The 144,179-nt window shown below is 39.1% G+C and overlaps 1 protein-coding gene across 1 annotated transcript; it reads right to left on the reverse strand.

The window, feature by feature from the left end:
* Positions 1–48,277: 48,277 nt before the first annotated feature.
* CA8 (carbonic anhydrase 8) lies at positions 48,278–99,062 on the reverse strand. Its single transcript, XM_058039139.1, has 9 exons — positions 98,947–99,062; positions 98,470–98,661; positions 94,664–94,788; positions 76,643–76,738; positions 74,186–74,248; positions 72,789–72,837; positions 70,068–70,180; positions 62,944–63,113; positions 48,278–50,702 (listed from the first exon to the last, which is right to left on the reverse strand). The coding sequence occupies exons 1-8, from the start codon at positions 99,023–99,025 to the stop codon at positions 62,979–62,981; spliced, it is 852 nt and encodes a 283-aa protein (XP_057895122.1). The 5' UTR covers positions 99,026–99,062; the 3' UTR covers positions 48,278–50,702; positions 62,944–62,978.
* Positions 99,063–144,179: the final 45,117 nt, after the last annotated feature.

Here is a 144,179-nt window from a genome sequence, read left to right on the forward strand (position 1 = left end):
CTTTTCATTAGCTCTAGTTCCATTTTCCAGTCTGCAGCTAATATGATTTTTCAAACCACATTATTTTTTCCAGGTAAGAACCAGATGAAGGTGAACATCCTGTAAATTTTAGTTATTATACGGGTTTTTCCTATGTTCTCTAATCTTTCATATTCTGAAAGTAGTCTGATAGTCCAGTGCTAAAGATATTAATAACTTGCACTTCTATTATGCTGCCTCTGAGGCTATCTCAAAATCAATATCAAATCAACACATACAACTTAATATTAGAAACAAAATACTGCTTTTCTATGAGTTTGGAAACTCAACAGCAAGAAAAAACGTAGGTGAGTTTGCTCCTAATTTGGATGTTGCAAATGCGCAAAACATATTGATTAACTAGTTAATCTAATTTATGAACTTCAAAAACAAAGGTGAAAAATACATAGAAAATAAGTGAATAACTTGCTGTTGAAAATCTACATCAGGACAAAAAAGTCCTGGAATAAATACCAGTCAACCCAACTTCTAGTTCAGTACTTTAAATTAGAAGACATTTCCCTTGGATGTACAGCGAGCACAAACACACTTGGGTATTTTTATGTACAGGGCTATAGTTTAACCTGGATTTGAGTTTCCAGTAAATGTAATAGGCCAAGAGGTTTCACATCCAGCACTCCATTTGACCCATCTTTGATGGCAGCCAAAAGTGATGGCTGTAAAAAGACCTGTATGATAGAAATTCACAGTGCTACTCAAATCTCCCATGGATGAATATCTTCTTCACAGCTATGACAGGTGGTGTCGGCAGTTCTTACAGATGCATCAAAGATTTAATGACATGGAAGTTACACCATTGTGGTGTTCTGATGTGTTGGCTAATGAGAAATCTCTGTTGGAGCTTGAAACTAAGTGAGTCTTTAATAGGCAAAGCAACAAACAGAGAGCTTGAAAGGCGGAATGAAAGAAAAATGTCTGCTCTCCTTTTTCTGGTAATGAAAGCTCTGACTCACTAGCAAGACTGAGCCAATAAAGCACTGCATAGAGTGTCACCTCTACTCAAACAGCCCTGAAAACTGGATCTCTCTACAGTTAATCTTTTCTCTAAGGTGGAGACATGATAAATTTTGAATACTCCTTGGATAGCTTGTACTCTGAAGCTCAATCCAGACATTTTCAAATCAAAATGGAACAGCTTTGTTAGAAATTACCTAACAAAAATGCATTGAAAACGAAGGCTTCTTACATATATGAAAGTGGAAAGCCAAAATATAGGGATTTCCAAAATATTATTCATTTATAAAGTAATTTCTATTTGTCTATATAAGAATTTGAGGAGCAAATATTTTTCCAAAATGCCTGATGTTTCTCTTTTTTCTTTAAAAATCAATTGCAGCATAGTATTAAGCTAGTAACAGCATAAGTGCACAATTGTGAATTTTTTTTTTTATTTCTGTGTGTTTGGCTTATAAATATTCCATTTTGGAATAAAAGCAGAAAAAGTTGTTGTTGGAAACACTACAGCAGTCTATTCCATAAACACAAAAAGCTGAAATAAGACTTAAAATCTTTGGTCTCTGCTCATTTAATGAAGGAACTCTGAAATTTAGGAGGCATAGACTTTAGGACACATGTCTGACCTCAAGGAGCAATATTTCACACATTTCTCCTTATTTTTAAAATCTTCTTCTTTGTATCTATAAAATACTGCTTCTAATAGTTCTCTAACTAGTTCAGTGAAAATTAATAGCATATAGAATCATAGAATCATGGAATTGATAAGGCTGGAAAAGATCTCTAAGATCATCCAGTTCAGCTGCCATGTTCACCACTAAAACATGTCCCCACATACAAGTTTTATGAACAAATCACCTTTGTATGGATATTTCTTATAAATATATATGTATATATGTCTTTTAGAAATCTTATGTGCTGTAAGTACTAATGGATTCTAAAGAATTGGCTGCAAAACCTTTTACGTTTATGTAGAATAATACTGATACAAGTCTGTATCCAGTAAAGAGTGCCTCAGCCCAAAATTATGATCTGAAAAAACCTCAGTAAGCTACCACCTGATATCAGGGGTGCCTTCTCTTTCTCTTCCATTTAAATTCCCCTTGAAACCAGCCCATAAGACCTGCCTTACACTGAATAGCTCTACATCTAGAATCCTCTTGTTTTAGAGACTGGAGATTTCTCTAAGTCTCCTGAAAATCTTCAACTCCGGAAGTATTTTCAAATTAGGACAGATAAGCCCAAAACCTTTCCTGATTAGTGTTGATTTTGGTTCTTCCCATGGTGCACAACCCACCTGAATTTCAGCCTTTCATCCTTGTTTAGCATGGCTTACATCTGAATTCTCCACTTGGAGCTCACTCTAAGTCTACCCCACCACTCACACAGGGTAAAACTATACCCCTCTACCATGCCTCAGTATTCCAACACATGTTTCAGTTAAGAAAATATACTTTTTTCTGTGTATAAGTGTGCACTAAATGATACAGAAGAGAGCATTTCTTCTGAGGTGGACCCTTACAGGAAAACTCTGCCCACACTACAGCAAATTTGTGATTTAAGATGCTACAGATTCATCTTTGTGAAAAACGGGGATCCCTTGCAATTAGAGGTCCACAGCATTCAGACACTATGAATGATACTCATTGAATGATAACAGCTAAAAACTCTGTCACAATGTGTCAAAAGCCAAGTCACAGTGCTGCTGTAGCTACAAAGGGGCTTCAAAGGGAAGAAAAACATTGTGTTATTGAGAATGGGATTTCTTGGAGCTTGTTCTTGTGCAGCATTAACTCTTAAATACTTGTTTTCCCTGACAGCTGCAACAACGAGGAATATTTCTGCTGGTATGTAGGATTTTTAGGTCCTATTACTAGCTTGTTGAAATGAACTGCTTAGAACACAAAACCTTAAATGTGAAACCAATACAGGATGACCTAAAGCCAGGATGACCCCATTGGGTTGCCAAAAATTCATATTCCAGTCATGCTTGTCATGTGTTTGTCATGGGCATGAAGAAGCTAATAACAATTTAATATCTAGAATTGAGGTACTGGTCCATAGAATGATAGAAAGGCCTGGGCTGAACGGTAACTTAAATGTGGCGCAGATCCAACCCACCTGCCATGGGCAGGGACACCTTTCACTAGACCAGGTCACACACATCCCACCCAACCTGGCCTTGAACACTGCCAGGGATGGGTCATCCACGATTTCTCTGGAAAACCTGTGCCAGTGCCTCACCACCTTCGAAGTAAAAAATCTCGTCCCAACATCTAATCCAAACCCAATCTCTTTCCGTTTCCATTCCAGTGGTGCTTGTCTTGTAAATACCCTTACACACAGTCCCTCTTCATCTTTCTTGTAGGCTCCCTTCAGGTACTGGAAGGTCCCAATTAGGGGTCTGGAAGGTCTATCTGAGGCTTGTGTTAGAGTTATCCCTAGCAGGTTAATGTAAAATTAACTTTCTTTTCCTGTATGAGAATAATTTTCTGATTATTTTGCTTGAATTTGACTTTGCTATTCGTTTTGATAATAACAAAAATGCAGATTTCCTCTGTACCACAAAATTTGTCTTACAGTCTTTTTCCCACATGTCCAGCTATGTCCTGATCCCAAGTTTCACCTTTGTCCAGGAAACAAATCTTTATGCTGGCTGGAGTTAGCAAAATGTTTTCAATACAATGACTCAACAGAAACTGCTTTATTCATACATATTTTATACTCTGGGTAGAAGGATAACACAACAAAACAGCTCAGCTTCTATAAAAAGAGTTTGAGGACCTAATTTTCCTCTTTGATAGTCCAGTTTTAAGCCAGTAGAATTTCAGTATTGTATGACATGAGTGACACCATGGTGAATCAGTCTCTGTGATTCAGATACACTCTGCAGATGCACTGCTTAGGAACTCTTCTATTTTCAAATCTTTTTATAATCAGGTTACCCAAGACTGTAAGATGAAACATTTGCAATATTTCCAGAAGCCTACACATGCACAAATAGAGAGTAAAAAGCTATAAAGCACCAATAGCACTGATGCTCTGCCTCAACCTTTTGAATATGTGATGTTTTGCTTAGTGGCTCTATTTTACACAGGATCTTAAACTACATAAAAGAAGTAAGCACCCAGTAAAATCAGAGAACTAGATCTTCAATTAATGGGATTTATCTGTATGAAGCAAAGCAGATATTTTTTTCCTCCTTTTGCAGCTGAAGGATAGCTTAAGCATTTAGCAAAAAAAATTAAAAAACTATTTTTCATCCCAATCCTGATGGTAATGGGGCAGAAGAGGGTAGATAACATGCTTTGTTTTGTAAGAAGAAGAAACAGTCCCCTTTTATAAAAGATATTAATTTCACTCTTCCATTTACAAATATTTCATAGTAGAAACACTTACCATTATGCAAGGATTAGGAGTATTATATTTATACTATGATAAAAAATTAATTAGTAAGAAAGAGCTTTCTGCCTGCAGGCAGGAACTGATAAGAATCAGTGGCTGGCTCCTACCTATACCTTTCAGCTGATACTGATATGGTAAGAGCTAGACTAAATGTTAAATATTTGTCTCTTGGCTCTGTTTTACCTCATTAAACATTTTTTTTTTATTATTACATGGAAGTCAATGCTTACAAAAGTGGGATTTATTTTTTGTTTGTTTTAATTTGTGGTATTTTCACTTTTTAAATGTCTATCAGATGGAAGTGACTTACAGAGCAAAGACTGGAGAGCAGTGCACTAGAGAAGACCTGGAAGCTAAAGGGAATGAGGTTTTGTTCTCTTTTGAAATGCATAACGACTACTGAAATTCTGATACCTCATTCTTGTGAAAAATTGCAATAGTCACCAGATATGGTGCCTATATGGTAGAGCAATCAAGTGAAGCCAAAAAGTGACAACCTTCTTCCCTGGAGTGAATCCAGGATAACAACTAGAAATTATAACAAGTTTTTGATGCTAGTTGCAGAATTCCAGACATCACCTGGAAAGAAAACCTGACACAGAGAAGCAGGCAGGAGGACAGAAGGAAGGCAAGCATAGCCTAAGCTCTTGTAAAACTGAATTTTCTTAGAGGGGCTTACAGTCTATCCATCAGTCAAACACTCAGTTGTGTATCTGAATGAGGCAAAAACCTGTAGCCAAACATTTCACTGAAATGCCAGAACCAGCACTTAAACTGAAATGTATATGCAGAGGTTTTTGTTTTTCTAGTTGCATTCCAGAGTTGCAGTTCAGCTGTTCTTCAGTTTAGTGGCTGTATGGCCACAGAGAAGTGGTTGTAGGGTAATATTTTTGAGGCAATCTGAAGAATGGTACCTCTATGAGGTTTCAAATATGAAATTTAAGAAACAGAGATTTTACCTGGCCTGAAAATGACAAGAAATTAAAAATACTTTCGTCAATCAGGATTAAGTACCTATTGCATAATTATGAATGCTTGCCAAGAGATAAATTGTCCTGTGGCGAAACACAGAATTTGTCGAAGTGGTAAACCTTGCTATAGCATCAGAGTAGAAATATGTTTCAGACAGCATCTGGTCTTTGAATTGATTCAATCATGGGAAAAAAAACCAACTGGTTTTGTAAAAGCAATGACTTATCTGTGATAGAAAAAATACTGCCACAATATTTAACATGATCTTGCATAAGAAGCTTTTAATTGTAACATGGTGAAATAATTGCCATTAAACAGATGAGTTTATGTCACTATCTAAGCAATTCTGAGATAACTTGAAAAAACACAAGCATTTGGGAAACACAGGGTCAAAAAACCCTCTCTGCCTCAATTCTCACTGCAGCCCATTGCTCCCCCTTACTGCTATTAGCCTTTCATAATGTAAAACATTTCATTTCCAACAGATAATACTTTCAGTCGAAAGGTAATTTTTGAAGTCTATTACTTGCATTCTTAGTGAAGAGCACAATGTAGCATTTTGTTCTAATATGCCATTGAAATTGTTTGAGTAGACACACCATGGAATCAAATACAAAATGTCAAAATGGTTTCCATTAACTATGCACATTTGCACTGCTTCAGTTAATGGGCATGTTTTTGTTCTTCTCCTTCATCTTTGCATCTATAAGACAAAATGATTCAGTTAATGTAACTGAAAAGTACATTGAAAAGGTAGAGCAAATTACAAAAGCATCAAACCACAATTCCACCCACGTACTTTATTTTATAATGAAGTTTAATAATGACTAAAATTGCCTTCAGATTTAAACATCAGTCATTTCTGCAATTGTGGTTAATGTGAAAAATCTCACCCACGGTAATGTTTTAGGAAAACATTGTAGAAATGTACATTATATTTTACACTGAAATGTCATAATGAAATCTTAACTAGATATCACTGAAATATATAGTACGTTAAAAGTAATTTGCCACTATGGGCAGGACTGAAACAGGGACTGTGTTCCCATCAGCATGATAACAGGTAGGGAAAGTTCTTTTATATTATAAAAGCTCTATTGTGCTTCAGCACCATTACGGTGAGAGAGTCTTTGATACTATCTTTGATAGTAGGTATCATCTAAAATACTGCTATAATACCTAAATTACTTGTTTTGTACTGATAGTGTCATAAAATAGTATTTTATGAGAGTGAGCATCAATGAGAATATTATTTCCTCAGACAGACACAAAATGGATTAATCTTCATTTTGAAACAGAAATAAGATAGTTTTTGAGTGGTTGCCTCTCCTAGCTCTGCCTTGTGAGGCTGCAATATGCCACCAAATCCTTATGTCCTGAGTGGACCATGTGTAGGAACAGGAGCAGGATTCCTGGGAAGGTCACTGGGCTGCTTCCAGCACCCAGGCGAGGGTTTCAGCAGCACCATCTTCAAAAATACAGAGGTTCCTGCTGCAAGGAGCAAAACAGGAGAAGAAATGTTCTCACACAGCTCTGTGCCTTGTTCAGATAGGGCTAAGCATTGTCCTTCCCTGGCTGAATGAATTTTTAGACGTTGAAATTTAATTTGGGTCAAAGTTGGATTAACTGCCATGGAAACTGTATTTAAGCCTCTCTTAAAAGAAAAAAAAAAAAAAAAAAAAAAAAAAGGAGAGAGAGAGAGAGGGAGAAACCCTATGCTCTGAATATTCAGGTTCTCTTAGTGAGTGAATGAATGAGCTCTCCTGATAATTAAATTTAAAGCCAAGCCGTAGAGCACCACTGTAAGGAGCTGTGGGCGAGGAGAGGCGGCTGTGGATGTGTCCCTGCCCTGGCAGCTGCCCGTCCCTGCTCTCTCGCCCCTTCCTCACCCACGGCAAGTTAAACCCTTCCCTGGTCGGGATTCGGGGCTTCCTCCTCGAGGTTAAATTTCCTGGCAGCGGTCACCAGATGGCAGTGTGATATCATCAACCCCTCTCCCCCACGGACCCCGCAAATCGCCCGGAGCAAAAAGGGGTTCAAATGGCCCGTGGCATAGGATACAATATCACATATGTCCAATATATGGGATACAACTCAGATACAATTAGTTTCACAGTGGAGCTAGAGAAGAGTCAGGTTTTTTTCCCAAGACTGAGAAAGTGCTGCTTCCACTAAATTTGATGGTGGATGTGCTAAATATCAGGAAAAAAAAAAAAACTAAATAATTCATTCTACCTTGATTTATTTACAGTATATATTACTTCTCCAGAACATAACTTTCTACAGAGCCCTAAGCACCTGAATTTTGGATGACCTAAGGAACCAAACACTCGATTATCTTGTCAGCTGTCTGCTCAGACTCTGTCCCAATGCTCTTCAAGTCCAAGTTTCCTATAATGGACTTTTTCTTTTTTAGTAGACTGTATGGTTAATTTCCTCAATAAATTAAAATGTACGTAGTTCAGATGTGCTTAAACACTGTGTGAGTCATACACAGAGTCTGAGATGACGATGCAGTATCCTCTGGGGCCACATTCCAACAGAAAATATGTACTCTTCCCTCTTTTTAGACATGTGGACACAACCTGCAGTTATTTTGTAAAGCATCCATGTCTTCCTCTGCCTCAGTGCAGTTGCAAAAGTCTGCAAGCAAAAAAAAACCAAAAAACAGGGCTCTTTCTTTATGTGACAAGCATCAGATTTAAAGCCCTCTGTTTATTCAATTGAGTGTCAGTTTTAATGGAAATGTCTGGGACTGCAAAAGCAAAGTAAAAAGACAAGCAGTCAGATGGCCTGCAATCCTCCTTATGTGATTCCTCCAACACCATCACTATGGAGATATAAGTAGATCATCTGCTGCCAGCGATATTGGACCATCAATACTGATGCTGATGCTTCTGTTCTGCAGGTCTATGGGTTTTTTCAGGCCAGACAATGATCAAAAAATTACAAGACCATAATTTCCAACACATCATGCGTTGTATGCTTCCTTAAACCCTGTGGACGTAAGTTGCAAAGATGAGTAGGCATTACCTAAATTATCCCTGCATCCCTTTGGTATGTGAATCCTGTCCTTTAAAATATTGTTTTTCCCTCTGCACAGAAGAATGTGACACCATGCTCTCTAATTATCTGGATTAATTCTCCAAATTATGGCCCATTTCTATTAAGTCACACCCACAGGTTTTGTCTGTACACAGGCACAGAAAATAAGACACTGCTAGTTACTCAGTTCTCACTGCATCCTGGAAAAATTCCTTGACACTGCAATCTATGGGTCACAGCTATTGTACTCAGGTCACTGGTTTTGTATACTGCTATAATAACTAAAAATACTCTATTCAGGGCTCAGCACCACATGATGAAAACTGGCCTGGGCTGCTATCAGCTCATCCTGCTCCCCCCAGGGAGATTGTGTCAGTTAGAAAGGTGCTATTCCATAAAAGAAAAGGAAGTAATTTGGTTTTCTAAGAAGTTTAAAGGTCAAGAGGGAAAATTCAAATGCAAAACCTCTTATCAACATCCCCTTACTAGATGCAAACTGGTGCTAGGTTTAGGTGAGAGAAGAAATAACAATGATTGAAAGTAGCATCCTTTGCAGGGAGTGGTACCACAGGTGCCAGTTACTGAGCTATGGCACAGACCAAGATTCAGATATGCCATACACTCTACACACACAAAAAAAAATCCCAAAACTAGGTCTTCTTTCCCACAGATATGTTTTGAGCAATGTCTAATCTATCAAATATTACTGGTAAGAGACTGATATTTGCTCATATCTAACTCAGTATCACAACATAGCTAATATCATCACATTAAAAATAGGGTAAAATTGATTGCTGTTAGTGCCCCTGAGTCACACCATTTATTATTTACTTATTGAGCAGATCTATACGGAACAAGAAACTTGTCTTTGCCCCGAGGAGCTTGGTATATGTTCGGCTGGAAAAGCAAGTAGTAGATCTAGGCATTATTAAAACCTATTCCCTGCTACAACATGAAACAATTAAGCAAAGCTGGATTCATGCTAAAGGTACTGCTGACTTACTTTTTAATGCAGTGATGCTTAGGAATCTTTGTGGGTTTGTTTGGGTTCTTTTTCTCTGGTGTACTTGTTGGAGCTTTGCCTTCTTGTCTTCAAAGCACAGTAAAAAAGACAGAAAAAGAGAGATAAGTGTAGTAGGATTTCTGTCTTTGATCCTGACCAACAGCTGAAATGTGACTGCACATTTCCATTGGAATAGTCTGATTTGTTTTTTCAGTGTATGAATAACAGGTCTGGTAGATAGGGCTGGAGATGGGTGTTTTGAGAGGGACACGAGCAAAGAAAATGTAATATTTTCATTTTAATATTTCCCAATAAATCTGGGAAACCACTTTATTAGTGATCAGTATAAATAAAAATGCACAAAAGGGAGAAGAATAAAAATGTGGTTTTGCACCTAAATGTGAAGGTGGAGATGGAGAGAAGCAGAGAAAAAGAGACCTACATGATCTGCAATGAATGGCAGCAGTGGGAAGATGTGGAGAGGAGACGGCTTCATGATGGAGAGTGGATGTAGCATAAAAATTCCCCTCTTGCCTTTCATTAAATCTGTTTGGCTGTGTTAGGTTTTTGTGCTAATAGTTGTGCTATCAGAGAGTCTGTGGAACCTCTGTCCCCCCAAATGTTTAGAGGACATACACAGAGCACTTTTACAGTTCTGAAATATATTTGCCAACGCATATTTCTGCAATGGTTTGTAAACATAGCTCAGCATAAGGAGGAAAAATCCTTCTGTATGAAAGGGTAGTCCTTTGCAAAGGTGAGTAGAAAGTTCTCATCTAACACACCACACATGCAGGCACAATCCTCATTTTGGAGCCCAGGCAGACTTTACACTCCTGGGTGCTTCTTAGACTCCAAAAATTGGGCATGGAAATCAGTTAAAGTGCAGAAAGGGATCTATTTTAAACATATGTCAATCAATCCCATTTGCTGTTTGGAGTCTGTACGTGGATTTTTCATGTTATTTCTTGGCTGTTAAAGTTGGTGCCAGAGTGAAGGCATTTGTTTTTCTAACACAATGTTCTATATGCGTGAAAGAGAACTTCAAAAGTGGAACAAAGCTGCTGCTGTCAGAACAAAATCATAACTCTGCTGAGGACATAGAAGAGAATAACAAAGATACCATTGTTACTGCTCTATATCAAATGAAAATCAAATTTGGAGAGTTCAAAGCCCTCAAAACATCCCATTATTCTATTTTTTAAAGGAAATTAGATGACATCTGCAAAGGTTTTGGGTTTTTGGTTTTTTTCTGAGTTTTCGATCACTCATTCACAGCAAATTAAGCACATGCACACACACACAATCAAAAAACCCTTAAACAGAAAAAAAAAAAAAAAAAAAAAAAACACCAAAAAAAACCCAAACCAAACCAAAAACCTACGGTGTGGAAAGTGACTCTTAATTTTAGCTTACATGGTCAGGTCACATATTCAAAATCTAGTGTCATCAAACACACTAAGCAAACATTTTTCTTCTGGGTTTGGGTGCTGGTGATTGTAAAATGATATCTGAAATATTAGAATAATGAAAAATCTGACAGGGTGCATCATGTGCCAAATGAACATTTAAGGAAGATTAATAAGCCAGAAAATATGCTCCATCTTTTCTAATGTGACCTAATTACATTGCATTACATGACATATGAAATTTGAAAGAACTGTAAATTTAGGGGATGCCGATACTTTGGTTTTTTCTTTCTCTTTTTTTTTTTTTTTTTGTTTTGCTTTTCCAGAACCCTTCAATATATCTATATTTTTCTCTATAATTTGCCTTTGATTCTCATGTCTCTCTCTGGAGCAATTCTCCTATCAGGGAAGTTTTCCTTATGATTGGCGAAAGAAGTTTTTCTCTCAAGTTAGTTTAAAATGCCACTAATGATACAGTAAAGATTCTTCACTAGTAAGAAATCTGACAGGAGATTTTAAGAGATGTCATTGTCATATGGCTTCAGCAGCATTCATATCCACTCCTGGGCAGATGTGTAGGTGTTTTAAGAAGAGCATCTGCTAAGTGTACCTCTACATCAACTTCTGAAGACCATTAAAAAAATAAATACAGAACAGGAGAGCTGACTCAGGGTCTGCAAGCCTGCCTGGTTAAAGAGAAAATTGTATAAGTGCTATTTTTTATGTAAAGATGACTATTGAAATAGTTTTTATGATCCTTGCTCTACTAATGTTGACCATTCACTGCAGGAATCTGCTTGAACATAATCATAAAGTAGAGAAAAAGCCTTGGAGTAAGGGGAGAGGGATAAAAAACAAATTACACCTGTGTAGTGCAGTCAAAAATAATCACTAATGGACACCCTTCTTACAATACAGATTTTGTGAAATGGTGGCAATACTCCTATCATTTATGATTTCCTGAAGAATGGACAACTATTTATAAATGAATGGCTCTGTAATAACTCTGTGACACCTTCATAAATCTCACCAATGTAGAGCAGTGTGTGACACATCTGATGAGAAATGTGTTTACTCCTTTTGGATTAAAAATAGAAAAACACAATAGAACAAGTTCATTGGCAGGTTCAGGTGGCCACTTAGTGTATAATAGAATCAGGAAATGAAAGTGCCCTGTGGCACAGAGAAAAACACCACTAGCACCCTTTTTTAGAGAACATGAGCAAGCATGTTACTGTGGCTTGAGTTGTTTGGGTTTGTTTTTTTTTTATTTTCAGGATTTACATACCAGCAAATGTAACTCTTTACCATCAGCTAAATATTTATTCACTTCTTCTGCTTGTTATTTCTTCATTAGCAAGGTTTTCCCTGCTGTGCAGTGGAATATGCGAGTAACTTTGCAAATGTCAGAAGCACTCAATTTGGATCAACTGGAGGAAGTGATAACAAGACTCATAATCAAGTGGAAGTACAATAGTGGCACATTTCAAGCTGCGAAATAATAGATCGATTCAGAAGGCTCTTCCTCATGGGATAATACCTCCATTTGTTCTTATTTTGAGATTTGTTTTTTATTTAGTCTCAATGGAGCAATATCTTTTTCTTTTAGCATCTTATTTGGAGGCAGCAATTTAAATTACATTAGACCACTAATTGTTGTTTTATAAAACAAATGTTGTATTTCAATAAAGATAAACTTAAGCTAAGGTAGGGCTTAAAAGCTTTGGATTCAATCCTAACTTACACTTCTTGCATGTCTGTGTTGTAGTGGTAGGGAGCTTTAACAGCACAGTTAAAATTATTATGCATCCTGCTTGACAAGGTCACTGCTGAAATTCATTCTTGCAGCAAGGCAAGTTCACAAAACCAAAATAAGCAGAGCTCTTATGAATATTGAGCTTTTAATTTTGAAAATGAACATTCTTTTTTCACCCCATAATATAATCTAAACAATTGTTGTGACTGCATAATTTAGTAAGAAATTCTAGAATATTTTTCTTTTGTTGGCTGAATTTCTGTATTTCTAGTTTGTGGCCGCAATAAAATGTCATTAGATTAATTTCATTGATAATGCTTACTTTTCTCTCTACATCTTTTTACAGTGCAATGACAGGTTAATATTAAAGTGTGTTTCCATTATTTTTGAAAGATATTACAGTAGAATATTGCCTCAAAGCTACAACTCAGAGGTCTTTCTCCATTTCCTGTTTGCTAATCAGTCTGTGGCTTCTGAGTCATTCTTTTATTTAAAACTGAAATGAATTAGGTGTATTCTATTGTTCTTTCTCAATGGGAAAAAAACCTCATGTACAAATTTTATTAAATATAATGGCTTTTTTCCAGTAAGCCATTTTACAGAACTCCGCAGCTTTCAGCATGATTATTCACGTGAGGAGAGTCTATAGATCAGGTCTCTCTTTGGCTGATGTATATTTTAAAGTCTTTTGACCAAAGAGATGCTTTAACATAATTTCCACTCAAAAACCTTCATTATGGGATAAATCAATGTCCTTGGCTTTAGGTGCCTGCTATATCCCACAAAGCTGAGTAGGTGCCCTGAGATCTGACAAAGGGACAGGAATAGGATCCTTGGGCAAAAGTTTGGCACAGCAAGGTCAGGTTTACATTCAGAGCCACCCTTTAAGAGGAAGGCATTCCTTTTTCCTAGTCTGATAGCTGACTTATACACCTGAGTTGTGGGGGAAAAAATTTATTTCAATACAGCACTAAATAATAAACCCTTAGCTATGGTAAATTGGCAGTGTTTTCTTGAAGTCAGTGATGCCATGATAATTTAAACAGATGAAGAGTTGGCCTTAAAAACTTCCCCTGCACACATACATTTGCATATGGCTGAGCCTTCCAATCTTCACTTCCCATTAGAGTAGGGATATTCATGGATGTCCTGTTATATGGGGTTATCAAGATGAAGAAAAATGTTTTATTTGCCTGGAATTGGGCCATGTAGAGCAAAAGCGTACAGACAACTCAACAGATAAGTCTTAGGCATCAAACCATATCTCAATCTCTTCCCCTTTGCCATCCTGGACTGGGAACATTCCCAAACCAGACCGAGAGAGGACTTGGACCTTTTAATGTACTCCTGTCTCTATTGTCTGGTCCTTGAGACCATTCTTTCACAGGCAGGATCCACATCCTAATCTGCACCGTGCTTCCATTGTTTTTTTCCTTGCCAGAGAAATCACTGAGACCAGTGATTTAGTAGGATTTGAAAAGGATCATGCATTTATACTGGCAGTAAGTGTGCTTTAAATTCAGTTAAACAGGATTTGTTTTAAGTTAGGAAGGGATATAAACCTTACTGCTTCTGAGATGAGCAAATGTGTATCTGCTGGAGCTGGAAAAAGATGTTTTCTTCTGAACAGAGATGCTGTGCCCCTGCCATGTAGGCAGCTCTGTGCCCTCCTGCTGGTGCTGGTACCTACTGAGAGCAATACCAAGAGCTCAGATGTTGCCTCAGAGGATGGCTAACAGGCAAACAGCACAGCACATCAGGTTTGGGCAGCACCCAGTGTGATTGAGAAGAGGCAAGAATACACGGACTGAACCTCTTTGCACAGCCTGCATAGCTGAAACCCTTCAGCATAGACAAATTTCAAGGAAAATTCCATATATCTGTTCCTGACCTGCAAGCAGTTCCTTCTGATTGTTTCCCTGACTCTACATACAGATTGTTATGTTAACATCAACCTGGATGTATGATCTTCAGCATGGATAGAGGATGAAAGGAATATTTCATGCTCAGAAAATTTATCTTCCGGATGTTTGTGATACAAAGATCTAGCTACCACATAAAAGATGACTAGACGAAGAGAGAATAGATTGCAGCTATTAATTTAAGGGGAAAAAATATATACAATACCAAAAAAAATAATGTTCACTCCTCCATCAAGCCCATTAACAGCCTCCTACAGAGATAAACCACTTTCCTCTAGGATTGTCATCTGAAGGATAGAAGAATACAGATCTTATTTTTTTATGCTTCCTGAGAAACTGAAATGTTGAGAATACAATTTCCTTCAGACCAACATCCCATGAAAGAAGAAAAGGCAGCAAATGACCACTCTTCTCATCACATCTGGGAACTGAAGAATTATTTAATTTTTCTGTCCTAATCTCAGGAAACATAGAATATTCTATGATGTCATAGAAGAATGCCAATTTCCTGAGGAGAATGGTGAATTAAAATCAGATTTTGTAGTTCTACTCTGGGCTATTGTGACTGTTTTAGTACCTGTCATTTTTTTAAAAAATTACAAATAAAATTATTCAGACTCTACCTGTTGAAACAGAATATGTGCTTCTCCTGCCCATGACACCAGAAATGGAAGCATGGTCTAGAAATATTAAAAATTCCTAGACAACAATATTCTCACCACTTTGGTATAATAGAAAGTGAATTATTTTCAAGAAAAGCAGTCTGGTTGTACAGCCTTGCTTTTATCACTTTTTCTGTATGGTGTCATGGCATGGTCACACTCTGCTAAATATAGACCTTATATGAAGAGGAAAAGCAATCTTTCTGTTTTCACTGATCTGCAATAACCCATCCACCACTGAACTCTCTATTTCCTTTGGATGTGATGACATTATTATGCATGAATCTAGCACTACTCTGGACAGGCTAAACCATAAAATGTGACTGTCCTGAAAATTGCCTTAGAATATGTTTATTTTCAATTAATATAAAAATGTTACACTGGAAGTGTCAGATGGGGATATATATAAAAAATTTCTAACCATCAGCACTTATATAAAGCTCATTATTTAAATTACACACACATCACACATCTAAAAAAGCAGACTTTCAATGCAAGCTCTCAGTAGCTAGGAAATGTCAAAATTAAGATTGCCATTGTATGACTGTGTGCATATACTTTTATTATTGTCTTTTACTGTGGTCTTGAATTACAAAACAATTCCTTACATACCACCTACCTCATTCAATGTGCAAAATGGTCTTAAGAATAATTTAGTCAATATTGTGGGTTTGTTTTTCCGCTTCATTCTGCAACATCTGGCCATATCTGTTGCTAAAACATAGATTTAAAGACAGAAGAATACATTTTTCTTTTCAGTGACACTTACTATATCCACAACTGAGTGACACATAAATATTAATTAATTATTTTCACCATTCTTTTATAAGCTGAAGAGTGGCACAAACAATATGCAGTAGCCAGAGTGGTTAACACATATGTGAAAACAAATCTCTCCAGTGATTAGCAAGCAGAATTTGAGACACAGGAAAATCATACCCCTCACAGCACTTAACACCATACAGCAGCTTACATAATCTTATTGACTTTAGCTGAAATTGCAAGTTCATAGTACTTTATCAGATTTCCTGGTACTTCAGTAAAAATTTGTGATGAGATGTAAAACTCCAATCTGATGTGACTTCCTAATGTTTTATGGCTGTATGTCCTCTTGGTTGGGAGTTTGAATTCCACCAAACTGACTGGAGTTAAGTCCCTCTTTAAGAAGAGATGCCAAGGAGGGAGCAGAGTATGGAAAACACGTCTCCAGCTAACACCCATAGGTTGGCTATAATTACAGTGCTGGTGGTGTGCAGTTCAAAGGCAGGGGTATCTGCCTGCAAGACATCCTTGGCACACAAGCTAAGGTATGGTAGAAAAGGGTTCTGCAGGCTGTATTCAAGGCATTTTGACTTCATTTGATTTACAATTTCCTTGAAGTTCCCTGTGACAGTCACCAGGCAACTGCAACTGGTGGAAATATGTTCTGCCAGGGCCACCAGGAATGGGAGAGTGTTGCAGGAGACGCAAAGGGCAAAACAATAATAAGAAATAGTAATAAATACTTATGTCACAATACATATTCAAAAAGGAATTTTCAATTAGAGTTGCACAGAGAACTTCCATTTTCCAGTTTTCTCATTTCTGACTGTTGAGTGTAAGTGTAGGCAGAGGGTGGCATTGAAGGTGAGCCCAGACTCACTCTCCTTTGTGCAGTGAGGGAGCCAGCCTCCAGCAAGACCCAACTGACTTATTCTAGAGGTTAGAGCTCATCATGTGTGGTGGCCAGCAGTGGATCTACCCTGCCTGAATTTCTGAGGTCCCCTTCTAAACTTATTTTAAAAACCATACATTTTATGCATGAGAAGTGCACCTTTTGTGTCTTTCAAAGTCCACTCTGGCAATTTCATTTGGTATTACTTGCACTGTCAGTTGTTTGCTATTGATCATCTCCATTCTACAAACATCACTTGTGCTGTAACCTATTTTTCCAAATTATTTTTATTTCTATTTTTATTTTTATTTGCTTTCTAGCTTTGCAAAAGACAATCCACATCTCTGCTTATTTTTGTTGTCTATGTCTGGATCTTTGGTAATATTATACCTTTTTCTTTTTCTCAGGCATTTCTAGAACCCCAGTATCCTTAAATTTATAATAACGAAATCTCAAAATATTAATGGTTATGTAATATACACTGGGACACAATTATGTATTCTGTTATGCTCCTAATTATTTTCCTAATTATTCTTCAGATTCTAGTTGTATTTATAGACCCTGCTGAATTCTAAGCTGTAGTTTTGAAGAACACTTTGCAGCTACAAAATCTCTTTCTGGAATGGTAGTAATTACACTGATGGCCATCCTTTACGAATACTTGTGGGTTATTTCTTTTCCTAGGCTTTAAATTCCACTTCTTAACATATGATTTCATCCAACTGTTTATCATCGACTTGTAAGTTTGAGCTCCTTGACAACTCCTCACAATCAGCTTTAGATTATCCCAAATAATTCTAGATCATTTTCAGATATTTCTCTCCTTATCATTCAAGCAATACCCATTTATGAATATGTCGAATGGCACATTTTTCACATGTAGAATTTGTTTGAGCTCCTTTCTTTCTGAAAACCAGCTACCCACTCCTACCATCTGTTTCTTATACTTTCACCTGAACCATATGCTCAGTGGCTCCTCTGAAGATGACTGATACATGAGTCATGACATCTCCTTGCAAAGGCTAGGTTGGCTTTTTCCTAGTATATCATGTTTTTCTCTTTTATTACTCAGTCTGCGAAATGGAATATTCCTACAGATTTGCTCTTACATAAATATAATTTAGTGATTTTTAGTTGTCTGAGTTAATCTAGAAAATCTTTTAAAATTTTGGTGAGGTATTTGCCACTTTCCATTCTTCAGGTAACACAAGCCATTTAAATGACAGACCATTATTCACAGAAAATAGTATAGTAGTTGTTTATTTCTGTTGCTTAAGAATTCCTCATGAAAGCAGTCCTGTGAGCTCATGTTCTGGTAAAGTGTAGCTCTGGAGAAGGAATCTCTCTGGCCTCTTCTGCAACAAATGTTGACACAAGGAATTAATTTTGAAGGTATTTTCTCCAATAGTCTCACCTTAGTGAATGTCCTTTTTATAATCTGATTAACTGTTGGACCTACATATTTTACTGAAGACATTTTCTTCACAATTTAGGAGGAAAAATTGTTTTAATATTTTTATCTTATTAGCTTTTCTCATGTGTGTTTTTACATGTGACCTCTTGAGTGTTTTTAAAAGAAGAAAATGGAAGAAATTCTTTCCTGTGACAACAAATAAAAGAGGTGGAGAAGAACTTTGGAGGCTTTATCAGAGAGCAGATAGCAGCAAAGTAGTTCTTGCAGGTCAGCTGCAGAACCCTGAGATAACAGTTTGCCATTACTTTGTCCTTTTTACCAGGAGCAGAACAATAGTGAGACTCAGGACACTTTGTTCACCCAGCCATGTGCAAATTGAGCAAAGCCTTTTTTTTCTCATTGCTCCTTTCTCTGACCTCTTCTCTGCCTTGACCTTGATCCTTATATCAGCTCATTTGAAAGGTTTTGGTTGGCTTTTTCCAAGAGTTGCAACCTGAAGTCAACATCAAATCTATAAAATATCAGCTCAAGCAAGTTGGCAAATTTACAAGTCAGTGAAAACACATCTTTATAATTGAAAGCATGAAAGTGGCATAAGAGACAACATGACCTGTTCTGCCTAAAATAGCTACTGCTAAAGAAAATCACTTTCAGCTATGTGCTTTCAGGAGCACGGATAAGGGAGAGCCACTGGGTGTCAATGGTACTATGGCTTCTAAGCTGTAAATGAAACAAAATATAAATTATTTCATACAAACAAAAACCCATGACAAAATTCAACATCCTCACACCAGTACTCCACAAGCATTTTCTGGAAAAGTTGTTATTAAAGGCTTATATAACTAACTTTCTGCTCCTCTGTCTCCCTCTCACAGAGATTTACAGGAGCTTCACACTGAAAATCACTCCCCAGCAACTTATTCATACAAATGCTGCCCTGTGTGCTACAAACCCTTGCCATGGATATTTGGGAAAGGACTGGTGCTTTCAGAGACCAAACTTTCAGGGAGGTCTTCTGCAAAACCGTGAAGCTAATCTGAACCTTACACTTAGTTCAGGTTTCATTCTCTGACCTTGCACCACAGATCCTATGAATAAAACATTGTCCTTTCAGTGCAGTCTCAATAACTGGACATTTTCTGGGTCCGTGGATTTGTACAATGAGATATCTACTCCAATCTGTGTACATAATGCTCCAATGCCTGCCAGGAATGGCTGCAATATTGACGCCTTTCAATGTAGATCACATCATTCACAGAGCAGAGTTCAATAAAATGATACTGTAGTTAACAAGTTTTATAACACAAAGTTACTTTAAAACATGGAACTAATCAGGAGGAAGCCTGTTTATGCATGTCACAGTTACATTGAATTGTCAATAAATAAACAAAGATTTGCTTCACCTATTGTCATGTAGATCAAGTGAGTCATTAATCTAAACTAATGAAGCTTAAGATATTTGACAGGCAGTTTTTATGGAGCTCTTTCTTAATGATATGTTTGCTTTTCTTTATAACACCGAGAGACCATTATCTAGAAAGCAGCACATTATACCCCAAAAGCCTTGAATCCACTGTTTCTCTCTTTATCCCTTGCTCACATTGTGTAGCATTTACACTTACATTTTCACAGAGCTCTCCTGGATGAATAGCATTACTTGGAAATGAATAAAAAATCCAGATAAGAAATTCAACAGGAAAATAATATGTCCATTGCTTGATCTTTAGTCAGTAATGTCATTAGATAGCTAGTTAGTTAAGGATTTTTGAACTGTCCTGAAAGACAAAAGATGAAGGCTAAATTCAAACAGTTTCACAATGCATATTCTTTTGAAATTTATTTTTGTTATGAGGTAGCACAGAATAAACCCATTAAGAACATTTCAGAGAAAGTAAGTCATATACCTTCTTGTAAATTTCCAGAATTAAGGTTACTAGATTATCTTCATGGATTCGCAAGTTTGATGTTACAAAACAAAAAATTAATCTGGCTCCCATTTTCATATTAAAATGGTAAGAAATAATGCAGGAAAGATAACTATTAGCAAATAAGCTCCATTTCCTCTTGTACAAGCCGCTCACGCACAAACACCTAGAGCCAGTTTAGATGCCACAGGGTACGAGACACACATCCAGGACAAGCAGCTGTGACACTGCCCTAAAGACAGACCTGTAGTGGCACAGTGTCTGGAAACCAGATTATATCTCCTAGAGCATCTCAGGTGGTACTGGATACTGCTGGTTTGGCTCCTGGATCAAGCACAGGATGCTTTCTTCATTCCTGTGCTTGAGTGAGGGTTCTTCCAGAGGTTGATACTAAATTTTGACTGGAAAGAAACAAAATCTTCCTCAAAAAATTTCATATTTCACTTGGTAACCTGTATCATAAATTACTTCATTGTTTAAAAAGTACTGCTGTATTTCTGCTTTAAGTTAACTCCTGGTCACTATATTTTGTGGAGTTTTGCCTCAGTAAATGCCTTTTCTCTTCCCCTGAATGTACTGAAATGCTTGAATGTTTAGTACTCACATGACTGGGATCACTTAATGTCATTTCATTCAAAATAAAATCCTGTCTGGTTTTGGAGAAAATGTTCTTTTCACAAAAAATTTGTTTGGATTGATGTAATGAGTTCCATTGATCGAGGCTGAACTAAAGTGATGTGACCATTTGTGGAATACATATGTGTTAATCTATATATCCCATTTTTTTCTGGTAAGCTCTTGTCTAGTTTTAACCTTTAATTCCGTTTTGAGTGTTCATTTTAGAGCAAGAACTTGACACCTTCTGACTCATTCACTGTTCCTGGTGAGCTCTGATGTAACTGTGCTCTGCTGATGGTTGCTAACTTTGAAGAGTTCTGTGCTCAGAAGACAAGAGAAAATCGAAGTATGAAATTTCTTGCTGAAATTTTGTCAGAACATTAAAAAAATTTAAAAAAAATTAAAAATTAAAAACCACCAAAACAAACAAACAAAAAAGTACAGTGTAAAACTCCCAAATGGAAACTTTCCAAGTCCATGGAAACCAATAAACTGCCACACACAATCTGATAAGACCAAAAAGACTGAGACATGAAATGGCCATTGTAACTCAGATCGAAACCAAAACTTCTGTGGGTGACAAAATTCTGCATTAATGACAGTGTTCAGGAGTTTGATGGCTTTCTATCTGTGTAACTTTCCTGTTCTTCTTCTGCTGCATACTCTGTGTGTGTGGACATCTGTATAAAAAGTTACCCAGCAGAGATTAACTCTACTTTGTTGACATAATCAAGGCTACCAGAAAGAATTGATTTCTACAGTCAAGTGAATGGGGGATGTAAAGGCAGGAGAGAAGCTCAGCATCTGGTTAATACCTGGGCCAATTCTTTTCTATATCTACGGAGGTGGACCATGATCTTCTAAAATTACTCCAAATAGCATCAGACATGGCATTAAAAGACACAGATTTTTAAAGAGTCATTCCACAGGCCAAGAAGACTTAGATGATCATGGACTCAATGTTTTGAGATGATCACAGGAGGCTCTTGTTCCCAGAGATGTCAGAAGGAAACAGCCTAAGTGAAAAAAAACCAGAGAAAACTTCAGTGAAAAAAAAAAAAAACTAAAATAAGATGTTTCACTCCTAGCTTTCAAATGAAGAATACCTAATGAGCTCATGTGGTTTTGGACCTTCCAGGAGAGCACAGCTAAAAAGAAATCAGTTCAGAATCTGCCTCTTTAATGACTGTGTAATTACACCTCTGAACAATTGCTTATGGTACCAAACTATTGCCCTGATATCAGTGGCACGCCGATTTAAGACACCAATATGTGGCTTCTTAAGAGACCAAAAGCTGGAAGGAAATATTTTGTATATTACCTGAAGCAAAGTTTCAAAGAGACCAGCACAGAATTTTTTTCCATCAGAATAATTTTCTGATGGATCATGCAGTTTTTGTAAATTAATATGTTTCATGGGGCTGTTTCAATTAAATTTTATGTCTTCCAACCCCATTGAGAATCATTGCAGATTGCTTTGCCCAGATTAAAACATTTCACTGAACTAAGGAACCTAAAACATCTTATTTGAAAACTTCTTGACATTGGCCTGATTTCTTTGTTACATTAAGAGTTTCTCGTGTCTGAGAACTGGCCTCTGCAGAACTACTTTTTTCCAAAAGCCAGTACAACAAAGCTGCCAATGATGGGCAGAGGCCCAGTCACTCAATGCTGAGTGCATCACACAAAAATCTAGCACCTCTGCAAACTCGAGACTGTGCTCAGCTTGAAACTTTGACCATGGATGACTTTCAAGGACTTAGGTCACTGTGTGACAAAGTGTGAAATATTCAGTTATCACCAAGTATGGGTGAATCCCGTCATGTCCATTTGCACACACATCACACAGGTGTGTCAGGATGGATACGTGTGTAGGGCTGTTGAGGCTTTAGCACCATAACAGCACTTTTGTAGCAGCCCCTTTCAGCCTGACACAAATATGATGGTAGTCAAACACAGAGTATCACAGATTTTCAGGCCTGAAGCAAGAACTCAGAAGAGGCTGCTTTACACACTGAAAATATGTTATTAGAGGAATTAGATTATATTAGATGATATCCAAGTATTGTTGTTCAGTACTAATTATTCACGAAATATCACTTCCCAGATGCTAAGCCTATACATTTATCCCTGGTAGGAAAACAGCCATTATAAATTATCCTCTAAAATATTTTAAATTTCTCTTCCTGTTTTGGAACATAGAGAATTCTTTACACTGGATCTTTAGCTCCTCTGAAAAGAAACAAAATATTATTTATCAAGTGTCTTTTGCTAAGTAGAGAATCTACTTCAAAACTGCTATAGGACTAATTCAAAATAACTGAGATTTTCATTTAGTATAAGCCATCTGAACACACAATCCTAAAACGGTTCTGTGAATCTCTATAGCCAATCTGGCTGAGATTTGTTCTCATTTGTAAATACTTGCCACTGATGTCATGCAAAATGTCGTCAAATTCCCTTATGTATAAAGTATAAATATTGATAGATGTTCAGTATGTTATCTAAATAGGTACTAAAGAAAACAAATTCTGGATAGAAAATCTTGGGTTGTTTCAAACCTTCTATAACTTTACAATAAGAGGGTTTCTTTATTTTCTTTGATTAAAAAAGAATCTGTTTGGTTTACTATATAGCCATTTACATTCTGGCTTAGGATTTTCAAGAAGAATAAAAGTCTGTTTCCATTAGCACTAAAAGCATAGAGAGACTTTCACCCTAGAAATGTCAGGCACCATTACTTTCTGTAGAGTCTGAAAGCTTTGCATCTGTTGTTGTCAGAAATGGGCAACATGTCTATCCAGAGAGGAGCAATGAAGCCTGTGAAAAGAATTTGTAGAAAGCCGGGCAACATTTTATAGATGGCAAGTATCAGCAGTGCCAAGAAATGTACCAAATTTTCCTTCCTTAATGAAGAAACACATTATTAAAGAAGTTATTTGCGTTATTTGTTTTGCAGGAAGGAAGAGTAAATGCTTTATATGGTTGAGGCAATGTGATTTCCAAAGTTTGCAGCACACTTCAGATACAATAGGTGAACACAATATTGGAATGTGGTACTGCACTTCAAGAAGCTCTTCAGATAACCAGTGTTGACTTGAGATAATCCTTTTTGTTATTGCTGTGTACTCCAAAAAGTAAATTTTTTCAGATGTCATTATCTGAAGATATTAGGCTTAAGAAGCAGATGTTGTACTTAAATGCTCATGAGAAAGTACCAAATGAAAATCCCAGAATTATTAGAATGCTAAATTAACCATACATGATTTTTTTAATATTTACACAATTCTCATTCATGTAACAGACTTACTTTTACTTGGATAGAGATATTAATGTACCTAAGGCTTTGTAAGAGCAGTCTACGTGCATTTTCTCAATAGACAGATGCTGCACATGAATGAAGTTTTATAGACCCCATGTCTTATAATAAACCAACATGGACTCACCATGTAAAAAATTAAATGGTCCAGCAACATACACTCTTAGATCTGTCGTGATATTCAAGCAGTTTTTAAAACACAGTATGTATCAATATAGTAACATTTTCATTCTCTTTTTTTGGGGCTTAAAAAAATCCCAGATGTAAATGGGAGAGCTTTTATGTTTTCACAGTTGTTGTTATTATTATTGTTATTATTATTACTACTATTAAATTATTTTTTTAGCAGATAAAAATGACAGTGATTTTAGATATAAAACCGTATCTGTTCCAAGTACATCTGATGACAGGAATTGCCTTCATGGCCATGAGTCATATAAAAATAATTTTTTTTCAAAACTGTGAAATTTATTCTCTTTAACTGAATTACACATACTTCATTTTAAATATAGACTTTACTTGGAAAATTCTTGTAACACAACCCTGACTACCCACTCAATAGCTTTTATTAGTTTTGGGTTTAAAATGAACATAGTGAAATGAAATTTAGAAATTAGTAAAATGAAAGGGTAATGCTGAAAGACAAGACTCCCCTGAGAGTTCAAATAAAGATTTTTTTTTTAGTCATTAGAGTATGACATAAGGCACAAGACCACAGCACTGGTAATCCAGTGTGAAGGACTCTCTGGATTGTGCCAGGAACATTCCTTGACAATGGCATGAATTCGTAGCGTCTCACTTTACAGCCTGTAGGGGAAAGAGAATCTGAATATAGAATCATTGAATTATATAGGTTGCAAAAGTCTTTCAAGATCATGAAGTGGACTAGCTTCAGCACCTCCTCCTCTCTCTAGAGGAGACCAAAACTGAACATGGCTTCATCACCTCCATCCCTGTCGTGGTCCTGCTGGCCAGGCTATTTCTGACACAGGCCAGGAAGCCAGTGGCCTCCTGAGTCCCCTGGGCACAAACTGGTTCAACTGGCTGCTGACCTGCACCTCCAGGTCCTTTTCCACTGGGCTGCTTTCCAACCACTCTGCCTCAGCCTGTAGCACCTGGCCTTTCTGAGCCTCATGCAGTTGGCCTTGGCCATCTATCCAGCCTATCCAGATCCCTCTGCAGAGCCTTCCTGTACTCCAGAAGTTCAACACTCCCACCTCAGCTGGTGCTGCCTGCAAAATGACTGCTGCCTGACAAAATACACTCAATCCCCTTCTCCAAATCATTAGTAAAAACATCTAACAGGACTGGCCCAGCACTGAGCCCTGGGGAGCTCCACTTGTGACCAGCTGGATTCAATTCCATTCACCATCACTCTCTGGGCCTGAGTTTTACCATCCAGCCAGATTTTTACCCAGTGGAGGGAACACCCATCCAAGCCATGGGCAGCCGGTTTCTCCTGGAAAATTCTGTGGGAGTCAGTGCAAAAGGCTTTGCAAAAGTCCAGATGGACAACACCCAGCCTTTCCCCTATCCACCTGATGGGTCACACTCTCATAGAAGGTTGGTCAAACAGGATCTGACTTTCCTAAACCATGTTTTTTGCGCCTGATCTCCTGGTTGTTTTGCACTTTTTGTGGAATTGTCCTCAAGATAATCTGTTCACTCCTTCCTGACCTTGTCAAGCACAAAGGTCAGGCTGACAGGCCTGTAGTGCCCCAGCTACTCCTTCTGCACTTCTTGTAGGTGGGTGTCACCTCCTGCCACCTGGGACCTCCCTGATTAACCAGGACTGCTGGCAAAGGATGGAAAGTGGCTCAGTGAGCCACCAGCTCCCTCAGTACCCTTGGGTGAATCCCATCCATTCTGATGCAGCCTTGTGGGTATCTTAAGTGTTGTAGCAGGTCATTGACCATTTCCCCTTGGATTACGAGGTCTTCATCCTGCTCCCCATACCTATCTTTCAGCTCAGGGAGCCAGGCAACCAGAGAAAAACTGGTCTTATTTACTGGTCTTATTGCTGGTATTATTAAAGACTGAGGCAAAGAAAGCATTAAGTATCTCAGTGTTTGTCTTATCCTTTGTCATCATATCCCCCCCTCCACATCCAAAAAAGAATGGAAATTCTCTTCAGCCCTCCCCTTGTTGTGGATGTATTTATAGAAACATTTTTTAGCGTCTTTTGCAGCACTATACAGATTAAATTCTAGCTGGGCTTTGGACCTTCTAATGTACTCCTTGCTTAACTTCACAACCTGAGTTGCCTGGCCCTGCTTCCTAATACCATAAACTCTCCTTTTTACTCTGAATTTTAGACAAATCTGTTCAGCCAGGATTTCTTCTTCCCTACCAGCTTTTCTTTTGGCACATGGGGACCACAGGTTCCTTCACCTTCAGTATTTCCTTCTTGGAAAATGTCCAGCCTTTCTAGACTTCTTTGTCCTTCATGACTGCCTCCCACGAAACTTCCTTAATTAGTCTCCTAAACAGTCCAAACTCTGAAAATCCAAGGTTCTGCTGACTCCTCTTCTTACTTCTCCCAGAAGTAAAAAAAAAACTATAATTTCATGACCACTGTGCACCTGATGGCCTCCAACAATCACATCACCCAACAGTGCTTCTCAGTTCACAAAAAGCAGGACCAGTGAGCACCTCTCCTAGCTGAATGCCTTTATAGCTGTTTTCTCTTCCATACACTCCAGGAACCTTCTGGACTCTTTTCTCTCTTCAGTACTGCATTTCAGCAGACATCCAGTAAGTTGAATATGCAGAGACTCCTACCTACACAATAAAAGCTGCATCTACTTCACAAGGCCTGGATTTTACTCATTGTGTCTAAAACCAGTAGTAAAAGCTATTCAGAGCCTTGGTTAAGCATTGCTAAAAATTATGAAACCTCTCAGTAGGGTCATTTAAGAAAAAAGCATGTCACAAATTCACAAGTGCATTCAGTGTTGAATGCATTATGGTAATTGAACTATCATCATAGTGTTGTCAGTATGCATCTGTGTCTAATTGAATTTAATTTCATTGAAATTTTAGCCATAAACAGTATGTGGAAAGTCTTTCTTGAAGGACTGGAGGACTGGGGCATGGTTTCTGTAGCTTTTGGGGTTTTTTGGGGGGGTCCATGTGGCAGGGGTTGGGGTATGGTTTCTTTGGGGGCGGGGGAAGCTGGTTTTTTGTGAGCTATTACCAGCAACACCAGAAATGAGAAAACAAAATATTTAACAAAATTAGCCATATAGTTATGAATGTCAAGGAACTTTGGGGTTTAGCTGATTCTTAAATTGATTTTCCCATCACTAATACTAGCATTGATCCAAGTAGGAAAAATTTACTTACAATTTTCCATTTTAGATCATTGTAAAAGAGTTATGTGGTTTAGGCCTGAATATTACATGCAATAATTCATAGCACAGCAATCCATATGCTACACATCTCTGTTAATCTGTCAAGTGAAAATGCTAAAGCAGGAACAGATGAGAACGCTAGATTTATTGTGACAATGTATTTTGGATTCCTTCTTTGCTTTTCTCACCTAAAAACTTCTACATTCTAGATGCTATTCTTAGGTAAATACTTACTCATTACTTCCTCTTCTTTCCTGGTGAAAATTGGTCTGCTCTCACCAAGACTCTCAGCAAAGACTGCCAAAATTTCCAGTTTAGTATTCATTATAGGACATCATTTGATTAGTGCAATAACTAGTACAATCTCTAGTACAATAAATTAATAAATGGATGGTAAATATAAAGGTAAGTCTGCAGGGGAATAGATCAGAAAGTTTTGTGGGTACTACTTTAAACTCTTGTTACAAATTTAAGCTACAGAAAGGTGGCATACCACCTGAAGAAATTTTCGGCTCTCTCATACAGCCAAAATTACTTAACTTTTAAATCTGAGTAAAAGCATTTAACAACTACATTGTACCCCAAACTCCATCTTTCTCAGAACTGGTGGATTCACATCAGTGGTTGTATCTGGCAGAAGTCAGAAGGGCACACATGCATGTGGGTCTCTGGCTTGGGGACCTAGCCAGAGCATTGGCTGGTGGCAGTCCACGTGCTCTTGTCTTCATCTTTGCTGAGTTAATTGAATTTAGGACACAATTTAGACTCACACACTTGCCCATGAGCCTGAAAACAGTCCTGGTGTTCCCAATTTAGGTACAGAATGTGTGAACGTCAAACCTCTAGTCATGATCACAAGCCAAAGTGGTCAACATTTCTATTTTGTGAAGCTTATTTATGGTTTTAATATGAAGAGAAATAAAACCTAATATTTTATTATCAAGCAGCTTCCTGTTCTTATATAAAGGTAATCTTGCTATAGGTGATATGAAACAAAAAGGATATATGTCTGTCCTTGCAGCAGTTATCCAAAAAGTCTTCCCTTGCCTATCAGAAACCTGTAGGATCCTGCACCTCTTCCTCTCATATGGCCAATATTTGGCTTACTCATTTTTGTTTAAAATGTATTTCTTATTATTTTCAGCTTAGCCTCTTTTAAGAAGACAGCAACATCCAAACCAAAGAGATAAATAGGGTCTTTCAGTGCTTGTCTTTCTGAACTGCTTGTCACCATGCAGTGAAATTAACAAGGCACATGTTGACAATTTAGATTCCTCACTCAACATTTCACTAAGTCGTTCACTTATCAGGTACTGATATGCCTGATTAAGACCCATTGCAGTTCCTGCGATGACTTTTAGACATACCTTCGTTTTTCCATCCATCAAGAGAGTGAAGCTGTACTTCCACGATCACCACTTAGTTCCTTATCAGTCAGTCATGGCTGTGGGCTTTATTAATGCAAAATAATTCGCTCATCCTCTTGTCTCCTGACATCACTTTCCCCTCCAGTTACATGGTGGGAAGCAATGAAGTAGCAGTACAGATATAGTGTGTGTCAGATAATCATGGTAGCTACCAGGCAGTCAGATCATCAGACCATTCACAGAAGGAAATAGAATTACTGATATGAGAAGGCTGATATCAGATGAAGATGCTTTGTCTAGGAGAATCAAAATGAGCTTTTACAGGTTAGGAAGAAAGCTGATGAAAGTACACACTAGAGAACATCTATAAGCTCACTGAGGAATATAAATAAAAAGCAAACAAATAATGAAACCAAATGTCAAGATTTATACACAAATTGTTAGCAGCTTTATGAAGCCTATCTATGTAGTGATATTGGAAAAATGCTCTATATACATTCCACAGCCATTTTTCTTGACATTTTTTTCAACAAGATAAAGTTCTTTTTCTAACTCTTAGCATTAAAAGGCATACTTAAATATTGTCTGTTACTTGAAATAGATATTCCTGCATAAAAATAAGACAATGGAATATTAAATTCCATTTCAAATACTCAGAAATTAGAAAATTCTGAAATTAAGTCTACTAAGTAGTGCTTCTGAGTCCATTCATTACAATTAGACACATAAGCACATAACGTTCAAATTTAAAACAGTGATTTTAATGTGCATGATGTACACAAATGCAATTTTTAAACGTCTTTTCTACTATTCATACTTTAAGATACTGAAAGACTTTGGTAGAGAATATGTCCATATTTTTATGAATATCAAAACTTTGATATTTTCATGGATATTTTGGAATCCAGGTTTTCTAGTAATCAAGTCCTTTATTCATATCCCATTTTTACATTTTACCCATTTACTGATTTTATTTACCTCATTTTACACCAGAACAGTCCAGATCTTACCCAGCGGAAAGGACTCATTCTGGAGTGGTGCTTGAAAGACAGCAGTGCATGGAATGGAACCATATTGGAGAAGCTGGTGGAAGACTGTATCCCATTACTGATTAGACTCTATCCCATGGAAGGGCCCCCATGTTGGATGGGAAGGTTATGAGAAGGATTAGCAAAGAAGAAGATGAATATTGAAGTGACAGCAACCCCCATTCTCAATCCTCCAGTTCCACTCAAAACAGAAACAGGCAGAAGGATTGTGTGTGAAATTGGGACTGGGAAGATGGTAGGGGAAGAAGGGGACACAGGTAAAAAGTGGATTTAGTTTTGGTTTTATCCTATTCTGTTATTACTTCTTAGTAAATCAGATTATTTTGCAAAATCAACTATGTTTTGCCCAAGGCAGTAAATGGAGAGTCTCTCCTTGTATTCTATGGACTTTTTCTGCCCCTGCTGAGGAGGGAGAGGTGATCAAGCATCCTGGCTGGCATCTGGGGGCAACAAACCAAGGTAGATTGCTCTTTAAAATGAAAGGGCAATAGGTTGTCACAAAAAGCAAAATAGGTCAATAGATCTAACTAAGCCTGATAATCCTCCATCTCATCTGGTGAGTTTCACTAATTGATTTTTCTTTATCTTTTTTCTTTTCCTTTGGTCATGATATAACACTTAGAAAAAAAACATGTTTGTACACTTGAAATACTAGACCGCCTAACAGGATAAGCCCCAGTGCCAACTTGGAGGAATCAGCAGAAAAGATCTGTGTAAGCTCATAGGGTCTCAGGCCACAATATTAGAAAAATGATAACAGGCTGCATAAACTTCCCTTAGGAAAGGTTTAGGACAGCTGATCCCTTTGAAGAGGTGAAAAAGGGATCTCTGGAGCTTATTTTCAGCTGTGTTTGCTAAGATTTTGGGAAATCTAGTGACAACATCCATTTCTATGAAACAATGGTTTCAGAAGGTCAGTGAAAGCCTAGAAGTGAAGATATCATCACTGGTGAATGATATGACTACTGAAAATCTAATCTGCAGCCAGCCTGCAACTCCCCAGCTCTTCTAAGTGAACATTTTTATTTAATTTTAGCTACATTTTACTTTCAAAACTCAATTCACTCACAGTTAAGTAGCTCACATTCTAGGTTTGTAAATAGCTTGTCTGGTAAATGCGGGAGAGATGCTGGCAGCAAGCATCCACCTTCAATGTTTTGATTAGTTCTGCTTGGCTTGTATCATCAGTTGACTGAATGTGAGATTGTGCACATTAGATGGAGTAATGTCTTTATGGTGACTTGGCAATTATTTAACCACTACATTGTACCCCAAACTCCATCTTTCTCAGATAAATAAAACGAATCTGTCATTATCCATCCAGAGTAGGAAGGAATGATTACCACATACATATAATTTATAGAAAGACATAATAACACACTTTTAATATGCTTCAGGTTGAACTTGCAAATGAACACCCTGCTGTGGAAAAAAATCATGCAGACATTTTGGTTTTCAGGAAGCGTTGCTGTTCCAAAGTGCTCAGAGTCTGTCGGATCTTGTAGATATTCTGAGTCTCTAAATCAGGCAGAAGGAAGGAGAGGATGAATTCTGCATGTTTCCCTGCAAAGTATGCAGAGCTATTCAGTTACTTATAGAGTACTGGGATTTTTTTCAAGGGGTGGATAAACTAGTTCCTCAAAATTGCTGGGCAGAGGGAGACAGACCATGTCTTCTGGTATGCCACTGCAACAAGACTCTTAGTATTCCTCTGTGCTGAAATTATGTCTGAAAAAGAAATCATGGGTAAAATTTGATATTTTTATGATATTTATGTGTTGACCTAGTTGAATTTTAAAGTCCCTTTCAACCTAACCCATGCCATGATTCTAATTTTTCAGAAGTGTATTCACACTTTTTCTGAATTCCTTTGCAGATAAACCCTCAGCTTGAGCCTGGAAGGTGTGCTGGTTCTAGGAAATTGGGCAAGCAGGGACAGCGACTCTGTGTCACTGAGCCACCTGGCTTGTAGCTCAGCTGCAGTGCTCACCTCTGAGATATCTGATCACCACATGAGGAGAGGAAGGAAGCCTCTCCAAAACCAGGTGATTAATTTGGTGTGTGGGGAGACTGACATCTCAAATTTGATGTGTAAGTAAGGTAGTGAGTTTTGTCCTGTCTCCTTTTTGCTTTTCTTCATTTTTACTTGCATTCTCAGGCCATAATTGGTGCAATAACTTGGGGTTCATAAAGTACTGGTCCAAACCCAGAAACTATTTTCTGTGAGATATATTGTGTTCATTTCAGAGACTGAGTGCTGAAAGGACTATTAATTCTCCACATCAGGTTAAACTTATCTGGTCCACCTTTCATCTGCCTACTGAATTAATTAGGATTTCATAATAACTGAAAAAGAGCTTATTTAATCAATTTGGTTAGAATTGGCCACAGAATGTCTAAACTTTTCTTACCCTTCCTTTTAAGCCATTATGACAAGACAGATGAGTACAAGAAAAACACATCAATATTTTAAATAATCTTTTAAAAGACAACAGTCTTCAAAAAACCTGTGGAGTCTTTACAGCAGCTATAGTTACTCAGTCACTCTGTGTAGGTGGGCTCCCAGGCTGTGCACAGGCTTGTTGAAGACTTGCAGACTTTACCTGGGCTTCACAATTCTCCTTGTGGGAAGAATTGCCTGGAGGATTGGCACTGTGTCTCATGCCTTTGAGAAATGCAAATGTTTTGGGGAGGGGAGAAAGAAGAATAAAAAAAGCAAGGGTATATTGTTGCTTTAAAACTTTGGAATCTGGCAGCAATATAACAAAATATTTCCCTCTTTGTCAGTGTTCATTTTAATGCATTTTTGGAGAAGTGGCAGCAAATTAAAGTCAGAGAGATCAGTGCAGTTGGAAATATTTAATTTTCACAAAGTGGAAGTACTGGGCTCCCGTGGAGTCCTAAAGCCTAAAGCTAGTATATAGTCCCCAACTTCGCTTTTATTTAAGTCATTGGCAAAATTCCCATTGACTTCAAGTGAAGTAGCATTGGCCCAGTTTCAAAAAAGGAGTATTATTAGGTTTAACATTTTAAACCCACAAACATAAAGAGCAGTCTTAACATTATCGTGATTGAGAATTTCATTTTCAAATGCATTTGACAGTATATTCAAACAAAGAAATGTAGCTTATCTTTTAAACTTCTAAATCACTAGGTTGAGCAAAATGGGAACTGCTTTCAATTAAATAATGCATTGAGAAGTATTGGGACAGAATTGCCTTTGACAGACAAGAAATACTGTATTTATCTCATTGTAGTCCATTCATTGGTTTATGACTCCAGAATCCTCAAGCAAATATCATAAATCCACATGACATCCTTGTGTGTTCTAGCAGATGTTGCATTTGAGTCTCAGAGTTAGCTCAAAGATGTGTTAAAACTCATGTAACCAGGCAGCTTCCTGTCAGCCACCCACCTGAGAAGTCTCAGAAGCTCTAGTAACTACACTGAGGTTTGGATGAAGTTACACCCCAGAAATTGGCTCCAGATTTGTCCACTACAGAGAAGAATACCATGTGAAGTACAGCTGGAATCTCCACAACAAGCTAATCAAAAATGCCTTTGAGATTTCTGACATTACAGCTGTGAAAAAAATTCAGTTTTAGGGGCATGTGTGCAAATGCCAGAGCTAAGAGTGTTGCCAGGACTAAAGGCTGCTCTAACCAGCCCCATCTGGCACTGTTCACTGAGTGATGGAGTTTCTCAGGCATTGTCCTACCTGTTGCATCTTGGGGGCTTGCCCACTCTCCAGCTGCACAAGTGACAACACCTGATGTCACAAGTGATGGCAGACACCATGCTAAAAACAAAAGGGCAAAATAGTGCATGTGCCAGGTGCTCCTGGGGACAGGGAACTGGATCCTATTTTGAGTGTAGGGACAGTTCAGCAGGAGAGAGGAGGGGGCTGCAAGAGTCCTGACCCCTGCTTGAAGGCTCCTCTGGAGGTTGTGCTTCTCTGAGGCTCAGGTGCAGACTCCAGAGGTGTGGGACTGCACAGCTGGGCCCATGGTAGCAGCAATGACTTCATCTCAAGGAATGGCTTGACTAGACCAGGCATGCCTGAGTCTCCAGCCTCTTCATAAAAAGGGCTCTCAGAAGCAACTTCTTCCTCAGTCTGCCCTGTGGAGCCCCTGGTGTCTGTTTGCCTGGTGTTTCTAGCTGTAATGACAGCCTTGGAGCACAGCTGGGTTCAGAGGATCCTGTATCCAGAGGGTGCCTTCCTCCCCACACCAGCACACTGGAGATGATGAGTGAATGGGCTCTGAGGAGTCAGTCAGGCTCTAACAAAAAATACACTAATGTTTGAACTGTTCTCTTCCTCTGTGCCTTAGATGTTGATTGGGTTTTGTTTGTTCAGTTGAGTATAAGATTTCTAGGGTGTGTTTGATTTTCTTTTGAGCTATTGAAATAAAGGAAACAGAACATTCAAAGGCAGTCAAGAGTAGGAATGTTATATCCTAACGTTTTAGAACTAAGGGATTTCAAAGACAGTAGTGTGAGAAGCTTCAGATGATGGCTTGTGTACTGCATGGGCCAAAGTGTGAGCAGGGACTTGGGCTGCCAAGGGCTACAAATTCCCTGTTTGCTTTCACAAAGATGGGGGAGGAGTGACTTCCCACTTTCAGAAGAAGTCATCAGGCACCTGATATGCTACAGGTCTGCCAGGGCCTCTAGCAGTCATGGACAGTTACTTAACACCGGCCATGAGAATACAAGAGTATGAAAAAACTCAGAATTTACTTGTTTGCCACTAGGAAGAAATAAATGTCTTATAATTGGATGATCAATAAACAAATTTACTACAACATTCAAGCTTCCCAGCACTTGCAAGTGGAGTTCAAATGGACAGGATTAAGTGACTAGTGATAGTAATAATAACTGAAAAATGTGTATGGTTGGTCAAAAAATGAACCCTAGTACACAGCCAGCTGAAAATATATTATTGTATTTACAATATGAAAGATGAATCTGTTCATCCACAGCTCTCTAATACAGCAATTGCAGATGTTGCAAACACTGTAACTGAAGAGAAATTATTCTGCTAATTTTTATACTGACAAGCCCCATTCAAATAAACAATAACTGCAATTTACCACGTATCCAGAATAATTCTTCTCAGAAGCCTTCAACAGAGAGCAGAGAATCTTGCCTTAATCCATCTGTTTTCATGTTTGTTTATCATAATACAGAGGGGTCATGTGCTGAGTAAACAAGTTGTTTTAGAAAGTTAATAACTCCTGAGTTATTTGTTGAGACTTGGTGCCTAAACAAACACAGAGACATAAATGAGTTGTTTCCAGGATGGGACCAGGACTACATGACTCAGTTATCCACAAAAGATAAAACTCCTGTAACACATTATCTTTATTTCAGAATATGATGGCAAATAATTTTGATATCTATTTTTCAAGGCTTGATTCCCTTCCACTAAATGGCGTGTTTTGTCACTGGACCAGATGCTGAATGATCGGAGTCAGACCATTAATGAAGTCTAAAAACAGTTAATGCAGGGTGACTATTCCTGAATGATTCACAACATTATACACTTTCAGAATGTACATTTTGAAGTATATCTGTGGCTTCCTAGAAGTAGTCAGTGCCTGTAATAAGGGGGGAAATGCCAGGGTGAGATCAACTTGGTTTTTTTCAGTTAAAAGGGTATACTTTCTTGTTTACACAGAGTGTAACTACTAAGAAATCTTTGACAATTGTCTTTGAGAAGATTACATTTAAAACATCAGTTTTAAATGCTGTCTAATTATCTGCAGTTGATCCTCTTACCATTCCTTTTTATAGCAACCGTTTTTCAAATGGCTTTTGAGTCAGTGCCTCATCCTGTAGCCATTGTCTCTTTGAGCACTCTGTTCTGTCTGGTGTCTAAATTGCTGACTACCCCAGCTCTAGAAGATGAATTACTGCAATGAAAAACATTCAAACATCAAAATGGCTGCTGTCCTTGATAGAAACTCTGGTAAATACTGAAAGGGGCCTAGGCTAGACATTCCCAGTGTTAGCAGTGCATTAAAGAAATCAGAAATGCATTTACTATTTAATATGTTAAATACTAGAGAGCTGGGATAATTGCATCAGAAAATACAGTGTGTAACTTCCTTACCCCTCTCTCTGTTCTCTTTTTCAAGAACTGTTGTTTACACTGATACTTCCTGTGTTGATACAGAAGTTATGCTACCTCTGCTGGTAAATCTGGCTGTTTTAATCTGTTTGTATGTTTATGTGTTGATACAGCAAAAAATGTGCTTGGTACATCCTCTGGTGGCAACACTTGGAAACATCAGTCGGGTGTGCAAAAAAGCTAACTCCAGTTTCTGCCTTTGTGTATGAGAGCTGCTTTTCCCCTGTTTAGGCAGAGGAAACATAGTGGGCAAGAGTGTTCAGGAGGAGCTGCTGAAGAGCAGGACGCCTTCATCCCAGGCTGGGTTGCCCCAGGATGGGGTGACAGAGCTGTTCACCACAAGAGTTCAGAAGGCTCATGGCATTAACATCTTCTTTTTTTCCCCTCCATGCCATCCTGCCACCTCAAGCCGTTGTTTTTATGGAGCAGAAGCAAAATTGTTGAAGAGGTTGGTTGTGGGATTTTTTTTTCTCATGCCCAGAGAAACTGACAAAGCCCTTTTGAAGCACTGGCACTCAGGCCAGGTGGTAAAACCCCGTGCCAAGGAGGAACGTACAGGTCACTCTCCGTGCTTAATACAGGACTATTGAAGGAGTTTCCACCAAGATGGATGAGCCTGACTGAGTAGAAGAGGAGTGCCTGGCCTTTGAGAACCACCACCACGAGGTCCTCTCACCTCTCTCTTGGCTTCTTCTTCCCAGACTGCTCAAGCAAAATTCCTCCTCACCACTAGAAGCCAGTGAGCTGTTTGATGTCACTTATGGATTAATAATGTTCACAAGGAATGAAGAAAGAGCTGTGAAAGAGGTGTGAAATTATATTGATTTGAAATTGGTTATCACATGATCATTTGAGGATTATGTGTAAATCACTCCTTTTCTGATCAGAGGTTTTCTGTTTTTTCCAAAGCATAGTTGTTTACTTTTCTTCCTTTTCACCCTTTTACCTTCAGGAGATGGGCAACATGCAAGATGTTTTACTGTTCTACTTTTTCCTTCAACAACAAAGGGATAACAGTTACTGTTTAATCAGCTGCTTTAGTACCAAGACATGTTGATGAGGCCCATGAAATTAAGTTGTGCAGATTTTACAATTCAGCAGAGTTCACACTGCCAATGTCAAATTTCTGTCTGTCAAAGTGAGCCCTGTGAGGGACCCATAGAGGGCAGGAAAGAGGGACATCAGCAACCACCAGGAGGTGATACCAGCAGAATCAGCAACATCTGGTGGTCACCTGCATCACAGTCTCAGGTGGGACTGTCATCTGCAGAGATGACAGTCACAACAAAACTAAGAAAAATTCCTGGTGCAGAAAATAGAGGAGATGGGCACCAGGCTTTTCTCAGAGTACAGGACTGTCCACAAATGCAATGCACAGCTTTAAGGCAGGTAAAAGGCTATTAAGCATAGAACAAATTTCTGGTTTTTTGCCTGACGGCACTTCCAGGGCTGCTCCTCACCAGGGAGGTGCCTCATACAGGACAGTGTGCCCCGGCACCCCTGGCTGCTCCTGGATGAGGTGGTGGGACAGCAGCACCTGCCAGGCCCAGCCCTGCCACCCCAGGGAGCCCCCAGCTCTCATGGTTCCCTACTGCACTGCCATACCCTGAAGAACCCATGAGGGATGGGGACAAGGCAGGGGACATAGTCACTGCAGCTGAGTGCAGTTAGCCTGCAGGAGAAGCTTTCCAAGGAGATGGGGAAGGCTCATATGGGGAGGTCTCTAAAGCAAGTTACACCTACACCCATCAGCCACCCTTGCCTCAGTGCTGGGATAGGACAAGATATGGCAGCTCAACATCCCATGCTGTGTTCTTACAGCACCAACAGGCTCATGCACAGCAAGGGGAGACCTCCTCTGGGAGTGCATGCTCCTGCCGAGCCTGCTTCAAGGTGCCTGGTTGAACTTCACCCAAGTAGGGCACATAGCAAGGTGGATAAACTACATTTTGGCTACCCCTTTGCATCTCTCCTTCAGTGAAACAGGAAGGACCAAGCAGTTTCATTAAGTCTTTCCAGCTCAAGACCTGAGCACCTGGATACAGCAGTGAAACTTCAGCCTCTGCCAAGGCCACTGGGGTGGCCCTGCCTTTGTGTCCCAAAGCAATGTGATCTCACTGCAGGTACTCTTGAGGCCCAGCCATACCATCAGTCCTGTTCTTAAGAGACTGACAACACAGTTAGGCAGAAGCAATTCTATTTTGTAGTAACTTTCTGTGAATAATCAATATTTAGTGCCTGCAACTCTAATACTGAATTATTTATTTGAGAATTTAAGTATTTGGAAAAATATCAAAGGCTGTTGTATGCTGGGCTGCATCGAAATGAGCATGGCCAGCGGGTCAGGTGAGGTGATTCTGTCTCTATACTCCATCTTTGTGAGACCCCCACCTTGAGTACTGATTCCAGGTCGGGGGTCCTCAGCACAGGAAAGACAATGACCTGTTGGAGCAAGTCCAGAAGAGGCCAACAAAATGGTCTGAGGGATGGACAACCTCTCCTGCCTGGAAAGGCTGGGAGAGTTGGAATTATTTAGCCTGAAGGGAAGACTTCAGGATGATCTAATTGCATCTTCCATTACCTGAAGGAAGCCCATAAGAAACACGAAGAGAGACTATTTACAAGAGCTTGTAGTGATAGAACAAGGCATAATGGCTTTAAACTGAGAGTAGATTGAGATTAGATATAAGGCAGAAATTCTTCACTGTAAGGGTGGTGAGGCACTGGAACAGGTTGCCCAGGGAAGTTGTAGATATCCCATCCTTATAAATGTTCAATGCCAGGCTGGATGGGCCCCTGAACAACCCGGTCTAGTGAAAGGTGTCACTGCTCGAGGCAGGGGAGCTGGAATAAGATAACCTTTAAGGTCCCTTCCTACCCAAACCATTCTATGATTCTGTAGTTATTCAAACTGCTTTATTAAAAGGGTAAACTATTAGGTACTCTGAGTACTAGGATATCTTACTACAGCCCTGCCTAGAGGGAAACTTGTGCAAGTATACAACAAACATGACAAGCAGGCAATAAATAACTTCCAGGCCATCTCCTACTGCTCAGAGATGACTTGGCTGAAGTGGTATATAGGCTATAGGTCCTTAACACAGCTTTGAAGACATAAAATATTTGGACCATCCCTACCAATTGTCCAGTACCTAAAATATATCAAAGATATATTTGCATTTTGGAGATCTGTGAGTCAGGAAAAGAGAACAGACACATTTGTCCTATAGCTGGAGCTGAAGGACTAACAGGAGTGAAAAGCCACAGGAAACTTGTTTCTGGGAGATGATATTTGAATGTGCAAAAAGGTAGGCTGTTTACTAGATCAAAAATGTGACTTTGTCATTTTTGGAGAAAAGCATAAGCAGGTTAGCCAAATCAAAACATTTTAACATGAGATACACTGAATCTTATGCAATCAAGTGGGTAGAAAGTGATAAACATTTTTCCCAAGAAGTCCCTATGCTCTATGTCTTTAGTCCTCCATTTTATCTATTTATTAAATAGATATTATCTATTTATCAAAAACTTTTTGAAGTAAAAAGATCTTTGTCACTCTCAGTTTGTCCACAAATAGATTCCTGTGTCCCTGTTGGAAGCAGTCTTGTTTGGCACTTCACTTAAGGCCTGTCATCTGATTTCAGTGTCAGGAAATGTTCTGGATTTATTTCTGTCAATTCATGCATCTCTGTTACTTCTTATTGTCTCACTCAACTCCCCCCCAATAGTATAACTGATCTGCAGGTACGCAAACGAACAGGAAAAACTTTCCTCTCATAAAGTTCAGAGTTCAGTTCTGGATTTCCCCTGGTGGGAATGGAGGAACTTTTCCTTAGGTTGCTCTCTTTTGCAGCCATAGGGGCCAGTGGTGCTCTCTTAGACCATAAGCTGCTAGAAAGATTACTCTTGTGAATAAAATCAGTTTATGGCTAAAAACATTTATTCTTCATTTTGATAAGCCCTCAACAAATGAAAATTTGCTTCCTTACACTTTTGCCAAGCATAGGACCATGTATATTTCTGGCTACACGGGTCACGAAGGATTCCCGCGTCTCCATCCTGTGTCTGCCCAAGGCACAAGCCGTGGATTTGCCAAGCCTGTAAACCCTTCTCAAGCATGTTCTGACTCCAGTGGCCAAATGCTGACTTAGCTGGCAAGCAGCAGGCAATGGAGTTAGCTAACGTGGCAACCACCAGCCACAGCTCTCTCTTATCCATGGCTGGTGCCTTACTCCTCAGGGAGTCAAGCCAAAACCCAGGCGGAGGATGGCTGCTTCTAAGCTAAGAGGTTTGCCAAGGTTCTGTGTGAAAATGTGACTCCATGTACAAATCTCAGACAGGTGCTTCCCAGATGATGTATAGACTGCGTTGTCCAAACAACATTTTATTACTGGATGCTTCACCTCTTTTCCACTATGTCATTACAGAATGACAGAAGGATATTGAACACATTGTGGATTAATGAAGGAAATTTTATTGTCTGGGTCACTCAAGGATCAGGTGAAATTACCCAAAGGACTCTTTCTGGTCTTAATAGCAGGAAGTTCATTACTTTGCTGGCATTAGTGTTACTGAGGCTGTAAATAGACAAGATGGTAAACCTGTTTTAAGATGCCTATTACAAGATCAGAAACCCTGTGGCCATATGACACAAAGCACTAAAACAACTTCAGTCTGTCAGTTCAAATTTGTTCCAAATATTTTGAATTCTTAGTACAACTTCAATCTGTCTTGACAGATCAGTTTTTAGCTCATCCTGCCCACTCTAATTTTATGCCGAATACACATCATCTGTTTACCCATAGTTGGGATAAAGCCTGGCATATATCCATATACTGTACTCTGGCTAATTCATCAGAAATGTGCCCGTGCCTCATTCAGATTGGATTTGTACCACAGGCTGATCCAGGAGCACACAGATCTTACACAGTGCAAGCACAGCCTGCGTGAGGCCTGTTGACAGAAATGGTATGTGACAGAATGAATCTAGAAACTAGAAAAGCTGGAGGAAAGTTGATGAGCAAAAAAAAAAAAAAAAAAAAAAAAAAAAAGACGTGACTTGAAAGGTAAATAAATAAATAAATAAACATAGCACGTGGTGAAACAAAAGATTTGAAAACCACACAAGCACTGCAGGTAGTCCAAATATGGTTACACATAGTGCCAGGTGTAAAGCATTGAGAAAACACATAAAAGGCAACTCAAGATGAGGCAGAAGGTCAGTGCAAGCTTCTCAACTTGATGAAGGAATTACTGGGTAAATTTCTGTGGTCTCTTTTATAAAGACCAAGCCTAATAGAGTGAACCTTTCCACTTTAATGTTGGTTGATCATAAGTAATTGCCAGTCCCTGTGGTGGTGCAGTCTGGATTGCACACACAGACTTGAGTGTATTTTTCCACAGCTCTGAAGGCAAAGCTGTGCTTCTGGGTACAAACAAGAACGATGTAACAACAAAATGGGAGGACTCTGTCTGGAGAGAGTGGAAAAATATCTAATTAAAATCTAATGAAAGACAAGGAGATATAAAACCCCACATGATCTCATTAAATTACCAATTGAAAAGCCCTCAGGAGCAGATTTGGACTTGACTCTAATTCTTTCCTTGCTCTAGACAATTGTTTTCCTTTTACAGGTGCAACTTCTTTGATTTGGGTAACAACAGTCCTATCCCTGCGTGTAGATATCCACTACAGCTAAAATGTCAGCTGGAATTTTTTGCTGGAAAGGACACCATGTTTTGATTCTTTTCTCTCATTCTTCTGGCTACCAGAAAAAAGGAACAGGCAAAAGGAAAGTGAGGGGAAGAGGGGTGTCTCTTCACCTGGTCTCTCATTGCCCAAAACTGAATATATTTTGGTTCTTCCTTCTTAGAAATTGGTAAGAAAGAAGCATTATTAAAAAATATAAAATCAATCTCATCTACACCGAACTAAATTTCTTTCTATATGAAAATATTCCAGGTAATACCAGATTGCTCTTTTTTAACTGGCTAATTAGCAAGAGAAGGTGTGTATTTGAGATCACAAAGTCTCTCCTATTAAGAGCTGGTAATGTAACCACATATTATCACTCTCTTCATTTACAGGACAACTGACAGATACTTTCTCAAAAAGCATTCCTTTTCCTTTTCTCTCTCTTTGAGAAATCAAAGAATTACACAACAAAACAAATGTAGAATGAAGGTTGGTCTGAGCTGGAGGCTCAATGAACAGAGACATTTAGCTAATATAACAGAAGCCCTATAAAACATTGCTAAAACTGATTGGAATTTAAAATCTCGGTAACTTAGCATATTCTAACTTAATTAAAACTTCATTGCAATTCAGAAAAGTTCTAAGAATGTCAAGAAGGGCACTTCCTTTACTTGCACGTGGAACAAAGACACGTCTTCCAAGGGCTTCATTGAATCCTTATGTTTGAGACCCTAAGGTTCAGCACACATTTGTCTCAAGACAAATGATCTTCACAAAATCATTTCAGGGGCTTTGTGAATTAAGAAAAAAAGCAGTGAAGAACTGCACAGTTTAGCATTCCCATAAACAGCAACAGGATTCTGCTCTAATTAAAAAAAAAAAATAGCAATGACATTTTTTTTATTCCTCCACTTCTTAAAAAGAGAAAAAATTCCTCATCAATCTGTCCCTAAGCTTCACAAATTTGGCACTCACTTTTAAGAACAGTGAAAGAAAATTTCTGCAGTTTGTAAATGCAGAATACCTATCGGATCTTCCTGTTTTCCTTTTATGAACCCAAATTAAAGTGCTGTGAAATGAGCTTGTTAACCTTTAAATTATTAAAAACAAAGTTAATTGTGATGTAACACTAACCACAATTATGGTAATAAACTCTAAAATGAGAATGAATCCTTAGTATTAGATTCAATTTTGTTAATAAGAAACTGAATTTAGGATCTGTTAATTTATTAACTAGCCAAGAGATGTAAAGAAGCAGGGAAAGTCTTGAACATTATTTAAAACTTTCTGGGAAATGATGAATACTGTAATATGAAGTAGCACGCAAGAAATGTCTGTGGTCTGCAGCCACCCACTACTAAATGTGTTTGGGAAAGAATTCACAACAGCAAGGAAGGGTAGCAGATCAGGAGAAGCAAGAGGAAGGTGAATTTTGAAGGAACAAATAAAAGCAACCTACTGAAAATGTGAGGAGGCCTTTGGAGAGAGGAGGAAGAGTTCAATTCAAGGGTTATAGGACCCAGTTAATCTGCCTCTGTAGTGGTGGTCACTTGAGACACTGCAGGGGCTGCCTTGTGTAAAACAGTAATTTTTGCAAAACTTCACAGACCTCGCTTATTCCCATTAACTCAGACAAGAGGGGCCTTTGAAGCTGGGTATCTAAACTCAAGCAGTATCTGCTTTACAGGCAGTAGCAAAGGCCCTGAAAGCACAGGAATTTTTTCCCATCCTACCCTTTGCATTTCAGCACAGCAAGCACCTAGGAAGGGCTGCTGATCACTGTGCCTTGGGGAAACCCTGTGAGAAAAATGTTTATGCCAAACAAGTCTGTAAACAACTGCCCATGCAGAGCACGCTTAGTCTGGGCTGTTCTGCAGATGTGTCCTTGCTTTAACACTGTTACTACAAAGCAGGCACTGGGGGAATATCTGTGGGCTCACAGTGCTCACAGCTCACCTTCCACTTCCTAACAGCTCTGGTTCCACTGAAATCAAACAGATGATGCTCCATTTTGCAAATTATAAGCAACAAAAACCAGTGGAATTTCCTGAAAGACTGGAGTCAAACCAGCACTGGGATTTAGGGTTCTCCTAAAATCACTGGCGGCCCTGCTGTATTTAATTTCTGGTATTTTTGAATTTTATCTGAATAGATGTGATCTTGACATTTGGCTTAATCTATTGTTTACTTTCCAGTTTTAACAGAAACCAGCCATTTTCATTCATATAATTTTTATTGTAGAGTATCTCTTTGCCCACAGATCCTTCCTTGTAGGAGGGGCATAGGTCAGATAAAAAGAGATGCCAAATTATGATACAGTGAGAGACATCTGCACATAAACATTTTCTTTGTTTGCTTTTTATGTTGGGGAACAAACCCTGCCTGCAGCTATAGTATGCAGACATCTAGTGGCTGGATAATATAATGCAATTAACACATCTTTACAGGACACCTGTAAAAGTTCTGTGCCATCGCATCATCCTCTGAAGGCCTGATACCTTGGGTCCTGTTTTAAACAGATTCTTTGGCTCTGCAAGAACCTTTTTTCATTCATTACAGACCTATTCACAGGTATTTTGAGATACTCTGGCCTCATGTGTTTCTGGGATTCCATTTTAAATTGTGTGGTACTGGGGTGGTCAAAATGTAAAATGAGGAAGTTTCCAAATGCTGTAGCACATCCACTTAATCGCAGCCTATAATTTCACACTGAGACTCATGCTCCTGGTAATCATTAGCAGCTTCCCTGCCAAGAGCACACAGCTCTCAGACCCTTTTGTGTTTGTTTTCTATATTTCTCTAGAGTAAACATCTCTTTATCTGTATGAACTACTACATGTTTCTAAGCCATGAATAAATCTTTCAGCTACCTTTGGCTTGCATTTTTTTTCTTTTTGTTTAGCTGCATGTATGATTGCCCAGCTAAAGAGACCAAGCCATTGTAAACTTATGGTTCCAGATAATGAAACTCACTTCATACAGACCTATAATGCACCAACAAGAAAAGCCCTAGTATCTTCACAACATGAGGCTAAACACACATTATCTGGACCTGCTTTATACCTGCTATTTAAAATATTGCTGACATGGTGTATCATATTCAGCTGTTATGTGTTCATGACTTACCGTAGCTTTCATCTGTTTCATGCTCACCACTGTCAGATGTTTACATGGGAGACACTTCAGAAAGCACTGTTTGTAGTGTATATTTATACTAAAGCCTAAGGGAGGAAAAGAGTTTATGTCTATGTAAGATCATGTTGTTTTTGTCTCCACCTCAGACACAAACATCACCTTTAATAATAAGCATTGGAGTTGCTTATGTGCTTGAAGCTCCGGCCTTCTCGAGCGCTTTACTTTATAAAAGAATGGAGTTTGTGTTTTAACTTTATTTCTTTACCATCTTCCATCTCAGGAGATGCAGTGGGGGTGGGAAGGTAACACAACACAGGGAATGTGGTGGAGAGCCAGGGTTTTGGATAAGGGTTGCTGTCCAAGGACAAGCAGCCAATTCCCTGTCACTGGTGGGAAAGGTGCAGGAGAGAAGCAGTGTCAGGGAATGAGGCTGGCTGGATGTGGTTTCTGATCACTGATTTGGGAGTTGGCTGTGGGTTAGTCAGCTGGTGTTACACAACCCAGAATGGATCACTTCCAACGCAAGCAAGTTAAGATGGGAATAGAAAAGGAATATTTCCAACCGCATCCCTGCTAGTGAAAAAGACACTTAAGGAAATTTCTTTTTGCTGTTTTTGCTTTGTTATCTTTATACTTTATTTTTCTTTGTTATTCAAGGCTTAAACATTGTGTACTTTATAGGGCAAGTTCTTTCCAAGTTTATCTAATATTTTCCTTCTTTTACCCCATCTTCAGTTTTTTCTCTGATATTTGGGGAGGGGAGGGCCTCTTTGGATCAAGATGAGGTCAGGCTCAGGGGAAGGCCAAGCAGCCACTGTCTCTGTAAACAGCATAGAAGAACAGCATGGGAAGAACACTGGTGAGAAGCATTTGAAGATACTGAATGGAAGAATCACAAAAAATTACCCAGCCCTGAAAAGCAAACCTTGCATTAGAAGTAACTATCCCAGCAAATCAGGGAGAAGACTTAAGAGGTGATCTGACTGCTGGGTCAATGCTGGGTTTTTAATTTGCAAGGAAGGCTAATTTAAGGTATAACCAGTTCTCCTGGACAAGGACTACGTGCATTGCAGGTCCATATGAAGAGTCACACTCTGACATGGTTGATTGCTGAGTCTTTCTGTTATGCCTGGCATCCTACAGATAATCTGTGATCAAAGAGGAATCCTCACATGATAGAGAAGAGAAGGCATATGCAAAGGGAGTGAAAGATAAGTTTTAATACATCTGAAGCATTCAAACAGGTACTGTAAGAGAAAGGCTCATGAGAAAGTGAATAATGTCTTCAAACCAAGCCTTGAACAGCATTCAATAGAAATTACCTGGGGCTGTAAAATGAATAATGGGGAAAAAAGAAAAAAATAAGACTTTAACAAATTCATTAAGCAAAGGGAGAAAACAAATCATACAAGTACCAAAAGGGCTGGTGAACTGATGCTAGGCATTTAGTCTTCATACTGAAATATATTAACTTTATTTAGAAGTTCTAGAATTCAATTTAAATTCCTTTTGGTTTTAAAATAGTTTTTAGTGCGCAGTATTCTAAAGAGATAAATACACACACATAGGTGTGCTTACAATGGCAGCTACAGTTTCACAAATAAATGTGCACATGAACACTTCCAAACATGTCCTGCATGGTCTAGCCTCAGAAGGTGTAGTGGGTGGTTCTCCACCTAGCTGACATTTCAGCAGGCAGCACTGGTGTATAAAGGAAAACACATCTCAAAGAAAACTCCATGGCTGGTGATGCCATCATGAAACCCAACAAAGAAAAACCAGGCCAAAATCTGCATTCATTCCACAGTTCTCAACCCCTGGAGGGTTTTCCCCTTTTTCTCTACCACCATCATTCCCCCTGAGGCTCTCCCCATTTCTACAAAAAAAGGAAGTTTCCCTTCATCTCACTGGAGTGGATGTGATAACCATGAAAGGAATTGTTTGTCCAAGGCCATCACTGCACCAAGTGCTGTGCCCACCAGTCAAACTCAATGAAGGTGAGCCTGTGCTTTTATAGCAGCTGCACCCGGGCAGGGTCTGGAAAATGCTGATTGGTGTGACTTCTTGTGAAGCTGCATGTGCATGGATCGCCTCTCCTTGTTCCTTCTGCAATCTCAGCAAAATTCAGCTGAAATTTCTCAGTAAAATTATTTTTTCTTTATGTTACCTGGCTGTTAAGCACTTTTATCTCCTCAGCAACAGTAATCTTCAATTACCCTCTGAGAGTCAGGAACACAGATGAGTCAACCTTTAGGATACAAACCAGGATACTAGCCAGGGACCACTCTTATTTCCTCTTAGACTCATGTTCTACCTCACATCTGTTTCCATACACAGCCACTACCCCACACTTGCCAGTGTAATATCTGGAATCAAGCCTATCCTTTAACTCACACCAATTTATTCCTGTTTACCTCTCAAGTATATTTTGGGATCAGGCCCAGAATTTACTGGTTCGCCTATCTATGACTTAATTTTCACTCAAAGAAAAGATGGGAGGCAGGGCAAAAGGCAGCATTAGGAAGGCACAGTGCTTTCTAAGAAGCTCCTCTAATTTGAGTAAGTGGAAGCCCAGAATCCCAGCCCAAAGTGCAAAGCACATCATACCACGGTTAGAAGTCAAACTAAGAGTTTAAAGGCTCTAAATTTTTCTGAGAGCTCCAGAAAACTACAGAGGAAACTGAACAACACATCACCTGCAGATGGATGATCACTGAGAGCAGGCATCTGCCCCAATTCACCCTTCTTCTCTCAAGAGTTGGATTTCCTCCTATTCCCAATGTCTTATTACAGTATATCAGAAGCCTGTGGAGCCAGCTTTTGCCTGATGAAGTACAAAGTTGCTTTTAAGTATTATGTCATTGTTTTTGTGACCAGCAAGTGTGCAACTCCTCAGCATCTTTAGGAAACTTATAATTCACATTTCTAATAAATCTCTAAAATTACATGAAGCATTTTGTCCATTAACATTTACTGTTAAAAATACTTCCAGAGAGCAAACTGATTCAAAATTTTAGTAGCTGTAGGCTTAAAGAAGAAATTATTAATTTACAGTCTTACACTACCCTCAGAACACCCTTATCAGTTTTTATGATTTCTTAAAAGTATTAATACAGAGGTAGGCATGTGGAACTCCAATTGGAGAGCAGCAGAGCCCTTCCACACTCAATAAAACCTCTGATGGGTGCAGTGTAACTGAAATAATACACCAAGAGCCCTTCCTGAACATTCCTCCACGTGGATTCCTATCAAAACCAGAAAGACTAATTTAACTTTTCCCAACACGCAACAAATGTGGGTTGATCAATCTTTAATGGGTGTGTTTTGTGAATGAATATGTTGTTAAAATTAGATCCAGTTTTTAAGACACAAAACTGCTATAAGTATTTTTACCAGTGGGTTTTATTTTTCTTTCAAAGCCAAGCCTAGGAAAAAAAAGTCTGACAAGTGTTGAGACAAATTTACTAACTTCAATTCCTCAGTAGTAGTATTTATATGACTAGAATTTCACTGCACAAGGCAATGCTTGAAAGAACAGCAAACACAGGAAGGGAGCACAGGAAAAGGAAATAATGGACTATTTGGTGGAGACATTACATCATTTGCTTTGCAACGTATCTGTATTTCACAGCCACAAGAATATCAGCCAGCTCCAAGATAAGGAACATGTTTATTTAGAGAATAAATCTAGTTCAGATTTCATCATAATGTCAATATTTGCCATATTACTACTAGAGTTCCTGTCAGTTAAGACTCAGTAGTTAATAGTGTGTTGTATGCAAAGGGAGAAGATCTGAATGAGCTGTGTATACAACCTGAGAACTGTCAGGTCAGCAACAGGAGTCACTCCACTTTTGGAGGGTTCATTCCTTGCTGGGTGCAAGGAGACAAGAACAGACCTTCACTTGGCAGAAAACAGCTGACTTCCACCTCACAAATTTTGTTTTATTTTCCCAAGATTTTAGTACCAAACCTGACAACTAAGACAAATTATCAGGCTCCTGTCAAAAACTACAGACAGTCCAGCCAGGCCATTGCAGCAGAGACTTCTCCTGCCCTGTGGTATGATGCAGATCAGTGGGAAGCCAGGGTCTGGTAATCAGGTGCTGGGGTTGGGCTCTGGCTGCAGCTGCTTGGAAGTAACTGCAGAAGGAAGAGGGGCAGCAGCCAGTGAAGCTGCTACACACACGTGTTGCAGACACTGCAGGTGGAAAGTGTGGTTTTGGCCAGCACTGAAATCTTGAACCCATTGTATAGATAATGGGGTTATACTTCATTAAATGTGGGCAGGAGATGGAGATAACCCTAAGAAATATAAACTTCTCTAAGCCCAAGGAACGACATGCTGATTGTTACTCTGCTAAGCCCAGATGAACAAATAACCTCATGGTGGGCTGCTTGCTTTACATTTTCTGTGTATTTATTGCAATGCACCAAGACTTATCTCCAAAGGAAGCATGTGTTTCTGCAGAACACCCAGTTACAAACACTTCAAGTAGTCAGCAATATCTGGTCCCCCTTCACCCAGCTCACATGCACTGTGTTGGTTTGCCCTGTTGTTTCTGCTGCCCCTAATATACACATAAATTACTCAGAGAGCTCATAACTTGTCATTCAGCAGTAGCTCTCCCCATAACCCTTGACACGGGGGATTAAGGGTGCCTTCTGACTCTGCATTTACCATTGCCTGGGAATGACTTTGTGAGTGGTGATTGATCTGCTCCAAGGGAGTGGCCTCCCCTTTGTGAGCCCTCAGTTTGCAACTTCACTGTGCCCCAGACTGGCAGTTGCCATCTGTGCCTCTGGGGTTCTTCCACTGACACAGATCTCTGCAATGTCCCTCATGCTAGGACAGGGGACCTCACTAATAGCTAGTGATCAGAGTTATTGCCTCCCACATTAGTGACTCTGTCCTTCGGATCCTGGTGTTTTCTTGGTGTTTCAGGAATTAGAAGCTATAAGGTTGACTAGCTGCTTCAGACTACCCTTGCCTTATCTCCTCTGTCAGACAAGTCATGTGTGGCCCAGCATGGCAATCCCCATGCTGAGAGGCCAGCTCAGGACATGCAGAGTCAGTGCCCAGACCGCCATCCTCAGCAGTGTACAAAACAAATAGAACTGTCATAATTCACAGGAGAACAAAGACTGAAAATTTTCTGCCTCTACTCAACACCATATCACAAAATTCCATGGCTCACCAAGTAGAAAATAATCCAGACAATTCTGTTTATTGTTCTGTTGGGTAATTTTACTCAGTTCCAAACTGTCCTTCTTCTCAGTAAGGTTCCTAGTAATGCAAATGTCATTCAGCTTTATTCAGATAAATCATGTCAAGTGCCTATGTCTAGCAGAGAAGTTCTCCTTTCTGCCAAAAAATTAATTCTGAATTTGTATAATGCTCTTTGTGAACAAACAGTGTTTTCATTACCTTTGTAGAATGCATCTCCCTTCTACAGAAAATATGGCTACTGACAGCAGAAGAGATGATATGGAATAAAAGCAAATCTAACATTCAAAACAATAATAGGTATTTCTACATATTAGCATTCACACCAAGTTTAAAATCAGTACTATTTGGATCACAGATGACTATTGAATGCTATGCCAAAGTAGCTATAAAAGCAACGATAATGACAATTTGAAAATAGTTAACAGTGTGAATTGGAAGATTTAATATGTTTTCTTCTTTTAATGTACAGCCCATTCCCAGAATTTCCCTGGACCATGTGGACAGACCAACTGTCACAGCTGTCTATCAAGGCTGAATTAGATGAAGAGAAACAATACAGGCTTTGTGGTTCAACTGAAGCAGCAGTCTCAAAAGTTTCCATTTCTCATCTGCGGGCACTGTGGGAGCATTGTCTTCCCCCTCTCTGAAAAGAGAATGGAACAATTATGTTACTGAAATTCCTCTGCAGTGGGTCTGAAAGACTGTTTATATCCAGCCAGGAAGACAGGGAAAACTAAAAGCTGGGATTTCATGACAGCAGGTGGGAGCAGTTTCAGGGTATATACTTCAGTGACATAATGGTACTAATTCTTCTCTTTTAGGGTAAAGCCAGTGCTGCAAGATTTACTAGCAATGGAGGAAATGGCAGTAAAAATGCAAAGTTAAATGCAGTGGTAAAATTATTAATTTAACACAAAGCTTTAAAACTGGCTTTCTGAATTAGTCTGGTAATTAATTATAAACCTGGTGCTCATGAGTAGTACACTAGAAAGAAAAATATACTGGTAACAGCAAACTTTTTACCATTTGCTATTTTAGGGGCCTTACTAAGGGAAGTGCTGAGTACCAGCTCTGATGGGAGTCAGGTGGACTCAAAGGATAGAAAGCAATCACTCAATTCCTCCCAACAGCAGTAATATTCATTAGCAGCATAAATCAATACTTGATTTCATGCAAACACATATTCATGTGCTTTGGCATAACCTTAAGAATCCAGGCACACAGGTTGCCCCAGTGCTCTCAGTTCAGAAGCAGTGGGCATGAGAGTGTCTGACTGCTTCATTCTGTGGTAATAATAATTTCCTTTTTTTTTCCCTGAGGTTATTATAGTGCTAAAAACAGCTCAGTGTGCACACACAAACAATCTGAAAGTGCTCGTGTGCAAATGGTCACCTGGGGCTACAACTGCTTGCAGGAAGAGTCAACTCATTCCAGAGAATTCCCGCTTGGTCCTGACAGGGGAAGGGGGTGTAGAGGTTGTCAGCAACCAGCAGTGCTGCCAAGAAGTCAGTGCCTACCCTCAAGACAATCTGAGATTTCCACATACTCCCTGGTTATCACTCAATACCCCCCAAAGCCATCTCTGGGAGGCTGCAGGCGAGGCTTCAATTCTGGATGGCGCTGAAGCCAGGCATTTGGAATCCTTGTCACAGGATCCTGTCATCGATCAAGGAATGACCAGGGGGGCTAACCCTCACAGCCTCTGGACACAAGTCTTGGAGGTAATGCCTCAGGGCCAAGAGGGTTCAGTGCTGAGACCCCTCAGGGCCCAGGGGGTGAAATTTGGGGGAGGGACAGGTGTCCCAAAGGTGGGAGACTGTGCTCTTTTTGGAACTGGACAAAGCACCCTTAAAAGGAAAACCCTAGAAGCAGCTCTGGTCCATGCACAGTGGTGAGAGCACTGGACATGGAAGGAAGAGGTCACGATGGCAGATGTTCTCCGGGCGGTGCCACGAGTGACAGGAATAACACGAGGTTTCAGCTGTGTTTCCTGGGGAAGCCTATGGCACAAGAGGGACTCCTCTCCTCTTGATGAACTAAGAATTGATTATCTAGAAGGTGGCAATGGACCAGGAGTTGGTGATCTGAGGGGTGGCAACTGAATTGAGAGTCTAAGGTTCTGTCTTACTCTGATGTATTGGGAACTTGGCTGGGGGGAGAAGGAATGTTTGGAAGGCTTTCATCCTGAGTTCTGTGTGTTTCTTTTATATATTGTAAGTTAATAAAGATTTTTTCCTTCTATTCCTGAGCTGGAGCCTGCTTTGCTCTATTCCTGATCCCATCTCACAGCAGACACCAGGGAAAAGGGATTTTCATGGGGGCACTGGCACGGTGTCAGCGCCGAACCATGACAGCCACGTTGTCTGGCAGCAGCACCATTTGATGGTCCCCTTGAAGAGCTTTCCACCAGCTGCCTCCTAAGGCAGGCTGTAAGCAGTGAAAGGGTTTTACACTCCACACAACAGCACAGAGGATGCCCAGCTCTTCCTGGGGCTTGGTATATATAGGTGTAGCATAAAAAAAAAACCAAAACAACAACCAAGTAATAATAAATTATTCTCCATCTCTGGAAAAGGTCAGCATGTTTTTCAGTTGGCTACTGATACAAGGGTGCAGGGACCAACCAACCCACTCCTCCCTGAACTGAACAGAAAATTTCCATTTTTGTGGCCAGAGTGAGACAATTCAAAAGAAGCCAAAACCTTTGTTGTTTTAAGGTTCCATTTAGGTAAACTAATGCTGTGACACAGTGACACTCCCTCAATCTCAATTAGTGCTTAAACTAATTAAGAAAATTGTTTTACACACTGCATGAGTAGTACCTCTCTTCTTTCTTGGATAATCCCTAGTGTGATGTAAGGGTGGTTGAGTATCTAATTACTCTTTAATTGAAAGCACATTTTGTACATTTTTAGCTAGTTCAAGCTTAATGCTTTTAGTCCAAAAGTCAGTGAAATTAAGTTGAACTGGGATTTGGTACCTATTGTATTAACAAATTTCTTTTTGAAGGGAGCCTAATTATGAACCAGTCTGAAGATTTCAGCTGTGTTTGTTACAGAAATACTTAATGCACTGTCTGACAAAAGACTGATTGTATATATTGGTGGTATTATTATCCATGTTTGTCCTTGTTTGTTATTATGTTTGTTATTATCAATGTTTATCCTTGTTTATTCTTGTTTAGCAATAACTTTCCTACTTTCTGGTGAAGTCCTCTACAGATCAAATAATTATTCCCAAAAACCTTCCAGGATCAGTGCCATAAATACCTGCAAAATCTCAGAGTTCTTCACAATACCCATTGTTAGAAAAAAAAATTATTAACAAGGTTAATCAAATCTCAGAATTCAACCTCAGAACGTAAAAATATCATTATTTTCCCCAGAAGATTTATATCTAATTCTTTCATATACAAAATTTTATGCACCTATATTCTTCACAGAGAAAGTTTTCTTGTTCAAAACTAGGACAAATGGAACACTATAAATTTTACCTCAGAAACAAGGAGCAGAAGTAGGAGAAAAGATAAGGAGCAAAGCTAGGATATTTTTAAGAACCAAAGGTTCCAATGTTCCTACAGCAATAGAAAGAAAATATTTAAAAGAGAAGATATGAGAAAAGTTCAGTGAAAAGGATTATTTTTCAAAGTCTCGCAAAAGTGTTGAGAAAGGGCAAATAAAGAGAGTATGGAGAAATTAGATAGGACGTCCACAATAATCTGTCTTTCCATCTGATAGGGAGGAAGTAAGATGTCCCACTGCAGCATTTTACGTCAAGATCAATACACAAGATAAAAACCTTTATTCTGCTGCCTAAAAGGAGCCAATCTCTTTCCTGGAGAGCTTTTCCACTTCTTTTGTCTTACCCTACTCCTTACCTCCATTGTCTCACACAAAGCCCTTTTTCATCATAGAAGGATCTTGCCTTCTCCTCCTTAACATTATGATAAATCAAAAAGTTCAAGAGTTTTTAAATAAAGTAAAATACAAAAATACATAGATGTCAAAACCTTGTGTAATACTGACAAAACATTACCTTTATCCTACACCTTCCTAAAAACAGCACCTGAAAGTACAGCCAGGTGTGGATTCAGTGTGTCTCAGAAAAGAGAACCGAGAACCTTATCAAACCTTATCATGCTTGAAACACTCTGCATTCCTTCCATTAAAAGGTTACAATTTATTTAATCAACATCAAGTTCTGTGGGCATTTAGCTGCCTCTACCTAAATTAAATACACCTTTGTTTGTTTTGAGCTATGGGGATGCATAAACAGTTTTAAAGAGACTTTTGTTGTGTAGCACTGCTCTTCATAAACTGTGGTGTTATCCATAAAACGTTGCTAACAACAGTAAGTGCTGACATTCTGTTTCTTGAGTGGCAAGTATCAGTTGCAAAAACACTTTCAATAATCCAAATAACCTGGAAGTTTTCATTTGCTATTTATTTACAAAACATGTCTGTTTGCTTAGCAAGAGTTTGTATATTTTTCATTGCATTGCCTTTATCCATACAAAATATTCAGAATTAAAAAGTTCCAATAAGAGTAAGGATCTGGGCTGACCTGGATCTTCAGTTCCAATGGAGTAATAATGTTCTGCTTAAATCTCTGTGATTTCATCCAGGTAAAACAGAGTGCACTTCCATAACATTGGTGACAGAGGAAAGCATACTGGAGGTTTTCTTCTCTGTATTGTACAGACATATGTACCTGTGTGTCCTTCTAGTATCTTTGATAATCGAGAGTATATTACATTATATTTTATATGTGCCACTCTTTTTTTAAATGGGTGTAACTTTATCAGTGATGATTTAAGCTTCCCACTATTTTGACTCACCACTAATTTGCAGCATTTTCCCCATAAGTGAAAATACCATGGCAGAGTGAGTGTTCAGACTCTAATTTGTGTGCTGTGATTGTTAATAAACACGTTGTGAGGGTGTTTTGTATGACAGGCACTCTGGGCTCCTGGCTACATTATCAGTTCCCAAGCAGCAGTCTACAACCCATACATGGTTTATGGTAAGCTGCTGGGAATTATACTCTCAAAACTCTTTTTATGAAAAGCTGATGATAGTAGTGAATTATGAATCAGAAAGACTGTATGATGCTGGTAGAAACTCACAGGTCACAAAATTTAGGAGCACTTGTCAGCATAAAGCATCTTATTTGAAGCATAAGCAGGGATCTGATTCCTACACTACCTTGTGACGTTTTTAGCTTTGAAAAACACAGTAATTTCTCCTCCTTGCTTCTTTACATGCTAAGGGATTTTGAACATTTTCCATTCTTCCACAATTCATCTATTTCTCACAAAAGCTCAGTAAGGAATTGAGCAAGCACAATTCCAATGTGATACTAACTCTGAAAACTCAAAATGGTTTTCTTTCTCATTTAGGGCTTGATCACCTGCTATACTGATGCTCTAGCCTGGAAACATAAATACTTACCACAACAAGGACATGAATACCTACCACAACCAACTCTTGGCTGCCTCTGGCTACCAAGTCCCTACATTCTGGCTCCCATGTCAGAGCTATGTCACATAAGTAACAAAAGAGTTTTTCTAGTCACTTATTTGAATCATCAGCAGTAGGGGAAAAAAATAATGCTGATATAGGGTTCACCTGCAATCTCAGTGCACTACCCTCTGCTATTACAACGAAGTAGAGTAAAACAGCCTCAAAAGGCACCCTTTTCCAGCCATTCCTGGAGCTTTTGGTTGCCTGAAGGCTCCAAAAAATTTGTTTCCAGTAGGCCTCTGATTATGGTGTGTGGCTCACAAGCCAAATGTGTTTGGCCCTCTGTCCTACAGTCATTCATTCCAGTATAAACACTTTCTCAAGAATTCTAAAGTGGCAGCAGAGGGCTGGGCACTGGACATTAGACATTAAATAGAGAAGGAAAAGAGTTAGTTTTGGTGATAACATGAGGTTCAGTTCCTTTAAAAGACTGAACCTTAACAATTAAACCAATCACCTTTTAAGCACAAACTAAATTTATGGAGACAAACAATAACCAATAAAAAAAATCACTCACTTAGAAGAAGTATAAATACTTATATTTCAACAAATCTAGGAAATTGGTGTTTGCATTTCTAAAGAACTAGTGTTGATAATCTTTGTGTCAGGTTGATTCAGGTTTTTTCAAACAGGAAAATGATAAGAACAGTTGTAGCAGCCTAATGATGCATGGCTGCTGACAGCTCATTCCAGCTCTGGACCTACACAACAGGAAAGGATAAAATCCCCAAGTGTTAGAGCTTCTGCAAACCAACTTGTTTGTGAACTTCACAAATTGCAAATGCTACTTGTAAACTGAGAGTAAAGACACATGGATTGCTAATGTAAATGTCCATTAAAATATAAATTTCACTGAGATCTGTTTAAACACAGAAATACAGTCCATAGCATTGCATCACCCTTCCCATTTCTAAAAGGCAAGGTGCAGCTCCATGGCTCACTCTGAATTTGAATGTTTTTCATATTCTACAATCTATTATCATATAATTCACAATTCCATAAAGAGGAGAGTGCACCACCACCTGTTCAGCACTAGTTCATTCCCACTGACAACACCAGATCCCCTATTTAATATCCTGGGGAAAGAGCAACATAGTTTTGTTGCCACAAGAGCTGCTCAGCAGCTTCAAAAGCAAGGAATTTGCACTTTCCAGTCATAAAACACACCAGATAGTCACCACATCATCCCCCCTCTCATTGCTGTGAAACTAACACTGTGCCAGCTTCTTCTTGTCTGCTCAGACCTCTCAGTATCAAGCAGAGAGTGTCTGAAGCATCAGAAATGCAGTCTCTGTTCCTCCCACCCTAAATTACACCTTCCTGTTCCGCAGGCCTAGCAAAACCTTGCTATTTTAATGATGTCATTTAATTATTTTCTCTAATCTTGAATTTACAACTAGGAGAACAGTAATTATATTAAGCATGTTTTTAATCTGAATCAATTTCTGCTATCATAATTTACAGAATATAGGATAAACTTGCAGCCCTTTGGAGTTTGAGTGTACCACAGATGTATATGTATGTATGAGTATGTATATGCACTTGTGTATATAAAAACTGATGCTTTCTCAGGAATTTCTGAATCAGTCACAAAAGAAAAAATGTTCAGGAGAACTTGAGTAATGTGTGTATGTAGATGGAGTAGGTCTAAGACATCATCACACATAATTGTTCATGAATATAAAATAAATTGTGTCTGAGATGGGGAGTTTTGAGACAACACACTGGAGATCAAATTCTTTATTTTATTAACTATTCTCAGAGTAAAGCAAATTAAAGTTTATCACTCTAAAAATAAAACATTCTTTTAGAAAATTGTTTTTTAGAACAAGCTCTTACAGTCTCCTACAAAGTCTTGTGTATTTCAATGACCTCTATAACAGGCACCTATTTGACCTCCTCTTAGTAAACTGGAGCAATGCCATCTACCTACTCTATGCATGGAATCATGTGTATACACCCTGGTGTATGAAGGGATGAAGACACGTTGGCATGCCATGCTGAGTTCACTATCATTACAAATTCAAATAGATTCTCAAGTGTTTGAAATCAGAAGTCTTGCTCATTCACAGATAAAGCTGTTCCACTGATGTAAAAGAGGGGAAAGGCATGTCTATCAAATCAGCTACACATAAAGCAACAAGAATTAATCAGTGAAGAACACAGTATTGAAAAAGTACTTATCCATTAGAAAAGGTGGCAAGTCCCAAAATTCCAGCAAGCCTTCTGGAATAGTCACAATTTACATCTTGAGAAATAGTGTGTCAAGCCTTTAACTGTCAAATAAATATCCTTTAATGAAATGGAAGATTTAATTTTTTTGTTGTTTGATTCCTAAGAGCGGTAGCATTTGTTTTCCTCATTGTTAGGCTTTGCTGTATAACAGTAACTATAAATCTTATTTCAAGATCATCTGAAATTATCAAGAAATAGCTCAATGCCCATAGCAAGGGTTCTGAGTCAAGCAGGAAGTAAAAAAGAAACTAGCATGAACACTGAGGAAGCCACAATGTTATCCCTTTTCCTTCAGAAAAGGACTTGGGAGTCCTGGCAAACATCAAGTTCAAGCTAAGTCAGTAATGCACCCAAGGCAACAATGAAGTTCTGCAGCTTTCTCGGCTGCATCAGGAAAAACACTGCCAGAAGGTAGAGGAAAATGCTTCTACTCAACACTGACAGAACATCTGGAGCACTGGGCCCAGTGCTGGGTTGCCTAGCTCAGAAGAAACACAGACATACAGGAGAGCAGCAACAGGCTACAAGCACGGTAAAGGATTGGAGCACCTGCCATTAAAGGATGGCTGAGAGAGCTGAAACTGCCCAGCCTCCAGAAAAGGTGTTTCAACGGGGATTTTATCAATGTGTACAAACACTTTATGAGAACAAGTACAGAAGATCACACCAGACTGCATCTTCAGCTGCATACAGAGAAAGGAGAAGAGTCAACGGGTACCAACTTGTGGGGGGACAGAATGTGAGAGAATAGTGCAGAAGGCAATCTCACCCCTGAGGAGTTGCAGCTGTACTAATCACCAAACATTAGGAACAGGCCTGCCCTTAATAGGCCACAGCTGTGTCCAATAAGAAGACAAGTGCTACAAAAGAGTGGGTTAGGTGGTTGGAGAGAGAGTTGGAGTTTGTTGGTTGCTCTGTGAAGAAGAAGAAGTCAGTGCTGTGAGGAGGTGTCCATGAGAAATCACCAAGAAGGTATGGGAGCTTTGTAATAAAATGACAAAACCAACTGAAATATGGGGAATTTCATTTAAAATTAAGAAAAACCTTTTTCCCTGCAGGAGTGCACAGGTACCAATTGTTTAGAGAGGTTAAGGAGTTTTCATCCTTATGATATTCAAAACCCAGCTGGACATGGCTCTGAGCAACCCACTCTTTAAGTGTCAGGCTCAGTGCTAAGCAGTTAACACTGCTTTGGGCAGAGGATCAAACTAATAGATCTACAGAGGCACCTTTCAATTACAACTACTCTGTTATTTTTCACTCTCTAAATCTGAACTCAATTTTTTAACCTTCCATGTCTGAAAGTAAATCTGTACTGAGATTTTACTCCAAATTCCTTAACACCTGACTGGTTCTTTCACTATTGGATATGATTTAAAGAGGTTAGAAATTTTTTAAATGGCTTTTTCAAAAGAACTGTATTTGAAAACTTCAGTAATGGCAGGAGAAGAAGGATAAAAAGGTCATTTAATGGGATGTAGTTTGGATGCATGTCAAAAACCTTACCAAAACAGAATTAAAAAACTCCTTAATCCCAAGCTATAGCTGATACATATGTTTTCAGCAGAAAAGAAGCAGTCAGGAGATGCCAGTTAGATAACAGCTATCTATGCTGTTAGATAGCAGCAAACTTATTCTAAAACCTACTGGGTTAAAGAGAGCAGAGAAGCTACTAAGTTCTATTTGTTTTGCCATCCTGAAGGCCCCCTTTAGAGCCTGGCCAAACTTTGTCTTAGAACTGGAGAGGGATGTTTTGAGATCTGAGCTTTTCTATGATGGAGGAACATTTAAAAAAATATAGTTCTTTCCCTGGTATTACACACCACGATATTCAATGTTTGTGTCAACTCTGCTTCTTACTCAACAAATTAGAACAAATTACATCAAAGATCAACATATGCCATTTGATCATAAGCCACAAAGGGTTCAGTTTTGTCAAGGTTTAAATCAAGGCTGAGGAACAGATGTTCTGAAGCTTTGGGAGCATGGTGTGCAAAGAGCCTGCATTCTGATTCAGTCAAAATTAATTAGACCTTTCAAACAACCTTTTTCTACTCCTATGGATACACTTACAGAAACATTTGTCTCCTTCTTTTCCCAGCAGAGTAACAAGGTCATGGCAAACTAACATTCTCCAAGGTTCTTCAGGTGGCTGTGCCACACTGGCTTGGAATAAAACAAAAATACCTAAAACTTTACTGACAGGAGTTCCAGCAGCTTTGGCAGAGGGGCATAGTGTATGAAAAGAAATCAACCAGTGTGCTTGTAATTGAATGTTAAAGATATACCAGAGCTTTAAAATAAAAAGTAATCTGCTCTTTGAAAGGAAGAACAGCTCCTCTTGAATTACTAGGAAGATGCTGCCCTGAGATGTATTACTTCCCCATCTACTACTGAGTCCTCACAGCAATATTCAGCTGATGCCAGCAGTCCCAGCTTAAGGGACTTCCCTCGTTCCTGTGAAGGAAGGAATCTTTCTGCGGATTTCTGAGGTCTGTGTGAGGAGCTACTCTTCCTCAACACCTTCCTCCTGGAGAAGTGTGAGGAAATCACTACAAGTAAGATTGTTTCCTTCCCTTTAAATCTCTTTGCATAGAAGAAATGTGAACAAAGCCATGTGATTTCTTTTTCCGCTTCATTTTTTTCAGCTCCCTGAACTCAATAGCAAAGATATATAATGAAACCTTGATTAGGTCTGTGCTACTTGGACTGATGCATACAAAACTAAAAAGACCTGACCAAACAAATTTTTGATAAAGAATTCAATCAGGTGTAGAGAAACAAGTGTCATTTCTTCTGTGAGCTACACTGTGCCAGGAGTCACAGTTCTTCCTCAGTGCTTGAGTGTCCATAATTAGTATGGCCCCACAGTGAGGACTATTACTTTGCATTAAAAATTCCATCATTTAAGAATTAAAACTGCAGATTATTTAGTGAAGCAAAGCCAAGATAAATCTTATTACATAGAAAAAATCTTTATAAGTATTGACAAAAGTAATAAAATTTCAAACATGAAAGCAAAAGGGAAATTTTTACATTTCAATTCCATCATTGTAAAGGAAACTCTTTCATGCTTAAAATTCAAACTCAGCGTGTCAAGTAATTTCACTGTTACAGACTTGAATTACCTGCACTGGCCTGAGGGCATTATTCACTCTCTGAGAAAAATTGTACTTTAATATTGCTACGATTTCCCCAAGTAATTTTTATGCAGAAGCTGGGATGAATTTGAAACATCCATTTTAAGATTAAAGTGACAACATTTGGTTACCTCAGAGAACCATGTAATTGCAAATTCGTCTTAGGGATATGCCCAAAATTAAATATGGGGATGAGAAAATAATATTAAAATGGGACCAATGTTTGGGGTTTTTCTTCAGCTTCTGGGATGCAGATATTAAACAGGGTTATAAAACACAAATAAACCCTTTCTTCAACAGCATTTAGATGCATACACTATATCAAATGCTTATGCTATATGGAAAGACCATGAAATTGTTGGTCGTTGTCCTAGCCAATTTAATAACTTCTATCATATGCAGGAGGGATGATAATCTTCTCACTTCATTTTAATGAATCTTTTGGAAGCATTGAATTATCAGTCTTTTTTATGGGTTATCTGCTGCCTGATCATTTGTTACTTCACATGAAACTGGTGTCTGGATCCAGAGCATGCTCTGAATGGGCTTAACTTCACTACCAAGCCTGACATGAAGACTTGCCTGACTAGAGAGGGCAAGAATTTAAAGTAAAAACAAATATCCTTACCCAAAACAGTTTATCAAAACCCTTTAAGCAGCATGCTTTCCAGATTAAACCTCAGATGAATCTATTTTGTAGCTTTGAAGAAACGAAAAGATAGAAAATCTGAGTCTTTTATATTATGTATTTCAACAGTAAATAGGGTCCTGCATTAAATCAGGATCACTTCATTTCAAAATCAACCATAAAGCTGGTGCCCTGACTCATTCCTTTCAAGGTAATAATTTGTCTTAGTATAATAGAGTTGTTTAAGTCAGAAAAGACCTTTAAGATCATCATGTCCAACTACTCACCCAGCATTGCCAGGTGCACCACTAAAGCATATCCCTAAAATCACATCTAACATCTTAAATGTCTTCAGAAATGGTGACTCAGCCACTTCCCTGGACTTCAGCTCTCTTTGAATCTCTTTGCCAGGTTTTTCATTATAGCAAAATATCCATTAACTAAGTATAATGAGGATTAGGAGTAGCTGTTGAATATTGAGGGGATTTATTTTATATATAAAATACATAGATGCTGAGGGAACATGACATGAGAAGTTTTAATAGCTGAAGCAGGTTTAATGCAGGTTCACATGTGTATTTCTCTTGTGTCATCCTCAAATTCTTGCTCTGAGAGTCAATGAAGGTGGAAAAGAAGCAGCAACTACTTTGATGAATGAAATATGAAAAAATAGTCATTTTTTCATAGACAGAATTCAATTTGTTGCCTTTCATACCTTCACTGGAATTACTCAAAATTCAGTCTTGTTGGGGAAGAACAACATTATAAAAAAAAAAAAAGCTTCATTTTAGAATTAAAGGCCTCCTTCCAGAACTACTACCCTTCTTTTTTAACGGTGTGAAAAGATCCACCAATGGCTGGTCTTCCAGAAACATGGAAAGAAAACTACCAGTAAAACTCTGTATCTGGGGAAATATACCACATAGCCAAGGCATACTGTGCTCTTCTTCACTGCAGGGTGGGAAATAAAAGCTACAAGAAGTGTGATGTAAGTGGGCATTGTGATTCACTGCCTGGAGGGTGGTGAATGACTTTCTTGTTTTCCATTGCTTTGCTTGCATGCACGGCTTTTGCTTTACCTATTAAACTGTCTTTGCCTCAACCCAGAAATTCTCTCACTTTTACCCTTCTGCTTCTCTTCCCCATCCCACCACATGAAAGTGACTGAGCAGCTCATGGGGCTTGGTTGCCAGCAGGAGGTAAATCATGACATAACCAAACTATTACACACAGGATGAAATAGAAATTAGAGTGTCAGAATTTAAAATTGTGACAACGTATCATAACATTAGCTAAAGTGCATTTTCTACTTTAGCTAAATTATTTCAAAATTTTGATTGTTCCGCTGTTTTTGCTTACCTGACTGAAGATTCATCATTGTTCTTCCTGCTCTGCTATTGAAATGCAGCCCTGATGACTCTATCACTAAGTGGCTGAGTTGGTCTGAAGTTATCTCCTAGGATTCCATCAGAGCCCTCTAAAAGTTCAGCACCTTTAACATGAGTCCTCAGTCTTCGAAATTCCTCTATCTGAAAGACAGAAAAACAGAAATTAAGAAGCTGAGACACAGTCTTCACCATGGGACTAATGATCAAAACCAGCCCTGTCCAGCCAATTCTGCAGCTTTGAAAATTGGAGTGTTCGGGTGCCATATAGTAAGGTAAATATACATTAATAATATTTTTAAAAAGTTATCAGTACTGTCAAACTATTTGAGATATAGAGAAAATCAAGAACTCTTAAGCACATGGTTTGGCAAACTCCTCCTTTGCCTTTTCAGAACTTCTTTTAAGATCTATAACCATCTTGGCCATTGCAGATTACATCCTATGAACCAGCCTTACTGTCGTGCATTTAGAGTAGCAATTCTGGTCTTCTTCAAAAAAGTGCATTTCAGGAATAACTTGCTTGACAATAAATTGTTTTGAAATTCCCCTAGTGATTTATTTACTTCCTCAAACTGTTATCTTCTAAACCAGAAGAATACTGAACAGATTCTTAGCTTTAGAGGATGTCTGTTGACATTTTATATGAAAAAATACAGTTTTTGTGATCAAAACAAAATACTGCTTCAAAAGATCTGTAGCTGTAAACAGTCAGAAAGTCAAATACAGTAAAAAATAAGTAAGAAATATTTCAATTGAGCCAAAACAAATGTTTCTTGCTTATAGACTCTTTTAACATTTTTCTAAATCTCATCTGGTGTACAGAAGACTATGAGCAGCTTCCATCTCCATCCCTGGTGCTAGCATCAAGTGCTGCATGATAAAACACTACCTTAGTATTCACTTGTGCTGGTTTTAGGAGTCTGATATTTTAAATAGCTACAACTACTAGAAAAATATTTTTTCTTGGACGTATTCACATGTTGTCTTAGCTGGATTCAGCAAATGTACTTGATGGCTGACTCCCCTTTGTACTACAAACCTCAGCCTTTGTACTTTGTACTTTGGACCCTGTGACACTTCACTATGCAGTTCATCTCTAACTTGAAACTGAAGATACACAGAAAGTAAAATGGAGCCTGGAGTATACAGTCATTTTAACATCTAAGACATTATAGAGTTAATTTCTCCATGAAAAACACCCTAGGAAATATTACAGGGAGAATGTAAGCATGATTGCAGAATTAAATTAAATGAGGTACTGAACAGCAGGTAATGGCATTTTTATTCTTATCCTGCCTACAGAGAATACTTTCTTACTGCAACGTGGAACACAACTGCCCTCATTGTTGTTTTCCACTCTACAGCAGTACTGATACAGATTTATTTACTTGATTTAGAGGCTAGCTCTTCTCTGCTTAATTTTCCTCAAAAAAACAGTGTGCTTGGAAATCAACACTCAGCTTGTGGCAGCTGAGATATAAGGCAACAGCTTAGACTGCAAAAATGAAAAAAGCTCCTTGAAGGTGCTTTTAGAGGCAGAATCCTGTTATGGAAAATTTTTGTTGTTGTTGTTTACTTCAAGGAAACTGAAAACAAACCCACTACCAGCTTGGAATTGAAAAAGTCTTCAGAACTCAAGGGCTGGTAAATGACTGAAGGAGCTTTGTAAAAGCATACTTTTTCACCATCTGAATCAACTCTGGAAAGTCTGAGATAATTGCAGTTTAGGAAGGAGCACTTTACAAAAATGTGACTTTTGTTTGATCTTGTGAGAATGAGATACTTCAAACAAAGACAGATGAAGGAGAGGGAAGAGCAGGCTCTCTGCAAAGCTGGCATTTGTGAGCTGTCTCCTACTGAAACTACAAATGCTCCGTCCCAGTTCCCACAGTGAAATCTTTCTCCAGGAGGTAACTCCTCACAAAGCAGCTTCCAGTTTCTTCAGTCAGGAGAGTAGAACTGACCTGATCTCTGTGCCTGCTCTTTAGTCTTTACGAAAGTCAAGAATTGTAGCTCTACTCCAAGGGGGAATTTCTTCTGCGATCAACACCCTCCTTGTTTAGTTGTTCCTTCCATGGTTCACATTGCCATGTGAACCTTCAAATGAGGTAGACAAAAGGACTACACACACGGTGGTTTGCTCTACTCATGAGAAGCACTTCTGTCAGAAAAGGACATTAGCTGTGCCAACACTACTTTCCCTATTGAGTTTCCATGTGGCAAGATAATATGGTGTCTCAGACTGAAAGGTAGCTGGATGTATATTCTATTCCCATCTGTTAGAGGTGGAGCAGTTATCTTCTGTTAATTGGGCAGTTTTTCTTGATCTCTTCCACAACCAATCCTCCCTCCAGGAAATATCTTCTGTTACTGGGCCATTGAGTATCACTGCATGGCTGATAAAATTGCATGATCCCATTGTGAGAAGCTCTGCCCAGGAGGAGAAGCCAAGCAACCCTGCCTGGATATAATCTGAGATTTGGAACATCACAGTCAGCCTTTCCCCACTGGATTCACAGAGGAAGACCAGGCCCATCTACACCACCACCAGACCTTCAGAGGAAAACTCCACCCTTTTACAGGATCCCTGCTCCAACAGAACCACACCTGTCACTCAGGAGGACTGCAGCCACTGTTCAATCAGACTGCTACCAACATCCAGACCAACAGGGTGTCAGGTTGTATTCTGACTCTGTCAGTAGTTTATTTTTCTTTTTTTTGTACTATTGCATTAGTAATTTTTAAATTTTCGTAATAAAGAACTGTTATTCCTATTCCCATATATTTGTCTGAGAGCCCCTTAATTTCAAAATTGCAATAATTTGGAGGGAGGGGTTTTATATTTTCCATTTCAGGGGAGACTCCTGCCTTCCTTAGCACACACCTGTCTTTTCAAACCAAGACATATGTGTGCCCTGCTGATTCTGTTTCACTGCTCACCATCTCCTCCCAGCCCCTCATAATCAATGCTTCGGAGTACACCCTACAGGACTGCCAATGAAACAGATGTTTTAGAGGCATATGGCTAAGCACCTTTGGATAGTCACATACTTTTACCAGGAATAGCTACTTTTAAAAGTTCTTCTGCACAGAAGACATAAAGGATGACCTAAGCCTTTCACATTGAAATTTGGGATTAAGTTCTAACCAGTGTAGAGGCAAATTCACAATTGCAACAGTGGCATTTCTACTAAGTAAAACCATTCATGTTCACATTGTGTAGAATTTTTTTTACCACTCATTATATTCAGATCCTGAGCATTCTTCTGTTTAATTTACACATTTGCTGAAGAATAGAGCACATAATACTAAGGATTTTCCTGTTTTCTATAAACATTTATTTGATATGAGATATAGAAGCATTATCCTTCTGTTAGAAAATTTAACATGTCTCCATGACACCTTCCAAGAACATGGACCTTACTTCCCAGCACCCAGAATACCATGAAGCTCTGAGTGCTGTATTTTAGTTTACATAAATTTTGCCCAATTCCCACAACAATTCCATATGCTAGTTATTCTTTCTGTCCTTTGGTAGTTTTTCATTCTGAATGAGGTAGACAAAAGGACTAGAGACCATGCCATTCAATAAAAGACAGTTAACTCTGACGAAGAATACAGCGAACAAGAGCTCCTTCTGCATCATTGTTTAAAATCCCTACTCTGAGTGGCTTAGACAATGCACTTGTTCTGAGCTTCAGTGACCCACAAAGGACATTATTCACAAACGTCCCTTTTTTATAATATAGTGGAGAGAAGCATGACTACGACTTTTTTCAATTATTTCTGTTTTTACTGGCCTAATAGGAGTTTTCTCCCACTGCATTTCAGCAGGTACATCCATGTGTAAGATATCTCACAAAAAGAATCAACACAGTTCTTTCTGGGCTGTGCATTTCAACATAAGTCAAGTGAGGATGAAAAAAACCATAATAGGAGGACAGGAATATGCATAGAATGACCCATGAAGGACTTTTTTGATGGAAGTGAAGTCTCATGACAAAGAAAATTACTTCCAATGAGGAAACAGCATTCCTCATGATTCCAGGAAAGCACATCCTGATACTGCAGTCCTGAATTGCTCTTTTGCTATTTGTAGAATCAGCACACTCAGATCTCCTTTCACTTAATTTTGACTTAGATCAGTGGCATATCAACTCATCAGCTGAACTTTACTATCTGAAAATATCTTCAGGTAAAAAAAAGGTTCTACACTTTGTAACGGTCAGCCTATTGTGCCCCCCATGTCAAAATGGTTTGACATTGTTCCAAAATAACAAAATGTGAAAATATTTTATGAGTGTGACCTTGAAATAGCATGGCAATTTTATTCACTTTTTGCCCTTATGACCCGCAGTTTGTTAAGCTGATCAATATTGCTGTGTTAATTGCATAAAATTAGCATATTGTCTCCAATATATGAACTAGTTTGATCAGAGGAAAGAAATAAAACTTATTCTATATTATATTATGTAATTCTTTATTTACTTGTTATTGACACTCAAAACTTGATTATTTCATGGCCTGAAAAACAAAAATAGCCTCGAAGTTGTCTCTCACTGGCTATAACCACAGATGCTACTAGTATTTATATAAAGCACTTGACATTTCATTAGTATCCCAAAGAAGAAATTTCTACAATGTAATGACAAACGTAAAAATAATGTACTTAAACCTATTAGAAATGCATTTGCACTGAAACCTATGATTTAATACTACAAGCTGGCTTAATAAAATTAAATACCTCTACCAGCCTTCCATGGAAGATTCAAAATGGTATATCTTATACTACATCCTCTTATTTCCTGCAGACAAAAGCCCTTTCATTTCTAATCTCTCCTGGGCAACTTGCTCTAGATGAACCTGCTTTAGCAGGGCTTTTGGAATAGATGCTCTCCAGAGGTCCCTTCCAACCCCAATCATTCTGTGGTTCTGTGATTAAATGAAATCTCTCATAGGCACTCATGCCCACATGCACAAAAGAGGCCAGATAGTTCACTGCAGACAAAATGCTAATTACAATTTAAAATCTTGGAATTTTAGCTATAGCAAAATATTCTAGAACCAACAAAATCTTAATTTGGGCATCATGGAGACCTCACAATACCTTTCAGTTTGCAAATCCCAGAATCATCTCCTCTAAATTAACCCATATTTATTTTTCACTGACATAATTATTTTAATGACATATTTATTTTTCATTGACATCTGAAAGCAATATCTGATGAAATATATTTTTTTTATCCCACCCTGGCAAAAGCCTTTCAAGTTCTTAATAATTATCTTTCCTGTACAACCTTAACTGTAATGCTGAAGTCATCAATATCACAGAGGAATGCTTTTCTAATTGATGCTTATCTGTGACAAGAATAGTGGATCATCTTGGCATGAGTTTGCTCCAATCCATCACTGGACTCCAGTGCCACCTCTCACCCATGTACAGTGCCAGTGGGAGGGATAGGCTCCTCCATGACTTGCATGCCCTTCATCACTGCAATGTTTTTGGGTGGGGTTTGCACCTATCACAGTAATGCAGCAACACAAACCAGCCACCCCTCACCTTACAAAGGCCATGGCTGTGAATCTTGGTCTTGGCCACAGGCACTATGGGTCACTCTTTTCCCCAGGCACAATATTCTTTTCAGGAGTCTTATCCTTCACACAACATTCCAACATCTTGCTTTCTTGTGGTAAATTAGTACACAGTAATACTAACTAAAGTTGTATTTCTCTTCTTAATTCCTCTTTTGTTCACCCTCTTGGTGTCTCCCACTACATGTGGGTGGTTTAAACTCGGCTCTTCTCTGTGCACTGACTGGATTAAAAAGGAATGAAGATCACAAAATCTGCAACTAGCAATATCATACTGTGCCTCAGTGTAATAGCTGTAATATCTTACTATGTCTGAGCTGTAATAGCTGGACTTTTTACATCTGATTAAGTCCCCTTATTTATCAATATCCCATCTGGACAATTAGCTGACACGTTACAAGATGCGCTTAGTCTTTAAAAGTTGTTCTGAATCTAATAATGCTAACAGAATGCTGTTTACTCAGTAGTAAATAATGCAGTTACTCAGTAGTAAGCAGCCACAAGTCTTACCTTTTCATGAAGAAATAACAGATTCATGATGGGATGCATTTAAGTTGCAGTTAGCAGAAAAATAACTTATTGGGAGCTATTGCTTTTATCCTATGATTAGACCTAAAACTCAGTTTCCATAAGAGAAGAAATGCTGCCAATTCTAAATTGTTAAAGATGTTAAAACATTGTGCCAGCATCACTAGCAAAATTTTAAATTATTAAAGCTGAAATAATTGAAATCTGAATTTATCACCTTTTATACTTTTTTCACATGCTTCAGAGCAGGCAATGAAAATTAATGCATTCAGCTTCAGGGATTCTAGATGGATTCACCTAAATTAAACGCACACCCCTCCAGCTGGGATTCACAGACTGTGGGAGAATATTCATCAGGAGTTTTCATTGTTTTTACTGGGATTATTCGTAGACAGATTTGAAAAACTGTGCATAGAAAGGCTCAGAACTGTTATATTTAATTTAAGAAAAAAAAAAAACCCAAACATTTTAAAATACATACGTGTGAAATCAAATTTAAATAGGTAGCTTCCATTTGACATTTATTATAAAACTGAACTTAAAAAGAGCCAGATAAATTAAATACAGTTCTATGCAATCTAGCCAATCTGTATTACATTAATGTTTTTCATTCTCCAGAACTTAGTGCCTCTCTGTGCTTTTTTTTCTCTTTAACATTAAAAAGCAGTGATATTTGAAAGTTACAATTACAAAGAATTTAATTTCTTTTGCCCATTGAGTTCCTTTTTCCTTTTTTGTTGACTTAAATATAAGAATTATTTTAAATGCAGATGATATATGATAACAAGGTTTTTCATCTCTGACCTTTGCGTTGCTTTCAGTGACTCAAAAGGTTTAACCTTTACTTGAAAAGCCATGTACTGATCTAATGGGATCTTTAAGGAGAACAGACATAACATTCTGATATATACATTTGCACGCTATAACCTTTAGCTCATAACCATATTCCAAGGTCAATGTAAGCACAGCTGTTACCTGCACTTGGGACACAGTCAAAGGATAGCGAAATAATATCCAGGTGACACCTTCACTGCAGGGTGGAATGGTCAGAGAGCCCTCATACACCCAGTAGTCACGCAGAAGAGGATCTGAAACCAAAAAAAAAAGTGGAATTTTAATGACTATTAGGAAGTTAATGGAGTTTTTCAGTGACAGCTTATGACAGCTGTGGGCTCTCTCGCATGACAGAGTTTGTAAGCAGAAGCTAAAGTGTGAATTTACAACCTGCCAAGCACTGCCCACTACTTCCTCATATGAATATATATGAGCTTGTGGTCATTATATTACAGTGAGTTACCCTGCAGATGTGCATTTTAGATGTGAAAATGCCACTTGGTAGATGTGAAAAATAACAAGTGCACAGCTCTTTAAACTAACATGGCAAATAAGCAATGCTATGGGAATAAAGGAATTCCTGTTAATGTCAAAAGCTAAAAAGACATGTATTTTGAATGCAGAGGGTCTGTGGTGATTGAATTTTAACTGACTTCGGCATTTAGGATATGTCTCAAGAATTAATTTTATTTCATTTTTTAGAAAAAAAATCAATGAAAATTTAGCTAAAGAAAAACTTTTCACTTTTCAATTCTGGCGACATAGTTTTTGAGATGCAGTGGTGCTTCCTACCTTTGGAAAAGTGAGTTGAATTTCAGAGGGGGAAAAACATAAAGGTTTACCTTATAATTACATAATTTTTTACATTTATATGTTTATTAATAGGTTTATAAATAACTGCTGGGATAAACAGTTGTCGCTGAAGAAAATGTACAATATTTTGTGCATGCAGAGTTTTAACTCTACATAAAATACATTTGATTTTCATTATTTTACTTTCTATAGAGTCCAATCACACTACACTTCATAAGTGAGACAACACAGGGCTTTCCTTTGCTGCTGTAGGCCATACAGCCTAAAAAGTACTAAAAAAAGAAAACTGCCTAAAAATGAGAGGAAACTGCCTGAGTGTAAAAGAGAGTTTCTGAAGAAACAAACCTAGAGAGAAACTGGAGACAAAGGGTGGTTAATCATGGCATGGAGAACCAGGGGGAAGGTTGTGACCAGCTTGACAAGGACAGAATGGGATACTGGAAGCAAATAAACCTGCTTGGTGGAACTAACCTGTTAGTGTCATTTCACTACTAGCTCAGAGGAAGATCAGTAGAATTAAGTTTTGCTAACGAAGCCTGTAATTGTCAGCAAATGGACTTTGTTTTGTTGGTGCGATTTTCTTTCTCAGCTTGGAAATTATGTAGCAAATCCATTGACAGCGAGTTGCATTATCAAACACTCAAAAGTTAAGAACTGCAAGAATTAATTCAGCCCATCCTGTGCATGCATTGTGATACAGTGCTGTCACATGATCATATGTGTCTTTTCTGGAAAACCTTTCATTGTTTACTTGCAAAGACAGATTATTTTGTTTTGAAAAGTACATACTATTGTTTAGAATTCCCAGTATAATATGAGGCATTTGGAATTCTTTTTCCTGTGCTATTGAAATCCTGCTTGTTGTAATATTTTCTCATTTTCTGTATTTCTAATACACTCATTTCTCCAGTGCCTGAGAGCTTAAATGAATTAATTTATCCTCCCATACCCCTGAGTGGTAAGGAAGGATAGATTATCCCCTCACTTTACAGCTGGGGAACTGAGGCAGAGAAGATGAGGTCAAATGCATCTATTCATTTGAGGTGTTCAATATGACATGCTTAGAACCTGATATCTCAGAGTATTTAACTTTCTATAGCACAAAATACAGTCAGAGCACTGCTCCCATTGACTTCTCTTGGAGGTGTAAGCACTCAGCACTTCTGCAAATCAGACCCCATGATCTCAAGTTGGGCACCTGGAAAATGAGGAACACATAGTTAGAGATGTCTTGTGAGCATTTTTGTTTATGTGGCTTGATCAGCATCAAACAGGAGCTGTGAGGCAGGGGTCCTGTAAAAAATAGCTTATGGTCATGCAATCAGATGATGTTTCATAATGGATATGCACAAGAGGCACAGGCTGCCTTAATTCCTGCAATTCCCAATTGCTGAGCACTTGACTTTGCAACCTAAATAATATTATTTTCCTATAATTAATATAGTTTAATGTAGACCTAGACTACTTTGAAAAATTAAAGATCTTGCCACTATGGTAGAGTTTAGCTCAAATAGATTCCTTGCAGAAACATTTCACTTTAGAGGTGTTTTTTTTTTTAAAGTCACATTTCTTACTGTTACTCTCTAACTTTTAGCTATGTAAGTTTGAATTTGCCTCCCTTTGTCCCTTCTCCTTTTTTGTTGTACTACTGTCATTGCATAATGGTATTGTCTTTTGATTCTGCCAAAAAAATTACCTTGTTAAGTAGGTAGCCTTACACTTCCTATTTTATGCCCAAGCAGAGAAATGAATACACACAGCTGTCTCTCTGGATGGATGGGTGAATCCTCAACAAAGCTACCCATGGTGTTGTCAGCAGTGCACAGACTACAGAATCACATCCCACTCACATGACAAAGGTGCAGATTTACAGTAAATCCCAATGGGAATTCACCACCATCCCTGTTAGGATGTGCATTACCAAAATGCATTACCACCTTATGGGACACACTCAGGCTTGCAGTTTAGGCTAGACTTTAGATTAAGATTGTCTCAGCCTTTGCAATCAGCTACTAATCCACACACACAAAAATAAGCAAAGGCACCTACCTGGCAATAAAGAGTTGGGATTAAAACAGGGTATTGTTTTGGACTTTCCCTGAAAAAATGAATACAAGTCAATCTCATCTCTAGCTTCCAATTAAAATGCTGATGAATGCTGAGGTGAAACACATTCTGTGTTCTTTTACCATCAAGCCTTGAATTCCTGTGGAAAGCAACCTCACTAAGAGCACCCATTTAATCATCACTGCATTTCTCCTTGCAGCTACACAAACACACATTTTTATATTTTTATCCTATTTTTTATTTCATTTTTAAGTTTATTCCAGCAATTTGTTAACTTTCTGCCTTTAGCACCTGGACTTTTTTCAGGTCCCAGCCTTGAAATTCTCTTCATGAAATTCAGGGGTTTCATATAAAAAAACAAGGGCCAAAGTGAGCTTTACTTAACTGATGTGGATAACCTTAATAAAATAATGCTGGTCCCACATACTTAATACACAAAAATGTTATGTATGCCAAAGAGTATTTGATGCTGATCCTTTGGGAGGCACCATCATAACACAATGTAACACAATGGTGAGGCCTTTCATGACCTTCCTCTGCTTGGCTGTTGTCTCAGTAATGAAATTAGAGTTACATACACTATCTTTTTCTCTGACACTTTCATAAATAAGGAATTTATAATATTAAACATCATGCCTGAAGTTTACCATATACTATTTGACTAAAAGATTGCAATTTCTTTCTAATTTTTCTTCACTTTGGCATCTGCTGAAGTGAATGGTAATCTCTTCAGACCAATAAAAATATGTGTCATCAATACATCTCAAAATCCTTTTAAAATCAAAGGAATGTATGATTATTTCTATGTTACAGATCATGAAGCAAAGAGTTGAAAGTAACTTGCCCAAGGTCATTTAAGATAGTGTCAACATTTTGGAGAGCACTCAAATCTCCTCAGTCCTGCTAGGATTACTACCTGTCCTTCAGGATCCCCAGACATAATCCACTTGACAGGTTGGCATTGTGGTTTTGCTGATTTCCCTGCAAGTTAATATGGGTGCTCAGTCCATCTGTTCTTTTCCTCTACAAATTAAAACCAGGTAAGTTTGGAGACATGGCTGCTGGTGTTCACTAAGCATGTTGCAGTGCTTGCACTCACACTGACTCCGTGAAAATCACTGAAAATGTAGGACTTGCAAGCAGTTACTGGTATAGATCAAACTTTCTGGCCACCAGAAAAAGAAAGTATAAAAAATACATATTAGCTGAATAATATTATCTGAATAAAACGCTGAGGTTTTCATGCTGGCCACCAAATGATGGCTTTTATATGTGGTTTTACCACAGACACATCTGAAATCTTTTTCTGGGATCCATACAGTCCCTTTGCTTACTGGCTCTGGTCATTAAAGGAAGGACTGCTTCAGACAATGCCTTACCTTGTACTGGATGTCCTGAAGAATTTCAGTTACAGCCTTCAGGCCCACATGCTCTTTTCCTATCTGAAATACAGCAAGCAAAGGTGAATTTCAGTATCTTGGTATTTCAGAAACTGAGGCAAAACTCAGGTCAACCAGAACAGTAAGTACTATAGCTGTTTTTAGTTTAGCTACACAACCTTGTTTTAATCAAATACACTGATACATGACAAGTCCAAAAAATTAAATCATTATAAAACCACCAGCCAAAAGTAAACAGGGCTTAAATAACTTTAAAGCAGAGACAAACTCACAGAACAAGAGAAAGAGTCATAATTAAGGTTGGTTTTTATTAGCCCTGATGTGCAGCCCCTGCTCTATGTGGAGTCAAGATCATGCACTATTGTGGCATACAGATGCCAAGGATACAGTTTGTCCTTACCAGTTTTTGTCAGAAAAGTACACAGAAAGGAACAGAGTGAACAAGCATAACAGAAAATTTTTGAATTTGTTCCCACAGCATTGCAAATCTGGCCCAAGGTATCTCTGAAGCTCAGGGGAGTTTTTTCCTGCCTGCAGAGCACAGAACAGCAGATTCCCTCTCCCACAGCATCTCTGGGATCATGCCAGTGAAAGCCAGGCTGCAGCACTGCCTCTACTGAAGGCACAGAAGATGGGGCTCTAAAGAAACACACTGAGACGAGAGATTCTAATTTTATATGGATGTTGCTCACTCTGCACACTAAACTCAGCTGCTTCTGACTCAAATCACCCATTCCAGGATACTAGTTTTACCTTCAGAACAAAATCAGGAGAGGCAGAACGACCTTCAACTTGATTTTTTTGCCAACATGTACAAATACAAGGTGAGGAAATAACCCAGCATGAGTGAGAATGGGAGAGCTAGACCCTGAAAAATTTGTTTGCTTTTTGTTTCTCTTCTTATAGAATGACAGAGTAGCCACTGGAAGGAAACAACTGAATGTCAACAAAAGGTACTTTGTTACTTCTAAGAATTTAAGAGCATTTTCTTTTGTTTCAGAATGGAATTTCAATTTCAAACCTTTCGAAGTGCATAAAAGATATTAAAGTCACTTCAAAGATTCTGCTTCTAAATTAATAATCCCCAAGGCCTGTCACTTAAATCAGTGTAAATGTTTTCATTGACTTTAAAATAGTGTATTTTGAGAACCATGGTACAAAATTATTTTTCCATGTCTTTACCAAGAAAAAAATGGTCACCAAAGTTCCTCTCCCTGTTCCTTTAATAAACAGCTTAAATATTATTTTTCCTTGGTCAGTTGTAATTATGCCTTTCTTGGCTAATGAAAAAGCCTTTTTGAAATGCTTACGAACACTGATGTGGGTGACAGACCAGAAATGGAAAATGTATCATTGAAGTTTTAAATTTATTTAAGAACTTATATATAACTTTCTAACTGACTCGAAGGTTACCTCTGCTGGAATGAGAAGGTGACTTACATAAGCAATTATCACACAGCCCTCTAGGACACAAAGCTGAAGACTTTCTAACTTCCATTTTTAGCAGTTTTATCTGAGTGTTGAGATGGTAACCAATGCACCTTTAAATTCAGAGGTAAAGCTCAAAGGCACTCATAAACTCGTTATGAAATATGACAAATTAATAATATCACTGTGCAAGAAAATCCATTTGATCTAAGGATGAACTTTAAACCTCTTCTTCCAAACCCATTTAAATAAAACAGTTTGCCATTTCTCATGAGGAAGATGAGAATCTGGTATTTGAGGACTAAAACTGAAAATCTTTATAGAGTGCAGACCTTGAAAAACCTTCAACAGCAATTAGATTATAGTGCTAACTTCCAGATTTCATTACACCTTGTCCCCAGGAAGCTTAAAGCCTCCTCATTGCAGGCTTTTCTGAGGGTCTCTGGCAAGTCTTGTTAACACTCAGACTCTGGAGAGTGATACGACTCCACCTCACATTTGTCCTGTGTGCAGAACCACACTTGTCCCTGTGTTCAGGAAAGCACAATTCTACTGCCAGTTTTCAGCAGTGGCAATGGCTTTGTAGGCCTTTTCTTTAATCTTTCCTCCTCTGTCTATTTCCTCAATCTCTGAACAGCAGACCCAGCCAGGAATTAAGAGAAATACATCACAGAGATAGTGAAGCACTTGTCCCTCCTGACAGCCCTCATTCTGCTCTCAGAGGAATGAAGATTGGATGTCTGCTTATAGCCAGAGTCCCAGAAAGGTGCCTAACAATCTGTTATCCTTTCTTTAACGAACATACTTCCAATATCCTGTTCAAACAAGAATTGATTGCTTAGCACACACACAGGAGACATGACTGAAAAATATCTTGCAAATAGAATACCGGCAGTCATACATTGTTTTCTTTCATGAAATCATTAAAAATTAAATAACATGGGAAGGACCTCATTATCCTCAGACAAATGGCAGTGCATCATAACAAGTGTAACACAGGAAACTTACCTGCACAAACAAAGCAATAATAGCTATGCCATGCTTCTTCCCTACTGCCTCATCAATGCTGCTGTACAGTGTGGAGTTCCAGTGCATTAGATGAAGCTGAAACAAAGCAGTGCAAACAGAGCAAGAGAGAAATATGTTTTGCAATTAAAAACACCAGCAATTAACATCAATCAACAAGGCTCAGCACGTTGTGTGTGCATGCATGACTACACATATGTGCATGCTCCTGGCTGTGCATGCAGGGCTAAGTGGATTTACTTATGATAGTTCATGTCGTAAATATCAGGAACACCAAGGAAAAAAAAAACAGATAAAGTTGCAGATAAAGTGATGTAAAACCAGTTACCAGAAATCTACCTCAAAGGTGTGAATGACTATAGTAATGATGATTTAACAATCCTCTCAACCTGAATACTGAAATAATGTCAGCTAATGAAATCCACCAATATTGCCCCTCAGCCAACTCTCTCCCAAGACAGAAAGAAGAAGGGAAGGGAAGGGAAGGGAAGGGAAGGGAAGGGAAGGGAAGGGAAGGGAAGGGAAGGGAAGGGAAGGGAAGGGAAGGGAAGGGAAGGGAAGGGAAGGGAAGGGAAGGGAAGGGAAGGGAAGGGAAGGGAAGGGAAGGGAAGGGAAGGGAAGGGGAGGGGAGGGGAGGGGAGGGGAGGGGAGGGGAGGGGAGGGGAGGGGAGGGGAGGGGAGGGGAGGGGAGGGGAGGGGAGGGGAGGGGAGGGGAGGGGAGGGGAGGGGAGGGGAGGGGAGGGAGGGGAAGGGAAGGGAAGGGAAGGGAAGGGAAGGGAAGGGAAGGGAAGGGAAGGGAAGGGAAGGGAAGGGAAGGGAAGGGAAGGGAAGGGAAGGGAAGGGAAGGGAAGGGAAGGGAAGGGAAGGGAAGGGAAGGGAAGGGAAGGGAAGGGAAGGGAAGGGAAGGGAAGGGAAGGGAAGGGAAGGGAAGGGAAGGGAAGGGAAGGGAAGGGAAGGGAAGGGAAGGGAAGGGAAGGGAAGGGAAGGGAAGGGAAGGGAAGGGAAGGGAAGGGAAGGGAAGGGAAGGGAAGGGAAGGGAAGGGAAGGGAAGGGAAGGGAAGGGAAGGGAAGGGAAGGGAAGGGAAGGGAAGGGAAGGGAAGGGAAGGGAAGGGAAGGGAAGGGAAGGGAAGGGAAGGGAAGGGAAGGGAAGGGAAGGGAAGGGAAGGGAAGGGAAGGGAAGGGAAGGGAAGGGAAGGGAAGGGAAGGGAAGGGAAGGGAAGGGAAGGGAAGGGAAGGGAAGGGAAGGGAAGGGAAGGGAAAGATGGATTTTGAACATGAGTTTTTCCAGACACAAATGTAATCTCTGTGCCTAGGTCTGATAACACTGTAGAGCTTCAATATCCTAAGCACAGCTGCTTTGAAGTTTATCTGCCAACTCTTAGACTTAATTTCCATTGTAAAATCATGCTCAATGTTTTGTTCAGTCATGTGTCTAAGAATTTAAAATGCCATTTTTATAGCTAACATTGTTTCCACCTTCAGCAAAATAAGTTTTTAAAACAGTGTATCTTTCTATTTTATTTTTTATTTCTGTGCAGAAACAGCCTCTGTGAAACGCTTATTGCCCCTTACACAACAGGAGCTCATTCAGACATCTCAGCATTTCAGAATACCAGTTCTTCAAGCAATCCCTCTCCACTTATTTATTTCCAATATGAATTTTAGGTACTCCTCTTGATGACTGTTATTCCAAAAGTAAATACAAACTTTTAAATGAACATATTGTAAATTGAATTAAATTCCAGATTATCACACAAGTAATTTTATTCATTTTGATCTGAGTCATCTACTGTGGCAAAAAAATTAAACACTTTTCTTAGCAAATACAATAAATCATTTTTACATGAGAACACTAAAATAAATAATCTATTTGTCCACAGCTACAAAACTTCTAGACATACAAAGGCTCCCTGTTAGAACTAAGCCCATGGATTTACTTGGTTGTGTGCATTTTATCACTACTAAAAAGCTTTGTTACACATTTGATTTGCCCTTGGATTTTAAAGCCAGAGGATCAAATAATGTGATTTCAGACTCTGAGGTCTCTCCAGAAGAGCCTGGCGTTCACACCAGCTCCCCACTAGAGGGGGATCACGGAGTCCCACAGTCCACACCAAAATCCTGATGTTAAGAGGGAAATGTGAAAGAAAAATTGGTTGTGGTGACTTCAGTGGGGATGGCAGTGAAACATTCCCTTGGAGGTGAAGTCTAACCTGTCTGCATTCTGACAACAGCACGTTTTCTCTAAGCAGATCTGAAAGGAAAATGCTGAACCCCAGAAACAGGAAAATGAACAAGCACTTCAAATTGTTCAAGCAATGACCCCAGTTTTCCAGAAACACACTGTCCTATCTTAAGCAGCATGTTCATCAGGGCACAGATGAACCTAGAAAAATGACACCAAAACCTCTGTGTAATGCTATAAAATGTTAAGAGCTCTAGAATTAGTCTGTGCAGCAGTATGTGTATATGTAAAGGTAATGGTGACACCTCCAGACTCGGTTCAGGTTTAGTAATCAACATCACTGAAAAATAGGCAATCGGCACTTTCTGGTCTAAAGGTTTCTGTAACTTTGAGGGTCTGCTCAAGGAGGTTTCAATTCCATAGTAGGGTCCTTGGAACAAGATGCATCGTTTTGTACTGAGTTGCTAACACCCAAAGTAGAACGAATTTCTGATCTGTGTTTAAAGATGGCCATAATAGTGTTAAAGATGGTCATAATTACAGTGGATTAGTGATATATTTTTTTACACAGCAGGTTGCAAACTTGCTGTCATAAACACCAAAGGCAACAGGTAGAGAGCACTCCTAAACCCATGACAGCAGATGACTGGGGAGTGCAACAAAAAGTGGTCAGGCTCATATGTTCTTTCTACATAGCACCCCTTATTTGCAGTGCTAACAACAGCACACGGGATGCACTGCAGTGTATTTGTTACCTTCCCATGTCCTGACTCAAGGTGATATTCAGAATTAGCTCTTCACAGAAAATGTTCTATCATTAGTGATTTACAAACTGAAATTAGAAAGGCAACCCAATGGAAAATAATAATTAATACCATTATATTTTCAAACAGCAGGCCAACGTGTCATTTAACTCTATAAGACCATGCATGCACACTCAAATAATTAAACACATTTGGTTATGCACTTAAATAAATGGAAGTCAAATAATTTCTTCCGCAAAGCAAGAAAAATGTAGCTCAAAGCAGGGCTCAGTGAGTACATGAAAAAATAATTCAGAAAGTGAGGTAGCAAGGAAGTAGTAAATGCTTGTCGTAAAGCCTGTGGGTTTTTTAAATCATGTTTCATCCTGCATTCTGGAGCTGTTCTGACTTTTGTGTGTTCTTTTTTATTTGTAATGTAACATCACATATAAACATCAGACAACAGTTTTCCAAAAAAAGATGGCAACAAGTCTACAAACATTACAAAATCTCAACTCTTGAGAGTACAGGCCACAAAAAACATGGCCTATAACTCTTGTTAATATTTATGGGAGTCAGATGTGCACAGAGGAAAGACCACAGTGCTTTCACAAATCTTGAAACTGCCACAATGATATAATGCCCACGCACATGGACAACGTCATATCCATGCCTCTGTACCTCACAAGTAAGAATAATCACAGAGGCTAACAATGGTCTGTATTTTAGTAACCTTCATTTTCACATTTATTTGAGACAGCTGTTTGAAAAGTGCTCAGTCACAAGGGGTGCCAGCCCCTGATATGAACAAACCATGCAGGGCTTTTTAAACAATCAGTTACAGTGCATTGGCAGCTTCCCATTGTGTGGTTTTCATTCAGAGTACAAACAGCCACACATGTCAGTGTGTCAGGAAAGGCTCTGCTCACCTTGTCAGGTAATGTTTTGATATTTTGCAGTTATGGTAGTTCTACACAGCCAAAATGAGTCAGCTATGCTGTTACTGATTATCGGTGACTGGCTTGACATGCCAGACAGTATGTTTTTACAAAATAATCAGAAAGCTATTAGAAAATCCTTAGCACTTTTCTCTTGAAAAAAACCATAATTTTGGGCCTTTTAATACTAGAGATGTAAATCAAAGAATTGTAGTAGCAGCTTCTTTAAAACCAGATAAACTGAAAACTCATGAAGGGAAATAATAATAAAGTGTTGATAAAGTTGATTTGCTCTGAAGTGAGCAGTTGGAGAGACTCTCCTACACAGTGAAGATAAAGAAATCATTCCAGGTAGCAGAGCAAATCCCCTGGAAGGATTATTCTGTATGGAAAAAATTCTGAGAAACTTCTCAATTTTCATCCAGACCCACTCAACAAAAGGCTACTGAACCCAATCCTTATTTAGAAAAAGTTTACAGACATTAGCAGGGGGCCAGTCTCAAAACAAGACTTTCTCTAAACTGAGTAAGGACCTGAGATTCTGGCTTTAAATTCAATAAACACTTTTCAAAATAAAGCTCTACCCCTTAAATCCATTTCTTTTTCTACCACAGAAATACCTTCTATGTCAATATGAAAAGGCTTTCATGGTAGATTTTTACACAAAATTGGAGTCCTGGGATGAAAGTTTCTGGAAAGAATCAATGTATATGACCTATCACATTCATCAGTTCTGGAAACCAATGTCTCAATAAAAAACACAATTACAAAAATGTACATTTTTCCCCTGTCTGGGGCACTGACTGCTCTGTGGAATTCTGCAGGGTCTAAAGCTCACTGAGAGCAAAAATGATCTTTTAAGCTCTGCTGATGACCTTACTTCATTCCCAGCACACAGATAAAATATATAACGACAGGATAATTTATATTGGAAGTCATCTCTGAAGTTCAACTCTTTCACAGCAGCACCAACTTCAAAGTTAGCTACTAATTCAAAGTCAGATCAGGTTTTTCAGGTCCTTGTCCAACGAAGTTTCGTGTATCTCCAACGACAGGAGTCTCACAACCTCTCTAGATAACCTGTTCTGTGCTTGACCTCCCCATAATTTATTTCTCCTTCTACCTAATCAGAATGTCTCCTGTTGCAACCTGTGTCCCTTGCCTCTTGTTCTTTCACACTCCCCAGGATTCTCTGAGCCCAGGCATGAATTGCCTGTGACCACCAGATCAGTGTCTCATGATTGACTCCTGAATGGTGCCTCTTTCCCAAAGCTCCTCAGTCATCCACTTGTTTGAATGACCATGTTTCACCCAAGCTTACTTTCAACTAAGCTTGCCCAACCCTTAAAAAGTCAGGAAAGCTGCCACTAGCTCTGTCCCTTACTGTGACCGACTGCTGTGCATGTGTCACCCAAGTGTCAGACCAAAAATGACACAGGCTGATTCCTTACAGGAAAATACACCCTGAAATAAATCACAGCTCATCATCTCCTATGAGGCATCTGATTAATGGTACAGGGAGAAGAAGAACCCTGCACCAGCATTTCTGCACTCTTGTATGACCCTAATGTTCCAAATTTGCTATGAACCTGCAGTCTGGAATATCCTGCTACCATAAAAAGCAGCCCATATGTTATATGAATACTTTCTGCTTTCTTTATGAATACTTACTGCTAAATGACTGAAACTCTAATTTGCTGTTCAATGTGCTGCGTTTCCACTGGCTAAGTCAGGCAGCACCAGGCTCGTGCTCCATAGGAGTCAAAAGGAAATGTGCCAACAGCAAAAATCCTCCTGATCCCCCTGGCACCAGAACCAGGCTCTACAGGGGTCTGATAAAACCACTGGCAGCTCAGGTAGCAAGAGACAACAAGAAACACCAGCCCAGCCTGCCTCAACTTAATTGGTAACCATAATCCATATTGCAAGAATTTGTGACATGGGGGATATTCTGTTCAAAAGGCTCCTGTTTGTGCTCTACACACAGTAGAAGACCATAAATTTTAAATAATTCCTCTTTAGATCGATAGGAACATCTGATTGGGACACAATCATCAGTGTGCCTGCTTGAAACCGTGCAGCTGGCACAATCAACCACTGCATTTTTCCACTCTTGATTGAGAAGCTAATTATTACAAAAGCTTCTTTCTTTGGTGCATGCTGCATCATGTGTAAATTAATCTTCTAGTAACCTTTGTTCTTTGCTCAGAACTAGGATACACAGCTATTCCTTGTTAGCTGTGCCACCAGCTGTCACAAGCTCCAGGAAAGTCCACTTAGTCTAATAATATTACAGGATAGAAGGCACCTCTCAACAGATCTCTCAAGGATGAGAGATTTGTCATTGCCCTCATATCTTCCCAATTCTTATTTCAATGTATACAGGCTGTACATCCAAATAATAATAGGGGAATACTGCATCACAATGTCTTAATCAGAGGGGCACCTAAAACATGTCAGTCTGGAAATTCTGAGCAGAATGGGTTTTGTGATATTTCTGTCACTGCTGAGAAAGAGTGTAGCTGAAACACCCTTTTGATTCCATAAACACTGTCTCAGGGATAAATCTGTATCTCTAAGGTAAATTAAAGCAGCTTTAGAATTCCTCTGCTAAAGATTATAGAGAAATCAAAGTTTCTCCTGGACTCACCCAAGTTTGCCAGGGATCAGTACATTCCAGTCTCATCCACAACATGCCATAAAAGTTGAGTGGGGAACAGTAAAAATGGCAAACTCTGACTACCTAACTACAGCCAGCAGGAAGGCTTTTTCTAGGATTGAGAGAGATGAAATGAAGCTCAGGATTTCAGCTAGTAATAGTGGAAGGCAACAGTCTAGTTGTACAATAATGATGTGTAATTTCAACAGCAAAAATATTGCGTAAGCCACATCTCAGGAGGGCAAAATGTGGAAAAATTGTGTCTTGCTATTTTACATGTGCACAAGAATTTATGAGTTGATACTTGACTTGGCACTGAATTGTTTCAGGAAGCAATTGACTAAGCTGTTGGCAGTGACCATAACATACAGTAATTAAGTTCCAAATCCTCACAAAGGGACCAAACCAAGGATATGACCAGGGCACACAGCTTCTAAAAAAGTGATTAAAAAACCAGAAAGTTAGTTATTAACAGCCTGAAGGAGAGGTTTAGGAAAATAAAGTTAATGGAACTGATACAGAGACTCTTTGAAAATGTCTTAGGAGAAGCAGGGGTACATGTACATACTTCATGCCACAAAACAAAGAAACAAATACCATAAAGTCTTCATGGTTAAACATTATAGTTTGGTCAACATAAACATGCTTCCTTTGAAAATGCAAATGCAAATAGAAGCAAATTAGTAGATCAGGAACTCTGGGCAAAATGAAGAAGAGGATGAGAATGTCGTTAGGTTATAAATTAGTGCACTTGGTTTATGCTTCCATACTTGAATTTTCCAAGGCTTCTATAGTGGATAGGTGCCAAAATGCCACTAAATTTCAGTATCATTTAAATGCTCTTTAAAATTCCATACATGAATCACTGTAATGAAAAAATTACATAAAGGGAATTCTTTGCCTATCTTTGAAAGCAACACGAAGTTCACCACTAAGAGACATAACTGAAAGCAGTTCCAATGAACACAGATGACAACACTGTTAGCATTAAAAATCTCTTATTAATATAATGTAGGAGAAGAAAAAGCACAGTTTCTGCTCAACTTCTGCTTGTTATAATTTATTGAAAGTGTTAAAGATCGAGCAGATCTAGTCTGCGCTTTAATCGTCAGGCTCCAAGCGTGTTCAGAACAAGATGACATTCCCTGAACAAAGAAGTCTGTAATCTAAGATCAGAGAAATTAGGTGCACATAAATCAAGATGGACCAGAGCACAAAGTATCCTGGAGATACTGTTCAAACAACTTCACAATTACAGAGTGAGATACTACATGTTTCAGGTCAAAAGCTAAATTCACAGCTAAAACATGCTGAACATATGCTTGATTGGGACACCATGGTAGCCCAGAACCTTTGCTGACTGGTGCTCTCCTCTCCATGAACATCTTTGAAAGAAGAACAGCTGTAAAAAAGCTTCTTTTTGTTGAATCATAAAATCAAGGACTGCAAAGACACCTTTCAAAATCTATTCTCTTTCCAAACAAGACAGCCTAGTGAAAGCAGTAGTCTAAGCATCTGTGTGGCATACCTTCAGATGTGCCACAAAAAAGGTAACGAATCCTGGGACTATTGAATTATTTGCAGCATCTCAGGAAACACTATAGCAGTTTCTTTTGGCAAACTCACTAAAGAAGTATCTACATAACAGAATAATAAAAACATTGCAACATCTAATATTAAACAGGAACCTGTTCCCTTTGAAAAGTCTAATCACATGCAGCATCCTCATTTCACTTCACACAAAGAACTATTGGTTCATTTAAAAAATGAAATTAACAGCAGGAAGTACTGATGTACATGGAAAAACTCAAAACACGACAGCTACAAAGAGTAAGCGAAAAAGAAAAGCAATGGGAACCATAAAAATCCAACCAGCACTCTTCTTTCTGTTCTGGGAAAAGAAGCCAGAAGGTCTAAAAAAGTGGGACGAAAAAAAAGGAATTTTCATGGTTAATGCAACTGCAACATAGATGTTTTTACCTATGTCCTTGTTTGCCCACAGGAGTCACTGACACGTAATATTAGCTTGCCTGTTTCTTAAGAAAATCACTGGCAAAAACATCATAGGGTTTCAGGGAAACTGAGGATACATCATTTGTCATCGGTATGTATTTTTTTTCTTCATGTTTGAAATCACAAGCACAGCTTATGTGTACTGGCATTCACAAGAGATTAAAAGAAAACAGGAATTAATCAAAATTAACTTTTTTTAAACTGTAATGTAAGTATACAGGCTAAAAAAAGGACTGAAAAAGTCATGAAAGGACTGAAAATGTCCCTGTCTCCATGCTGCCAACTTTCAATATCAACCTAATGGTAAGAAACTAAACAGCTACACAGTAATTACTGTCAGATTCATAGGTCAGACTCTTCACTGTGCCAAGTTTCTGCTCAGTGTGCAAAGCAAGGAGCACCACAGAGCAGCTTATTGTTCCCTACTATGTTTGGCCCCAGCAAACATGCAGGCTGAAGTGCCCTGGGTCTGCCTTTACCTATGCTAACAGAAACAAATACACTTTCAAGCCTTTCTTTTTCCTTCCTTTGAAATATGAAAGCCAGGAAGGAAAAAACCACGGGTTTTACTGCAAGATTCTCCAGCCTACCTTCACTCTGGGCTCTTACCAGTCTGGGAGGGTGCATGTGCATGTCTGCATGTGCTTTTATAGCTCCACAGTTAGACAGGGTGAAGCTTGAAAAAAGACTGGACCTTGATGGACAGTTGATTACATTACAGACTAGCAATATCATCAAGAAGACAGAAAACACAAAAAGCTATAGGTTAAGCATTTAATTCTGGAAGTGTTATTTATATGACTAAGCATTTAATAAAAGCATGTTCAGTTCCAAAGTGTTGCCTGCAATCTATTGTCTTGGATTTAAAACCAGACTGTTCATATGTGGAAGGTTTTAAATCACCAATTTAATTTTCAATGGTAGATTCTCTCATGAAGGCAGAATGGAAAACACTCCTTCCCTGTTAATTTGCCATGTTTTGTTAATAACTGATTTGTATCCCACAGTTCTCTGTGTTTCAAAGGTAATGGTCTGTCTTAAGATATGAGAATCTGCAGCTGCATATTATCTTCTTAAGTCATAAGCTTGACTGTTATCCAGGGAGCAGTTGTTCTTCCATAATACACTCCTCTAGGAAACTCAGGCAGGTTTTTGTTTTCCTGTAATGTTGGCTAAGCTTCCTTTAAAATAATAAACTTTGTTATGCTTCTACAACAGTTTTCTCTTGAATTCAAGTTTGCAAATTGTGTAATAGCATGCTATAATTTTCTCTTCCATAGCTCCATGAACTCCACAAATTTTGCTGTACTTTAGCTGTTTCCCCATTCAGCTCATTATGTGGCTTAATACTGGGACAGTAAAAAGTCAGGAATGACCAGTATCTCATTAACAACAGTGTGGCCTATGGAATAGGGCATCCACAGATAGCCCTGTGGTTAAATTACTGAAACAGGATTTACAACCCAAGTTGGGTATTCCAACACTACAGTGTCTGAAACCCTTACTAGAATCCAAGCATCTAGGAATCATGAGTCAGTTCTCCCCCACTTCTACAGAAGGCATCATATGTGACCATGGCCAAACAATTTAATCCCTTTGAATTTGTTTCCTACCAGTTCCTTGGCAATAGCAATAGAACTCATCTCACTGATGTTTTAAGGATTATATTATTTGTGCTCATGATGTAACCAGGCACAACAGCAAATACTTCTGGAAGTCTCCTAAGGTTTTCAGATCTTAGGTGATCTACACGTTTCATCGTTTACCTCTTGAGGGCCATGAATGCACCATTAAAACAAATAACACAAAATTTGGGGCTAGCATCAAAAAGCTATTACTTCTAATTTTTAGAGTATTTGCTTATGCATTGGGGCCTGTCTTGGAACTGGTCCTGACTCAAGCATGCAGCATGGAAGACAACAAAATAAGGAATCTCCTTTCCCCTTCTTCAACAAGTGATGAGTTTTAGATGGTAAAACAGTTAGGCTTAGTGGTTAGGGCAAAGTGCCAAGGAAAACCAAATAGGAAAACCAAGGCAGCAGGAAACTGAAGCAAAATACATGCAGAATGCCAGCAAGGATCATGGCAGAAATTAGAAAATTATGTACAACTGGAGCAAATCACAGCAAGGGCACACAGCCAAGAAAAATGGCAAAGACCTGAGCAGCAATCTTGTTGAGCTCCAAACTAAGTTTAAATCCTCTTCAGAAGTCCCATCTGCTAAGAGACTACAGAATGTCTTCTCCCACAGCAGCTCCATAAGTAGCCATTCTGTTAGAGCTGGGGAACGGTTTTCTATAAGGGTTTTCTGACAGCAACCTCTATGTCCATGAATCCAAGCACTGTCAGCAAGACACTTGTGTAAGAAAGTCAATTTAAGGAGAAGGCAAAGCTGTAAATCTGCTCAAGAAATGGAAAAGAATTCCATATTTTTAAAAGTGTCAGAGGCTGTAGTGTTGCTACCACAGGCCGGGGATGCTAACAGCTCTTCTGTCCAAGGTTACACTCCTGCCTCCACAAGGATGCAGTGCCACCTAACAGGCTGCAACTGAACATCTCAACTTAGCCCAGCAGGGCTGCAAGAAAATTTGATGCAGGCAAAACACAAATACTGCCTGCGGCTTCTGGCAGAACTAAACTGAGACTAACAGACTGAGATTAGATGGAATGGGGAGCCCTCTCTTCAGCTGCTCCTCGTTTTCTTCTCATTTTCTTTTCCTTTACCCAGCTTTTCTCCCCTCGCAAATTTTTTCCTGTTAGTTTGTCCTGTTCTGCTCAGTCATTTTTAGTTTGAACTATTTATTTCTTCAATGAATACTGAAATTCTCCATCCCGGTAGAAGTTATTAATCATAGATTATTGCAATTGCCACCTCAAAACTGGTTTAGGTGCATATGGGCCACAGAGCTTCTCCACACAAAACTCAAATGACTCTTAAAAAACAGACAAAAAGATAAAGAGGCTTCAATAAACACGAACAATACCACTCCTCTTTGACCTGGGGTCTGGCAGCTCATACATTTTCCACAAACCAATAAATATATTGTAGATTCTGCACAAAAAGGTAGCATATTTTGCTGCCTCTAAAGTTGTGTACCTTTTTCCACAGGGCTTAACTTAATTTTTTTAGGTGTTAGACAAGATAAAAGCACATTTGTGCAAGTACATCAGCCTATTTTTGCACCTGCTTTCAGGAATTCACATTAGAAAGCACACAGGTGCATTCCTGAAAAATTGAAACTATATGCGAGTGAGCAAAACAAGGGCCAGTTGAAGCCCATATTGGCAAATTACCCAAAACCAAAGTATACTCCAGAGACTGCATGTGCCTACTTAGGGTCAAATTAACCCTCAACAACAATAAAAACCTAACACTGAAAGAACTTAAAGCACTAGCAATCTCAGGAGTCATAAGCTGCTCATGTGTGCTTTTACAATGATGGTAATTTTTTCTTTAACCTCGTTGCTGTTTCATGTTTCCCTGTACACTGGAAGGAGACCAAGACCTCACAGCATTGTCCACCACAAAAAATCCAAAGAGAAGTAACATCAATTAGGGGATTGCAGGATGTATGATACATAGAAAATGCAGAAAAATACTTAAACACCTGCACATTTGGGACTAGGACTCCACATAACATGATTCACTGATAGTGTTGGAATTGCTGCTAAAACCAATTTTGCCCACAGAGTGCTGTGTAAATCTAAGTATTGCTGATACAGTTCCTAAATGGCATCTACACAACATGTAAAAAATTGCTTTTGTAGAAATCACTGAGATTTAGAAAACAAAACTGAAAACATCTGTTTAAATATTGGCACGTTTTTCCTGTATTTTTTCCACAATTCTATCCTCAAAAATTAGATACTGTCCAATGAAAATATCTACTTTAAACAATTACTAGTCTTATTCATAACCTGACAAGGATTTTAGCTATTACACAAATGTCATCATTTCCTTATAAGGCACACTGTGTTTAATCACAGCTAAGAGTGTTCACCTGCAATCATTCCAAAATTTAGAAGAGAATCCAAGACTATTAGTAACAAGTTAATATTCCACCAGAAAACTTGGACAGTGTCTGAGCAGAGGTCCAGACCTCAGCATGATGCTACATAAACTCTTCTGGAATCTGTTCTTTTTGCCTCCTGTTAAATTCGTAGATATCCTTTTCAAAGGTCTTGTGCTGCCAGTACGAGTGGAATTAATTATTTTTTTCACAAGCAGGCAATCAATGCAACCAACTAAGGCAACAGGATTTACTCCTTGGTTTATCTTTTAGAGTTTATTACTTGGATCACAGTCCTAACAAAGGAACTACTGTCATCATGGTTTGAATTCTGCTTGCCATTCATACCTACCCAGTCCTTCTGCAGCTTGTCAGTCTCTAAATAAAGAGGGAGAGACACACTAGCAAGCACACTGTTTCCCAGGCCATCTATTACAATTAAAAGTACTCTGGTTTATTTTTTAATCCAGATAAGGTAATAGGAAAATGATTAAAAGAGACAGCAAGGTCAAATAGCCTTGGCAAAGAATATTACAAGTTGGCAAAAAATAAATTTCTGTGTTGAAAGCATGATACTTTCTCTCCAGAAATGCCAGAAAGGGTATGCACTGTGCGCAGATATCTGATTTCAGAGCTAGGCATAGACAAAACCCCACAGTGAAGACTGCAAAGACTTTAATAGGTAAGTGTAATGCTAACAGCCTCACCTGAAGCCCTAAAGCTTTAACTGTGTTGGGTGAGTACTTCAGGCACCATTTCTTGTTAACAAAGGAAAGCATCATGATTTAAATCAAATCGAGGGTAAGATATGTGTTTTGCACTGTTACCTTCATTGCAGCAGGTATTTCAGTTACTCTGCAAGGGTCTACAGAATTAATTAGTTTGCATTTTGTTATCCAACAGAAAGGAATAGTTTTTATTCCTGTCCAGAACTGATTTTAGCCCTTGCAGCAACTGTATTTTCTTCTGTTCTACTCAAAAAATGTAGGACGGACAATAATAGTTTTTAATCTTCCTGCACATCTTGGAAACATTTTTTAAATTATTTTCTGCCAACCCACTTCTACTGAGAGCTTTCACATGGTTCGCAGCTAATGTAATCCTACATTTTAAAGAGGATGGATTACAGGGAATTATCCTCCTAGTTATATTGCAAGTGATGAAAGGAACCTTTTCATTTTCCCTGATACAGTTTTATTTCACAACAGGAACCTGGAAACAACTGTGCCTTTATGGTCAGTTTGTGCCTTTGGTCACACCACCATTTGACTAAGAGGAAGAGACAACTTTCAGGCCCCCTTATATTTTTCCCTGTTTCCCTTCATTTAAGAAGTAGTGAAAACACTTTTTTTCCCCATAAACCTGCATTGATGTTATCACGTGATTTACTTTCTCCTGCTGGATTTAATTTCTTTTTTGACTGTAAATTCATTCAGCCTGGCACTATAATATGCTGTGTTTATACAGAGATCAGATACAATGGGAACTCATTTTTAGCTGCTCCCATTTCACTTAGTTAACAAAAAATAAATAGCAGCAATTTACAATTCCTGTCCTCTTCTATCTCCCTGTTATACATCAGAGGTAAGGGGAAAAGTCAGTTTCATTAGTTTGCTTTTCCTCCTTCTCCAACCCACACTCTTGGCACCAAGGATAAAGATGCCAAATAGTTCCTTTCCTTCCTACACGTCTTTAAGCCTCAGGTAAATCACATGTGTAAATGTGGATTTCACTGCTTTGTGGAAATTTGTACTGTAAGGCACAGATATTTGGTACCCTGTTCCATTTGCTAGCATGAAACAGTCTCTCAGTGTTAGGACCCTTACTAAACACCTAGCATATGTCATGGCAACACATCTTTGGCCAAAAGGCAAAGTAGCACTCTTTTACATGAAGTAGAAGTAGTTGGTGAGAAGAATTTCTAGAGAAAGTTGCACAAATGTTTCCTTCTGATTCTTGCCCAAAGGGTAAGAGCAGTCTTCATGCTCTTTTTTTTCATGAAAAAAGGGAGGAGTATTGGTACATGCAACCTCTGCTTTTCCTTGGTTTAAGAAGAGGCATTACCATATTTGCTTTTGAGAAATATTTTTGTTTTGTTCTGCTTTCCTGACTTATTGCAAACACAGATTTTTCAGCGAAAATGAAAACACTGCCATATCACTGTCTACATTCTGGTTTCTTCAGTCAAGGAAGGTGGAAAACACATCTTTGCTGAACCTTATATAAGAATATAAAAAAAAAAGAACTCAGCATCCAAGCCACACGAACAACATTTTTGGACAATATGTATTAGCTCAAGAAGCTGTTCCAGAGGTTACACAAGCTTTGTAATCTACCCAACTTCACCATGAACTATATATCCTAACCACATGCAAAGGCCCTGGCTATGTAGTAAGAAGTAATGGATTTTTGCACTGAGAAACATGGGATATTACCCAACTAATACAGGATATTGCCTAACTTCTTTTATAGAAATTATGGTACCAAAGATGAAGAGACTAAGGAAGTAATTGAAGATTGGCCTTCCAAATTTGAAAAATTACACTCTTTTTTAAAATCTTTTACAAAGGTCATTACATGGTAATCTGAAGCTGTTTCACAACTGTTGTGTCCAGTGTAATAAAATAAAGCTGTATACACTTCAGCCCTAAAAAAACCCAGACTGCTGCTCCAGTCAATACTTAGTCTCAGATAGTCATCTCAGATTTCATCAAACTAAAAGCTGATTTTTTTTAGAACTGCTCAGTTCAGGTTTTAAAATAGAGTAGTAGAGTGTGTAATCTAGGCCAACCTGTTGTGTTGCACTTAAACCAAGCACTTCCATTTTCATATTACCTCTCATGTCCTTGTTTTCCTCTCACAAAGAGAAGAGAATCCCTATCATTTCCCATGGAAATAATTTCTAGTTCCTTAGGAAGATGACCTACTAGATTAGTCACACTTGAAAAAGACCCAAACTCATGCACTTGGTGTGCAACATATTCCTAGGCAGGCACTGATGCACAAACAGCTGCCAGCTGGTTTTGTACAAAAGCATAAACTACAGCAGAATGCTTGGATGTAGCCAAAATAGGCATCAATGGCTGTTTGTGCTCAGTAACCAGCAAACTCAGTTCAGCTGATTAGAGCATGGTACTTATAACACCAAGATTGTGGGATCAATCCCCACGTGGGCCATTTACTTAAGAGCTGGACTGGATGATCCATGCGGGCCCCTTCCAAGACAGGATATTCTGTCAATCTGTGAAACTCAGTGGAAATCAAGGCAAATATACATTCAGAATTTAATGATTTCCAACAACTGTATAAACCAATGCCAATGTCAAAAGGTAAGAAAATAGCAGAAGGAAATGCAGCTCATCTGTCAAAAAAACCTGCTCTGTACTTTCTTGCACCTTGAGGCAGAAGATGATGAACTGACCATCTTCTGCCATAAGAATTTATCTGTTTACAAAATGAAACATTCACACTGTACTTAAAGGGTATTAGGGGTCAGACTTTTTTCTGCTAGAGAATTTCTGCATCAGTAATTATTTCTTGGAAGTTAGAGTTTAGTTGAAAGCTGCTTAGATGCAGGAAACAGAAAAACAGTGGCTTGCTCACCTCCAGGTGATGTTCTTCAACTGTGCCAGAACTCTGTTTGTGCAGCTGCTGTACTGCTTTTAAAGTAGGTGAAGAATGAAATCCCTTCATGACTTATTAAGTTTGTTGTTTTGTATCTCTGGGTCAAGCATATTTTTCTCTGGATTGATCTGGAGTAGATAATTTTAGGTTTTCTGCAGATTATCAATAGATTGTTCCCACATACCACCAAGACTGTTTGCAAGTGATCTTTAATTAACAGAGACAGGAAATCCTAATAGATTCCCAAGAACAGCTCTCAGCACGGTTCATATGAGTATTTCTCAATCACCACATACTGGACCAGCCTTGAAGAAAAGCACTTAGCAGAGCTATTTCATAATGAATTGGCTGCTTCCTGCCTCAGGGGAACACTGCAGTATCCTGAAGGTCTTACTGCCCATATAAATCACATTGTATCCATTGTGCCAGGTAATCAGGATGCAGAAGTCATTGCCTTGTTTTCCCTTTGGTTGATGAGTCTTATCCATTCAAACAATTTTGCATTTCCAAGACCTGCCTGGAATCAACCTGCAGAGGGGACCTACACATAGATGTGGTACTTAGGGACATGGTTTAGGGGAGGACTTTGGCAGTATTGGTTTATGACTGGACTTGTTGATCATAAAGGCCTTCTCCAACATAAGTGATTCTATGATCTGACTCAATTCAAACTGAAAACTCCAAATGACTAAGTTTATTTATGGGAGGTTGTGATAGACCAGTGCAAAATAGCAAATAGCAGAGACCAGAATCTGACCCACGACTCTTGAAGAAAGTATTTGAACAACCCTAAAAACTAGATGGATGATGTAAGTCCAAAGGATTTTTACACTTATTTCTGCAGTAGGTCCTTCAATATTCTTTAATATCTTAACATTCTTTTCCATAAGACAGTTCTATTCCAGTAGCCAGGCACTCATGAACACTACAATAATAAATTTCCTAGCACTGAGCACAGTGAATAAAAGAAACAGTTTCAGACTCATGAGGGATTATGATAGATAAATAAGACAAAAATAAATTAAAGAACTCCATAAAACCTTGAGTTTCCTTAAAACAAATAGTGCACAACAAATGAAATAAAAGATAAAAGATACAAAACTGAAGTCATCAAACATCGGGGTTGGTATATTTTAAAGGTAGTCTTGCAGCCCAGGGACTAAGGAATACTCTAAGCCATTCCTTGACAGATGTAAGCAATGGTACAGTGGGAAGTGAAAACAAACCACTGCTGGAGGGCAGGAGAAGCAGGACCAAGCATTTTGTGTTGCCTTATGTCAGGAACCCCATGAGGAGCTGAAATTTTTAAGACTGCATTATCACTTTGCTTTTATTTCAAAATCATGTACGTTTTCAGATCATGGAGAACATACAGAGGACTATCACATAATCTTCAGTTTTCAAGTATGTAAAGCTGTTTCAAGAACAAATTGCTCTACACTTACTCCAAATCAACCTCAATTGTTATTACTCACCATGGAAATATTTCCAGTGGCTAGTTCTCCCCATCTATAGCTATTAGTCAAGGTGACATAGGGAGTGTTGAAATGGCAGATCTTGTTAGAACACTAATAAGAAAGAAGTTAATAATTCTGCAAGTTAACTTTACGACCAATTAATCATACAGTGTGATGAGTGCTGGAGGCATTCTATTCCAGATGCATATCCTAATTTACCTGCACTAAAGCACACCCCAGGAAGACAGCTTTGTGGTTGAAATATAAAGCATGCAGAGCTAAAAGGAAGTCGCTTTCGGGCTACCAAGAATTCAGGCAATGAAATAAAATCTGTTGCATTTCACGGGTGTTATACAATGCAGAGCACTCTTACCTCCATGGGAAAGGCCTTAAAATTAACTGTGTGCTCAGAACCACGCTGGTTTTCTCTCCCCCAGTGAAACCGAACATCGTGCAGTTCAAACTCGTGCCCCCGAGGTAATGGCCCCCCTATTAACACTGGGAAAGAAGATAAGTGGTAAAGAACTTGCCTTTCAAAGCAGACAAGCCACTGAAAATATTCTCCAAATACAACAAGGAGTCTGAGGCAATCTTCTATATTATTATATATAGAAGTGGTACCAGAGAGGAGAAGAGTCAAGCTGACAGACTTGTCACCTTTACTTCTGAAGAACCTTGCAGGTACAGAACATGAATTGAGGCAGTTATGAAAAACAGTAAAACTGCTGTCATACTGAACTCTTTGTTTTACGATGCAGAACTCCAAATAAAAGCATTGTACCTCTACCAGTCAGAAGAGGGAATGTCTATTTGTCTTATCAAGACATTAACTGTGTGCTCCAAACAGATGGCAGAGGTTCTGAATTGAACTGGGAAGTAACCTCCAAGTTGTCCAAATGTTTAATTTTCATCACCTATATTTACTATGGGTCACAAAAATGGACAGAAAAATTTAGATAGCAAATATTTTGCTGGGTAAAGGTGCTCACTCATATACCACCTGCCAGGCTTCTGAGATACTGAACATCTCCACACCAAAATATACTCAAACCTACACACTGGAGCAAAACCAGCATATCTCATTTACTTAAAAACAGCTTCTAGGCGGCCATGGGTTTTTCTTAATTCAGTTTTTTAAACATCTGGAATTTCTTAAAAGCGTCTGTCCACAATCACAACATGTGCACAAAAAAATGTACAGAGCTGCTCAGTACTTTGGCACTAATAGAGACTTCCACCAGAAGTAGTAAAAGCAAGCAATTGTGAGGCCCAACCTGCTATGGAATTAATCAATGGAAACCTTTTGCCCAGGGACTTCTGAATCTGCTTTAGATCAAATATTACACCACAAGCTGGAGGTAGCTTCCCACTAAAATCATTGAATACTGGCTTCTAGGCAGGGCTGAGTTTTCTTTAAGGGCATTCACAGTCTTCCCCAGAACCCATTAAATTCTAGCTTACATTTCATAGACTTGAAATTAATCTTTTACAATCTCTGATAATTGATAAGAATTATTTAACTGCATGAAATATAGCCGTAGGGAATTAGTTCCATAATATATAACTATTTTGACACACAAACTATACTACCTGAGCTTGGAGCACAAGAGGTGGTGTAATACTAAAACTTAAGTTAGCAATTGAATCATATTACAATTGTACAAACACAAAACCAAAGGTATGAAACTGTAAAAAAATGAAAGAAAACAGATCAATTATGTTTTTCCCAAGCTGGAGGAAAAAAAGTCAGATATTCCAGTTAATGCTCCTTTAATAATTCTTCACAACTTATCTAACAGCTATTAAGAGTTTCTAAAATGAAATGTCCTAAATATAGTTAGAGATTCAGATTTGCTCCTTAACCTTGCTTTATCTATATTCTGTCTATAGCTATATCCCCTAGAGGGAAAATCTACAAATCCAGTCAACACTCGAGGAAACAACCAATTGAAATATTTAAGAAATCTGGAGAAATAAAAAGAATAATGATACTCAATTAGTGTTTAATTAGGACAATGTAATCATCATCATCATCTCAATTAGGAAAATTGAGTATTTTTTCTGTTTTAAAACATTGCTCTGAGAAAAACTGTAACTAGAACAAATGTTCTCTATATTATGTACTTCCGGATCTCCAGGAGCTTCAAAGAGTTTATTTCCAAGGCTTCAGTTAGGAGACTGATCCCATGATAAAACTATTTCATATTTGATCATGGTTCTTCCACCTAATGCACAACACATATTCCACTATCAAAATGAAAGCAGCTGTGAAAATGTTTGCAATTAAATAATGAGAAAGATTTGGGAACTCCATATGGACTGCGTGTCTTGAATTTAAGGATAAAAACATTCACAAGTAATGACAAATTTATTTTTAATATGTATCTTAATCAGTTTACTTTTTTCCATAAAGAACTTTTTCTTTGCTAACATTACAGCAGATGAGGATCTCTTGAACATTAATTGGACAGAGCTTCAAAAGTATCCAGTGCTCAATAGTTCTCAACAAAATAATTGGCCAAATGGATTTGTCATCAGAGATCTCCTGTGAGGAAAAGAAACTGCAGGAGTTTCTGCAATCCCTGAAAAATGGCCAGAGTACTAGGCCAGGTTCAATCACAACTTATTAACGCTTTTCTCCTCTTGGCAGGTTTAATAAATGTTGTCCTCTCCCTCCCAAATTATTCCCAGTTTACAAAGGGAAAATGGCAAATTACGTAACAATAAATTTAAGAAAAAGCTGAAACTAAACCAAGAGTTCCTAAATCGTAAATCCATACTTCAGTCATCAAATTTTTCTCTATTTCACATTTTCTTATAATTCAAGACTCGTCTGTTTGGCATCACATTGCATTCAAGTATAAAAGAAGTCTTTCCTTTTTTCTAATTCTCTTAATGGTTTTGCAAAGGCATTCAGGTGTGTTGGTTCCATCTTATTAATCACCACTAAGTCAGAAACTGCCCTTGGGAAAGGTAGCATGGAAGGACTTGCATTTTGGCATATGAATTATGAGGTCACTTGTGGTCACTCTCATTTCCTCCACAGGAGAATTCAAGAATTCCTGATCCTTCAGGGACAACCTTATCCCTTGGGAAAAGAGCTCTGCTTCTGATGAAGGCAGTAAAACTGACTGGAAGTAAAACATTTTTATTGCAAATCTGCAAAATTCCATTGAAAGAAACGTTCTGTGCTGCAAAAATACATCAAAAATATCATAGAAATGAAATTATAAATCAAAGCATCATTATTAAGATGATGATTATTATTAACCCTTCCTTTTTAAAAAACTGTGTAAAACTGAACTCTCTCACTTAGCACAGCTGCAGTTCCCAATACTACTGAGTTCTCAGAAGGAAACAGAAGTTATAATGTCTCATGGTTTGACAATGTCCAGCTGTTTAAATGCCCCCAAAGGGCTGTTACTAGCTAAGACTTGTTGGAATAACATGGAGGCTCTTCCAAAAACATGGCAAGAACTACTGCAGTGCTGGAAAGCAAAGTGGACTTTTTCTCCTCCCTACTTTCTTGCCTCCTTCATTCAGAACAATTTGCCCAGACAAAAGGTCTGGATAAGATATTGCAACTTCACTTATGTTGGAATTATTATTTTCTTCTAAATCAAATTTGATGAGTGACACCAAAAATGTCATCCTTTAAGAAATGAGGACTGCCTTCTACTTGGTCCTCATCAATATCGTGAGTACATATGACTGGTGTATCTATCGTAAGTTGTCCAATTCTGTAGGTAGCATTCAGAATCTGCTCAAGCTAATGGGAGAAAGCACTTTTAACTTACATAGTCTTTGAACCATGAACAAATCTTGCCAGCTGTACAGAACAGTTTGGCACTACACTGTTTTAGCAATATTCTGAGCGCAGACAGCTGTTAATGCCAGCGGATTGGATACCACTACCACAAGAGGAAGTTTTGGACACGCTTTGAAGCAATCTCACTGACCATCCAGCCTGGCATCAAAATCTACTCCCATTGCAACACTTGCTCCTCTTCCTAACCAAAGTCAACAGCAACACTCTCACCGGGCATAGTCCATGCGGAATGGGCACAACTGCTCCCAGCTGGGGAAGGCTGCTTTTCCAACACTCCGGGACACGAGTGCAGTGACTCTTCAGGCAACACAAGCTTTAGCCGGGAAAATCAAGGCCATGTTTCAGCATACCTGATTTTGACTTCAGGGCAATCTGAATGGAATGCCCGTCGTTGATCACTTCGCAGTCACGACACACCACGTAGTTCGGTGACAAACGCACTTCCAGGAGCGAGGGGTCGTATTTAGCTTCTCTTGAGTTCAAGTTAATGGGCGACTGGTACTCCCCGTTAGCATCGGGGAAAATCAGCCCCCACTCCACTCCTGAGGCACAAGGGAAAAGCGGTCAGGGGGACCCGGCACGCCGCGCTGCGGGTCACACAGGCGCTGTCCCCGGCCGGGGAAGGGCGGCTCGGCCGGACCCCGCGGCTCCGCGCTGCCCTGCCGCCGGCGGGGATGGACGGGACGGCGCTTCCCCGCTCCCGGCGCCTCGGGACGGCCGGGGAGCGAACCCCGCTGTGCCCCGCCACTGAAATCCCCTCACCGCCTCCTCTTCCCCCGGCAGTGGACAAAAGTTTCTCCCCGGCGGAGCCGCCGCCCGCTCCTCACCTTCCTCGTAGCCCCACTCGGGAGGCTCCTCGCGGCGCGGCAGGGGCTCGGCGCCCTCGATGAGGCTCCTGTCAGCCATGGGCGGGCGGCGCGGAGTGCGAGCGTGTGCGGGGCGAGCCGGGCTGGCGGCGCGCGGCTCCGCGCCCGGACCTCCCCCCGCCCTCCGCCCTCAGCCCTCCGCCCCCGCCCGCGGGCGGCGGCAGCGCCGGGGCCGGGCCGGGCCGGGCCGGGCCGGGAGCCGCTCGCTGTCCCGCGGCACGGCGCCGCACGGAGAGCCCGCGGTGGGTGAGGCGGCAGCGGGCGTGCCCGGCGGGACGCTGCTCCTGAGCCTCCCTGCCCCCTCCTCGCCGCCCTCCGCAGGCCGCTCCCCTAGCCCGGCTGGGTGCGTGTCTCCGCAGCTCCCGCTGCCCCTCCAGCCGGGCACAGGCGCGCTGTGCACCCGGGACACCCAGGGAGAGCGGCTTTAACAAGGCAAGGGGCAAAGCTCGGCCGCTGGGGAGCAGCAGTCCAGAACGGGGGACTTCCGACCGGAATGCAGTTTGGCATTGAGTGCATGGGTCCCACCCACTGTGGGTCCTGGTGGGCATCAGGTCAGACACGAGCGAGCAATGTGCCCTTGATGCAAAGAAGGTGAACGATACCTTGGGCTGCATTAGGCAAAGCAATTCCGACAAGTCGAGGGAGGTGATCCTGCCCCTCTGCTCAGCACTGGTGAGGACACAGCTGGGGTGCTGGGTTCAGATCTGGGCTGCTCCAGTACAGAGAGACATGAACATACTGGAGAGAGTCCAACAAATGGTCATGACCATGGTTAAGGTGCTGGATCATCTCTCCTATGAGGAAAGGCTGAGAGAGCTGGGACTGTTCAGCTTAGAGAAGGGCAGGCTCAATGGGATCTCATGGATGTGTACAAATACCCAAAGGGAAAATGCAAAGAGGTTGGAGCCTGGCTCTTTTCAGTGGGGCCCAGTAACACGACCAGTGGTGATGGGCACAAATTGAAACATGGGAGGGTTTTTTTGAAAATCAGGAAAAAATTTTTACTGTGAGAATGACTAAGCCCTGGCACAGGTTGCCCCAGGAGGTTGAGGAGTCTCCTTCCATGAGGGTATTAATGTGAACACAGTCCTTGTGGGCAGCCCTGCTTGAGCAGGTGATTTGGACAAGATGATGCCCAGAAGTTCCTACCAACACCAGCCGTTCTGTGACTCTGTGTTTACTCCTCACTACTGAGCACTGTGTCCCTTCCGTGGAGGAATGGAAACCCTCAGTGAGGATAAGGAAGCCACTGATTAAGGAAGGGAGCCCACTTCTGCCCTTTCTGTCTTAAAGGAAGAAGTGTGGCATCAATTCCTGCCACAAAATGCAAATTATTGAAAGATTGAAGGTTTGAGGAAATTCTCTCCCCAAGATGAAGATGCCTCAGTTCAAGGTTATGAAAGGACTCTTCATTCTCCTTTGAAAACAGCCGTGTATGGAACTGGAGAATATTCATTCTGTCAGGAGAAAAAAGGACAGAAGGGACCTCTGTTATAGAGATCTCTTCTAGGCAGTGGCCCAAAAACTTGCATCAGTGACAGGAAGGGAAATGGGAATGTAGCACTGGCAGTCTGCAATCCCTGACAGCAATCAGAAAACGTAGCAGAGGCAGTCAAATAGCATTGCTAAAATGGTAAGAAGTCCCCTTTGCTTACCATCCTAGTCCACTTAAAATCAATGACCAGACTTCCCTGAATTCTGGTATCCCAAGGTGATAGTATCTTGATCCTGTGCTGTTGATCCACAAGGTTTGATCTTAATGTGGAGCTTCAGTGCTTCAGTGATCCCCAGCTCGGCAGCAGTACCTGTGATTCCTGTGCAGCACTGACAGGGGAGCAGAAATTATCATCAGTGTGAGTGTGAGATGAAAAAAGAAGGACTGAGATGAAACTTCATTAATGAAGCAAGAGAGTACTGGTTCATGAGCTGCATGCAAGGCAAAAAGAAAATAGGGCAAAAGAAGTAGAGTTTACTGGGTTGGGTTTTTTCAAGAGCAGAGAAGAAACACAGATTTCCTTCTGCAGTATCATACTACCCAAATTACAACATGATGCAGTTTATTGAGGAAAAAATCCCAAACAGACATTTTTCATATATTGAGCACCTGACATCAGTACAAAGAGAGAACTCATAAATTTTTAACATGTATTTTAATCACATGAGGTATCATGTTGTATATGCATACCTATCTCCCATAGCCAACTGGCTTTATTAAGTTGTAAAGTTTTATAATCTACTCACTTCTAAAACACACACCAGCTGCTTCTATTAATGTAGATTTCTTTGAATCATTGTTCAACCACCTGAGGAAAAAACAAACATTACCCTAAATCATCATCTGTTCTGGTCCATATGACTGAAAATTCATTTTTTTCTAAAAAGGAGTCTTATAGTTTGGAAATGAACCAAACAGTCCTAGGAGGCTGCTTTCATTCCCTTAGTCCTTGAAATACAGTATTTCATTCATTCATGCTCTCTATTAAGTCCTTTCCTGCAGTCACCTTCCTGTGGGATATCTGTTCTAGAATTTCATGCTTATGAGGGGCAACTTTATCAGACCTGTGAGTTCCTGTCTTGCAATAAATACTTTTCATGGCTTTGCCATATATCTGTTGTCCTTCCTTTTAACCTTTCAATTATTTCCAAATCCCTCTGCAAAATTAGGCATAGCAGGTATCTTTACTGAATAATTGACATTTCTTTATTCCCATATGTCTGCTGAGTAGTTTTTGTGCAAATATTCTGTTTCTTCCTTGGCATCTGTCAGGCATAGATTAGAGAATCAACAGATTAGATTCCACTGAAGATTCCTGGGACTTCTTTAATGGTGAAGTATCTAAGTAACAAAAGAGTTTGCTTCTCCACAAGGAAATGGAGCATGGGACTGAGCCCTCACATTAAACTCCAATGAGAAATGTGGATATTGACCTTACAAAAAAGGATGAAGATGGATGTGGATATTGGCCTCTGCACAAACCAACTCATTTGTTTATGGACCCAGCTTCAAAGAAAAGGGCTGAAGCAATCAGATGGAGATAGTGGCACGAGCTAAGATTTGTCCAGGATCAGTGGAATTTGATCTCCTTGAATGATGTAAGCAAACGTAACATTGTTTAACTTTGTGTAGAAGCTCCCAATAATTGAATTTACAATGAAAAGATGTTAAATATATACCTGTAATACATATAAATGCACTCTTATTCTGTAAAAATGCATTGCCCGTGATGTTTGCTACATTTGCTAAACACACTGAAAAATCCATAGACAGGCATAGTTATGGCCCCCAAGCTAATATTAAATTGTTGAGCAAAAAGTAGGAGAAGCTCTGCCAACACGAGCTTCATAAGTGACATAACACCTCATCAACAGAAGCAGGAGCAGGACATTTCTCTCCTGAATCCTGGCTCATCCTTTGATTCTGTGGAACATGCTGACTTCTTGTTTAACTGGGATAAATGATCACACCCTTTGATAGCACGAGGAATAAAAAGCTCAGGCACAGATCCAGGGCTTAATAGTTCCTCTTTGAACTCACACAACAGTAGTTCAGAAGCAGTGCAGTCTCTGACATTACATTTGTCAAACAAGAAATGACATTTTGAAACATGGTTAGTATAATACTTAATCCTGGTGAGATCCCAAGCAACTATTCCTCTGTTTTCTATATCTAGATATGTTTTTTTGTTCTACATGATTTTTTTCTTTTTTCAGAAAATATGTCTTCCCCAAAGACCTTAAAAAGTATATACTGGGGAAACTGGGCCTGAACCAATATTCTCCATCCTAATGATGAAAAATTTGTATGTGACAATTCTCATGAATGACTAGCAACATTTTTTTTAAGAGGTTACATGTCCACAACTTTACTTACTGCTTTCACCACTCTGAAAAGGGAGAGTCCAGTGCAGAGAACTGTACAGGTTACTAAGAAATCTATAGGAAACAGAAAAGCAGAATTACATACAAGTTATTTTAGACTTTACATTCCTACCTGCATGATTCTTTGCAGCCACAGAACTGACAGTTATTTCCTTAGTGCAAGGGATGAGAAATTCAGACTCTGAGATGATCATATTTCCTGTTATTATCCACTTTTTCCTTTATTACGTTGCTGCCAACATGAAGTGGTAAGGGCATGAAGGATTTAATATTTTGATAAGGAAAGAATTGTTCTGTGGCATATTAGAGCATTCCATTTAGGGTAATTTAAAGTCTATTTATGCTTCTGCTAGCCAGATCTCCACTCTTGCCAAGGTTTCCTGAAAGAAAAGGCAATGTCCATACAGCAAGACAAGTAGCTGAAGGCACCTGGAGCATCTAGTTTTTCCAGTGAATAGGGCTTCCTATTTTTCTTCCTGTGTTGACTATGAGGTTGACCAGCAAATATCTCCCACGTGGTCTTGTTTCTATATTTATTTCATGCCAGATTAAGCTTTAAAAGAAGTTTAATTCTTTTCCAAGTTTAGAAGTGTAAGCACAGAGTTTCTGCATTTGAACTTTAAAGCACAACCTTATATGTACCAATATTGAAAATCTCTGCACGTTTTAAAAGGAACTAGTTCATTAGAAGGAATAATATTCCAGTATTCCTGGAATTATAATATTTGCCTATTTTTATTTTCTTCATCTGCAGTAATGCATTACAGAATGGAAAATTTGGTTGGGTAGTTCAAATAGTCCAAGATTAAAAGGTAAAGAGAGACCATTTCTAGTAAAGGGGCCATTTATAGCAAAAATAAACCATTCACAGTGAAAGACACTGTATCTTTGCAAGTCAGGTTTACATTGGCAAATACCATCCTGCAAGCATTGCAAAAATATGTCAGCTGAATCCCAATTTCCCCTTACATCTACACCAAGAGGTGGTTTCCATGGCCTTGTGTGTTTTTATGGTCTGTAAGTGTAAATTTGTCCTTCCTGGTTTTGCCAGCTAATAGGACAGCAGCCTGGCCCTAAACACACTTCACATGTTTCACCTTACAACATGCATGGTTTGGGTGGGGAATTTAAAGATCAACACACTGATCTGCAAGTGTGTACAGACATTTTTCTACAGTATAGTTATAAACCTTTTGCATGCACAAGTGATAGGAAAATGGGAATAAGCTACAAACCTATGGGTATAATTGGTGTGGATTCTCCCAGGGTTCAAATGTGTAAAACAGGACTATAATGGTTTTTCATGAGAATTTAGGCATACAGCTTGAGGACATTAATACTACGGGAGGATAGTGTCAAGCTTTTTAAAGAAAACTCAAGTAATAGGAAGTAATTTTTAAAGACTGAAGAAACTCCCATCAAAAAGGAACAGAAGAATTAATAATACAGTACACAGTATTTAAGGGCACACTAAAAATTTAGAGAATAAGTTATGTAGTCTTCTGGAACATTTTCTTTCCCTAAAAGGATCTAGCCCTGGGAAAAAAAATGGGTAAAGAATTACAAAAAATGGTAGACACAATAGGAATTGCTGATGAAGTAAAATAAGCACAAAAGTAAAGCGAATTCCTGAAGACAACAGAAGACTAGAAGGGAAGTGAGATTTTTTTTACTTCTACCAGGCTAAAAGGAAAAGGCAGTCAAAGGATGAAATAAGATGTCTCTGAAACACAGAATTCAAATGATAATCAAGGGCCCTGACATGGCAAAACTCTTATTTCTTTATTTCTTTAGGAAGGAAGAAAAACTAATGATACGCCCAGATGCAAATTAAAGGAAGAAGATGGGAAGCTCAGGGGGGAAATCTGCAATAAGGAGATGATAAATATGTATTTACCTAGCTGTGATAATTTCAGATCTTTAACATTATATGAGATTCTTGAAGGACTATGAATTTCATCTAATAGCTATTGAAAAGGAGTGGCTCTTTGTCAGTGGAACTGATAGATGTAAAATCCACCACTTACATGTTTCAAAGAGAACCACTGAATCAGGGAAAGATATAATACCTTCTACAGTTTAAAATAAAAGGAGAGGATGAGCTAAATAATGGGCCTGATCACTTTTTCACTAGAAGAGCACAAGCAGGTGTTGGCTTACAGGTGTTGGCTTTTCAGCTGGGAAGCTTGTGAGAAAGAGGAAGCACTGATCAGCATGAAGTGGCAAGGAGATAACAACATATTTGAGCTTGTAAAATGATGGTGAAAGGAATGTCAGTTCATCATTCATTCTACTAAGTTTCACTTATCAATGTGCCAACATCCATAGCTGGCAAAGTGCTCATGTGCCCTGTTCTGGAAAAGCTATGAAATCATACATTCAGAGCATAATCTTCTTTCTATATCACAAGGTATTAACATTTCATGCAATTGCTCATGTGTTAAGTTAATTATTTAGCTATCAATAAATAATAACTTGTGTTTAGCCGCAGCACATTTTTCAGAAATGCCTGACCTGAAGGCATCAAGACATGAAGAACTCATTACTTTGAGAGCTCATTCCAGTGGTTAATCTCTTTCAGTGTTAACTAATGGGTATTCAATTCTAATTTGAATCTTTCTGGCTTTAACCCTCAGCCACTGGTTCACATTGTGCCTGTTTGCCTTGACAGGAAAGCCTTATTGCTTTGTGTTTTCTCTCTAATGTACTCACCTGTGTTAGCCTGGTCACCTCTGTGAGGCTTAAACAAAAGAAGCTCATTAGCACTTGCTACAGGATTAAGACCAAGATATCTTGGGTTTAGCTTTTTTCTGTACATTTTCCCATTTTCCAGATTAAAAATATAGACACTGGAATTCTCCCTAGTAGCTCTTGTTTCACCTCTATGTACTCATTTATTTCTTTTTTTTATCTGCACATTTAGGATTCGCATAGTCCTTTTTTGCTGTTGAATCAAATATTGGCTCTCTTGTTTGTTGTGATTTAGTATAAACATTAAATTATCTTTGTGAGTCAGGGAGTCCAGGAGCCTACAGACTACAGAATATGGACACAGACTGCATTATCATTTTATGTTTTGTTGGCCTAAAATGCCATCCATTTGAATGAGCCCGAGTCTTCCTTTTTAATCAGTATCTTGTACATTACTAAAACATATGCCTCAACAAATCTGTAATCTCGTTATAGGTTTCTTTGACAAGACACACTTCTAGTAAAACTATTGGCACTAGCATTAGTTCTCTACATCAAGTTTTTATAACTGTAGTCCCATATATTTTGTAATTTTTCTGCTACTTTTCTCAAACCAGAGAGTAGTTACCTAAATTTCCTTATTTCTCTCTTTTTTCCTTTAATATTTAAATAATGCTAAGATTATTTATGTCTTACAACATTTTCCTGTATTTGTTAAAAATTTACACAACAGACTGAGGATCTGTTCAGCCAGTTTTTATAAAACTCCAAGGTTTTGTGAGAATCTGGTAAATACCTATCTGGGTATTTAAATAAGATTTTATGTGATTGCACAATACCAGTTATTAATAAAGTGAAAAATTCTTTAACCAGTCATGATGTAAGCAAATCAAACTCCTCCCCAAAAATAAAACCCCTAAAATATTTATGAATATTTTATCTCTTTATCACCATCAAAAAATACACAGACAGTAATGACTTAGAGTTTTTCTGTAATTAATGTAGTTAAAAAATTCACAAATTTGTGTGAAACCTGGTTATTGATTTTTCTTGAAACATACATCACTGTTTTTATAGCCTGAAATTTCTACTACATATCAGTATTTGTTTAGTCTTTTTCTACTTACTTCTACTCATTTTTTTTCTATTCACCACTGAATCAGAACCAGACTCCAAGTACTATTGCTCTACTTTTGGTTACAGAGATGTGTCACATTTTATAGTCAGCAAAGAGCTCCCTATTTTCATTGACATTTTTCTACCTTTTTCCTTTTAAGTCATGCTGCTTGTAATCTTAGTGACAGATAACAAACCGTGTGATTTCAGTGTATATACAACAGGTAACAAAAGATATGGAAAGCAGTTTGCAGTTTCAAAGTCCAGTGGCCAACTGCAGATAATAATTATGAAGGAACAAGTACTTAAAAGGAGAGCAGGCAGTAAATGACAGACAGTGTGTCACTGTAATGCTGCTAGAGAGGCTCTTGGCTCACATGCTCAGTCTGGCAATTCAAAACTGATCAATTGGAAACTTGGAAGAGGAGATATTTCCATTCAGATTTATATTTTACCAATCATTAATCATGTGTTGTGTAGCTAACTAGGAAAAAGCAGCTGATTTTGTTCTAATTTAGATGTTTTGTATAGAAACATTGAACACTGATTTCCTGAATTAGTATTCTTCCAGGGTGATAATATAATCTAAAATAATGCAGTGCTTAGCTTAGATTAGATGTGTGGTAAAAAGAGACACAGCCTCAAAAAACTGAGACCTTGCACAGACACAGAAATGTTTGTATTCAGAAATGAAAAGGAACTGGTAACTTTCCAAGCCACTGAACAACTTCAAACAGCTACCATTAAAAATAAAAATACTTTCCCACACTGAACATGAAATATTTTCCAAAAATGCTCTAGATTTCTGTACAGTAATTTAAAGACATGCAGTGGCTCTAATATTTTATCAATGTCCTACAATGCATCTGTGTACTTCAGTTTTGTATAAAAAGGGCAGAGGGAAAAGCATCAGAGAAGATTCCTTCACTAAACAGAAGAGTTTGATATCAGAATTTTTATTCTTGTGATTAGATTTTTTATTACAGTCTGCACGCTCCTGTTTAGAATCTGAAAACAGGCATTTTCTTGTTTATATTGAAACACGAGAGTCTTGAATATCTCTTCAGCTGCTTCCTAATGTTTGTTCCACAGGAAGGGAGTTAGTTGGTAGCACAATGTGCTTTGTTGTATCTGCATCAGCAAAGCAGATAAGGTCAGCTTCTCTTCATCTGAAAAAGGAACAGAGGAGTAGCACCAGGAGACAGTGCAATACTTCAGGATATTGTGAAGATTTCAGGCATCAAGACGACTTTCAGGTAAGCAGAAAAGGTCCTCTGCTGCTTACATTCCTGTGCTGCTTCCCAAACTGCTAATTTTGGCACTGAAGAGCTCTGTCTTGGGTGTGCTAACATGCATTTTATGGCTGGGTACTCCCTTCATGCAGAAGATGGCTCTTCACCAGCTGTTCACTGTGACACATGTGGATCGGCATCATATGGAAGGGACCAGCAGGGCTTTTTCCTGAAAACCTGATGCTGAGATTTGGCTACTTATGTACTTTGATTACACCACAGTTCTTTCCACAGAGCCCTTATCACATGAAAGGGCAGGCTCCTCGTGAGTCCCGGCACGTTTCTTGCTTTGGCAGATCCCTCCTTAGAATTCAGGGAGGTAGAAGATACTTTTCAGGTCACAAGCATCATTTATTGCTTCTTGGGAGTTTTCCTGGACTGTCTACACTAGCACTTAGTAGAAGGCCTGCTGCAGTAGGACTGATGGCACTAAATCAAAGCACTGACAAAGCTTCTGAAGTACAATTCTTCTGTGTGCTTCCTGTGAGCACTTTCTCTCCTACCCTCTTTTACCAGATCTGTTCAGGGCTGAACTTCTGGCACAGTCATTGACACACAGCTTTGTCAAGTTGCAATTTGCTTAGTAAAAGTGTGGAAATACAGGATTAAAAGCCTGTTTATCACAGAACTTGTTTGCTAGCATAGGGCATCAAAGCACGTTGTTCCGTGGCAGTGCTTTTTCAGTGTCACGGGGAAAGTGAAATCCGTGCCAGACAATGCAGTGCATCAAGCCCAGGAAGCTGCAGGCGTTTTTCTTGTAAACTTCTCCTTTCATAGTCCAAATTCCAGACACTGCAAAATTCCTGCAGTGGGGTGTTTCAAATTAGGTACAGCAAGAGTGGCAAAAAAAGTGGGCATGCTCTGCTAATGAGGGCAAATTGTGCCAGCTCTTTACAAAGAATAGCTTATTTCCCCCCACATCAAACCTGAGAGATGTGGAAAGAGAGGAAAGAGAGGTTTTAGTGCTGTTGGCTCTTTTCTGCTCACCTCAGTCTGGCATCTTGTAGAGACCATGGATCATATCTGATCTTGCCCCCATTAAAAAAGGACACTATTTGGTGTGGAAGTTGGATTGCCTAAGGGGGGAAATGGCACTAGTCAGATTCTCACCACACACCCAAACATGCTCTCAGATATTGCTGCTGGCTTTAACAGCAGTAGTACAATTGGCAACAATCAGTTTGTAGTCTTCATTAGGTTTAGGAGCCTGGCAGTTGTAAATTGTAATATTTTACAGCTACTATTTAGGGTATTTATATGCATTTTCAGACAGTGCTGCATTGTAAGGAGAATATCCATTTGGGGCTTTCCAGTTTATAACAAATTTTGTAGTTTATATAGCATTCAACTACACCAGACATTTTTTCTAGTATTAGACATTTTTTCCTTAAGTACTTTCTGTGGTGACTTAATAAATCATTCCTCATATCCTCATGTTTAAATTATATTCCCATACACACCGCATCCATCAGAGTTAATGAGAGTGCAACAGTGCATGCTCTAACTTCCAAAGAGCTGACATCTCACACCCTCATTAGCAGGAACGTATCTAGAAGCTATAAATGCTTTCTAAAGATCCAAACAACACAGCTCCCTGTGACTTATTCACTTCCTGCTTTCCTTCAGAAGCAGCTGAAAGAGGCACTCTGCACCTGCCTTCTCCTTGTGCTGACATCTGTTTTTAAATGAGAAAGGAGGCAATGAATGTTAAGCTGAAGGGACTGACTTTATTTATGATTGCAAAGATTCTCGGCTTGAAGAATGAGTTCAATTCCAGTGCCTTTCACCTTCCTTGCTACACAGAGAGACAAAGAGAGCATTCATAGACGTAACACATGTGACATGGGGCAGTCTAATGGCATTAGAACAGTTCAGTGAAACATTAATGAATTTACAGTGATGACAGCACAGCAGTGCCAGGATCTAATCTGCTCTGTACTAAGTGGTTTTCATAAGTAACCTCAAACACAAAAAAACAGTGAGGACTAAATCTTTCCTTTTCTAACAAAATATAATCAACTTTTTTTCTTTTTAAACCAGTGGCCATTCCCTTGGTGTTTCTCCAGTCTCAGGTTCTTCTCACCAAGCTCAGATAAGACTGCAGTTTTTCCAAGCATCTGATGGTTCAAATACATTTTTGCCCCTAATCTCCTGTGCTTCATGCTTCTTGCCTCAACATCTGCTTGGACTAAGATACAGAAAAAAACTTGCACAGAAAAAAAAAAAAAAAGTATGATCTTGTCTATAGCACTACACCTTTAATCCAAACTTATATTCACTTCCTTTTCTTCACCATTATACTTCCTTGCTGTCACATATCTGTGCTTACTTAAGTATTTGAGTGAGGTGGATATGTAAGGTTCTTGAGATGACGAAAGATGCGAGTGCTGGCTGTTTACACAAGCTTTTATCCTGCCTCACTGACATCAAAAGGTTATTGCCGTTGACTTAAATTAGCATGGTGACAGTCAGAAACCTCTGCTAGAATGCCCATTTCCAGAATCCTGAAGAGGAAGGTGTTGGGCATGAGGAGATAAATGTGTGTGGGAGCTTCTCTTCACAGTCTACCCAGAAGAGAGGTCATACTTCAACATCCACAAAATTATTCACAAGATTAGTAATTTCATTGTAGATATCCCCCTATAAGGAGAACTATGAGTCTGTACTTCAAGCAAAGCAAAGTAGTCCCAGATTTCAGAAATGTCTGTGGTTGTAAATATATCCCATGACATTTCTCTGAAGAAACAGGTGCTCTTCCAAATGCTATAAAGATATGTATTATAAATCACATTGTCCTTTCCAAGGAAAATGGGTAATAAAACAGACAAGGAAAGGGATAAAGAGGGAAATAAGTATGTGTGTTTTCAGGGATCTGCTAAATCCAACTGAAGCTGATTTCAGGGATGCTGGGGTGGGGAAACATGCACTGCAGTCTGCAGTGTTCGTAAAGAATGGGTAAATAAAATGAAGCTTGCCTTCCTTTAGTGTAATATCAGTAAAACCAAGCAGTGTGGGGTGCAGTGTAGACCAGCTAATAGATACCCAAAGGTCTGGAGAGACTGGTGTAGCACAGCAAGGACTGTGTGATCTGTACCCAAGACAGCAGGAGCAAAGGCAACTTTCATAGCAGGCAGGGTTCAGTAGTAGAGCAGTAAGGTGTGAGACTGCACTGCAGATGCACTGGAGCAGTTTTCTTACAGAAAACGTGACTCTAAGGACATTGCCATGAGAGAGGAACTACAGAAGCAAGGCAGAGCAGAAGTGCATCCACAGAGTTTTCTTTACTCCCCTGTCTGCTTGTCAATTGATTTCAGTGGGAATTCTCATATCAGCAGCGATTCCTGGGAGAAGACAAATCTATCCTCTTTCTATCAGAAATGCTTTGAGAATCAGATTCACAAAAATATATTATATAGGATTGATTGCCTTCATTAGCCTCATTTCAGTAATATTATTAGATATAAATCACAAGACAATTTCTTATGGAATTACATTCTTATTAATATCACAACATAGTCATACCCCCAGCAGTTATCATATTCATCTTTCATATGTTGGAAATCCCAATAAAATTAGCTAACAGGACAGTAATAGCATGGCTGTGTCTTTCACTTTCCCATATGTTCTGTTATCTTGTATTTATTTTTAGTTGTCAAATTGTATTGCAGAGCACAGAATGCTTTTCTGGTCCTTACAATATCTCATACATTAAAAATGCATTAAGAAGGTATCACCTACCTCAATTTGCTTTAAAATGTCTTTTCTTCATAGCTACTAAAAATAAGACTCATAAATGTATTAATCCTAAACAGAGTAAGTGGTCTAGGCCAAAATTTACTGGCAAAAGGATGATGTGAAAAAAAAAGTATATCTTTCTTCTTATTCTTGATGTTCAAAACAATTCGTTATTGATAATAGTCATATCAATAAGAGGAACTTGGAGAGAAAATAAAATTACTTTGCCTAATTCAAACCTGGGGGAAAATTATTTTTCCTAAACAGTGAAAAAGCTGCTTTCCAAAGTGGTTTTATCTCTATGGAACTGGTAAAGAAGTCATGCTGTTACATACTCATTCTCTTCAGTATGTACAAGGCTGGGGGAGATATTTTTTCACACATATTCCCAGGCCTGCTCTATTCCCTTTGTGCTTTGTGAGATCAGCACAAAAGGTCTAGAAAGTAGGCTGGAAAAATCAGCTGCAGCTTCTCCTTGAGAGAAGGGCTCCCCAGGTGCCCCAGTGCCAGCAGAGCCAGCTGTTCCCCACCAGCAGCTCACTCCAGCAGGCTGACAGACCAAGGTCATCATGCTGACCGTGATCCCTACCTGGGGAGGGGAAAGCCCAGCCTCTAGGGAATGCAGCTGGTGAGGAGCAGCAAAGCATCTCCCATCTCCCCCAGAATCAGGCGCCAAAAGGTCCCTGCTGTCTCCCTGGATGTCAGGATCCTACCTGCACTTATACCCTGCAGGTTTATAGGCGAAATCTTTCTAACAGAACTTATTAGCAGCAGAAGAGCATGACTGCATCCAGACTGTGACATGGGGCTTCCTACAGAGCTAACACTTTTTGGTCTATTATATAAGCAATAATTTCACAGAAGGGCTGAGGTTGGAAAGCACCTCTAGAAACCAACTAGGCCAAACCCCCTGCTCAAAGCAGGGTCAACTTAAAGCAGATTTTCAAGGTCACATCACACTGGGTTTTGAATATCTCCAAGGATGGAGAATCCACCACCTCTCTGGGAAAGCTGTGCCAGTGTTTAACCACTCTCACAGAAATAGTTGGGTTTTTTATGTTTAAGTGGAATTTCCTGTGTTCATTTGCTCCATTGACTCTTGTCCTGTCTTTAGGCACCACTGAAAAGATCCTGCCTCCATCCTTTTCAATCACCTCCTCCAAGTATTTATAACCACTGATGAGATCCCCCTGAGCTTCCTTATCTCATGGCTCAATCACCCCAATTATCTCACTATCTCAGCCTTTCCTGCTAGGGGAGACACTCCAGTTCCTTAACCATTTTCTTGGCCCTGCACTGGATTCTCTCCAGTAACTCCACATCTCTCTTGTCTTGGACAGCCCAGAGCAGGACCCAGAACTCCAGGTGTGGACTCGACAGTACTGAGTAGAGGGCAGGATCATCTGTCTTGACCTGCTGGCAAATCCCTTCCTAATGAAGCCCAGAAGGTCCTTCGTATTATAGCTGCTTTGCAACTCATTGACCCCACAGCTTTTATGGGTACCTGCAGTTCTGTGCATTCCTTTGACTAGGTATTTCCCTTTCTTGACTTTCAAGAGGTTTTTGTCAGCATATTTCTCCAGTCACAAGCATTTGGTATAGCAGCCACTCATTCCAGTTTTCTATCATGTGTAAACTTGCTGAGGAAGCACTCTGTCCCACTGTCCAGCTATCTTATGAAGATGTTAAACACTTTTGGCCCCAATATCTATCTCCAGTGTACACCTCTGTGTGGCTGATCATAGGCCTTTCAGCCCAGCAGTTCAGGCAATTTTCAGTCCAGCTCAGTCCTGTTATCTAATCTGTACATCACTGATTTACCAGGAAGGATGTTACAGCTGCCAGTCTCAAAAACATTGCTAAACTCAAGGTAACAACACACACTGCTCCAACTGATCTGTAGTTTCTTCTTGAAGAAAGGAGTGACACTGGCTTTCTTCCAGCCCTCAGGACCCTTCCCACATGGCAATTCAAGAAAAGTCTTGCAGTGACATTAACTCCCTCAGCACTTGTGGTTGCATACCATCAGATTGACTTGTGTTCATTCTAGCTGGGTAAGGGTCCCCTAATCTGGTCCTTCTCCAGCAATGGCAATTCTTGCTTATTTCAGATGTTTCCATATCTCTAAGGAAACAGGGAGATCCCAGAGATCCCTGAAGGTTGGTTTTAACAGCAGAGATCAATGAGAAAAGAGCACTGAGTACACTGGTCATTTCTGTGTCCTCTGTCACCAGGTGTCCTGCCCTGTTTAGCAGTTGCCAGTTTAGCAGACTGGTTTTTCCCAGTCTGCCTTTTGTGGCTGATGTACCTGTAGAAATCTCCCTTTTTGCCCTTCATATCTCTAGCTAGATTCAACTCCAAGTAGGCTTAGACTTTACTAACCTGATCCCTGCATGCTTAGTCAGTGTCTCTATATTCCTCCCATATCACCTAACGACATCCACCTCTTGAATGTTTCTTTTTTACCTTTGAGCTTACTGTTCATCCGTGCAGGCCTCCTCTCACCTCTGTTTTATTTCCTGCAGGTGGGGATCGACAGCTCTTGAGTCTGGAAGAGATGGTCCTTGAAAATCAGTCAGCCCTCCAGAACTCCTCCTGTCTTCTGCAAGAGGGTGTCACATGGGATTCTTCCAGGCAGGTCCCATTGTTTGCTTTCCTGATGTCCAGGGTTGTTAAATTGCTGTCTTCTCTCAGGATCCTGAATTCCATCTGCTCCTGGCATTCACATTCAGGGGTCTGTGCTGGGGCCAGTTCTGTTCAATATTTTTATTGATGACATAGATGGGGGTGTTGAGACTTTTTTCAGTAAATCTGCAGATGACACTAAGCTGGGAGCATATGCCAATCTGTTGGGGGGTAGGAGGGCTCTGCAAAGGGACATGGGATGGTTTGATGAATGGACAGAGTCCAATAAGGTGAAGTTTAACAAGTCCAAGTGCTGAGTCCTGCATTTTGGCCACAAAACCCCCTGCAACATTACAGGCTGGGGACAGTGTGGCTGGACAGTGCCCAGGCAGAAAGGGACCTGGGGGTGCTGGTCAAGAGCTGACTGAACATGAGCCAGCAGTGTGCCCTGGGGGCCAAGAAGGCCAAGGGCATCCTGGCCTGCATCAGGAACAGTGTGGCCAGCAGGAGCAGGGAGGTCATTCTGCCCCTGTACTCGGCACTGGTGAGGCCACACCTTGAGTGCTGTGTCCAGTTCTGGCCCCTCAGTTTGGGAAGGACATTGAGAGGCTTGAGTGCATCCAGAGGAGGCAACGAGGCTGGTGAGGGGCTGGGAACACAAACCCTGTGAGGAACGACTGAGGGAGCTGGGGGTGTTTAGCCTGGAGAAAAGGAGACTCAGAGGTGACCTTGTCACTCTCTACAACTCCCTGAAGGGTGGCTGTAGTCAGGTGGGGGTTGGTCTCTTTCTCCAGGCAGAAACTGACAGAACCAGCGGGCACAGTCTTAAGCTGGGTCAAGGGAAATACAGGTTGGATACTAGGAAAAAGTTTTTTACAGAAAGGGTGATAAAGTTCTGGAATGGTCTGCCCAGGGAAGTGGTGGAGTCACCATCCCTGGATGTGTTTAAAAAAAGACTGGATGTGGCGCTGGGTGCCATGGTTTAGTTGAGGTATTAGGGCTGGGTTGGACTCAATCATCTTGAAGGTCTCTTCCAACCCAGTGATTCTGTGTGATTCTCAACCAGTTCATCTCAGTTTGTGAAAATCAGATCCTGCAGAGTGTCTCGTCTCTTCACCTTCTCAGTGGCCTGCATCAGAAATAATAATAATAATAATAATAATAATAATAATAATAATAATAATAATAATAATAATAATAATAATGGTGGTGGTGTTATTGTTATTATCATTATTAGTATTAACTTTGTAATCCTATTTTTGTATTATTGTCCATCAATGCACTCTAGAGGCCTCTTGGATTACTCTTGTCTAGCTGTATCCAGCCATTGCAGCACTCCAGCTGTGTGAGAGTAATTTGCCTCTTAATCAGAGATTTCAAAAATAAGGCTTCATCTGCTGAAGAATTCAAAGGTGAGCATTTTCCTTTTTCTTATTTCTTTTCCAAACAATTGGCAACAAATAGAAATCCCATTTCTCAGTACCATTGCAAAGCACATGTGTTATGGTCAAACATATCATGTGTTACTGTTGATTTTGTAACAAAGAATTGTTTCTATCAAAAGGTGCTTATCAAAATTAAATAGAATCAATAAATAGCTTGCTAATATTTTTGTGTGAGCCAGTTTTTAAATGGGTCACATTGTTCTTTTCTTTGTTGGCAACCTAAAATAGAAGTTATTATATCAACAGTGATTTGCACATAATAAAACTCTATCTGAAATTTAGTTTGGTAATGTTTTCACTTGAAAATTAAGGCTCAAGTAATATTGTTATTGTAAATTATCATAGTTTACTCTCTTTTTTTCTATTTAGAAGTTATATTCTTGATACTAAAAATTGCAGTCAGAGTTCTGAAGAGAGAAAATGATTTTTTGGTAGTGGCAATAAGGAAAATAAATATTCATGTTGAGACTATAACAGTATTGAGTCTTCTTTTCCTATCATGGGCCAAATTCTGTGCTGGCGTATTTGATGCAATTCCACGGACTCCACTGGGACTTCACCAATTTTTGTTAGAGAGAACACAGGACATTTTTTATTATTGTTGTAATTCTGTAAAAATAAGGATAAAATTGAAATAGAAGCATCAACAGCATTTTCTTTCACAGATCTTGGATTTGAGAGGCTATTTATGAACATCAAACTGTGCTCCATTTCTCCCTGGGGTATCATGCAGATGTGCAGCCACACAGCTGCAGCTCTTCAACACCAAGGGAAGTATGAGCTATCCCCAGACACCAGTGAAAAGCCAGGCACATGCAGGCCGCACAAGGTACACAGAGCCATCAAAGAGTCACCACCACCTCCAGGGGAGAGGTTTTTTATGCTCACTGTGGAACACTCTGAGAAAATGGAAATTCAGATGTGCACAGGGTGCAAGTTGTTTGGCCCAGCTCAGATTTGTGGATCACATCAGTGCTGGTGAGGATTGTGCTCAGGCAATGCCACGTGAGGCTGCAGAGAATTCCTTCTCAGAGAATGGATTTCCTCACTGCTGTGTAAGCAGCTTCTGTTCCCACTCAGCCCTCAGTTCAGAATTAAAGGGCAACTCAGGGCTCCACTTCAGTGGCTGAAGTTAGACTAAAATGGTCAAAGCCATTTGCAACAATGAAAAGCATAATGAGGGAAAATAAAGAGATCTTTCCACCACCTGCTGAGGAGAGGGGAAGTGCAGGAGAAAACAGACTCAAGTACAAGGTCCTGACTATTTCTGGCGCCGTGTGTTAGACTCTTAAGGGATTCTTCAGAGAGGTGAACTTCACTTGCACTGAGATCAATGAAAACCTGTGCATTCAATCTGTTTCTCATAAAAAAATAACTCTGAGTCTCTCCAGTCAGAACTGTCTGAAAGTCACAGGGAAATGGAGGGCTGAAAGGCTAAGAGTTTTGTGCTTCTTTTTCTTTTTATACACTTTTTATTCCCACAGATCCTATGGGAAGCATAGGACTTCAGCACAGGGACAGCCAAAAAGATTCAGGGCTGTTAAAATAGTAGCTTGTTTAAATCCCAAGGTAAACTAGTTGTGCTAAATTAATCTGTGAACCCTCACATCAGATCTAGAGCCTCTGAGCAGTACAGATATTTTGAGATGATCTAATTGTGGTTGGAGAGAAGGGAGAGTGTGGGCACGAGTAACACTGTGCTGTGTGCTGCAGTGGGGTTGGCACACAGCACAGGGCAAAAAGCTGGCATGGGCAACACAGCCAGGACACCAGGGAGCAAAGGTTTCTAAAAGTTAGTTGCTGGAATAATCATAGAATAGCAGATTTGAAATGCTTGCTAGGAAACTGAGGAAGATGTGTAAAGAAAAACTGGGAGTTTTTGGAAGTGATGGTAGGATTAGAAAGAGCAGGGAAGGGTACTGTTGCCAACTAATAGATCAATAGACAGGAATATCTATTGATTGTCCATTGTCTGTTGTCTCTTGTGGGAGTTTTTCCAACTCTTCAACAGGAATCAGAGACACCCTGGGTAGCTTTGTTTTCTAAACTCAGGCAGGACCAGTTAAAAGCAGTGCCTCTCACTAGAGTGAATTAGAGGATACAAGTACTGCCATCTTTAACGTGTGTGCTGGGAAGCAGGGGACAGGATTTGATAGGTGAAGGCTGTGCCATGCAGCTGAAGGAGATGAGCATTTGGGGAACACCAGGGTCCTTCTGGACAATGCTCTTTGTGGGTCTGGCACTGCCAGATGCTGTGGGGTGCGAGCACTACATCCATCCCCACTCACGCCCAGCCCAACAAGGCACCACAAAATACCAGAAACCATTCAGGTATTTCCAATATAATCACTAACACCAAACAAGAAGGCAACAGAGATGACTTCTAAAGTACTGCTGGGAAATGTGGAATATGTAGTATAATGCTATATCCACCCTCATTGCATGGATGACATTTAAACACTGAAATGGATGTTTTTCAAAAATTCTGGACAACACTTTTGTTTTTACTCCTCTGCACAAATGGTGGAAAACTTTTTTTAAAAACTACACTGCAGACAGAAAAAAAAAAATGAATAATGATTTTACTGTTTCTGACTCCTTCAAGATGTGATTGATCATTACATTGTCACAGGTCAAACTCTGCCACAGAAAACTACAGATAATCTTCAGCTGCATTTCCTAAACCATTAATAGGATAGACAAGGCTAAGATAACAATGCACGATTTATTTTCCAAAAGCAGCTGACAGGAGGAAATAGATACCAAATGAATTAACTCATTAGAACAGTACGGCACATTTGGAAATTCAAAACAGACTGCCTGGAATGATTTAAATCTACCACGAGGTTAATGTCAGTCCCTTGCTTAGGCGTGTCAGTGTTGTAAACTAGTGTTCCAGTTTTAGAAAGGTTGATGTGTGCACACCCTGGGACTTGTGCCTTAGGGCGGCCTGGACTTAATTAATTACATGACTTGAATGCAATTGGCCCCCACAGGTTGCATAGTATGTGCAAAGGTTACATTCACAGGCATGGACACACAAAAAACCACACAGACATACCAGCACTTTCTAATATAAACAAAAAATATCTGTTAGCTTGTTGAGAATCATTATTAAAAACAGCAGGTATCTTACAGGCTATAAATACACTCTGTCTTTAAGGAACTGCATCTGTATCCAGAGCAAAAACTTGGCAGTTTTCTCAAGGGAGCAAAGTTTCTCTCGTGCTTGATTTATAACCAACCGAGAATTTCTCAGAAACTGGGTTTTAACATTTGTCAGCCACAAGTTGTCAACCAAGCCTATTTTCTCCTGGTAAGCTCCCACCTGTGTCTCTTTCATAGTTACAGCAGTATATTTTTAGGAAATTGTGGACTTTTATTCAGCAATACCAGACTCCATTATAGCACTGCTAAGGTAATGTCTACATTTATAGCTGTCATTAATATGGTATTTAAGAGCTTTAGTTGCTTTTTTTTCTTTCACAGGGTAATAAGCCATAATTAAAGGAGTCAGGGGCTGTATTACAGAAACATTTGCCACCCCACGTGTAGCACAAAGATTACTTTGCAAAGAGACAACTGGGAGCTAAAGCAGTTCAGAATATTTCTTCATATATTCATGGCAACAGCACAGTGGCACTTGTCATTAAAAAAGCAACATTCTAATACAATAACTTGTTCAATCGCTGTATCTGAAAATGGCTTGTTTGATTAGTGTGTGCAGATAACGGGGACTAGGCAACAATATAGAAATGGTCCTGTTGATTTATATCTGAAGAGTCCACACACATGATCTACAGTAGCAGCTGTATAAAGCTCTTTGCTTTCCATTTAGTGCAGAAATCACTTGGAACAAGGGTCATCCCAAAACAAAAGCAATTCAAGCAGCCTATCTGAGAGGAAGATGAGGAAGGAAGAAGGAAGGAGACTTATTTCATCTTCTGCACTGCAGATCGTTTTTACATCATCCCAGATTATGCAATATACCATGGCAGGGACTGTGAAGCATGTGTTCATGGAGAAAGGGCACTTTCATTAGCACTGCTGCAGTGTGTGCTCTCAGATGTCTGAGGTGGAAAGGTCACAGCCACAGACTTCACAGCACCTCTGTCTGGCCTGTCTACACCCACCCCTGCTTATCCAGAGTTATGAGGAAGAGAGGTTAAATGCTTTCATATGAGGTGTGTGTTTATCCTGGTGGCATGCAAAGAAGAATCCCGTTAAATCAAGTAGCTCCCTTCTTAAGAATGGCAATTACTGTGAGGCACAGATTAAAGTAACATTCCATGAATTAGTGATCTGATTTCATTTGGCACTGATGTTTTACAATGTGTAGTGTCAAACATTATATAATGTCAATGATAAAGAGAGCACATGAGGATTTACGATGTATAATGACGTGAAATGTCTTTGGTGCTCAAACTCTCGCTCCTTTGTTTGCATGTAAACCACAAACAGGTTTGGCATAAAGCACAAGATTTTTTTTCTCATCTCAAAAAAAAAAAAAGAAGGGGTCAGCTGTACTGGAATGAGGTAAAAGTACAAAGGTAAGGACAGGATTACTTCAGATCAGGGGATTTCTTTATATGGTCACAGCCCTTTTTTTCCTTGAGTATCGGGATTTAGTAGGATTTTCCAATAACCTTCAGAGAAGTGTCGAAAGTCCATTTTTTGAACTGTATAGGCTTTTGTCCTTTAATTGAATTACCCACATACATGTGTACACACACACACACACACACACACACACACACACACACTCTTAACTCCTTTCATTATGCACCAAAAGGCTTTAGTGGCCCCAAGTCACAGCACTCCTGAAATCAAACATGTTGGTATTTTATGGAAGCTATCTTGCAGATTCCTGTAGAACAGATGTGTGATTCCAATTCATGCAACCTGCCACCTCTGTGAATTGAGGGTCTGAATCAGATATAGTTCTCTTCTTTTATTTTGTTCTGGCTTAAAACAGGTCTCTGAGATCAACTTCATCCATTCAACTGTCCCAAAGAGAATTGCTAGATTTAGCTGACAGATGCAAAAAATCTCATGTTGTCACAGAATTCCCCAGTGTCTACTCAGCACCAGATGTCAAAGAATGCAAATCTACAGCTGGGTCTGGTGTTCATTTGTACTCCAAATTCCCTCCCTCCCAGCTGTTGTTTTCCACTTCCATGTACATAGAGTTGAATTTTCAGAAGCAGGAGATAGACACTTATGGCTTCCTATATTTATATGAATATACAAATATGAATATACATTTCTTTATTTACCTGGAAAGCATCTTTTTGAGTTGGATAATGGTGTGTTTGTGAGGGTACATTTGAGTATGTTCACCCATCACTATTGAAAACAACCTTACTCATCTTATAAATACAATTTCTTCTCAGTAAGTTCTCTGGAACTGGAGTTATCTTTCCAAGTAGCTGTTAGATGTACAGAATAGGATTTTCACCATTGCTTAGGCCTCCTGGGCACCATGGAAATATTAAGCATGACCACAGTAATACAAAACAAAAAACCTACAGTCATGAGGAACTGCAGAGCAGTGTTTATTCAGTCATCTGAGGGGCCCTTTGATGGCTATCCTTTGTTCCCCTCAGGAAAGGAAGTTCTACTCTGGGACTACAATGACTGGTTTTAAATTTTGCTCTCCCTCATGTGGATATTACCAGCCTGCACAGTTTTTGAAATATTAAGTCAGGCAATAATGTCTCTGCAAGAGCTGAATTGATTTTTCCTTTTTTTTTTCCCTACCTAAACTGGGGGAAATTTTGAAATAACAGGTAAGGGTGACTACAGCAGTCTACATTTGTTTTCCTGAGCTTCCTGGAAATGAATTCAGTGGTTCGGAATTTCTAAGGTTCACCTGCAGTGACCTCTAGTGTAGTTTAGATTTCCTTTTCTTAAATGAAGACAGCAGGCATATGGAGACCTTCTCTTTCTGCTTAGTTGTGTGATCATCTTTCTGCTGATTTGTGTGATGACTTCAACTCACTGAGTTCTCTGTTGGACACATATTAATCATATTCTAAGAAATTATTTTGTTTATTATGCTTCTGATTTTCAGCCAGTCAAGAAAGTTGGTTTCACCGAGGGCTAAGGACACATTGCTGTGTTTAAAAGGGATGAGTTGTAAATTATGGGAGAGGAAAGTATGCAAAATACATGTTCAAATTTAAATTAAAAGTCAAAATTAGAAAATCATGTGTAAATCCTCATTTTTTAGGGAAAGCATCGCATGCACTTTAGCATTGCAACATGCCTTATATCAAACTGCATAGTAATGCAGTAGTTTTCCAGAACATTCACCTTTCTGCACTGCTTTTATGCCCTCAGCTGGATGAGATATTGTTGTCTTGGTTTACCCCCCTGCATGTTTCAGTGCCTGCACCAAGTACAATTCACCAAGCAGCGCCGTCTGCCCAGCTTCACCAAGACCATGGGTGGCAAACCCACGCTGTGACCAGCAGTGCTGAACAAATTTCTCATCCAGTACCTGCAAACAGCCCAGACTCCCTCACTACAGCTACCACACTCTTCCTCAAGGCGTGACCTGGCTTGCATGGAGCTACCCCAGCTCCTTCTCCATCCCTGCTCCCCCGTGCTCCAAGATCTGACCCTGGGGTGGGCAGAGCCAGGCCAGGTACCTGCATCTGCCATGTGAACACTCATAAATCTCCACATTGCCAACAAGATTAAATCAAACAAATCTGACTACAAAATACTGAAAAGTTGACACCTAAAGTTGCCTAAGCTGATGCCTGAGTCCTGTTATTGTCATGAAATGTTTTAACATAACTTGAGTGATAGTTATCAAACACATAAGAGGAACACAGATGTAGGGAGAGTCCCCCAGTATTTCTGTATTTATTAACTGTGCCCACAAAAAGAGCAATGGTAATGAAAATGTTAAGTGTTAACAGCACTTTGAGGAAGTATAGAAGTCTTTAGAACTACTATTATTATATAGGTATCCACAATATCCATTTTTAAGGTAGATAATAGTATCAATTTGGGAAAGCAGTGATTGAAGATAAAAAAACCCTGGTGTTTAGTGGTTTTACATTAGGCACTAGCAGAGCTATCCACCTATCAGATAAGAGGAAAGGAGGGAGAAGAGTACAAATACTTTGTTTGAAGTGACACGACCCAGCACAAAGAGCCTCAGTGACATTTTAAGATCAAACAATCCAAGCATCAGATACATACACCTCAAATCACAAGGAGAAGTTTTGACAAGTTGAGCCTGATCTGCTTAGCCTTATCTGAGCTAGTGCTCAGAGTGACAAAAACTTTTATTTAATTCTGATTTTCTGAAGCTTATCCTCCATATATTTAAAAGTATCACCAGGTTACATTTCCTTACTTATTTGACTTCTAATGCATTCTAGTGACAATATCCCAATAAAATATTTATTTAAAAAATCAAAAATACATATATCAATTTACATTTGAAGGCTAGTGAATGTTTGCCTGAAGGATTAGAAAGGAATTACTACTAAGGCAAAAGCAAATATTTTTTAACTTGATGAAGAAATACATATTCAGATGTTTAAAAAAATTAAAACCTAGCCAAAGATCATGTTTAAATATGATAATTCATAAAAGTAATGTTAAAATTTTTAACAAATATTAAAGAAAGAGGAAGTACTAAGAAAGGTAGGGAAGTCAGGGAATTTTTCAAATGCTCTGTACTGTCAAATACACATTAAATTTGAGACTGCAAGATATTGAGAATTAAACTGTGAGAAGTCAGCAGAAAAACGACGAAGTGCTGATTGCGCCCAGAGTAAAGCACAGGAGATGCCCAAGGAAGGGGGATTAAAAGCCTGTCTGAAGGGATGTTTGGAAGGTTGAAGGGAAACATTGTTCTGAAGCAAAAGGGCAGGTGGGCAGCGCTTAAAAAATAACTGGGGGGACAAGCAATGTCACCTACAAAAATCATTGGGAAACAGCATTAGAATTTCTTATGTTGCAAAGGTTTTAATTCACAGGAAGCAAATAAAGGACATTTGTGCAGTAAAAAGCAATCTGTCAGAGCCTGTCCCTCATGCTACACACATCACTTCTGTCAGAAAGGAAACATATGTTCTCAGCCAGCCCCAGTCTCCAGGAGCCAACCCGCGGCTGGAGATGGACACTGAGCACACAGAGCTCTGGCAGGGCTGGTGTGGGAAATGGGGCTTGGGAACCACAGCCAGGCTGTGCAGAACAGCCATCCCTGCTCGTTCTGAGCTCTCTGGGTAAAACCAGATACCTCTGGATTCATTATAGTGAATGTCTGCCTTATGTTCATTATCATAGAAATTTATCTCAGAAGCACTGCTTTCTGTCTGGAAAATAAATGTTTCTACTTTGCTTCATTGCCTAATAGCTGGAGGAGTCCATTACCTTGGGAAAACATTTTTTCCATTTACATTGACTCTTAAATATTTTATGATCATTTTTCTTTCTAGCTTTCACAGTAAATAAAGTAAATACATGACAGACACAAGATGTTAAATAGTCACCAATGTATGTAATTTAGTGTATATATTGATCCTCGTATATTTTTATCCCAACTTTCTATAAATTGTACTATACACTGCTTCCTTTAATTATTTTCATTTACTTTAGATTGTCAGTGCTTAGTTTGACTACCTTTCAGTCTCTATCCTATGAATACTTCATAGTGGGCTTCAGGAGGTGCAGCATTTAAACTAAGCAACTCTGAGTCTAGGATCCTAGTGTTTGAAAGGCATTTAATTATTACTTCCCCTCTGTGAGGATTGTTGCAGTGGCATTTCCATGTAGTACCGCTGTCACTAACTCACTTTCAGTTATTTTGGGGTCTGAAAAAGATGGCAAAAGACTTTTTAAATCATCAAATATAATACGTTCTGCACATACAGCCAAAATAATAAAAAATATTAATACTGTCATAAATTAATACAAATAATAATCCAGTTGCATTTGTTGAAAGCAGAGAGCAGAGTAAGACTCTGAGGCACCTCAGGGATGAGCTGATAGACTATATCCCTGAAAAGTCATTCCTACAGCACTGTTTGCTTTGCCTCCTCTCTCTTTTCAGGACTCACAACGGCATTGGGATTACCTGGTTTCCCTTGCATGTATCAGCTGCAAAGAAATGACCAGATGTGTACAGGGAAACTGAGCCAAGACCTGCCTAACACAAGAGGAGACTTTCTGGACTGAATTACTCCAGACTGGGCCACAGGTGACAGGCAGAAACCCTGATGTGTGTGTAAAGCACAGTCCTCATGCTCAGTGCCCTGCAGCAAAGGGATGATGGTTGTAATAGCCACAAATGTTGTGCATTCTATTAAATGGAACCCAAATGCTGTAACATTGTGGGGAAATTATGTCTAGGGTTATTATGATCTGTAGTATCCTGTAAAATCTAGCTTTGTTTTTTGAGTCTCAAAGGGTGAAAGCACTTGGAGGAGATGTAGATTCAGAGATTTTGTGAATTCTGTGATTCACAGGCATACAAAATGGGTAATGCCCCACTCCCAGGGAAGGGACCAGAGTGGGTTATCTGGTCCAGGCTCCCTGCTCAAGCAGGGTTGTTCCTGGAGCACATGGCACAGGATTGTGTCCAGATGGTTCATAAATATTTTCTGTAAGGGAAACTCCACAACTACTCTGGGCAATCTGTGCCAGTGCTGGATCACCTGCACAGTAAAGAAGTTCTTCCTCATACTCAGGTGGGACTTTCTGTGCATCAGTTTCTCTGCTCATTGCTTCTTGTCCTATTGCTTGGCACCACTGAGAAGGGGCTGGACTCATCTTCTCAACATCCTCCCTTCAGATTCTGGCAGAGATTGATGATGTCTTCTCTCAGTCGTCTCTTCTTGAGGCTGAACAGGCCCAACTCCCTCAGCCTTTCCACATAAGAGGTGCTCCAGCCCCTTAATGCTTTTCACTTCTTGGAATGGAAAAAAATTAGGCCCCTTTAAACATTATATTTTTAATATCAAAGCCAAAAAAATTAAGTGTTCCTAGAAAATGTCATTCTTTTCCATAAAATCTCTCTCTCCATTTTGCTCAAACACACATTAATATTGAACAAAATGTTTCAGAAACTCTTCCAACCTTTGTGAAACATTTACTATGTGTAGGATATATATGACAGCAATTTTCAAAGGTCAGGATATGAAATACTATATTATTACAACATGTTAACTGTGCCCACTAACACAGTCCTGCCTATACAACACTGACCAGGCATCACAGCAATAATACTTTTTTCTAAAAGGAAAAATATGGGTCTTTGAGAAAAATACAATCTTCTACCAAACTACCTTCTCTGAGCCTTGCAACTTTTAGAAATTTAGTCTGCTTCCAAGGAGTACTTACAAAAGAGGTGAGATTTAAGGCTGGCTTCAGAACTGGGCAAATAAGCTTTGGTGTCGAGTAAATTAACTATGGGGGAACTGGAACTAGGGAACTTTGAATCAAATCAACTAATAAATTCAGCCAGAAATGGGGACTGGCTTGGGAGAATTTAAAGGTCATAATACTTTAGTTTCATATTTCTTTGTTTAATGAAATTCCTTATTTGAAGGTATTGAATATTTTTTATTATACCTTTTAAACGAAACATTTGACATAATTTTTTAAAACAATACTTTTAATAACTATTTTTTAATAAGATAATTAAAAAGTCCTAGTCCAAAATCTTAAAACAGCATTTGATCTTTAAAGGGAAAAAAAGGATTCAAAATGTGCTTCCCAAAAGCCTTCTATATATATGTGTGTATGTGTGTGTGTGTTTGTGTGTGTGTATGTATACATATATGTCCCACTCATTTAACTTCTGCTCTCACCAGAAATGTTTGGTCTTCAGACAACTTTCTCAAAGTGAAGCATAGGCCATATAATCTGTTGAGCTGTAGCTTGCACTGCAATTGGATTTGCTTCTTAGAACATTTTCTGAAATTTGCTTTATGGATGTACATTTTACCTAAATCCCTGGGGCTGTTGTCTCCTATTGGCCAACCCTTGACCTTCATAGATGCCTTGTTAATAGAGAGCACTACTACTCAAAAATTTAACTGGAGTTTAAGCTGTTTGAAAGTGGTCCTAGATTTATTTCAATCCCTTAATTACAGTACTTTCAAAAGTACTGTAATTTTTAACACAATACTTGACATACTTTGTTTTCTTGTCTGTCCATATGGTTAATTTATTTTTTCATTAAGTAAATAGGAATATTTACAGGATTTTCTTGAGCCTGCTTATTAAACCATCATACTTGTACATCAAGAGAATGCTTCCTTCTTAAGTCATTCCAAGAGGTAAGTGATTCTATCAAGAAAAGGAATACAGCGTATCCCAAACATATATCCAACTAATAATACAGGTTACTTGTTTTTTGCAAGTCTGGACAGACAGTAACTCTGTAAGATTAGGACTTCATTTTATTTCTACCAAAGAGTGGCAATTTGCTTTATGATCCACCACCTTTGCATGCCAACTAAGGCATGATAAACAGTAAACTGAAGCCCCAATAGAAATTTCAAAATTCCAGTACCAAAAGGAGACCTACAAGAGAGCTGGAAAGAGATTTTTTTAAAAGGTCATGTTGTGATGAGACAAGGGGTAATGATTTTAAGCTGAAGGAGGGCAGATTTAGATTAGAGCATGGTGAGACACCAGAACAGGTTGCCTGGAGAGGTGGTGAACGCCCCACTCTGGAGCTGTTCAAGGCCAGGCTGGATGGGGCTTTGAGCAACAGGGTCTAGTGGAAGGTGTCCCTGCCCATGGCAGGGGGATTGGAACAAGAAGACCTTTAAGGTCTGAACCCAAACTGCTCTATGATTCCATGATTTTATTAGCACAGGCTACCATGACTCATGATTTAGTTGCTGTACTGTTTTTAGCTGATGTACATCAAAGGGTCACATAATATAGCAAACAAGCTCTATCTTGCTAAAGCAGAGAAAACTGTGTATTTCCTGTGCAATGTGGATAAGATCTGGGAAAAGAGATTCTTTTTTGTGGTTGAGTTTCTACATTGGAAACATTTCCACACTAAAGTTCAGGGTGAGGCAGCAGCATTTGCCACAACCTCACTAAAACTTTAGTCAAGGAAATATATTCAAAGTGGTGTGATTTCCTTTAAAATATTTATTTCAGTGTATGCCTTTAGTTCTTATTATAAATTCATATGAACCTGATCAATCACTTCAGCAATCACCACTCATGGGCCAACCTTTCATTCCCCATTTCCATCCCTTCCTTCAACTCGTCAAAAGGAGTAAAGGACAGAGATGTTTTCCAGCACATGCCAAGGAAGAAAATGAGGCTAGACTGAGGCCAGGAATAATTTCTAAGGTTGAGGGCATGTAAAAATCCATTTTCCTCTAGCCCAGAATTTGCAGAAATCTTCAATTTCAATGGGCACTGAGATACAGTGCTCTGAGTACTGAGTAAAGCACAGCCCACCTATTTCTTCATGCCAAATGTTCCTTTAGGAGGCATGTTTGTTCAGATTGGCCAGGTCATCTGAATAATTGAGTTTCTGTGCTATTTCAGTTCCTTACTGGGCTAAGAAACATGCAGACTCTAAAGGAAGAATTGTCATAACCTTGCTATTACTTACTTGCCTTATTTGTTTGTACTCATGCTTTTTGTTGCTTTTATATCTTTAGCTGATGCAAAAAGTACTTTTCAAATAGTATGCATGCAAGAAAAATCCCTTTGGCTCATCCTGATTTGCCTTTGTCTTCTTAACTTGAACTGCTCCATCTTTGCTACATGCCCTCAGAACATTGGTGACAAACTACTATTATAGATAGAAAAAATTACCTGCTGATAGCAAGGCACCAAGATTAGATTATGGGATTTTGTCATGCTGGAACTTAGTCCTGCTGTGTTTCATCTACCTTCTCATCAAGAAATCTCTGCAGAAACCAGCATCAACACTGTCAGTGCCTACAAAAATTCTCCAAAGTATATCTGGTCAATGTTTATTCTCACAGAATGTTTGTGATGCAGACCTGTGAATGACTCTAACCAGAAGAGAATGAAAATCAAGAATATCATGAGCCAATTTTTCTTTCACCTCATGCTGTTTTATTCTCCTAAGTCTCATAGCTGGAATCTGCTTAGATAGATACAGTTGTTAGGGATTTACAGAAAATGTCTAAACATTGTATGGCATAACAGTCTATATCAATTCTCTTGAAATGTTTCAAAAAGAGTAGAAGCTATGCTTTATCTCAGCATTAAAGATGGGCTTCAGCTTTTGCAAGCCCTGTTTGAGTGTCAATGTCATAACTCAGGACCTAGAGAACACTTTTTGTTCTTTTATCCACTGATTTCCAGTTGATATTCACTGCAATCTAGCTTCTAGGAATCCCATCTGTAAGAGTGAAATAAATACAATGAGACTTATGTCTTTTTTTTCTATCTATATAGCCCAGATGACAAACTTCAAATAAGTGAAGCAAAGCACATGTGTTCAGTGTTGACACTGTTTATCTTCTGTGACTGTCTTTCACAGTAAATGCATGATTGAAATGCTCAGTTTAAATTTAGGCAGATGTACTTATTACTACAAGGAAAAAAATAAAAATTACCTACATCTTGATCCACTTAACATTCTTACAAAGACATTCTAAATTAAAAGATATTTATTTCTAAACTAGATTTTATCCATTTAATATATAATGATTTATCATAAACATTTATTATTATAAGTCTTTATTATTGTTGATATCATTATTATTATTATTATTATTATTATTATTATTAATCTTACGCAGCATAAGATAACTTGCAAACAAAAACACACTCCCCTCCCTCTCAGAATCATAAAAATAAATCACCACCGTATGTTGGCCTGACTTAACACACAAACACATCCCCTCATTCCTCACTGCCTAGTGCCTCATCCTCAACAGGATCTTTTCCCTACCTCTGCTGCCTTCCAGTGGCTCTACTGCCTTTCAGCTGTCAGCTGCCCTTTTAGCATTTGTTCTTTTTTCTGGGATCTTCGGAACTCCTTTATCTTTATTAGTAAGTCTTGCTCTACTCTGATTTGCCTGATTTAGTTTATAATGAATGTTTGAGAGTGTAGGTGAAAAGCTTCTTTCCCAGCTTCCCCTCTCATTCATTGATTTGAGATGTTTCTTTAGAGAGGAAAAGGAAAGGAGCTCAGTTTTTGGAATATTTCCAAATAGACTAACATTGCAAAAGTCCAGATATCTCAAATTCTTCATCTGCTCGTCCTCACTGTTATTTCTTTGCCATTCTCTGGCTACAAAAAGCTTCTTTGCCTGTCTTTAATGTATGACACAATTTCGTACATGATTCCATGGAAACATCACAGTGTCATTTATCAAAATGTGTTGCATAGCTGGGAACTTCTTTCAATGTTTTCTTCCCCAATTCTATTTCCTTCATTCACTTGGAAATATCCAGCATCCTAAGAACAAAACCCATCTCTAGATTTGTCTCTTCCTGACACCTGAGTGAATGGCTTTGAATGGTGTGTGATAGCTGATGCCTGCATGAATGGTTCTTTCAGATTACAGGTAAGATAAACTTCTTGGAGAACAAGCACAAAAATTTTCACTAACAGAAGTATATAAACATCATAACTCTCCTGATGAAACTCAGCAAGGATTCATTATGCAGACAATACAAGCTATTACAGCAGAAAAACAAAATTAGCTCTTATATCTTTCAACTGAGCCTGTGCCAAAACAAGAAGTAAATCACTGAAGTTGTGTATAATGCATGAGGTATACAGCATTGTTGAAAATTGATTTTTTTTATGATAAAAGGGAATTGGCACAGAAGTGATATGTAATTTTAAATGCTTAGCCTAATAACGTTGCTAATTTTAATTGCTATTAGAAGAACCTGTTTTCCTCTAAGGCATTATGTAAAGAATCATTCTAGCTCAAATATGCATGGGAAATGTTTAAGGGCCATTACAGAACAAACAATGAATATCAAAGCAACAGCACTAAACCAGCAAATATCTCGAGCTGTGATGCCAGGACTTGGCTGTTTAGCTATCAAGCAGATATTAACAGATGACAGATAAGTTATTGTTCAGCAAAGTTGGATGCAAAAAGCTTAAATGCATCCAAACAATAATGTAAAATACAATCTAAAATTCGATGAATGGGAAAAAAACTACACATAACATAAAAACATAATTTCTGTGTAATATTCTTAATTATGAAATGCTAACATTTCAGCATTCAAGGTTTTAGCAGCAGTTTGGAATCCAGTTTATGAAACTGAGTCCCACACATTTACATATAATTGTATCTGTGCAAAAGATGCCAGCATGTGCTGAGGAGAGGCTTTGGCATGCGGTGGCTCAGAGGGAGGGAGCAGCACAAAGGCCACCACATCCTCTGTCTTGCCCAGACACTTTTCTGCTCACAACCAGAACTGTCCTGTGTAACAATAGCAAGTGCCAGAAGCTCTTATCACCTTCCTGGAGGTGACCTCTGCAGGAAGGCAGAAAGGTCTGTGGAGGCACTCCCATTTCCTCTCCCAACCTCAGGAAAGCCCTGCTCATGGCCGAAATTACACTGGCAAATGACAATACATGGGATTCCAAAAGTAGTGCCTGGAGACATACTAGCACATGGATAAAATTGAGTGCTTTGCAATATATGAGGATTTTAACACATCTCACTGAAATGTATACAATTGCAGAAAAATAGGAAAGGTTAAATATAAGTAGCATGCAAGTGTGACTCAATAAAACATATTACATTACTCTAGCAAAACTAGAGAGGCATGAATATTCAACTAAAAGCAATGGAGGGATGCAACTAGAAAGATATTTAGTAGTGTGTTGGAGATATAAGCAGATGCTGTGTTCACTGAAAACAAAGAAGCAAACAAAAAGCAAAAATATTTTTAAGTAAATTTTATAAGCAAGTGTATCTATTCCATAAGGATAGGACTCAGAATAAACCAGTGCACATAACAAAATCCAGCAACAAAATCTTGGTCATTGTGACAGTGCAGACTTAAATGCCTTTTCTGTATTTCCTGTATTAAATGAAGGAATAAGCAAGGGAAAAAGAATACAAAACAGAATCCAACACCATATTCAAGGCAGTCTCTAATAAAGGACCTCATTTGTAGTATTCTTCATTATAAACTCAGAGAACTATCCAAAGTAGACAGATTTTAGTGTAATTTGTAAATCAATTATTTTCTTGTTAGCATTGTTATGAAGAACACTCTGGACATTACACAAACATTTGCTCAAAACAACTAATTTGGGTTTAAAAGCAGTGAAGTGCCTGTAGGCAAACAAAAACGCAGGCCATATGTAAATGGAACAAAATTAACAACTATATTGAGTTAATCTAAAATCAATTAATAATCATTTAATTTGAAATAAAACTACAGTTTAAAATATCCCATGAGACATGTGCAGGTGGTAGAATTTTTTCCTATATGCTCTGTGTCATAACTGGCAGGAACAAATTGGTGATAACAATTACATTTAGTAATGATATTTAATAATAAGACATTTAATTACAAAACAAGTAAGTAATGTAAAAGACATAGAGGCAAGAACAGAAATCCTGGCACGACAATCTGAAGAAGAACAAGTAGAAAACATAAACTATTAATAATAGTAGCCACAACATTTAATTTTGAAATATTTGAAGGAGTGAGAACAAAACTGACAAATGACACAAACATTTTTTTTCTGATCAAGCAACACAAGTCTGTTTGCAGTCAGAAGGATGGAAAAAAGTTTAGACTGAGCTGGATTAAATATAATATCTTAGGCTATAAAAACCTCTGATTTATGTTTTTTTTATAATTTTTTATGGGTTTTGTGTGTAAATGCAGACTGAATTGTAATGGCTGGAAAAGAAGTCTGTATGCTAACTCATTATTTGTTTACCAAGTGATAACTTGGAATTGTAGATAACTATTTCCAAATCTTTTCAAGGAAAGGTCACTTTTGTTGTTTGACTTGGACATGCTTATTTTCTGTCATCCCTTGTTGCTCAGTGCTTTGCATATTTCATAGGAGTATAAGATTGAAAGTCTTCCCTCCCATTTAGTCACTAAATACATTCCCTGCTGGCAAAGACAACCATGTGAATAGTTTGCTATCATTCAGTTATTATTGGATACATTAGACAGCTTCCCTTTTCCTTTTTAATAATATTGTCCAGGGAACTCCTCTAAGTCCCATTATGTTAGGTTCACTGCCAATGCTCATGAACAAAAGAGAAAGACATACAATAAAACCAAAACCACATGTGAATTTCTGGCATGACCTGAAGTCAACGGGTGCTGTGACATTTGTTTGGATTTCACCCTGCAATTATAGAAAGGGAGTGTTCTCACTCCTTAGGGCTTTTCTCATTCTGCCATCAGAAGCTTGAGAGCAAGGACAGGAGTGTAAGGCTAGATTCAGAAAGAGATCAGAGCCCAGGATCTACACAATGAATCTAAAAGTCACCTACCTGGAGCTTTTCAGCAGATCATCACACCAGAAAAGTCTGAAGTTTACAGCTATCTAAAAAAATAAAATAAAATTTCAGTCTGGAGCACACCCAGAATACTTATGTCCTAAAAGGAATTCCCAAATGATAGAAGTACCATTTCTTTCTCCTCTGTGAGGCCATACATGATTGGTGTTCTTAGACAAAAATAATCCTCAGACTTGTTCTTATAAAAAATTAAGGGAAAAAAAGTACTGTATCTTTTGTCCTTAGCTTTTATTGTCCTCATATGCCTATGACACTCAAGGTTAACTCTCAGGAGGACTTGAACTACCTCACCCACTTCCCAAGGGAGAACATTCTCGCCGTGTCTCAAATAAGCTGGAGTGAAATTATCTCAGTTAGTCCTATTAAATTGTCTCACACTACATACAGTAATTCTAGAGGAGTACAGAGACTGTAGAGATTTAAAATGTCTAAGTCCATAAATTACTTCACAAAGCATGAAAAAGTTTCATCAGAAGAATTTATAAAACCCACACTTATCTCTCCCTGCACTGCCACCTACAAAGACAGAAGAATGTGACAGTGAGTGTTTCACAAAACTGAATAAATAGTATTGGATCTGTTGATCTCCTGCTTTAGGGATTTCTGAGAAAGGGCATCAGATTTTGCCAGGAGGGAGAAAGAAAGCCTTAGCTTTTTGAGGGAGTAAGGCTCATGCTCACTTGATTTCTAATTGTGATTGTGTGCTCCCATAGAACCCCACTCTTGCACACCTATGCATTCTCCATATATTATGACTGCTTAATGGTTGATTTCTCCACCCTGAAAAGCTGATCCCTGAAAATTCTTTAACTGATGGAGAATACAAACACAGAGAATAAGAGGAATCAGAATTCTTCCCTGTCACTCAGCAGCTCTAGGTTACTAATCTTACTGATTAAATGGGATATTATAATGCTAGTCTGAAACTGGACTGTTAAAATATTTTCCTGGGGAAGGAATACTTTCAGAACTTGTATAAATGTTCTTGCATTCATGAAAACATGGAGTTGATGAAGCACTTCTGGACCGAAAATCAGTATTTCCCTTACAAGTGATAAGTCATGCAGACTCTCCTAAACAATTGCAAAATAAGCAAAAAATATCAGCTGGAAAACCCTTGAATTGACAGGTTATGGTAAAAGTTGCTTACATCTGCTGTCTTCTGAACACATTTCCAAAAGATAGTGATTTTTTTTACACATTTCATTATGTTGTGCATTATTGTTGCTGAAAGGACGGAGTTCCCAACCTTCACCCTTGTGAGTTTTCAATTTTTCTAAGGATGTCACACTTTAAAAAAAAAAAAAAAAAAAGCTCCATCACACCTGAACTTCATGTCCCATGATTTTATCTTTGACTCTGGACATCTTGGCTCTTGATCTCTTTCTTCTAGCTTAATTAAGTGTACTGGCACACACAGGCTGTTTCAGTGGTTACAAGGGATGGCAGAGCAGAATTTACAGTGAAGAACAGTCAAGAGAGGGAGGTTTTACAGGGGCATGGAGGGGAAGGACAGGGAGGAGTGGTTTTAAACTGAAAGAGGGTAGATTTAGATCAGATATTTAGAAGAAATTATTTACTGTCAGCGTGGTGAGGCACTGGAATAGGCTGCCCTGAGAAGTTGTGGATGTACAATACCTGGAAGTGTTCAAGGCCAGGTTGGAGGAGATCCTGAGCAAGCTGATCTAGTGGAAGGTGTCTCTGTCCATGGCCAGGGGTTAGAACTACATGATTTTTAAGGTCCCTTCCAACCTAGACCATTCTAAGATTCTGCATTTCTATGACATGGAACAGGACTAAACCATTGTCATGAACAAGACACTACAAACATGGACATAGCAAATACATCATCAAGCCCTCCCTACTTCTGTTGAAATTATACAATATTTTGCTCTCCTAATCAAATAATCCTTTTCAATGCTACATCTTAAAAAAAACCAACATAAATTGTCAGCTACTATTTCCCTAAATCATAACTTTGAACAGACTATTCTTCCAAAAAGCAAATAAGGGGGTGGAAATGATTTGTAAGATATAAATACAATAGCACTCCTTATGGCTAACAGGTTAATTTGGTATGCTAACATGTGCCTCATTTAAACACTTCTGAACACTTTGAAGCACTTATGAAAACAAACAGGATATATTTTTTTCAGAAAGCAAAAGGAAAGGCTGAATGACTGTATTTCATTATCACCAAACCAGAAGGTGCAAAACTGGTACAATGCAGAAGTCAGAAGAGTTGTTGTGATCTAGGTTTCTGAGAAGCAATCTGCACTTACCAGATACAGTGATGGGTTGAACTTGATCTTTTTCCTGCGGTGATGACACACATCCTCCTCCTCCTCAAAAGAACAAAAACACTTTAATAGTCAAAGATGTCAGCTTTCCTTAGAAAACTGAATCCTTTGGGTTTATTACCAGGAAACTCAAACTGATTCAACCAGGCAAAAAGAAAATTTTAAGGAGTATAAAATACTCAATTTGCCTTCTGTACCTTGAAGAGGAGTCTTTTTGTGTCCTGCCTTTGTGACAGCCAGTTCAGTGACCTTCAAAACTGAATAGAACTGCACAGTCTCCTGTGAATTCCATGAAATCATAAAATCATTTAGTTTGGAAAAGAATTTTAGGATTACTTAATCCCACTGTGAATCCAGTGCTTCTAAGTCCACCACTAGACCATGACCCTAAGTGCCACAGCTACACATCTTGGAAATATGTCCAGGGATGGTGACTTTGCCACTTTCTTGGGCAGCCTGTTCCAGTGCTTAACAACAATTTCAGTGAAGAAATTTTTCCTAATAGCCAATCTAAATCTCCTCGGGCATAATTTGAGGCCATTACCTCTTATCCTATCACTTGTTACTTGGGAGAGAAGACAAACACACACCTCACAACAGTTGTTTGTAGGTCACCCTTTCACCTTTTCCCAAGGTAACAACAAACCAGACAGATTCTGTAAGCAAAAATCTGTTAATATTTTTCAATTTGTTCAAGGAAAAGAGGGAAAATAATTATTGGAAATGATACAAATCATTAAAGGTTGTTACAAACTAAAAACGGTATTAAATGGCTGGAGATATCGATTAACATGCATGACAAAGGACAGATGCCACCCTCCCTAATTTTTGTGGTATCTTTTACATTGTGAGAATTGCAGATCAAGTGAAGAAAAGGCTTCACACCATTGTCCAGCACATGCATCAAGGTTTATGTTTGCATCAGTTCTGTTGATCTACACAGTTCTGATTGATTCTTCAAACAAAAGTGAAGCCTTTGATCAGCAGCCTTTGCTCTCTCTGCACCAACACTGTGGATCCACCAGCAGGAAATCTGACTACCAGCCCAATCAGGGCAGACCAGCTTTTTGTCCACGTTTCTTTGTGTCTATTACCCTTATCACTGTTTGGTCTGCATCTTCCAGTGGGTACTGCCACTCCACACATGAACCTAATTGCTGTATTTGGGGTTATTTTCAGTTCAAAGTGTCCTTCTCATGGGCCACCAGTATAATACCAGTGCTATGCAGTGTGTCCTACAGAACAATACAATGGGATTTTTTGACACAAGCAGGTACAGGACGTATGTCCTGGGAGACAAAGTCAGATTCAATGCAACCCTCTACCAAACCTTCTGGGAGATACCATAAAGCAAATAATCAACAGAGCCTGGATTTAAATTTGCGTGAAATGATTGCCATCTTCTTAACGGAAGTGGACATGGTAGCTCCTCAAGGAAAATGAGAGCCAGAAATGGAAAGAAACAACAAGCAGGACAGAGAGGCTGAGAATACTTTCACATTCCCCAACAATAATGAGAGCCTTGATCATACCCATGATGCAAATTCATACTCTATGAGAAAACCTAAGTGGTCTTCACAAATGCTGTCACCCACCTTCCCTCCCAGATCAGCTCTTGCTGCCCTCGCACAGGCTGGTAAAATACCAGGACACTCCTGGGGAAGAAGGGCAGAGATTAGCAGACTGTCCCATCCCATTCCACCACCCCAGCCAGCAGCAGACATGGGCTGATTCTTGGCAGGAAATTCCTTTAATTAGTGGGAAGAAATTAATCTGGTCCCCCTAATGACCTACTCCCTCTTTCCACACCAAAGAGCCCTACAAAAGGCCACAACAAAGGTAGATCTTCAGCTATTGAGTTTCCAAATGATAACTGCAGTCCTACATCCAATCTTAATTATGTTTCATTAGATATGGCCTCTAATGCCAGTAATATCTTTAACAAATTACCCTTCCTAAACTCAAGTAGACACAGGTAAACATAAGAGGAAAATATACTATTTTTAGCTTAAGTTTTAGCTTTAGATTTCTAAGCTCTAAATTTACTTCCAACTGTGAACCTAAACCTAATTATTAGCTGGAGTCCTTTCTGCTGCTGTCCCCTATATTATGTAATAATGCTTGAAGATTATTATTTTATACTAGTTTTTACTATAAATAAATATGAATTCTGCCTATCTTCATAAATCACACAAAGCGCAAATCCCAATGCAAAATTTAATTCTATGATTGAATTGAAGGAAGATCAGAAGTGAATGAAAGCATAAAGCACTGGCCTAAGCAACTGTTTTCTCTATTAGTACTTATCTAGACCCTCTAGAATGAAAAAAGTTCTCTTTCAGTACTAAACCCAAAACTATAAACCTAACTCCATTCCTAATATTAATATCAACACCAACTGTGATCACATCAATGAAAGTGAAAGAAAAGCATATTCCCATAGAGAAACACATCATCTTCCTGTTTCCCTAGTCCCTTTAATATATATCCATAAAATGAGAAAACAGAGTTCTAATTCCCTATTTCTAACCCCACCATGGCATCAGTGCAAATCTCACATCTACAAGATGACACAGAATATTCATCATTTCCAAAACCTGCCCATTTCCAGCTCTTCAGTAATAATAGGATGCAGCAAATATCTGGCTTCATAAGAAGGAATGTGCCAATAAGAGAGAACCCCTGTTACCATGAAGTCTAATCTCAACCCTAAATTTAAAGCAAGTTAGAGCCTTAACCTAATGCCACCTCTAGCCCTAACTTAGTTATAGCCTGGTATGCATTCAGACTCCAAATTACACAGTACCTGCCTTTACCAGCAGCTGTTACCTCGTCTTCTGAACTTGTGCAAGCCACAGAGAATCAACCGGAGTCTTGAAAATCCAATTCCAAACTCTATGTCTGATGTTAATTATTTGCAAGGCTTGGAGCATAATGACAGAGTAAATCCAATTTCCTATCCTGTCATCACCTGCCCTCTTCCTAACTCTGTCAGACCACCAGCATAAAGACAGGAACAAACATCCTGAAAACCTGAATTCCCAAATCCCAGTTATAATACTTGTATTAATGTAAATAGTAAAGAAGGATATAGAGTCCCTTTCTGCAGCCTTCTTGATTCTCCACTGCCCTGAGAAAACAAAAAATCTCTGCAATTCTTTCTAACATTCCCAAAGCCCAACTCAAAATCTACCCCTTGAAGCCTGGTGTTGGTTTGCACACCCAAGCAAGCAATGATCCATTCAAAATTTCCCACTTCTGAAAATGTGGTTCCTAGAAGCTTCATATTCTGGCTCTTACACAAACCATATATCACTTTTTAATTATTTTCAGCAGACAAATGTGTAGATTGAAAATTCCTAGCAGATTTGTCTCCACAGATTAGTCCCAGCAGATTAAGAAAAAATGTCCCTTTTAGTCTTTATTCTCCTCCCAGCCATCTAGGACCTACTGCAATTCTATAGAATTCTGAATCTGCAAAAATTTCAAGCTCAGTCCTAATTTTGGTTGGGGCTTATAGCTAACACAAAAATACACATTAAAAATATTCCCTTTTGTCAGCATTTGTCCTCTTCCTAGTTATGAGGATCTTAATCTTGGTCATGTTGACAAAGCCAGGGAAACTAATAAAATATAATATTTCTTTAGTTTAATTTTAACTGAGATCCAGTTAAATAGGACTTCTAAAAATTAAATATCTGGTCTTGGCCATTTTTTTTCATTCTTTCTATCTCTGGACAGTCTGCATTGTCAGCAAGTCATAAGAATGAGCTGGATGGTGAAGAAAAATGTTCCAAATGAGTACATTTCACAGAGATATTGATAACTACAGACAGCAACTTCTTCAGCTAATGTATCAAGAAATATATGTTCATCCTTTTACTAATTTTAAACATAAATTTATATAGTGTTCAACAACCCCACAGAATTTCTATACCACAAAATTAGAAATGCTCTTCACCAGAAATGATAGACAGGAAGCATGATACATAAAGTATTCAGTTATGAGGAGTTTTTACTTTTGCAGCACTGCTAGGATTTCAGTTAGTGCCAACATTTTTAGTTCCATACTTGATGCAAGTTCTCCACCTAGTGGAGTCATTTTTAATGCTCCAAAGGATCATAAGCGCTTTCATGTCATCATTTTTACTTCTGATTCCTTTTAGGAGTAATAGAAACAGTTCCTTACCTAAGATTTTATAAATACTTAAGGTATATAATTAGTGTTTTCAAAACAGAACTTCATTTCACACTGTGACTGAAATATTTACAATGGGTTTGGAAATCATAAAGACCAAGAGAACTATGAAAGTAAAACCAGTTACAACAATCGACCAGTATCCACAAAATCATTTGAACAAAACAGCCCCAGATATTTTACTCATCTAGATTTTGGTAGTTGAGTGAAGTTCTATTTTAAAAAAATCTTAAAGCCTTCACAAATATTAACAACGATCACATTTAAAAGAAAAATTTAGAGCAGGCAACATAACTGCTCATAGAGCATTGACAAAACAGTCCCATCCAGGTGCCAGAGTAAAAAATAACAATTTGAACAGCTCATTGTGGGGCACAGGGAATTCCAAATCACTTGAAGTTCTTGTTTTGAGGCTAGATGAAACAGTAAAACACATATTCTGGTGTTACCACATACTTGTGCAGGTATGTACATCATGCAAGAATTCAGTGGGAAAGAAGAAGGAACATTGCTACACAGAAAGGTTATATTCATCTAACAAGATGAATATAATCATCCAGCCTGATTAAATGCATGGACCATTATAATTCTCCTCCCTGTGCTTACAAAGAACAGCCTTCTAGAAGAAAAAAAAATTGAAAAGGAAACCCCACAAAATAAGTGCTTATATAAAATACACAGTTCACATCTCAGACCTACTGAGACCAGCTCTGGCCCGCAGCTCCAGAACCTGTAATCACAACTGCAGCACACAGCACAGAGAATTTAAAATCCCTTCAGGTAGGCTGGTCCTGAGCCACTTCAGGAGACAAAGGTCAAAACAGAGGGTATGAATTTCACCTCTGTTCTTGCTGGTGACAAGTGCACTTCCAAAGCAATTGGTATAATGCACTGTGCTCCTTGCATGACACATTACTTAATAATTGCACGGCTGCATTTCAAGTCACCTTCAGTTCACAGTAGTTTTTAGTTGTGACTTGACAGCCAGAGTGGGTTACAGTTATCCTGCACTTGAGATAATGAACGTATAGATTATAGCTGAGAGCCCACATCAAACAAATGAGGTCACACGTCCTGACTCGATACAGATCACCATTATAAACTTGGTCTCATATAACATTACCATCAAAACGGTGCCTTGACTTGTTCAGTGCACTTACCAGAACTCAATTTGCCAGTATTGGAGATCACATTCCCTTTTGCTGATGAAGTTGCAGTTTAATTTTCTCACTGTACCGGCTGACTCCCCCAGCACCCAGCCCTGCAGACGCAGGTAGACTTACTTGGGTACCCTATCTCTGAGTCAGCACACCATCTCACGTGCACACCGCCCTGCCTCCACAGCAGCACCAGGGACATGTCCCTGCTGCACAGAGGGGAAACTGAGACAGCAGCAGCAGGCTAAGACTTATCTTAAACAGATTGCAAACAAGCAGCATGGAGGAAAGAGACTTAACTGAGATCTTTTCCTGCACGCCGATAACATACAGCCTTCAAAAGCTGTATTATAAAGTGCATTGTATTTCCAAGCAGAAGGATAGTACTTAATCCACACAAAAGATTTCTTAATGCTACATTAGGCAACCTAAACACAGTATCCTGCAGGGTAAGACTCAAGACAGACCAAACAGTTTCCTTGTGATCATGGGATATATATATATACATATATATATGCAATACTGTCTTCTATAGTGCCTGAGTGTCAACTGTGGCACAAACCTTAACACATGCATTTTGTTGTATTTACTCTTCCTTATAGAAAAACTAAAATACAGGCAAATTACATAACTTATGGAATTGTAGAGCTTTCATTTTTATGTTACTGATGTCCCTAAGCTTCCATCCAATTTTGGCCAGCCAGAAGCATGGAACACTCACAGCAACTTTAGTACACTTATTACTGTGATTCTAGTTTATGATCCATCACCAAGAGCAAATCACTTTTCCTCATTTCTGGAGATCGGAGTGCAGGCATTAATAGTCCAGCAGCTCTTGACTGGAAAGAAAAGGGTTAAATGACCCCCTAGTGCTGTCCAGCCCTTCAGAAGAACCTCGACCCTTTGGAGAGATGGCTAGAGAAGAACTGTTCAGAAAAGGCAAATGCCGGGTCCTGCACCTGCAAAAGAACACCAGCACAGGCTGGGGGCTGACCTACTGGAAAGCAGCTCTGCAGGGAAGGACCTGGGGGTCCTGGTGGGCAACATCTGCCCATGAGCCAGCAGTGCCCAAAGAGACCAAAGATGGGCCAAGAGACCAAAGATGTCCTGGGCTGCATTAGGAATGACATTGCCAGCAGGTCAAGGGAGGTGATCCTGCCCCTTTCCTCAGCCCTGGTGAGGTAATGTCTGGAGTGCTGTGTCAGTTCTGAGCTCCTCAGGACACGAGACACATGGAGCTCCTGGATTTGGCCCAGTAGAGGGCTACAAAGGTTATTAAAGGGCAGGATCATCTCTCTTATTACGAAAGGCTGAGGGACTTGGGCCTGTTCAGCCTCCAGAAAAGATACCTGAAAGGGAACCTTCCCAATATCTACAAGTATCTGAAGGGATGGTGCCAGAGGATGGATCTTCTCAGTGGTGCTAATCAATAGGAAAAGAGGCATCGGGCAGAAACTGGTACACAGGAAGTTCTGTGGGAATATGAGGAAAAACTTCTTTACTGTGCTGGTTACCAAGCACTGGAAGAGTTTGTCCAGAGAGGTTGTGGAGTCGCCCTCCCTGCAGATATCCAAGAATTTTCTGAACCCAATTCTCTGCCATATGCTGTAGGGCAACACTGCTTGAACAGGAAGGTTGGACCAGATGTGTACCCTTCTAACCTGGCCCATTATATGATTCTGTGAAATTGCAGAATCCACCAACAGCTCCCTAACTGGAGCCACAAGGAATAAAAGTAGGCAGCAAAGGCAGGGAGTGGAGCTAACAGGCTCCCAATGATTGCTTTTTGAAAGGTCTTGACCTCCCTGGCAACTGTCACTGTACACTTTTCACTTGGTTTTCAGTAAATTTTGGGGCTGTCTGACAGCATGCTCAGCCAGTGTGTGTATCCCAAGGAATCTGCTGGCCCTTGGTGCATTCCAGTTGCCATTTGCATGGTTGAAGCCAAAGAATATTGTATAACAAATACTAGCATGCCAATACCCCAAGCACAACGACAAGGGAACATCAGACTTGGGCATAAGAATGTGGCTGAAACAGGAGGGCAAATTTTATAACTCCTCTTCCCTGTTCTTCTGCCTGGGAATATGTCTTCTGCTCTTCAGTTGTAGCTATGCTGGCCTTGTGCCAACATACTGCTTTCCAGTTTTTACTCTTCAGTGACAATACTCTTCTGATTTAATCTGCTACTCTTGGTTATACATTGCCTTTATTTCTTCCTGAGAATCAAAAAATATTACTGTCCTTCAGAGAGAGGAAGATAGACTGGATAATGATTTTCCCTGCTTGCCAGGTTCCTTTCACTGAGATTTTGACAAGAAGGCTTCTGGTAATGAGCAAGAAAACATCTGCAATACTCTTCCATCCTGCTGCCCACAAAGGAGGGACTTCATGTGCTATATGCTTATATTCAAATAGGTCCTAAACTTTTGTAGTCCAAATAAAATGAGCTTGTTACCTGAATGAAAACTGACCTCATGTTCTTTGCTAGAATACAGGTAGCCAGAAGTAGAAAAATATATTCTCAGACATTTGAAAAAATACCTTTAACTGAGGAGCAAGTCTTGATTTTTATACTTGTTCACACAAGGGTGCTAAGAAATCTCATCATACTGAGCAGCAAGTCATTTATAAGGCTGTAGCTACAAAGCACTGCTTCAAGAGTAAAAACTAATATAATTGCATGGCTCTGGGTTGTTTGGGTTTTTTTCAAAATCCCTTATGGAATTCTGTGATGTTTTCAATATACAGAAAGGCAAACCAAAGGAATCAAAATGACTTTTGGGGGCACAGAGCTCCTACCTTGCCAAATTTCATCTTGTTTACTACCTACTGCTTTGGTGCTGGGATTGTAGCACATCTTGAAGTATATTATCATGGGAAGAAACTTTCTTTAGTAGTCATGACTTTAAAAACAAACAAACAAACAAACAAAAACACACATGCAAAAAAACCTGAAGTCTTCTGTGAAATTTGTGAAAAAAAATCCCCAATGAATCTGGGGGAAGTGGAAGTTTCTAGAAATTATTAATATATGGAAATATTTCCAGCAGGGGAAATATTTAAGCATTTTTAGCCAGACTTGGAACTGCTGCACCAGCGTATGCAAGCTTGCTATATATTTTACTTCGGAATAAAGTCACAATTATCTATAATTCAGATTATTATCCATGTTGGTGCCCTCTTGTGTTTGGTGGGACTTTTTTATTTGGGTTTTTTTATTCAGCTATATTAAATTAAGCTGCCATC

The sequence above is a fragment of the Melospiza georgiana genome, chromosome 1, assembly GCF_028018845.1.
Source record: "Melospiza georgiana isolate bMelGeo1 chromosome 1, bMelGeo1.pri, whole genome shotgun sequence".
NCBI classification, from domain to species: Eukaryota; Metazoa; Chordata; class Aves; order Passeriformes; family Passerellidae; genus Melospiza; species Melospiza georgiana.

Excerpts from the sequence above, each read along its gene's own strand:
- CA8 (XM_058039139.1), bottom strand. The coding sequence starts at position 99,025 with ATGGCTGACAGGAGCCTCATCGAGGGCGCCGAGCCCCTGCCGCGCCGC. Across the intron at positions 76,739-94,663 it reads TTAAGGCCTTTCCCATGGAG|CTTCATCTAATGCACTGGAA; the intron begins GTAAGAGTGCTC and ends GCTTTGTTTCAG. Across the intron at positions 72,838-74,185 it reads TTCAGGACATCCAGTACAAG|GGAAAGTCCAAAACAATACC; the intron begins GTAAGGCATTGT and ends TCATTTTTTCAG.